This window comes from Struthio camelus, chromosome 13 (assembly GCF_040807025.1).
Source record: "Struthio camelus isolate bStrCam1 chromosome 13, bStrCam1.hap1, whole genome shotgun sequence".
Classification (NCBI taxonomy): Eukaryota; Metazoa; Chordata; class Aves; order Struthioniformes; family Struthionidae; genus Struthio; species Struthio camelus.
In genome coordinates, this window is record NC_090954.1 from 2529788 (window position 1) to 2636214 (window position 106427).

A 106427-nucleotide genomic window follows, 5' to 3' on the forward strand; every position below is an offset into this window, starting at 1 on the left:
ATAAATTTTAACTTCTTTTTGATTTTAGGACAAGTATAAAGTATAAGCTGACATGGTCACCATATCAGAAATAGAATTCCCACAAAAATTTATGCAAGTTATATTTGTGTCCTGACAATAATTTTTAAACAATTAATAATGATAAAATAACCTCTTCCTTCATGTTTAAATAGAAAAACAATTACACTTACTATTACATATTTTTTCCTTCTGGATGTTTTCAGTATGCTTGGTTACTGTGAGAAATGAACAAAGTAAAAGTTCAGTCTCAAAATTATAGCTGAGCATTTCTTTAAAGGATATATATTTGACCTGCAAATGCATGTAGTGGAATTCTGTGGAGACCCATCAACCTGAAAGGTTACTACTTCAGTTACTTTGTAGGATCAGGAAATTAGGATTTAACCATCTGAAAAAGCTGAGATTTTAGGCTGGAAGAACTGGCCTACACTAGTATTTCCTACCAGAATAGTTTTCTTGTGTAGAAGAGCTTATTTTAAAAGGAGGAGGTTCCGTACTTAATCCATGCTAAATAAATTTTAAATTACTTCTTTAAACTTCCTTGCACAAGGCAGACTTCTTTCTTCACTTATAAGCCACACAGAAGGTAGGTTATACAATACCAGTGCACACTTTATTACAATAAAGACACAAGTTAACAAGTGACAACGGCTACGTTATTTTATGTATGTTTTAACAGATCCAGTAAGTCAGCTTCAGATCTTACTGAGGGTAAAAGGTTACACAGATAGACTCTAGTAAACGTGACGGAGGTGACGTATGAGGAATAGTACAGCTCCCACTGAAAGCAATGGGAGCAATCCAGCCAGTCCTCCCCATCTTCAGCTCAGAGCTTTACACAAGTATCCCAGCTGCTCATAAACACACAGGTCCCATACTGAGCCCCACTGAGTATTTGGCATACAGACAACTCTCTGAAGATTGCAGTGAAAGGCTTAGATAGTTCACTAGCAATACATTTAATTTTTGGCAACAGCTATTAATCCAATACTATTTACTTCAGCTTTACAGTTAAAAAAAAAAAAAGTAACGTGCCAGAAACTGGCATTCCTGCCGTCCAGCTTCATTGCTCTTTGAATCTTCCACAGCCTATTGCTCTTTGAGTTTCTTCAGGAATCACTGTTCAAGATTGGGAAAGATTTACTGGCAAAGGACAGAAATTTTCCTAGCAAATGCTTCATCAGCTGCAGCAATCTCCCGTTCTCTTTTGTACTAAGCTCAGACACAATTTAAAGTCCTCATAACAACATCACATTCTTCTGAGAACTGCGTGCCACTCTCGTTAAAGATTTTTTTTAATTTGCCATTAAAAGTATTAAAATTTTGGCACTAGCTTTAGATAATAGTATAAGCAAGAAAAATGAGGCTAATTAAAACAAAGCATCAAAAAACCCACAACCCTTTCTCTTAGTTAAATAAGGAATACTAGGTTTTAAGACACTACAAAGTTCAAGAATATAAAAATATTTGCCTTTTAGAAATATCTGAGTCTATGATCACATAAAACAAGTATCAACTTAATATAAAAATCTTAATAAAAATATAGCCATCTGTATTTCATCAAGTCCTCACAACTGTCTCACACCAATAAAAAGGTTTTGTTGAGAAATCTAGTTAAGTCTAAACAGTTATTCTATAGATTTTTTATATAATAAGTAAAAACAAAATTAAATGTTGTTGTCATTAGAGAAATTCCGGCTTGAGAAGAGATGAGGCAATGTTAGAGATCACAGGATAATGTTGCCTCATTACATGTTACATTACATTTATGGCAAAAGCAGGACCACAGAAAATTAATATGAAAAGAAATAGTATTTCCATGTCCCAAACTGCAGCTTGAAATAATTGTACAAGTTACTTGCATTTAAATGTTATAAAGCTTTATATTTGTGCTTGAACTTACAGGGAGCTACTCCTTCCTCTGCCAAGGGCCAGCAGCAGACAAATTGCCACGAACTCTCATATTAAAGGTGAAACAGCGTGCTTCTGCTGGCCGTTACAGAAGGTAAATCATGGCTAATTGTTACTTAGAGGCTAAAATCAGTCTGCCAGGTCTGATAGACTTTATGTGACCAAAAAGTCTATGTGCAGCCAATAATAAAGTAAGAAGTAGTAGACTTTTTTCAAACTATGTAGTGTTTATAAAACAGCAGTAGCACAACTCTAAACTCTACTACATTTGACTTTTCATCTAATACTGCTTCACTGAACAAAATGCATACATAATCTGTAGGACTTGAAAAACAGAACATTGGCTTTGTTGGTGTTTGTTTTGAAATAACTGTGTGGTCCCAAATTAGCCCTTTCGTGTTTTTAGCAGCTGTAGGTGAACAATTCCCATACAGAACATTAGATTTTTTTGAGCATCAAATCGCCTTTAAATCCGCAAATGGTGCAAAGATTTTTGTAGGTGCTTTCAAAACTGGAATGAGTTTCCTCTGAAGGTACAGTACAACATGGCATATATTCAAGGAGAAATGAAATAATTTGAGGAAAAAAAAATTCAAGATAAAAAAAACTGCTTATGCCAATATACCGTGAACATCTGGTATCTAAAACTGCACATTATGTTTGAAAAAAATCATTTATTTGCTGGAGCCTGTGTTTCTTTTGAATGTGGAAATTGCCCCTCAGAAGTAGGTCAGAAACTATACTCCTTATTAAAGACTTCTTCCCCGCAAAGATGCTGATCCATGAAGCCCAGTGATTTCAGTGGGCTCAGGCGTTGTGAAAAAGCATCAGATTTTACAGGGAGAAGTAGATCAGAACTGGATCCCAGGTCCTGGGAAAAGTAAGGAACATCAAAATATACTTGTTCCCATGTCTTGTTTAAAAAAACCAATAAAGTCTATGTGTGCTTTCCTTCAACTAAATTCTGATTCCACTTAAAGTGTATTGGGATTTGGTACAGATTTCAAAGGAGGCTGGAATCTTTCCTTTAGAGATGTAGGCTGAGATTTTTCAAAGAAAGGTACCCAGCTCCTCCTCTTCCAGTCAATATTCACAGTGAGAGAAAACACCAGCGTTATGTTTTTTTTTTTTTTTGAACTTGGCCTTTCAATTTTTCTTTAAGCAACTTTAATTGAATACGTGACTGAGTGGAGTCACTGATGTATTATTCCTAATACTCATTTCTAGCCCTCTCTTCAAACACGCTTAGCACATGCAGATCCCAACTTGGACAGGGGCTGTATCTGTTGAAAAACTCCAGCTATCAGGACACCGAATTACAGACTAACAATCTTATGGGAGTAGACAGCATCTGTTCAGTAAACTATATATTTGGTACAGCAGCAAAAGGGGATAATAGGTTCACAACTATGTCGCAGTAGCATTGACTGTAGGTTTTTTGTTTGTTTTCCTCTGGTAGAAAATACATTTTGAGAAGACTTTGTTGTTCTTTCAGCCCTTCTGGGAGGGTACAGCCTTCTTCACAGTGGTGTTACCAGAATTTTAGCATTCGCTTTTGAATTCCTAACACCGGTGGTTTGTTGCCCGTTTCTGAAACTGAAAGTAAGAGATCGAGAAGCTACATAACATTTTACGGAATGAAACCAGACACTCCCCACTCCCAAATAGCACTGCTAAAATAATCCCATTACACAACTAATATAAAATGTAGGGGAAAAAAAAGTCAGTGCTCTGTAAAGCATGCCTTTCCGGACAGAACAAGCAACGCAGCAAACAACATTTGGAACTTGAATGTGAGTAATTCAGTGATTGAATCAATGTTACTTCATTCTGTTTGTGCGAGAAACCTATGAAGGGAATCTGGTTTGACTCTAGCCACAGTTCATCAACTGCACAGCTTAAAAGCCACAGGTCAGACATATGAGAAGTCCCTAACTGTGACAAGGAATAGCACGCCCTTCTCAAGGAACTTGACCTGAGAATTCTCATTCTGAAAACATAATGACAGTTCCTTATACAGACCAAGGATCAGGTATAGGTAATTCCAAGCTTCTTCAAGTTATTATTGCTTATAAGGGTAAATTTTGTTCACAGTACAAATTCTCAGTAACCTGGAAGGTAGCTAGGGAGTTGCACTTTGGCTAATTCAACTTCCCTCTGCTTCTGCCAAGAGTTTTCCTCCTACCATAGTAACTAGCAAATAGTGGCTGTCTCCACTGCACCAGCACTGTAAGGTATGCACACAGATTTCAGGTGGACATGTTTGCCCAGGGTAACTCAAAACAGCATCTGGTGGGGCAAGGGAACACTATCTTTGCTTATAGCTAAACCAAATGGACTGGGAGAAAAGCTGTTCCAGAGCGTCTCTACCCTCTCAAAATAAAAAGGCTGGGACATTGAAATCCTGTGTTTTTAGAGCAGGACCTAATGAATTCCTACTGAAAGGGTAAAATACTTTGTAATGTAAACAGTCCTACTGAAAGAATAGTTTTGCCATACATCAGAGTTAGGGGGTGTGATATATATGCATGCTCTAAGTAACTTTCTCCTCGAGGGACAAAAATTACTTGATGTAAAAGGGAAGATTTTGAGATATGAAGCAACAGTCTCAAAGTGATGAGAAGGTCAGTCTTGATTTGTGAGTGCCCACTTTCAACCACATCAGCTCTTGGATTCAGAGATTCTGGAAAAACTGCATAATGTTAATGTCTGTCAAATTAACAAAAAAATCTAAAAGCCATTCTGAAAGCGTTGATGTTTTGCAGTAGATCTGATAAAACATATTTACTGAGCGTGAAAAGGGACTATGTACAAAGAGGTCCTACATTCTTGTGAAATATAGCATGGATAAAACTGACTTACCATTTCACCCTCAGCATTTGTTCAAAGTTCTCAGGGAGAGGATTACCATAGCTTTCAGGGAGAAACAGGGTAAGGATCCCTATCAACACAGTCAAGCTTCCCATGAGGATGTAAGGTAGGAATCTGTCGTAAGCACCTGGCAGAACACAGGACATGACAACGTTAATTATACACCCACAATCAATGAACCCATTGATAATAAATATAAAATAAATAAATAAAATAAAAATTTTTATTTCAGACATCACTGTAACACAGCATTCATCTGGACTAATGAGCTGAAATCTTTATAAATATCACAGGTGAATCCAAAACTGAGTTATATATTGTATCTACTAGCTAGCCAACCTTTTTTCCAATTTGAAACTATACTGTATGATCTAGAATGACCACTAGCTATCATCAGGCTCAAGCAATCTCCCATACTGCCAACTACTGTTCGCATAGCATCAAATAGTTTCTCTGTACACTTTCAGCTGGGATAGCTAACATCTTTGCAAGATAACAACTGTGCTAGAATCACTGCTGGAATAGATCAGTCTTTAGTGCTATCCTGTCATCTGGAACCACATTTTCAGTCAAATAATAGAATGTGAGCGATTAAAAATGTGAAAGAAAAGAAGCGCTCATAAGCAACCAGACACTCACCAGCTGTCCGGGATTCTGTGTGCTGCTGGTCTTGTGGAAAAGAAGGGAAAAGACTAACGGGACATTAACAGGGGAATTCTTAAATACTTTCCATAATAGAAGCAGAGAAAGCATGAAGCCTCCCTTGACAGACAAGAGGCTGTGACCTTGGTCTACTCAGATTCTGATTTTGGACTAGAAAATAGTGGCCACTGCCAGAAGTCTGAAGTTAGCGCACAAGTGTTTGGGCAGGATGCAAGATTTCCATGTCATAATAGAACAGAAATGAAAAGGTCTTTCAGTAAAGGAAGTAGCCAGGAATTAATGCGTTTAAGGTAGAGAAAGTACCAAATAGCATTTGACAGCTTTATTTTTCAGTTGGGATAAAGCAGAATACTTAATAATGTATAGAATAAACTAGGATTAAAATGAAGATCCCTGGGTATTTCACACAGAGCCAAAGTTTGTGATTTGATCTCCTTCTGTGTTCACGAGCTGGATGAACTGCAGGGGCCTAATTTAGCTGTAGCAAATATCAGTAGCTCACGAGTTTCTCCTAAACCTCTTGAAGTTTAGGAAACTATTCTGATGACTTGAAACAAGATTCTTAGAGGCTGGCCCTTAGGAAATCTGAGAGGAAAAAAAAAACAATAAAAACTTCTTTATGCTGTATATATATCTCTGTTACTGTTCCTTATGCTGCAACAGTGAATGAAGACCCTGAGGAGCATCACAATCATGCTCTCTTGTACAGTATAAATGTAAAATAAAAGTATGAAGTAAAGAGAATATTTTTTCATCATTCTTGTTACAAAAACAACCCAAAGTTTTAGCCATTGTCAAGTAATTCTATACCTGGGGGGTGGGGGGGAGGAAAACAAAACCAAAAAGCCTTTGGATATGAAAGTATCATCAATGAGCCAAAAATGCTGTCGCACTGAAACGTACAGGTGAGACAACACATGGCTCTCACCTGTTCTGGAATCACGAATCAGGAGTAACTCCTCAAGAGTAAATCAGCAATGCTCCGCTAGAGTCAGGACAATTGTACTCATTTTCTATCAGGCAAGGGTCTGCTCAGTAGGAAGCAAAGTCGGTGGGTAACTTGTTAGGTTTAAGGGAGGGCTGAGTCGCATCCAGTGATGGCAGAAGGAAATAAAATGTGTCTGAGGGAAGGAAACTAGGTCTGGCTAGCTAGGAGATTGGGCATCCCAGACTGGGCAGCCAATATGAAGATACTTCCATCCCTAGTCCCTTAATCTCTTTGTGGCTATTTCCTGTTTGCAGCACGGGGATCATTTCTGTGTATCCTGGAGGTGTTGGGTTTTTTTGTTTGCTTGTTTTATCAGTTATATTTGTCCAGCACTCAGAAAGTGATGGTAATGAACGTCAGAAAAAGCCTATGAGGACATTAGTAATTCTGCTTAGAGATCAAGGCATGAAACAATAAGAAAAAGCAAAATGAATAGCTATTCTGTAACAGTGAGCACAATCCATCTACTACATTGAATGAGACAGAAGGCTGAGAGGAAAGAAAAAAAAAACCATGGTCATGTAAAACAGAAAGTGAGTCACACAGTGTATGTTCAAGTGGGTCCACACAGTTACATAGCAGCTTCAGTCCTGGCATTTTCTTAATGCCAGGTGCCGGATTTAACCCACAAAAATCACTTTACTAAGATCACAACTAGACACACTCTTGTGCTTCTTAGTCTGTATATTTTCCCCATCTTGCTTTAGAGAACAGATTCAGAGAATGTCTGAATTGCCGCCTGGTCTACCGGCTTCTGACGTTCTCATCTCAGGATTCGATGACAAAGGGTACAATGCAACGAGGTTCCTACCTGTGCTTACTTGCTATATCACTACTTGTTAAACTCTCCTGGCATCAGGAGGCCTCTGGGAAACCAGCTGGAGTACCAGAGGTAATACCAACGGCCAAGATGGGACCAACTATCATCTTACCATCTTCGCTTTGCCCAGCACTGACTCAGTCCTCTGCTATATGAAGAAGGAAAGAAGTGCCTTGTTGTTCGATGTTAAGCTTTCGTGAAAATCCCTGAACTCTGATTTCTATAGCGTACAGTAGTGAACTCAAACCCAAAGTATGAGAAGGCACTTACAAGACAACATATTAAGGGGCTAACAGCTGAATTTGCACCTTAGAATTTCAGATAACTTTTTCTGTGCAGTTGTGTGTGTAGTTCCAGGGAAGCAACGCAAGATGTCTCACCCAGGTACACAAAGTAAGGAGCAATGATGCTGCCCACTCTGGAAGCTGTGGAAGTAGCCCCAACTGCCATGTTTCTGACTAACGTTGGATATAGCTCAACGTTGTAGACATAAAGCATAGAAAATGCAGATGTGATTCCAAATTTTCCAAGCATCACCAGGCCAACCGACAGGACATAAAGATCTGGAGGGAGGAGAAAAAAAAAGTCAAGGTGAATAAACTACACCCCGTACTTATTACTTGTACTTCTTTTACCACTCCAGGAGTATATCACTTCCCACTTTCCCCTCCTTCCCTCACCCACTGTGGTGTTCTTTTTATTTGTTCATTTTTTAAATCATAAGATCTCAGTTATACAGCATAGTGGCCCTGTCCCTAGATTACTTGGCTCCAAGCTTCCTGTTGAGGACAGTTTAGAAGGAGCAGGCAAATTATTTCATACTTCCTAGGTGTTGGTTCTGTCACAGTAAAATGAACTGGAACAAGATTCTGCATTTACCCGATAACAAAGCACATGCTTACAACCATCCTTTTCTAGCAGCACCCTGTGGGTATTTATACACAGTGAAACCTGCAGAACTCGCAGGGATTTTTAGCCATTAGGCATAACCAGATAAATCACAGCACACTCTTGGCTCTCATTTTACAAGCTGCTTCCCCTGGACTACAAAGAGCTCAGTAATTTAACACAATAAATGAGCGCTGTGCGTGACTCAGCATATACATATATTTATATTATTAAAAAATCACAGCTGCAAGCAATCAGCATAAATTTGACCTCAGACTATAAGTTTGATCATGGTTTCCAATAATTTTATGGAGGCAATAGATAGGTAAATAAAATGTTATAAATATAAATATTATATGTTATATAATGTTATAATATAAATTTATGGGACTAAGTCATGTATTGAATTTGGTACCTGCAGGAACCAGCTGGATGAAGAGGACAACACCTCCTCCTAAAACCAAGGTGCCAGATATTGAATACCTCCGAGGTAGGGATCGGAGGAGAAGCCAGGCAATCACGTAAGCAGGAATTTCAATCACTGCTGAGAGGAAACAATTGATGTAGGCATCTCCATGCCAATTTGGAGTGCTGAGTGACAGGCCGAAGTAACCAACTGACGTTAGCATCCTGAGAAAAGCAATAAAAATAAATTATTCAAGAAATACTGTTCTTCAAACGTCTACAGTGTTACCTCAGCTCTTGTTACAGAAATAGGGTGAAGCAAAGCATGACCACAGACAGTGGGGATTAGAAATTTCAGTGGCAACCCCATCTTTCTAATTCTTTCATTCCTTGCAGTGATCATATCCACAGCAGCTTGCCGAGACCTCTGATTTCACTGTCCTTCCTGTACATATAACATTAAGTGAAGGGCTTTGTGAAAGGCATATACAAAGGCTTTTCACTGCAATGGATTCATAAACAGCACAATGAAGTAAGTCTTGAAAACTTTCAGTGCCAGCTATGCTCTTAAAGCAAACGCCAGTGAAAGAATCTCCCACCCCTCCGCAGTTCCGTTACATCTCATTTGAATCTTCACGAGAGAGCTGGATGTTCAGGTTTCAAATCTCAAGACTGCCTCACTCGGGCACGCCAACTGTACTAGCCAGTTCCTTTACCCTGGGGGAAATATGTACAGAAAAGGATCACAGTTTGTCTCTATGGTATTACTTGGGCCCTCATTCCATGTAGTTCCCCAGGCAGGGACGAGGATCTCACTGAGCAAGGCACTGTACAAAACAGAACAAAAAAGCTGGCAACAAACGGGTTCTAGTTCCTGCTATGTTACTGAGTTGCTGCCCATGTTTAAAGACAGACATTTCTCTTCAAAGAGACACGATGATGAGAATTTCTTCAAACCAAAAAAACCCCAAATTAAAAATACATAAGTTGTTTCTTATGTTTTTCTAAATATTTTACATCTGAGTCTAGGCTATTCTTTCTATACTCTTCTGTATTAAACCATTGTGGATGCAAGGATCATTGAAGACCATGTACTAGCCAAGGGCCATGTGTAAGTAGGGTCCAAGACTGTAAGACTCATTATCTAAAACTGTGACATGCGCCCTCAAATCAGAACTTATTCTAGTGCCTGGGTACTTTAGGAATACACATTTCCTTACCACAAAAGTAATGACATAATAGTAATAGTTGCAATGTTTCGGGTTCGAAATAGGTCCAGAAGGATAGCCTTCTGCTGCTGCTGAGGCTTCAAATCCTGCATCTGAAGGAAAAAGGAAAACAAAACCAAAAAAATTCCCGCATACCTAAGAGCAAAACAACCTTTGCATACCCACAAGTCTGGGCAATTATGAAGTTAGGACTACATTGGGGGATAACTAGTCAGCCCAAGAGCCAGTTCTGCATCAGGGAAAGTGTCCTTTAGGTAGGTAGCTTGTCTCTGCACCCAGCTGCACTCCAGGGTAACTTCCAGTTGTGTGTGTTAGCACTGAAACCATAGCACCACGTTGATTATTTTACAAGGGACTATCAGCTGGCGGAAAAGATGCACTGCAGCTTCCTTCATGACCTGACACAGAACTTCCAGTAGTAATCTCATTACCAAAGGGATTTTTCTCTGCAGCGTCTGCTCAACTCTCTTCTGTTCAAGCTTCACAAATTGTGTGAAATAAATGCAAAAGATCCTCCAGTTTCGCTGCGTGCTTGCCAGCGCCCTGCCCCAGCGGGGCACGGGATGCTAGAACTCAGTACCAAGAGCAGTGTGTATCACCACATCCACCCCTCTCTCCTTGCTCTTTTGGAGGTGGGGGGGTAGGGGGACCAGTTTGAGGCTTGAAGCAAGTTTCTGTTTGCTGATCTGGGGATGCTGCTTCTGCCTGCACAGAGGCCTCCTTGGCTGGGTTGCACCAGTGAGCATGCAGCTGGGCTCTCCTCCCAGTCCTGTCCTTCCCAGGCCGAAGGAAGGGCTTCACTCCAGGGCTCAGCAGGCACCTAGCACTTCCCAGAGAGCACAAAGGCCAGTGCTAAAGCTGGTACCTGCTTTGACTCAGAAGAGCAGCCAGCAAGGCGAGGGACACGGATGTGGTCTCAAGCTAGTTGCTTCAGGTACAAGCCAAGTCATGGCAAGTCTGCTTGCGAGAAGGTGAGCTGTGGAGCCTTCCTGGCTGTCTGTATTTGGCTAGCCAGGAGATTTTGCTTCCTAGGAAAAGACTGTGGGTTCCAAGGAATGCTTCTCTGGCAGTGCTTGGAAAATACTTCAGCGGAGGATTCAATATGTGAACATAATCCCTAGGCTTTTGTGGACAGGCACTCAGGCATGTGAGATTCCCGCAAAGTATAAGGATAGATGAGCTGCCAATTGGACTTAAAAATATGGAGCAATGATCAAAAGCAGACTCATCCGTTGGAGACTGAAAAAGTAATTTCCAGTATGAAAGACACTGAACTCTGGCCAGCAGGTAAGGAAAGTGCTTTTCCACACTTTTTGTAGGAGGAGCTTCCCCTAGCTAGATCACACACTTGAATTTGCACGCAAACATACGCTTGCAAAGAGAGCTGAAGCAACCCAGCCAAAATTTAAGCATGACGTTCAAGAAATTGATGCTGCCAACAAGAATACAGCAAGCTGCATTTCTCTCCTGCAGTTATTGCAGAAAAGCACGTGGTGCTTTGTCTTTCTGTTGTATCACTGGTTAGGACACATAAAATGCAGGTGCTAATAGTAACGCCGTAGCATAAGATCTGACGTACGTACACGTGATCATTATTAACAGAGTGTTGGAAGTGGGGCCGGTTTCTTTGAGCAAGAAAAATTACTCTGCCTTTTAAGGAGCAGCAGCCACTAGAGGGGGAAAGGAGCACAGGGACGAGCCGGTCCGGGTCCCAGGGCTCCGGTGCTGCGCCCACTCAAGACGCTTGTGAGTGCTGTGCTGGGCTTCCTTCGTTTTACCAATGAAGATGAAATACAAGAAACAAGCTTGCAGAAGACTTTCATATTATTTACTGCCTTCACTATAGTCATACTTTTCAAGTGCACTTTTAGGTGCTTTTACTGGTTTGTGAAGTCCGAAGAACCCCTTTGGCGCTCCCACGTAGCACGGGCCCACGTGCGCTCTTAACGCTGGACACGGGACCAGTTCTCTCGTGGAAGAGCTGCTGCTAAATTGCAAGCTGCTAATAGCGTGCCAAGCTGCGATGAAAATACATGCATGTTCTCCTTAGATCTTCTCAACTGCCTGAATGATGAAGCAACTTGAGCGACCCTTGGTCTCAAAACCACAACCAACCACTGCCGAAGAAGAGAATTTTACCGTAAAGAACAAACAAAGAAGCAAACCTTCTGGCTTCTCGCTTTGAGCTTGCTAACCCTAACAAGCTACCACTTACCTTGTGCCAACAGTAAATGCCAGCCTTTAGCGTTGTAAACCCCTGCTGTTCTGTTTCACAAGAAATTAATTGGCCAAAGGGGAAAACTGCGGAAGAGGTAAAGTAACAGGACATATGAAATATACCTCTGTGGTGTCGAAAATCACAGCAGGGGCTGGAACGCCATTGATTTTTGCAGCCTTGCGGATAATAGCTTCTGCCTCTTTATATCTTCCCTGGGAGATTAGCCACCGAGGGGATTCAGGAATGATCCTGGAATAAGTTTCAGAATAAATGACTCAACATTTTCACAAAAGTCAAAACGCTATTAAAAATACATTTATAGTTTTTCTGCGTTACCCCCTCGTCTCACAGATTACTTGTAATAGAACGGAGTCAACACATAAGCATGTGGGTAACGTAATTCATGACTTTGTCCCACTGGGATCAACACAAGAATTCAAGTATATGGAACACGTTTATTTTCATGCTTAAGCAGTTGTGTGCTTAGGTCCTTTTCTAGGTTGTTGATTTTTAGGTGATAACTGATGCCCACCAAAATGACAGAGGTTACTAAATGAACAGCAAAGATGCAGGTAGCTTAACCAGTGCTAAACAAAATTTTTCTTAGGAAACTGCCTACAGTGTCGAAATGCTTTAAATGCGTAGACGATGTATTTAGAGGCTCTGTGTCACAGGAAGCTTATGCACAAATCTCATGATTTTACCACTAATCTGATGCAGGCTCTTTCAGGTGAAGGGCAGTAATATTTACAAATCAATTCCGAGCACATGCTGAGTGAATTAACACCAAACAGAGGACAGAAATTTCCACCTTTCCTTAACTAAATCCTTTGATCTTAACAGATCTTTAGATCTTTCTTTCTTTAGTCAGCAGTAATTTTTCCTCTCCTTGGAAAAAAGCAGGTCAGATATTCCTTTTCCAATGAATTCCCTAAAGAGCTGACCCAAAGCAATGTTTTGCGTGTCAGAGGATTTCTATTAGCTTGCTCTACTACTAACACGAATTTATGAGAGGTAAGCTATCCGCGCTGCTTTTCTTCATGAGTAAGTTGATGAACAAGACTGCAGAGATGACCCTGGAAACATTTTGGAGTATTTGGAATAGGAATGAATAAAAGAGAAGGACGATGCGTAAGCAGCATCTTCACGGAAGTAGTGGGTCCAGATGCCTATATTCCATCTAACACCAACCTGTGTCAACACAGTTTTGCCAGTGCACCTTGATCCCCGTCTACCATCACATTAGTCCCAGACTATAAGGTGCCATGTATGGTCATTTTATGCGTGCTTTATGCTCCCCAAAAGTGTGGAGATTCCCAATTCCAAACACATTTCAGGGCCGGGCTCTGAAGCCATGCCTTTGGAGGCAAGAAGAGAAGACAGGAGTCCTGACAAACTTCGTATGTCTCACAGTGCCCATTTCTGCAGCAGAACTCTTAACGGGTTTACATTCAAAGCCAGCTTCTCCCCATCCCTCTTGCCTAACAAAATGCAGCTGTTCGATGCACAGTGAAATACACCTGTGCTGGAGAACTTCAACACATTTCCAGGTAAATATACCAAAATAACTTCTAAATAGAATCTGATAGTCTTTAAAATCAGATGATAGCAGAGTTAGAGCTGAAAAACCATTTTAAAGGTTTGATTTAAGACTTTAAGAATAAAAAAAAAAGATCTGACAAGACTGAGATCTGCAGGAGACGTTTTAAACTACAGAAGAGTAGATCTAAATCACTTATCTGTTATAAACGTTAATTTCTTATTTGTAGATATAACTGTTTCAAGATAATAGGAAGAAAGGAGTTCCTCAGTTAAGACCAATACAAAAAGAAGAAACTACTTCACATAACTTTTTGGGTAAGTTATCTTTATATTTGGGAGCATGAAAGATACCACACCTTTCCTTCTGTAGTTTCTAAATAACTATCCCTTCAAAAAAAAACCAGATGACTAGGGCAGCAGCAGAACAAGGATACCTGACCTTCCGTAATGCTTCTGTCGAGCTGAGAACAGCACTCAAGTTTTCCTTAACTCTTTTTGCAGCCTGATAGTGCAAAGCATCCACAGCCAAGTGAGGGTGCACTTACATTCCCACCAGAGCATTAAGGCCGAGGTGGATGAACGCAATGGAAAGATGGAAAGAAAACATGGACTCAGCAACCAAGAGGAGAGCAGAGCGGCTCACAGGAGCAGGGCATGGGACAGCCAACCTTCAGCTTAGCCAGGCAGAGTTACTGCATTCCTCAAGTCGCAGGGGAGAGCTGCATGCAGAATTAAAACAGGAGAATATCTGTGCTGGGCAAGGCTGTCACTGCCAAAGCCTGTTGTTGGCATCCTTGGAAATGGGCAACACAGGCAAGTAAAGCTGCAGGTTACACGCAATGCTTGCTCCCCTGAGCTATCTACAGCCCCTGCTCATGCTCTGTCAGCACTCTCACTACAGAATCTGCTAAGCAGGCATTTGTGGTAGAGCTTCTTGCCCTTTGCTAGGTACCTGTCACTGCTGTGATTCAGTGTAGGCTCTGTCCTCCACTCTCAAAGCTGCCTGGGCTGCTGACATTCCTCGTAAAACAGGGAAAGAAATCTCCAGGTGCACGCTGAAGCCCACCTTCTACTGCCCTCAGCTCACCCGGCTGTGAGCACAGCTTGGGAGAACTTACCTTCAGGCTCATGCTACACAAGCTTCTAGGTCTTCACACAAGTTTTCCCCCTTCCTGGGCTCTCAGAAATCAAATAATACCTTCTATCCTCCACATGGCTGGGCACACACCATCTGCTGTCTTTGGCTGTGTGCCCACCTACCCAGGGTTTAGAGAAGAGAAGCTGGTGCACGTTTGTAGTAGTTGGGGAAGAGTTGAAGGAAAAAGGAAAATGGGGAAGAAAAAGGGAGAAAGCCCAACAGCGCTGAGGTAGAATAATGCAAGTGGCAGTCTGTGCTGGTCAGCTTCCACAGTTCTTTTCTACCTTAAATTTAAAATACAGATGTGCCTAAGTGCCTAAGTCCCCACGCATCTCCAGCACCAAGACGCTGGGCCAGCCCCATGGCAGCACTCCCAACCTTTAAAGGCCAGAGTAGTTGATATCTCCTCTCTACAGGATGAAGAAGGGGCTGGATCAGTAGAGATGCATATGATTAATTAGTTGTGGTTCATGTTCTGTGACTTTATACTCAAAGTAATGTACTAAAGGTGTTCCCAGCTTGTGTAGAAGTACTGCAAAAGAATCAGGAGCGCCATTCAGGGAAGAGTTGCACAGTATTTGGATCAGGCACCATCTACAAGCAAGTCAGACAAGCTTCTGAAACTGTGAAATGAGCATTACAGTCTACTAAGTTAATCCAGAGTTAGTGTTTTTTTTAATTTAAAATAATTTGTACGGTTTCTTTTTTTTCCTTCTCAGAGACTGCCTTAGAGGAATGAAGATTTTACTCTATCCACCCTGAATTTGGACAAGAACTTAAAATTCAGCCTAAGAAAGAAAATAAATAGGAGAGGGAGCAAAACATCCTATTTTCCTGATAGGGCTGTCCTTGCTTCATTGACCCTCGCCTGCTTTGAGGACCTCCACGCCGCTGGTGGAGAATCTGATACAGTCAAGATGAAAGCACTCCTTACAAGGAGGTACATCTCTTGTGTTTCCCTTCCTGGAAAAAGCTGCTGCATCTGGGAGCTAAAGGAAGATTCTGCTTTCAGGTCGGCCTGCTGGGTAAACACAGCTCTGGGACGCTGATGTTCCTACTAGTGTTTTCCAACCCCACGATTTGGGGGCTCTGAATCATTCTGATAATGCCAAAGGCAATAAGGTTACAAGCAAATTGAAAGAAAAAAAATCGTGCAGTTGTCGTAAGTCAGAAAGTTCCTCCTCCAAGGGTAGAGTATTACTAACCAAGTAGAGAACTTTCAAGATATGAAGTGTAAACTGCCCAGGACCTTATTCCAGAAGGCTGTACGGGAGTGTATTCAACATCTAATATTAAACATCCTTCGCCTTTCCCATGTTACATGTGTATAACATAACACAAAACTTGTACAGCATTTCAGTGAGACTTTAGCAGCAATCAACAGTTGAATCCACATGAAAAAAAATGGCTTAAAGAAAAAAGGAAGCAAAAAAAGTTAAAATGAAGTACAGTACAACTCATCCAGCAATAGTATAGGGGCAAACAAAAAGGTGATTAACAGTGTTCAGAGTAAGGAATTAAATACAAAATTCTCAAGCTGCACTGGAAAGCTGGTGAAAAGTGGATTCAAGCACATGGCCAGGGAGGTTCAGCAGACAGTTAGCTTGATTTAAAACTGGCAAAAAGAAAAAAAAACAAGAAAGCCCCTTCCACTTCGAGGCAAGGTCTGCTCACATGGCAAATACGATGCCAAAAACTGAAGAGGAGGGCAAAGAGGAAAAAAACACCCCACAGCAAGTTGAAGTTATAACCTTCTGGTTATGCAACAGATCAGACTGGAGAAGTCAGCTGCAGATGGGACTTTCTGGAGCTGAGCGCCTTGCGGCACGGTTGCACTCACCACCACAGCGGCACGCAGAACACCCCGGGGACAGTGAGAGCCAGTAGCAGCATCCGCCAGTCTCTGATGAAGTAAGCAAATAGTGGCAGCAACATGTAGCCAATTGCAAAAAATATGCAAACTCCTAACGTAGAGAATATAATACGAACTGATTTGCCAAGAATTTCTGTTCCTGTTCAAAACAAGGGAGGTTGGATTAGCATTTTAACTCTTTCTTTTTAATCATGACTAAATAGTTTACTGCATTTACAAAAAATATGCTAAAACAATCTTAGCAAAGATTAGTTTCTCTTATCATACTTAAAGGGACACTGTCAAGGAGTTACAGTTCAAGTTATAGGCAAATTATAGTCCACAATACACTCAAGGAGTAACAGATCATCTTCAAGGTGATACTAATCTGGTGGGAGAGCCCTCCAGACTTTTGTCGTACACCTTTCTTGGAAGCAGCTGCGCAATTGAATCAATTCGAAGAGCAGCCACCACCCGGTCTTTTCGACTGACCTTTGGGATAGTCCTGCAGGGTCTGATACAAAACTGTTTTCAACACTAAACACAGTCTAATAGCAGCGTCTATTCAGCTTCTACATTATCGCCGTCAACATTTGCTCACAGATCTAACCCAGGCTTAGGAGCCTCAGGGTTAACCGAATTCTCCTCTGTTGCAAAGGCTGACAAATTAAAAAGAAGAAACAGCTGACAGTGTCCTTTTAACGAAATCTTGTTTGTGCACATCTCCCAGGAGTTTAAATAAGTTTGGAACAGAAAATAAAGGGCTACCATGTGGAAACGCACGCTGAAATATGAACTCTTTTGTGGTTTGCTCCACATATCTTGAGGTTAAAGAACTGGCCCACGGGGCTCTGCGTCCCGTTTCCAGCAGTGGCCGACGCCAAACGCCTCCGCAAAGGCATAAAGCCTCTGCGACGCGCAGCCTCGTTCTCCGCAGCAGTACTGCGCGGACAGGGACCAAACCGACTTTGCTAGTGTGTATTTGCAGTCTGCTGCAAGCCCGTGATATAGGTTAGCTTGCAGTGAAAGAGTTTATGTCATACTTTTTTCCTCGTCTCTTAGCCTCGCAGCATGCACCTGGACGGTCAAACCAGCTCAAAACGCTCCTGCAGGGGCAAGTCCCACCGGTTCCAGCCGAACCCAACAGCTCTGAGCATCCTCTCCTCGGGGGAAAGACGGAATAGGGGATATTTAAATTACCTTCATTAGCCTGATTTCCAAAATACTGAGCTCTAGGACTGTACGTTAATCCCAGACAAACTCTTGGGTGAACTGATAAAGTCATATTGGCCGTCTTGTTTATTGTTGGGCAGATTAAGCACAAGTGTGAGACCAAATCTTCTAGTGCCTATATTTGAAAAATCTTGGCCCTTAGCTTTTTTAATTTTTTGTTTCTAAATATGTCAGTGTGGATATTCTCAGGCTTTTAATTCTGCCTTGTATGGCATCCTTTACGCTTCTGCCTAGATCGTTTCTACTACGCTGCTTCCCAACCTCTCTCTATTCTAAGCCATTTAAAGGAAGCAAACCACACAGAAGGCATGTTCATGAAGAGAATATGCCTCTTCTCAGAAAAAAAAAAATATATATATACACATCAGGATTTTCTCCGAAAGAATCGAGTGTCAGATTTGCTGTGCTGCCTTTCCCCGCGCAGGGAGACAGATTCTTTACGTTCTCCAGTCTGATCAGAGTTTTTACTCCTTCCCCTTGACAAGCGGCATCTAATTCGGAAGAAGAAATCCGTGAACGGGTACCAGCAGCTTGTATTAGCCATATCTGAGATTCCCCACAGCTTAACAAACTGTCACCCATCCAGCCCGACCGCGCCGGTCGCCTGCGATCACTCGATTGTACCGATAACGAAGCGCGCGTTGACCTGAACGCGGCGCGTTTGCCCAGACTGATAGGGATCTGCTCTTGTGTTGCTCGGTGCTACTCTATGAACGCAAGCCCTTTACCGGGCTTCCCGATTTCTGACTACCCAGATCTTTTACCTGCAAGGCCTGTCGCTCCCCTCTGTGCGAGCCCCCGACTCCTCAGCCAGGCAGCCATCTCCGTTGGAGGAGGACAGCGACGAATTTGCCACGTGCCTGCTTTCGCCCTGGTCCCAGTACGGCCCTAGCACAAATCAGAGCAGCCCCAGGGCACACGAAATCCCGCGCTCCTGTCTCCGCCGACTTCTCCCTGCTGCCAGCCGCCGGGAGCTCTGCCATCCCACCACCGGAGAAGCTGCTTGCCGCTCGGCTACCCCTGCGGCACGTGCCGGGACGCTGCCCTGGCTGACGGCACGGCACAGTCACTCTTTCCCAGTCCTTTTTCCTACCTGGCAAACCTGCTTCGGTCTCACAGATCCTTACGCGGGGAGGCACAAAAGCCTTGCACTGCCGCGTTGCACCGCAGCGGCGCGCTCACAGCACCAGCGGCAGCCGTCGTTCCCCAAAACAGAGCCACTGAGCTACTGAGGAAAGAAAAGGAGCCAGGAGTATCCGTGAAGTTCAGGTGAAGGAGCAACTCCTGTCGGTTTTGTTTCTACACTGTCCAGGACAGATAAGCACAGGCGCAGGCTGAGGACTGGCGGACCTTCAGGAGCCTCCGCAACCTGCGCAACCAGGAAACCGATCTGCTCCCCTGCTCAGCCCGTTTGGGATTTAACCTGCAATTCCCTGTTGAATGCTTCTGCTAAGAACAGGTCGGTGGATGGCAGACCGACACAGGGTCAAGTGAGTTTACTGTTAAGCAGGAACAAATTTCACAGTTTATTTTTTGGAACAGAAGGCTGTAACACCAGAACAGCAGATCCCAGGTTGAAGGATGGAGAAAGTGAAGATACCATCTCCTAATAAGGCTACTGTTCAAGTAACCAGGCATCTCTAGAGGAAAGCATACTACACCTGCGTCACACGCAGCCTAGTAGTATCTAGTACTCACAAGCAGAGACCATTGTAGGCCTTCAAAAGCACCTAATTTCTTTTCCTATAAAAAGCCCAGCATCTGCTTAAGAAAATCCAAGTACACCCCCAGTTCCACCTCACTTCTCATTGTGAGCTCAGCCAAGGGGGCTACAGAAATTTCCTGTCCTTCAAGAGCGCTGAAAGTGCCATAACTCCTACAATTTGACCTGGATTCAATTAACAAGCAAATTCCACTGAACAAACAGGTGGGTCTCAGGAAGTCTGGAGAGTATGTTTCAGTTATGTAATATATTAAAACTCCCAACATTTACTATTGCATAGAAAGCGAACGAAAATGTCCAAGACCAAAAAAAAAAAAATCTATTTAATACCTACACGCATTTTTAGTTTAACGACTCCGAGTAATGCAATAAACTCACAGTAAGAAAACTGAAAATAAGAACTCTTAGGGACAGACAGTGCGGGGGGAATAAATTAAACTGTCGTCTTCTGCTGGGTGCTTTTGTACAGAGGGACTCTTAGGAGAGCTAGGATACTTGAAACATTGGTTTATACATATCAGACGCGATGTTCAAATGTAGGATTCGTGGCAATTCAAAGCCAACATGAGATTACATCTCAAACACATCTTTCAATTACAGTTCTCTACTCTCCCTCCTTCCCATCATTCCCTTCCCAGGAAATAACAATTCTGGGGCAATATCAACATGCCTTCACAAATTTAGCCATTGTTTTACAATCTCAGAACTTTAACACAAAAGTTTTGCGCACAGAAAATAACTGAGGCCTAAAAGGCAAGGAAAAATGTGTAGGGAGAACTTCAAAGGAAGCAGCTGAAAAAAACCTCTACAGAGGCTCCCAGGCGGCTCACAAAGGAAACCATGCTCATGAGCATAGACAGCAATACTGCAAAACATGCAAACAGCCAGTTTGGATGAGTAAGCTGTAGCAGCATCCCAGTTATGCATGGGAAAGCATGCTTTTTTTTTTTTCATGGGTATTTTTTCATATTCAGCATCTCTGTCACGTGCTGCTTTCTGGAAGCTCCCGAGCGTACCTTGCCACGGGTACCACCGAAGGCACGCAGAGCCAGGCCCTAGTCGGAGCGTGCCAAAGGCTCATAGCTACACGTTTTAGGGTGGGAAGAATCATTCTCCAGAGGTGCCTCTCTCCCCTCCGTGATGACAGATGGCTGATGACTGACTTAAACTAGCACACTAACTGATAAAATACTTTTAATTACGCCCATCCTTAGAAACAGCCTCAAGGCTCACAGAGGGGAAAAAAAAAAAATCAAAACCATTAATCACCAGAGTCATCTGTCCACAAAGAGAATTACTGTTTCTGGAAGAAGCCTGCAGAAAACAGGAGGTCCGAAGCGACGATGTGATGGATAAGGTGTCGGCCAACAGCGCCCGCGTAACTAAACCAAAAGAACATTACTTCGGGAGAAACAACCCGTGTTGGTGCGAAGCCCTTGGCTAGAGCTGTGCGGAGGCAGGCTTGCCGAACAGACCCAGGACCGGGTCCAGGGCCCGCGCGGCCCCTCCAGCATCAGACAACTCTGCACAAAAGAGAACATGAATTATGGGCCGGGGCAGGAGCGGGGCAAGGACAAGGGGCGCCTCTGCCGACAGCCCGACCACCCACTGCCCCACCGCCGGTGGGGCGCAGGGGCCTGGGGGGCAATGCCCCTCCACGGCGTCTAGCACCGAGCTTGCATCGTGCTGTTCTCCTTGGTGAATGCTTCCCAGGGACAGAGAAGCACAGGATTAACTTAGCATTCGGCTTTAGTTTCAACTGGCTTGTGACGCGACCTGCAAACCGTAATCCCGACGCCAAGGCGTTCAAAGCAAATATAAAGCATAGACGTATAGCTTTCAAGACAGCTCCCACCCCAGACACCTGCACGTCCTTCAGCCGAAGGATTCACTGGGCTGGCTGCCGCTCCCCAAAACCCGGAGCGCGGCGCGAGTCTCCCCTGCGGGGCCCCTTCCCCGCGGGCTCCTCGGGCCGGAGCCTGCGCCGGGAGCCGCCCAGCGGGCTGGGAACCAGCCTCCCGCCTGCACCCGCTTCAGCTGGACGCAGGGAAAAGTCAGGGGACCTGAAACAACATCCTACGGCCGGGGAGTCGGCGCCGCCTCCGGAGCATCTTTCGGCCTGTCCTGTCCTGCCCCGGGCGCACCACGAGTCTGGGGCTCCACGTTAACCCTCATTTATACGTAACGGCGAAATGAAGACGGAGGCCAGCCGCGCTCTTTAACGCTCATTGGAAAGACAGCAGAAATGGCAAACGTCTTGAAAACAGACCATCGGATTCTTAGATGAATTAAATTTAGAACTGTCATTAAAATTATTAATAACTTTTCTTGTATCTCCATATTCTACAAAATCACATTCACCGCTGCACGAAATGGAGAAGAAGCCAGATGAAATTGCTGAAGTCTTCTACATGGAGATACAGATTTACACTCAGGGTGTGAGTTTAGTCATTGATTCCTTAACCATGTATTGAAAGAAAAACGTTAGCCTGTCTGAGCATATATGGCTTATTTACAGGAAGGACTATCCTTCTCATCTGCAAACCCAACTTTTGGCTAAATGTAATATAGAGAAGATATGATCTGTGTAAATACTCTAGTTTATTCTGCCTTCTTTTTTCTTTTTCAGTTCCAAACCATTTACAGGGGATATACACTTATTTTTAGAAACATGTCCTCTTGAAAAATAAAACGTGACAGGTAAAATGCTGACAATACAGTTATATGCTTTCTCCTTCATGGCCAAGATGACAATAAATCAAAGTACACTAAACATTTTAACTAGTCAACATTTCCTTACGTTGATATCAGTGATGAATACAGTATGTGCCTAGAATGACCTCCCTCAAGAATCCAGTTATTGCAATGCAAAGAAAATTAGAGCAAAATATACTCCACCTATCCAAAGTCAAATAACAAAATAATTCACAAAAACGTAGCTAAGCAAGATTATTTACCATAATTTCATTCCAATTTTGTTAACCAATTATTACAAGTATATTAAGAGCTATCTTTTGTGCATTTAGTTTTAAAGTTTAAGCTTTCCAAAATGAGTACGTATGGGAAAAAACCCACAGAATATTATTTCCTGAAATTCTAAATGAATTCATCCCTCATGCAGACTGTGCTGATGACTTCTAGGTCATTAGTATCAAGGATTAACCTAGCCCACTACATGTGAAACTGTAGCTAAGAACAGGTTTTTATCTTTCCACATTCAGTAACTGAATGCCTTGGAAAGCCACCTAATGAGGTTTTACCATTGTTTTACAATTTTTCATTATTTCATTTACTATTGTTTTACATCATTGAAAGTTTCAGTTAGTAACATGTTATTTACTGAAATAAGGTTTTTAATGGAAGTCAGTAGTTTAGTAAGGTTTGTCCTTCATGTACATCAGGGAATTTACAGCAGAAAATTTGGTGCAAGCTGGTTGCTGCCTGACGTCAAGCATTCAGAAAACCCTCTGCCAACGGGCGGTGAGGCAAGGGGGAAACTAAAACGCCTTTTTTATCTCCGACCTGTTTCTTCAGATAACAAACCTTGAACACTTCCCTAAACTTTTTCAATAGTTCTCTAAAGAGAAGGGAAATACATGCTTATTTAGATGTTTCCTGCACTCATCTTTTCCTCTAAACCTGTAAAATGCATAGGCGATACCTATTCAGAGAGAGTCTTCAAAGTACCCAAGAAAAAAACATCTTATTGGTCTAAATTAGGAATTATACTAGTGAGGATTTTATTAAATGATATTATTAAATGATGCAGGTTCAGAAGAAGAAGAAGAAGAAGAAAAGCACTACATCAAGCGAACATTTAATGTAATGGAGACATATTCATACCCAGTATGAAGGCCACCACGTAGTTCGAGATCTGTCCCATCCCCACTATGAGAAACAGCACTGTGAACATCTCCCAGCTGGTAGAGAAGATCTGCAGGAAACTGAAGCCGGTCTGCACAGCCATAGTGGAGAAAAGGATACTCTTCCTGCCAAACCTTTCGCAAAAGACAAAGGAGAACATTAGTAAGAGATTATTTATGTATGGAGCTGGGCTACAGACAAGAGAGGGAGCACAAACATCCAGTCATAAGCTTCACAGCTTAGCACAGCTTTGAGTTTGGTGGCACATCGTTTTCATAAGTATGAAAAAAAGCAAAATTTGCAGGACCCAGGGAGGAAACCAAGATAAGAAATTAAGGGCAGAAACTTCAGGGAGCCACTAGACAGGGACCAGGGAGACGAGAAAACTGCACGTAAGTGAGAGAAACAGTAAGCCTGCAAGCCACACAGTCAAAAGTTAGGAAATGATGGAAACGTAGAGATGCCAGCAGCTATACGTTATGATAACATTACAGTTTTTCAGAGTTAAATAGCTTTTTGAACTGCTTTCAATCTTTCTGATGTGACTTGCCATAAATAGATCCTCCTCCACTTGTCCGTATTGGAATTATCGAGGTTCCTGCAGCAGCAGCAGGGAAATCGTTACAGGCTTAGAACAGACCCTTTACTGCCAGAATGCTTCCCAAAAAAATCAGCTCATAGCTAGTACTGAAAAATCATATTAGGGGCCCGGCGGCAGCAGGGCAAGTGAACCTGCCCGGCAGCGAAAGTATGCGTGCATCAAGCAGCTTCTCAGATGTTCCCGATAGGCAAATGGCACCAGAGAGATTTAGAGATTATCTCGTCTCCCTTTCAAACAGTAACACTGACTGACTTTTGCACCGGGATCAGAAGGCATCAGATTAAATTCAGATCACGTGGAATTTAATACTTGAGGCTTTAAGATTGAAGCTCACATCAGGTTTCCAAAACCCTACACGGAACCTCTCAAGAAGCTGATTCTTACGTAACTCTTAGGGCGGTCCTCACTAAAAGGGAGCAATCAGGGCTGCGTTTGGGACCCCACTCTAACAACATGGCAGCAGAGGCTACGAGGGCAGCAGAGACTCAGCCCGGGAATGTATATGCTGCATTTGGCACTTGTAAGGCCAAAGCTTAAATACTGCCGAGATAATTGCCAAATGTCTGTAATGTTTTCTTGATATTTTATGTCCATTAGTATCACTTTATTGCTATCCGTTTACAGGCCATCGTTTTTTCTTAGTATTGGATATGCTTAGTTTTTCTCCATCAAACCATCCTTTCTATGCAGAGCTTCCTTCCGCTTAAGGGAAAAGGTTTTTCTTCCTGTCTTACAGCTCCTAAAATGAATTGTCAGTTAACGCGTGTTGAAGAGTTAACATCCTTATTAGAAAGGACGGCTAAAGAAACGAACTTTGCTGCGAACAGCGCCGCATCAACCTACAAAGCAGACCTGCGCATTCGTTGCAGGGGTCAGTCTGACGCGCGCGAGCGGCCGTAACGCTACGTGTGCCGTAGAGCGGGCCTGGGGCTTTGCAAAGAAACAAAGTCGGTTATGCAATTTTGAGTGAGAGCGAGAAGACCTGGGCATTTAGCTCCCTTCTGCCTCTTCAAAAAGTCACCAGTTCCGACTTTTCCCTGGGCGTACACATCAGGCAAGGGGTAGCAGAGAGTCTCAACCCTGGTCTCTCGAGAAGCAAGTCTAGAAGCGGTGGCTTTACCTGTCGGAGAGCTGCCCCGAGACGAAGGAGCCGAGGAGCACCCCCACGAAGAACAAGGAGGTGGTGAGCGGCGCTTTCCAGTCGTCCTCGCACACCAGGTTCCACTGCGAGAGAAGCGGAGCAGACTGAGACCACGAGGCCGCGCGGCGTTCGGACAAAAAAGCCATTACTGAGCAAGGAGGCCAGGCGCTTAGCGACCGCGTGGGTCTGAGCCCACCCGGGTTTCAGCATCGCTCGGGCTCGCGTCGCCGCGCTCGCCTTTCTGCCCGTCTCCGGCCACTCGGACTGCCTCGAAAGCGAGACGGCCACGACAACGGGAAAAGTGAAGCGATCGCCTCCTTCCTCCGGGCGAGTCAAACTAGACCAGACCTTGGGAAGGCCACGGGTCTCCTTCCACCCTTGGCGGGAGGCCCAAGCCCCCGAAACGCAGCGGCCTTCCCACGGACCCCGCTGCAGGCGGCCGAACGCCGCTTCGGCGCTCGGCCACCGAACCCGCGTCGTGCTTTGCGCCCCCAGCTCCCGCCGCTCTTTTCCATTTTATCTGACCTCCTCCGGCGTGAAAACGCCTGGATTTCTGTACCTTGTGGTGGTGGTGGTGGTGGGGGGGGGTTGATAGAAAACATGCAAAAACGTGCGTAGAATAACATCTCTTTCCTCGTATTAACGTGTTTTCAAAGTCCTTTTCATTCTGACAACCCGCAGAGGTAATTCACTGCTCGTTACTCATCTTCGTTACAGGAACGGGCTTCGGTTGCGATTTTAGGACGGGAGCCAACACGGACCCCTCCACCTGGCGCAGGCCCCGAGTTACCCCAGGCGAGGTGTCCCAACGGCAAAGCACGCAGAGCCGCGCTGCACCCAGGCTGCCGCTGCGCCTGCTCCTCCTGCAACGCCTGACCCCCCATGGGGGCACGCCTGCCTAAACCCTCCCGACACGTCAATCTCAGACGAGATAACTCCGCAGGGCTAAGCTACTCAGACCTCAGATCGAAGCACACCGCAGTTCTCCTAAGGAGGTTTGCTATGAGGGAGCGGGGCCCTCTCCTCCCGCAGCGCGCGCCCCCCTTGGGCGCGGGAACGGCCCGCCGAGCCGTCTCCGCGAGCGGAAGCGGCGGAGAAACGCACGGGCGCGCCGCCCGCCACCGCCGCTTGTTCAGACCGCCTGCTCTGACAACGAAACAGAGCGACTGCTGCATTAAAAAAAAAAAAAGATCCAGACACCATCTGACAGCACTCGAGTCCTGCCAAAGTTATACCAAGCCACCAACGGGTCAGCGTCAGGGAGGGGCTGCTGGGGGAGCGAAACGCGGCGACACCAAACCTCAGCTCCAGCAGAGACCTGGCGCGCTCTGCTGCAGTTTGCTCTGGACCATGATTTAAGAAAGAGAATCAAATCGGCGCCTGTTTATTCCAGGAGTTCAGGGGAACAGAATCAAGGCACCGTCTCAGGGGCGCCGAGCCCGCCTGCTACGTCCAGCCTGTGCTGTCGGCTGGCAGAGGGACCAGTCTGCATAATAAAAGCAATGAAGCTTCACAGTGCCGGCCGTGCCCGCTTCCGAAAAACGCACAAAGAGCGCAGAGTCTGCGCAAAGGGGCAGACTCAGATCTGATGAAGGGAACAGGCCTTGACCGCTTAAATCCGATCAATAACAGAAAGAAATATTTGGTGACCATTTCTTTAAAACGTTTTCTAGTCACTGGAAAGAAAAAAAAAAAGGTTGGTAGACGTGGACTGGGCCCGGGTGTTCATCTGTGTTAGTTGTACTTGATAAGGCAGAAGTGAGTGTCTGGGTTAGGAAGGCTCTGACACTTTCAAGGATATTAGTCTCGGGGGGAAAAAAAAAAAAACATTTGCAGCACAGTTCTGTTCTCAAGGAAAGTATCTGTTTCACATGTAAAAGAAAACGGAGATTACTGTAGACAAACTTGCTGGAAATCAAGCCCCGTGTTAAAAGAAAGCAAAATTCTGCAACGCAGAACACGGCACGGGGGGTAAAAAAGTCTCTTTAAGCCAGGAACGCAAGGAAAAAGGGAAGGCAGCAAGGCCCGCCTGCTCCCGAGGGGTCCGGGGCGGCAGGCTCCCTCCGCTCCGCGCGCCCCGGCTGCTGCCGAGTCCACGGCTCGGGTCCCGTCCTCCGGCGCGAGGTGCTTGATTCATTTAGCATGTAAAAATCTACATTTTTCCTTTCAAATACAAAATAAACACACGAGAGTCGCACCTCATGCCTCTACCTGCGTCCCTTGGAGGAGTCAATAAGCATGATCATAGACCCAGTCTACGACTTTTCAGCGCCTAGATTTTCAGGAAAGACTGCCCACAACCTGAAGGTCCCTCGGAGAACTAAGAGGACAAGAACAAAGCAGAAGGTTCCCCACGTATCCAGCACTGCACTGCGTGGCACGTTCAGCACGACTCTAGAAAAACGGATGAATAACAAGGTGGCAAAATTTGCAGATGAAACCAAACATTACTCAGGGTATTAAAATCCAGCATGAGCTCCACCGAACTGCAGAAGAACACCAGCTACCGACAGCAGCCAGCAACGGAAGAGATGAAACTGAAGATGACACGGGAAATGACGAACCCTGGCTATGGCAGAGGTGACTTTTTCCCCAACGATGAACTTGAAATTGTCTTTTATCACTCCTAAGGGAAGCACAGGAGAGCTACTGGTAGTCCCCAAAGCTTTTCGCTGCATGCTGTCTTACAAGCACAAGGATGGCGTGCTGGCTGGAAGCCTAAGTGCTTCAAAAGACTATCAGGATGAACTTGCTCCCAGAGGACACTGCAAACACCGAGATACAAATTCATCCGTCTTTGCTAGGCACTTAGGAGCTGAAGCATTTGAAGTATGTAACTGCTGATATCAAAGTTCAACAGAGTATAAAAATCTCAGAGCGGGATATCTGGGATGGCTGGAAGTCCACGCCGATATCTGATGAGCTTGGAGTGGCCTTCTCCAGACAGTCACAAACCCAGATATATCCCAGCTGCAGACTCTGCCGCCAAAACAAAGTTACTACTGCTGGAAACTATGAGGTTTCCCACCAGCCTCGCACCTGCCCCAGCAGCCCCAGCTGCAGGAGCTGACAGCTCAGCGGGGTGGCACCTTCCCGGCCTGACGCCGGCCGGCCTCCTGGCCGCAGCAGCAGGAACTAAACCCCAGTGCTTAAATTTGCAACTACTTAACTGTGTCACTGCTGAGCAGTTTACTCTGCAGCCTGACAACGCAGCAGCTGCTTCTTGACTTTCAGACTTCAGTCGCTCAAGGTTAAGCGTTAACATTTTTAAAATGCCAACAGTGTGCCAAAGGCACTTTGACTACAAAATAAAACCAGCTAAATAATATTTACTCACGAAACTGAGTTGCTTCCTGTGCTTTATTGGTGCCAAATGCTTCCCACTTAGCTATTAAAGTCTACTTTTCCCCATGACATACTGCATTTGCTACAAAAAATAACCATGCAATATCAATTCGTTAAGATTTGCAGAATGTGGTAAACCGAACCTACAGCAGCGGCCTGGACAGACTACGTTTTCTGTCAAGATAAATGAACTCACTGTATCCAGCAGAAAACGAACAGCCCAATTAAATCCACCTGACTCCAAACTTAGCTGAAGCTGCTGAGTGAAGACATGCGACTTATTTTGGATCACATATCACAAAGAGCACGCAGGACCTGAACTGTGATTTATAAAGATCTAAATATACAGATACACCTCATCCTCTATAAAAATGTAAACCTTCCTCCTCCAAAGGCATTCACGGTGAGGAAAACTTCCACCCTGTCGTTACACAGTGATGGAGCACACGTAAACATGAGGAGGCAGTATTTCACCAGCGCTCGAATTCATAGGGCTTAAGCTGTTGCCTGCACGTTGGAAAGGACACGGGCAGCCTGCTGCTGAGCGGCATCGCCCTGCCAACGCTGCCGGCCTCACAGGCGGGACTGGCTTTCTTAGGCAACGGTGAGATACCACCTATTTCACATGTCCCTCAGCAGGTCATGTCGGTCCCAGCTCGGGTGTCAGCACCTCTGGTGGCGATGGCTGCTTGGCCAGCAGCTCCAGGCGAGTCCAGCCGGCGCTGCTCCAGCACCCCATACCTACGGGCGCAGGCGCACGCCAGGGTTCCTCAGTCCTCGCCCCAGGGCGCCGCCGGGCTGCACTTCGGGTTACCCATCCCCTGCGAGCGCAGATCAGGGCTAACCTGTTCTTTAAAGCCCTCAGGGAGGTTTCACAACCTCCCTGCATTGCTATGTCGATACTTAACAGTCCATAAAGGAAGGAAGGTTTTCTTAAAATCTCATCTACAGCTTTATTGCACTTCGGGCGAGTTATTTCCCTTGGAGCCACCTGCAAGCACAGAGGGGAACCGAGCGCCCAGCGCTGCACCGCACCACGCGCCCTGCCACCCCTGACGCTCGGCACATCTCCAGTCCCATCACCATCTTTTTCCCAGACTACCAACATCTCCGCAGGCTGCAGGTGGACGCAGCTTTGCCCTTCACACCTTCCCGGGCCGCTCAAATGCTGCTCCATCCCAGAGCCCCGTTTGTGTGCGTTTGCTGCGCCAAAAGCAGGAGCTCTCTCTAGCTCGGACCTCACCACGGAGGCACAGCGGGAAGGAGCACCCCCAGCGCTGAGCACCGGCGGCTCTGCCCGAGCCCCCGCGGCGGCCGCCTCCCGCTCACGGCGCGGTCTGCTCGTGCCCCGGCTCAGCCGGATCTCCTCCTCCGCGCGGCCTTGCCTTCCTGGGGCTACTCCTTCTCAGCCGCCTGCAACTTCATCCTGGCGCTTTCGTTAGCATTTCTCCGGCTGCATTTAGATACTTTGGGATCCTGACCTCGTCCTCCAATTTGCTTGCAGTCCTCCCAACCAACCTCATCACGTGTTTTCCATAACAGTGTCTCCTCCCCATGCCAGATTCCCAGTTCCCAGGTTGACTGTGAACTCACCCTACGGATGCAGATTCTCATCTGATTGTGCTGTGAAGCCTTAGATGAAATAGTCTGCTTATGAGACCGTCAGCAGGACTGTGTCCAAACCTCAATAAGACGAAGCACGAAGCACATATTCACATGTATAGCTTCTTCCCTATAAGATGTTTTGAGCGCTGATACTCAACCCTTGTCATGAACATGGGAAGAATGGGTAATTCAATAAAAACATTCTGTTACTGTAATACTAAAATTACAACACTGCAGTAATTAAAACATAGATTTTTTCCTAAATTAACTGCAGTTACAAATTCCAAACTGTCTTTTCTTGAGTAACTATTCATTAACTAACAAGTCCCTGGCTACGGATACCAGAGAGCAAAGTTCATTTAAGCTTCAAACCACATGCTTTTACTTCTAGAAATACGAACTGCGTGGGAAGAATACCGTTTAATCACTTTATTACAATCAAATACCTCAAGTCCTTTCCCACAAACTACCTAGCTGTGGGCTTATGGAACAGCAAATTCTGCCCGACGCTGCCAGCAAGGAACATTACAGATTTACAAGTCTTCTGAAAAATTACCAAGCAAAAATAATAGAGAAGGCCCTCCTCACTGCAGAAATGATAGTGCCATCTGAGTTTATTGTTCAGAAATCACTAATTAACCATCCTGAATAACAGCCAGTTCACATCAAAGAAGAAAACATTAATGCAGATTTGTGTAAAGGACTAAGGCTATAAAATCTGGGAAACTGGATCGTGAATCCAGGAGTAAACCTGAAGACAAACAGCTTGAGAGAAATTCAAAAATATGCACTGTTTTAACGACTACAGCAACAGTATGGTGTACACCTGCTGAGTGCGCTGTATCTTGAGTACCAGATCTCGCAATGAGGCCATCTCCACCCTGTCCATCAGGGACAAGAGTAGACACCTCCATGCTCAATCACAGGGCAGGCCACCAGCGTCTGGTAGGTCTGCTGGAACGCTACTGAGAAAAAGCCATGAAGGAACAGAAAACATCTTTGGTCACCTTCAAACACAGCAACTAGCCTTCAGCTTCCGATACGGAGGGTGCCCATCACGCACCGCTACTGCCCGTCGCTTTGGTGAAGCACCGGCTGCAAACCGAGAGTTCCCTGTTCGATTGCGCACGTGGGGAAGTCCCAGCGCAGCAGACACCGAAACGAGCAGCCTGGTCGCTGCTTCGAGAGAGACAACCCAGGGACAGCGAGGAGCTCAGAGGCCTTGCAGGCAGCAGCCACGTTTTTGCCAGAATTTGCTAAACAACAGCAGGGAATTTTTTCCCAAACCCTCCACCATGGGCAGGGCTGACCACTACCTTTTCAGTGCTCTCAGCAGACAACTCATGGGTCAGCTATTAGCGTGTGCTTGTTCCCAGAAGCCCAGTTAAAGCTTCTGGCTTCCACCTTCACGGAAGAGTCAACTCCGGTGCTGGGAAATCAGGTCTGAGCAGAGTAATGCAAACGAGAGCTGGACAGCTTCCAGCAAAGCCTTCCTCCCCAGCGCTGCCCTTCACAAGGGTGGCGCAAAGATTTTTGGGGCTACGTGCTGTGTTTTTTGTGGGGGAGAGCAGATGAGGCAGATGATTGTTTCCCAGGGAGCCGGGGAACCGCGGGGAAGACTCGAGGGAATTAACTGCATGTTAACACCTCTCTTGGAGGGAGGCAAAACACAACGCTCCTGCTTGGCTGTAACTACAGTCAGGTCTGAGCACAGTTATCTGGAATTAAAACAGAAGCCAGTTAGGGTTCAGAAGAAACAAAAATACATATGTTGTCATTTAAATTCATTTTATAGCACAAGCAATAGAAGTTAACTGCTCAAAGTTAACTGCTTTCGCTCACGCGCCACGAGAGCGACGCTGGACACCGTGGCAAAGGCAGCGAATCCAGCGAAGACAGCCGCCGCGGCCCCGGGATGCCGGCCGGCGCCAGCGCTGTCCCTCCCGGCGAGGCGCGCAGACGCGAACGAGCGCGCTCCCAGCGCTCACCTCCCCTCGCCAGTTTGCCCAGGACAACACCTAATCCTGCATCGCGCCCCACGTTTTCCCTTGCTCATCATTAAACTCAGAGACCTCGTTCATCCTGAGCAACCTGAACCGGTTACCTCCTGTTTCACCTGCCTGTTGGACACATTGACTTTTCTGCCACTGTCTCCATGTTAAGACCAACCAGAACCGAGGAGCCTCGGTTTTGGCTCCTCTCTTCCCCGGGGCATTAGCATCCCTTATTCTGCTCCACTGTAACCGCATGAATCGAAATAAAACCTCTAAGTTTAATCGGGCACTGTCAAGCTTTGCTCCTCAACTGATTTCTGGAAATGAAGAAGTTTTTTCACTGCGCTTTTCTGATGGCACGTCCTGGCTTGTTGCTGCCAATAGAGTGAGAAACGTTGGCCACAACAATAATCATCAAAAGTTTACCTGAACTGTCTCTTTTCATGTTTTCATCAATGCCTGTTTTCCTTGCTTTAAAACTGAACTCAGAATTTTTTTCCAAGTGTTCTTACCAAAACAAGTATCCTTATTTTCCATCTGGCTTCCAGATGGAAACCTGGCAGTTGGTTTCCATCATCTTCATTTGCAATTGCCTCTCTGGTGCACGCCAGTAAGGGAGGATCCAGGTCCCATGACAAACCCCACTCCTATGTCCCGTCCGGATCTGGCACCAACGGTCCTCGCTTGGCATCGGCCAGTGCAAGCTCTTGCAGCCCCCGCTGCTTAGGGCAGCATGTTTTCGCTTCCTCCTTTTTCTTCTTTTACTGTCTGCCCTAGAGTGATTGATAGCTCCGAGCCACAGATTAAGAGTTTGCAACCACACCTGGGTAATCCACTCTCCATCCGGCAGCAAGTTCAGGCATCAGAAAGCCAGAGCGCTGTCGCGCCATCACCTGCGCTACGACTGCACGCGTTCGCACGCGGCACATGGGTCGCAGCTGAGCTGCCGCTACGGTCAGCCGACGGGCACCCCACGTCCCCCTCGGCGGGCAGCTGCGGGCGCAGCCGAGCCCCGCCGCGCTGCGCAGCTTGCGCCCGCCGCTGCCTCGCAGCCCTCCCCGCGGGGACTGGGCCTCCCCCGGCTGCGGCTGACCGCCAGATTTGAACGGACGCGGGTCTGGGTCAACTTAACGGGTGACAAACGTTGCCTGTGCTGCCCCGGGGGCTGGAGGCAGCTGCCAGCGCCCGCGGCCGGGGGCTGCGGCTGGGCGCTGGCGAGGTTTAACATTGCACCCCGAGCCCGGTCCGGCCAGGACGGAGACTTCCAAAGCGTGCGCAGAAACCCCAAACAAACCCAACCTGGCAGTTTCTTACAGCCCGTAAGGAAGCCGATGCCCTCGGAGAGCGCTGTCGCAGGAAACCCTGGCTTGAGGGACTGCAGAGCGCGCGGGACAGGGCGGCCAGCGCAGCCCCGGGGGTCTGCGCGCCCCCCCGTTGCCTTCTCCTAGGGCTGCACCAGGCCTGCCGACCGCGGGGTGGGCACGCTAGCCGGCTCGTCCACCCCCCCAACGACCCTGAGCCTGAGGGGGGAGAGAAACAAGGCAGTTTGGGGGCGGGGGGGGGACATGGGATTTCTCCCTCTCGCACAGCTCCTGGCTCCCCGCCAGCACCGGGGGCTGCTCTGCTGCAGCACAGTGCAGCGCGCTGCCGGGAGCTGTCGCAGCCGGCTCCCCCCAGGACCCCCCGCACGGCCGGGTCCCCCCAGGACCCCCCGCACGGCCGGATGCCTCCGGACCCCCCAGACCCCCCCCGCACGGCCGGGTCCCCCAGACCCCCCGCACGGCCGGATGCCCCCGGACCCCCTGCACGGCCGGATGCCCCCGGACCCCCCGCACGGCCGGGTCCCCCCCGGACCCCCCGCACGGCCGGATGCCCCCGGATCCCCCCACAGCCGGCTCCCCCCGGACCCCCTGCATGGCCGGCTCCCCCCGGACCCCCCGCACGGCCGGCTCCCCCCGGACCCCCCGCACGGCCGGATGCCCCGGGGCAGAGGCTGCGAAGCGGCGTCCAAGCCGTCGGAGAGCTGCCCGGGCCGCCCAGGCAAAGGGGAACACCACCCGAGCGACCTCCCCTCCCCTTCCCCCTCTCCCCCGGGAGGGGGGGGGGTCCCTTCCCGCACCTCGCTGACGATGGTGGAGCGGTAGACGTCGCGGCTGTACTCCCAGCCGTCCAGGCAGCGCTCCTGCTCCAGCGCCTCCAGGTCCACGTCGGAGCCCGGCCGCAGCCCCAGCGCCGAGAAGTTGGCGAGCGCGGCCAGGCGGTAGCGGCGGCAGCGGCTCGGCGCCGCCCGCCCGCCGCGCACCTCCAGCGGGATGCTGGCGTTGCGCCACTCGCCGCTCAGGTTGGCGCCGCCCGGCACCGCGCACCGGTGCTCGGGGGTGCCGGCCAGGAACACGGCCGACATCCCGTTGAAGCCGTTGGGGATGATGCTGGCGCTGAGCAGGAAGAAGACGAGGCGCTGGAAGCGGCCCCACTCGCCCAGGAAGGCGGTGGCCGCCTCGTAGTCGAGCATGGCGCGGCTCCTCCGCGGCTTCTGCGCGGCCGCCCCGGCAGCCGGCTCGGCTCCGCCCCGGCCCGGCCCGGCCCCGCGGGGGGGCGGCGCGGCCGCGGCCCCGGGCGAGGCCCACCCCCCCCCCCGGCGGCGGAGGCGGGTGCGCGGTGGCCGCGGGCGCAGCGCGGCCGCGGAAGATGCGCGGGGTGCGGCGGGCCGGCCGCGGCGGGGGCTCTGCCCGCAGCCCCGCGCCCGGCGCGCAGGCATCGCCCGCTTTGCTAATTCGCGCGGGGCTTCCGCGCTGCCCTGCCCCCCGGGGGGCTGCAGGGCCCGCTTCTGCCCCTCTCACAGCCCCCCGGCAGGCTTCCCTCTGACGGGCCCTTGCAGCGCGAGCGCACGCCCTTGCACAGCGTCTGCATCAGCATCGCGGGGAGGGCGCTTTGGCAGCGGCAGGGCTGCAGTTCCCACGGCGCGGGCGGCGGGCAATGCAGCGTCAGGGGGCGCGGGCCCCTCCTGCGGAGTGGGCGTGGGGAAAATAACCAGCATCAAACGGCAGCTTGAGAGAGCAAATGGGCTTGCGGTGCCTGCAAATCGTCTCCCAGCGCGATGTTCTCCAGCGGCTCTTGTTCCACCTCGTGGCCAAGGCCCGCAGCGCCGGGCCCGGCACAGCCTGTAGCCCCCCCCGGCCTCTGGAGGGCCTTTCCCGGTCCGGTTTCCCAGCTGTTATTGCTTTACATGCGATTCTTGGTTTTGCCTGGAGTGAGGTAGTTAGAAGGCTGGTAACGCCATTTGACTTCTGACTTCTTCTGAAATGACTCAAATGGCACTCGGAGACGCGGCGGTGTTTAAAGCACACGCAGCGCCCGACTCGCTTAGCGGGACTGCTTCGCTCTTCCTCTGGTGAAGCAGGCCCGGACCGCCACACGCGTTCGCCGAGCAACGCCACAAACATTGTGGCACGCCCGGGAATCGCGGGGAGGGGGCTGCCCCGTTCCCGCGCGCTGGCGCAGCACCACGCGCAGGGCGGCAGCTCCTGCCCCGGCGCCGCGGGGAGGAGGGCAGAGCGCGGGCGGACGCAGCGCCCGCCGGCCTCTCGCTGCGGGGGCCCTGCAACAGGCGAGCACTGCAGCCCCTGCTTTGAAGGAGAAGCCGACGCGCCGCCCCGGAGGCTGGCAGCAAGCGTCTCGTAAGCTTGAGGAGACGGGGCGAGAAACAGCACGAAGGGGGCTGCTTGGCAAGTGGAGAATTTGGCCGCTGGGAGCCGGGATGGCTGTGCCGGCACCGGGCGAGGGCGGGCAGCGTCTTCCAGCGAAGAGCAGAGGCCTGCGGGGACGCGTGGGAAGGAGGGCCGCGGGGCGGGGAGCAAAGGCAGCAGCAGCCGGGCAGAGCGGTGGGGTCAGGGACGGAGAGATGCTGGCAGCAGCCGGGCGAGCCCCGCACACCGGCGGCTCAGCGGGAGGCCGGGGCCGGCAGCCTGGCGCCAGAGCCGAGGAGCGGCGCAACGGCCGCGGCTGCCCGCGGCGATAGAGAGCAGCCGGCAGCGCTGCGCCGCGCAGATTAGGAGCCCGGGCCGCGGCGCACCGGCATCGGCCAGCCCCAAAAACACGCCGGGCACGTTAACGCCCTGCAGGAAACGATTCTCTTATATTAATATTGCATTAGTAAAAATAATTATTCGGTTAGTAGTAGTTAATTGTCTCCATAGGAATAATTTGCAATGCTTATAAATGATTGTGGTTAGACGGCAAAGTTGGTGGATCGGAAGGAAGCAGGTGGCATATATGATGTATTCAGGTTTATCCAGTTCACAGATGATCCTCAGTGTATTATAAACTTTATATGATGTTCAACATGAAAACACCATTGGCCTTTTCTCTTTTATTCCGAGCGTGCACAAATCAGCGGTCACAGAACCTCTCTGCGGCAGCTCCATCGCGCTAGCTGCTGCATGCTAGCGTTGTCGCCCAGCGCAACGGCGCTCCGCTGCAGCCTCGGCTGGCCGCTGCCCGCTTTGGGAAGCGCAGGGAGATGCGGACTTGGGCACGTTGCAGCCCAGGCCCAGAGACTATCCGAGGTGCGCAGAGTTAGCGGCAGGTTAAAGGGTGCAGCCGGTCCCGGAGCAAGGTCAGCAGCGGGAGAAGACTCAGCTTTCGTTCCCCCCAGCGGCTCCTCCAAGCGCTCAGCGCGTTTCACTGCAGCCTTATAAAACCCCTTGGAAGCGATTAGCTGCCGAGCAGCGTGTGGGAAACGAGGCCGGGGCGACTCCAGGAAAAGCAGATCGCACGCCGAAGGGCAGCAAAGCAGCAGCATTAGCGTGATGGGGCGAGAGGCAGCACACAGAAATAACCTCTCAGGCACGTGCTTCGCTCTGCTGCAAACGTCCCGTCGGAGGCCGCCCGGTCCCCCCCGCCCGTCGGAAGCCGCCCGGTCCCCCCCGCCCGTCGGAGGCCGCCCGGTCCCCCCCGCCCGTCGGAAGCCGCCCGGTCCCCCCCGCCCGTCGGAGGCCGCCCGGTCCCCCCCCGCCCGTCGGAAGCCGCCCGGTCCCCCCCGCCCGTCGGAAGCCGCCCGGTCCCCCCCGCCCGTCGGAGGCCGCCCGGTCCCCCCGCCCGTCGGAGGCCGCCCGGTCCCCCCCGCCCGTCGGAAGCCGCCCGGTCCCCCCCCGCCCGTCGGAAGCCGCGCGGTCCCCCCCCCGCCCGTCGGAAGCCGCCCGGTCCCCCCCCGCCCGTCGGAAGCCGCGCGGTCCCCCCGCCCGTCGGAAGCCGCCCGGTCCCCCCCGCCCGTCGGAGGCCGCCCGGTCCCCCCCGCCCGTCGGAAGCCGCCCGGTCCCCCCCCGCCCGTCGGAAGCCGCGCGGTCCCCCCTCCCGTCGGAGGCCGCCCGGTCCCCCCGCCCGTCGGAGGCCGCGCTCTTCCGCTTCCCGTCACTAGGGGGCGCCGGAGGCGGCGCTGCCGGCGCGGCGCGGGGCTGCGCGGGGGGAGCTGCCTGCCCTGCACCCCGCACCCCCGGCACCCCCTGAACCCTCTGCACCGCGGCACCCTCTGCACCCTGCTGCACCCCCCCAGCCCCTGCTCCCCATGCACCCTGCTGCAGCCCCCATAGCCCCTACACCCCATGCACCCCCCCAGCCCCTGCACCCCCAGCCCCTGCACCCCATGCACCCTGCTGCAACCCCCCCCAGCCCCTGCACCCCATGCACCCTGCTGCACCCCCCCTACAGCTCCTGCACCCCCCATAGCCCGGCACCCCCCCAGCCCCTGCACCGCCTGCACCCCGTGCACCCTCCCAGCCCTTGCACCCCTACATCCTCCACAGCCCCTGCACCCCCTCCTCCCTGCGCAGCCCATGCACCCCCCACAGCCCCTGCACCCCCTGCACTCTGCGGCGCCCCCCAGCCCCTGCACCCCCCTGCACCCCTGCAGCGCGGGGCGCCCGGCCTCGCGGCGGCGCTGCGCACCCAGCGGTGCCGGCCCTGCAGCGCGGCCGCCCCGAGCGCGCTCAGGGGGCCCCGCTCGGCTGGAGACAGTTGGGGGCTGGTTTGGGGCTCCTTCACCCAAACTCGGGGCCGCGGCGGCAGCACCGGGCACAGCCTTGCCGGGGCGCCAACTGCAGACAGGATTTTCTGCGTGTGCTGGGTTTCCCCGGGGGTTCAAAGCCCCGGGAAGGTGATGCCCGTGGGAATGAAGGTGCAGAGACACGCGGGAGCCTGGAGCAAAGGCGTTTCTTTTTTTAAAAAAAGCATCCATTTCCATTAAACCCCCCCCCCCCGCCCCGCCCAGCGTCCTTGAGCATCACGTCGTGGCACAGCGCGGGAGCGATGCCGCAAACGAGCTGCACGAAGCGGCGCCCACGAGCCTTTCCAGCAACCATGTCACTTTTTGTGCGGCTCTGCCCGAGCCGCTGCCCGGCCGCCGAGTCCGGGGTTTCGCCGACCGAGCGAAAGGAGAAACGAGCGCTTTCCCGATTTCGGCCGGCGCGGGGGGGCGCTGGGGGGCCGCGCTCCTTTGGGGCGCCCGGCGCGGAAAGTCCCGCGCCGCGTAACCAAATGCGCTCGGTGCAGCGCTTGTGCCCCAGGTTTGAATTTAGGACGTGTTATCACGGCAGTTTGCTTCGGGATATACGCTGTGCTCCAGCGACCGGGGTGGGGGAAATATATATACATATATATATATATATATACACACAAAGAGGGTGACTTCATGCTTTACGAGGAACGTTTTTACAGATGTGGTTTAGGGAAAACATTCTGCCGGAAAAGCCAGCAACGTGCGCAGACGGTCTGCTGGCGCCGCCGGCGCGGCGGCTGAGCCGCGGCGCTCCGAAACGCCGGCGGAGCGGGGACCCGCGCTGCCCCCTCGCCGGCAGCGGGCACAACGGGGCCCGGCCACGCGTGAGGCCGTCACAGCGCCGGTTCGGGCCGCGGCGTCTGCAGCGGGTGCCTTCTCCGTAGCCCCGCACGAGCGGATAACGTTGCAAAGCGAGGCAGAGACGCCGCCCCCCCCCCCCCAGCAAGGAAGGAGCTGTAACGCCAGGCTGAGAAAACCCCACGCGCGAGCCGGGCAAGCGCTGCCGCGCGCGCAAGTCACGCGAGCCCCGCGCCTCCGGCACGCCTGCAGCCTCCCAGCGGCGTCGCTCGGGGAGACGCTAGCGGCACCGACGGGGATCGGGACGAACAGCGCCGACACCTCCGCATCGACGGAGGCGGCCGCCTCCCTCCGCGCTGCAAACTCGGCAGGTCCTGCCCTTGCAAAACCGCCAGAATCGGGGCGAATCCTGCTGCCCGGCCCCGGCGCTGCGCGGCCCCGGGCGGGAGGGAGCAGGACCCGAGACCTCCCGGCGGCGGTGTGCACCTCCCCGTCCCTCACCCCCGGTGACTCCGAGCAAGCTCAGGCGCGAAGGGAGGCAGGTGGGTCAGTCCTCGGCCATCTCCCCGCTCCTCCGCGGTGCTCCTAGGGCCGGCGGCCGGGGAGGGGCTGGCAGCTAACGCTGCCTCCAAAGAGCTGGGACCAACGTACTTGAAGCCTGCCAAGGTGAGCCTCCTCACAGCGTTTTCAGAGCTGTTCCTGGAGCTAGGGATCACTTTGGTTTTTCCCCCCTCCTTTTAAACCGTTTTGTCCTTTCCATAGCCCTGCAACGAAGAGCAGAGATGAGAGGCCACAAACACGAACAGCGGGAGCCGCGTCCGCACGTGTCTGTCTTGTCACCGTGTCCTCAGACACCGGGCGCTCCGCTATCCCGCAGCACGAGCAGGAGCTGGGTCCCAGCCCGACCCACGTAGGAACGAGCAGACCTCACAAAGCCGTCAGAGAAAGCGTCCTGTCCTCATGGCGAGGGCTGTGCTAGAAGGCACGTTTACCTCCAGAGCGGGTAGCTCCAAATCCATCCATGGGGTTTTTAAAACAAAAAGCCACAACAACAGGAGAAAGAGAGAATTACAGGTTTTTCTAGTGCTGATGGCTCTTCAGGGCCTGCCAGAGCTTTGGGGCCCTCGCTTCCACAACTCTGACATCCTGCCTGCCTAGAGAGCCGCTTTGATTATTTACAGACCTCCCCTACCCGGGAACGCCTTGGGTGAGGCAGGAAGCCTTAACGCATCTTTACCCCTTCTCCCTCCACCCCAGATCCTGATGCAAGGAGCCACTCGGGCCCTCGGCCACCACCAATCCACCACTGCAAATTAGGATCCGTTCTGTCAGAAGTTGCAGGGTTTCGCCAACTTTTACTCAACTTCAGCAAATTCACGCCTTCAAATGCCAAGAAGGTGGCACTTCCTTCATCTCTAAGGAAGCAGAAGCGTAGAGCAAGTCAGCAACACATAATACAGGCCAGAGGCAGAGCAGAAGATGCAAAGAACGCGTGGTTACTTTCTTGAAACAGAAAAGTGGTGAGACGATTTTCTTTGCATGAAGAATTAGAAAAAATAGCATGCCTATGAATTCAGAGGAAAGCCCAAGCTACTTTAAGAATAGAACAGCAAGACTATTTACTCCATGGGTCAGGAATACCACCACCACCAGGAGAACCAAGCTGCCATGGACCAGCAGCAGCATTGCCCAACGAAAACGAGGGGTTACACCACCCTCACCCCGCGCCGGGCTGCTGCGGGAGCTGCGCCCTGCGCAGGTGTCAGCAAGGCAGAAACCCTAGCAAGGGACGAAGCAAAGGCCAGACGAATTCACATGGGACACAAAACCGACAACACAACTTTATTTTATATTTCATACAAACTGCATCCTCCAAACGCTTTATAGCGTTCAACGGCGGAGCTGACGGACGGCGTTTGTCCGGCTCGCTCTTGGCACGAGCTTGGCGAGGCAGAACAGCGTTCTGGTTTCAGCCCCGTGTTACCGGCCAAATCACGTATACGACACGCAATAAATCCAGAAATCAATTTGCCACAGGATAGCATTGCATGAGGTGGCTCCATTTTAAGCTCCTCGGGGGATCAAACGAGTTGATTACTCATAAGGAGGAGTATCAGGAGACAACTGTGTGGAAAACCTGATTTGTGGGAACTTATTTTCAAATTAAAAGGAAGGCGCACGTGGCTCCCTCGGGCTGGCTCTCCGCAGCTCTGCTATTTATATAACCGCGCAATTACACTGCTCAGGATTCCTAAGGGAGCAGCCGGCTTGATTTATACGTTCAAACCTCAGAAGCAAAGCAACAACATATGAATTTTGAAGGCGTTCCTCATGCTAGTGTTACATATGTGACGCGCACACTGGACACCTGCAGCGTGAGAAACGGCCTCACAAATGGAGTTGAACAGAAGACAAAAACTATCAGAGGATGACATATGGCCTAACCTGGCAAATATGCATTTCTTTCAATGGTAAATTGAAAAAAAACCCTGACAGGCCACTCTTCTAGTGAATTTTCTCTTGCTCAGCTGTGCTGGAACTCAAGAATTCAATCCTGGTTAGAAACCCTGCTTTTGGGTCAAGGTAGCAAGGCTTCCTGCATATTTCCAGGTAACATAAGATCACCTTCACATTAGGTGTCAATACTCCTTCTCACCATACTTGTATTTGAGGATGGAGAAAAACAAGCAGTAGTCGGAAGATGATGTTTGACTTAATGGCTAAAAAGCATCTGTGGACACCAGAAGGCCGTGATGCATCTGCTTGGAGCCAACCATAGGAAAAGGGTATAGACAATCTTCAGTATTTGTTTAAATTTTATATTGGCTTCCTGGAAGAACATCATCTGATGCAGGAAACGGATTTGTAGTCTTAATTTTTAGTGCTAGATGGAAAACGGTTCGAACAGTTTTTTCACTAGAGTATGTAAAGGCACTTCTCGGCTGCAGACGAACTCAGTTCCACAAACCCCTCCGGTTTTACCTTGACCTAAGAGGCAGAGAGCCAGGTGCCTCACCAAGGGTGACTTTGCAGAAGACGCTTGTCACAGTTAAACCGTACAGCTCAAGTCCTGCTCGCACACTGTGCTGGCTGCTCACGCGGGAAAGTGAGCATGAACCCTCAAGCAAAGCCAGAGAGGCAGCAGAAACAAACTATAAGCAGTATTTACAGTGAACCTGTAGAAGGGGCCAACCATGAACGATGGCAAGATGTTTACCAAAAATACCCACTGCTAGTCTACAACCTCAGAACGGGATGAGGAAAGCGTCAACTTCATAAAACATATTATGGCCAATTAAGCTTGGCCCAGCAACACGCGAGATTAATACAGGAAGTCAGAACAAATGTTTATGACAGCTGCAAACCAATAAGCTCCAAGCAGAGGCCTGCAAACAAGGGGCAATAACGCTTCATACCCGATTATGGTTAGTCTCTTAATCATTTACAGTTGTCCAAACTATTTCCATTCAGACGGTCCAATCTACTGAGCAAGGCTAGGCAAATACAAGAAAAACTCGGCTCAGCTGTGAGATAAGAATTTCCATGTGTTTCTTGCACTTCAATAATTAAAAATCCTCGTGGCAGAAAGTTGGAAGTGGATGTTCTGCTGCTAGCCGGAACGCACACAGCCAGCATCGCTCTGCTCTGGCTGCCAAGAAATACCTGGCTGCGCTGCCAGCGGCGCTCGTGGACGGGAGCTGCACCCGCTCGGAGAGCGGCAGCCTGCGCTCAGCTCCCCTGCACCCTTGCTGTAAGGCTGCTGAGCGCAGGCCTTCCCAAGACTGGTTTTAGTGGAGCCTGGCTCTTGTCACCCTTGAGCCCTGGAAAACCTGCAGTGTCAGGGCTGTTGCGTGCGCAGTTTTTCCTTCTACTACGCTACTTCTAGCTTGCGGTGTACTGTGACCCTGTTTCACGTTCCTGAGTCGGCTGCTCCTCGGTGGCCGTCTGCAGCTACGCTCGAGAGGAAGGAGACTCCAGACTCCCGAAAAGAAGGGTCAAAATATCAAAGCTCGGTGCCAGAAGTAACTGTTTAAAACGCTGTAAGGCTCCACAGCACGTGGCGTCAGCGTGGTCCTCTAACGCCCTGAATCCTCGCTCCCTCTGCAGCGCAGAGATTGCGGGAAGAAATTCTGTGCCCGGCCCCAGCTCGGATAACTCTCCCGAGCCTCCTCCGGCACCGCATTGTCTCGGACCCCGCTCACGGAGGGCCGGCGTGGGAAAGAGCGGCTGGCCAGCGGCCCCCGCTCGGCGGGATTTGGCTTTCCACAGAAGGGAAGCAGCACAGACCCGTTGCTCTTTCCTCCCTTTGCTCAGGTGCGGGGCGGGAAGGAGGCTGTTGCGGTAAACCAGAAGCAACGCCAATCAACAGGACTTGGGTTTTGAGGTTAATAAACGGCAACTAACTGTACTGTAGAGCCAGACCACTGTGCAGGCTCCTCTCGGAGGTGATCAGAGCCTATTCTCCCCCCTGAACGGGATGAAGTGACCCCCTCTGCTCTGAGCTAGGAGCCTGCAGGAAAGCCAAGTGTGAGGTCTTGCTTTCTTCCCTTTAACTGCGAGGCAAAGAGCAGAGCTATAAACACAACACAGTATCCATGACGACACGCAGTGCAACTTTTGGCTTCCTGATACAGAGAAGGTGATTTTTTTTTCCCCTCCCGTTTTTGTTTTGAAGCTATTTCCACAATTCCCTTGTCCTAAGCAAGGAGGGCCAGCACTGCAGATCTGGGAGGGAGCAGAAGGAACGGCAGTGCACCAGGGGTCCGTGCAACAGGCCCAACGTTATTTCAAACGCTACGCGTTTCACCAGGGTCAGATAATCGCCAGGGCGCTAACTGGAGGCTTTGCTACAGCAACATCCTGTTGATGCTTTCAACGGGGGCAAATAGTAACACAGCAATTACTTCTCTAATGGAAAGCAGTGTCCAAGTTTATTATTTATAAAGCACTGTTAATAAAGATGTTTCAAAAGGCTCCTAGTGCTCCCCAAGCACACGGCTTCTGTTAGCATCCGGGGTGATCAGGCAGCAAACGTAGCATGCAGCTGTAAGGAAGTCACAGAGCAGCCTGGTGCTAAGTACTTCACATCCAGTAGTTGGCTGTCTGAAAGTTGTAAGACACACATACATATATATACACCTTCTCCAAACACTAAAATGAAAAACATATCTCCACAAAAGAACAACATCCCAAGATCCACAAACTTTTCCCCATCAAATAAAGCGTAAAACAAACCTTGCAATAGCTCAGCTTTGGGACACGCATACAAATCCGGATCCACCAATTCTGGACTCAGAGCCTTACAGATGGATTTACCAGGTCAAAAATTACCTTCTAAGTGCCTAGCTGAACCTTATTACCATCTCCACAGCTGCAATGTCAGGCCCAGATGGCAGGGCTATACCCAGTCTGGGAGATCTAGAATGAAACGACTATGAATTTTAACAAAAGCCGGGTGGCAGTCAACGAACAAAGCAAAGACATCCTTGCTGGCAGAGAACAGAGGGGTCAGAGATTCAGGAGGTGAAGAACAGTGCAGGTTCCACGCTGTTCTGGTGTCCTTTACACACACTGCTAGGGAGAACAACTGAATTAGGAGAAGAAAAAAAAAAAAAAGAAGGAAAAAAACCTTGTCGCATGCACAGTAAGAAGGTCTTTTGGTGAACTCAGATCAGAAAGCATTAGCCTCAAACTGCAGTGTCACTGAACCAGAGAATTTCATTGCAATTGCTTTTTAAGAGACCACTTTTGCTTGCCACAGTTGCCTCTGTTCAGGTCTAAATCTGATTTAGCCTAGGAGCCCCCATCCACCAATACTGTGTTGCAGGCACTAAGATTTCACGCGGTGTTAATTTTTAATCACTGTGGAAGCCACAGAGCAAGGCGTTACTGGAAGCTATGAAGTTAAAGCAATGGTATAGAAGTCAGTTTCTTTTGTTAAAGTGCCTTATTTTCTTTGAGCTTTTAAAACATCTTCCTTACATTTTAAAATGAAGGGGTGGGGGGGAGAAAAGGAATACTGGTTTTATATGAAACAAAGTAGAAAATTAATCAATATTTACACAGATCTTGGATAAGGTTTTGGCAGAGACTAATAACTTGACACAGCAACCCAAAAAGCAGAGTGTCAAAAAGAAGGGAAAAACCTGTTCATATGCTTTCAACACCATCCCCTTGAGATCCTAAGTGTAAACGGTTTTATCTACGAAAAGGCATTTTACTCGGGCTTTAGTAATCGGAGTTGATTACAGCCATATTTTAAAACCAGCGGCATGCATGTGGGTGGGCGAGCCGCCTGCTGACCTCTCCAAGAACAGAGTATGTATTTAGACAAGTTCAACTTTGGCGTTTGGATAAACAGCTACGACGTCATATCCTTCAGGAGGCTTAACTCTTTCCTTCGCGTGCGTCTCACAGTACAGCTGCTCCTCGATGAAGAAGTAACCTCTCTGCTTCAGGTTGAGGCCGCAGTCGTCGCACATGAAACACTCGGGGTGGTAGAGCTTGTCCCGGGCTTTGACGATCGTGCCCCTGTGGAGAGACAGGGGAGCCCAGGTCAAACGCCGAGCCGCGGCTGCAGAAACAGCAAGCAAAGCTATTTCTTCCTGCCGCCTCGCGGAAAACCCTGGCACGTAGGGGCATTTGAAGACGCGATCTGTGCGCTTCCTACCACGACACATCAGCCTACCTACAGGTGACGTCCCCATGCCAGGCACCGCTCTGGCCACGGCGCTCTGCTCTTCAAGGACTCGCTTGCACGCCCGCGGGAACTGACAGCACGAGCACCCGCCCCGGCTCCCGGGGGATCACCCCCGGGCTTCCCACCTCAACTGCCCTTTCCCGCTCGCCTGGGAGAGAGAGGATCTTGCAGGATTTTGAGGAGAGAGGATTTTGTTTTGGAAGTCCAGCAACATGGGCACAGTTTGAGATCGCGTCTCCTCCACGCGCCGTATGGTACTAAGCGCACGGAGGGGATCAGCGGACACCGCAGAACGTCAGTGGGAGCTGGGCTGCTCAGTCCTACGTGGGAGGACTCAGCACCTCCCAGAAGCAGAGCTTGTGAAGGATGAGCCCTTCTAGGGTCATCACACTCCTGCAACACGGCTCCAAGGCCCGACACAAAGCCAAGCCTGAATATCCACGCTCAGCCCAGATCCGACAGTCGGAAGCCGACGACTCCCAAACGCTACTGACGCAGCTTGAGGCACTGCCCACGTGAGTACGGGTAGGCACTGTTTGCTCTAAGGGCTGTCGGAATAAAAATCTTCGGCTCAGAACAACAACAGCAAGAACAAAGAAGAAAGAAAACAGAGGACTTTTAACTGAAATGAACAGAACATAAATTACAAGATGGTAAAGGGAAAAAAAAGGCCTATATTCTCTGAGCATTAGTTCCAACACCCATCCATCGGAGAGTAAGTCTTCAGCAAAAACAAAACAAAACAAAAAACCCAAAACACACATACACACAAAAACCCAAATAATCCCCCCCCCACATATCCACCAAGAAACAAAAATAACCGTAGACTTCTTCCACTTGACCTTCAAAAGTGCTTCTTCCTCAATAAGGCAGTAAAAGACTGTTAGTGTCTTTGGTACTATTCATAGTCACAGGGCAGTTATGATGATAAGCCGGCAGAAATCGTTCTATGAATCATCCACGTATTGTTGCAAAATTCCCTTAAAAGGGGCAATCAAACTGTACTCCCTAATTCCAGGTTTATATATGGTTAGTAACAAGAGATTCAGCGATTCTGCTATAAATTCTCACACATATTTCTGGCAGAAAGACAACCGAGCTAAATCCCTGCGTTCTAGTAACCGCTGTGCTCTGCACGGTGTGACCGAACTCAGGCTCGGCAGCGACTCAGGCACTTACACAATCCCATTTCCACATCGCGTGCACTCAGGGAGCATCTGCAATCCAGACATGGCACCACCAAGTTTTGATACTGGAGGCTTGATGTTTCGGGGGTTGCTCAGTCTGTCGAGTTTTTCACCTGCCAAGAGTTTTAAACAGATATAGATTGAAAAATTTGTCCTCCTCTCTCTCTCCCCCCCCTTTTTTTTTTCCCCCTTAAGCAGGCGTCAAATGGCTTGTTTTTTCCTGGGGGAACACATGCTCTGCCTGTCACAACAGAGCCTTCTCCTTGCAACGTGCTTGCAAAGAAATACAAGAGCAAAGAGCGAGACCGCCTACCTTGCAAGTCACATAGCATTTGGGTTTGCAGATGATTGCTAGGCACCGCGCTAACCCTTTCCTCATCCTAACGAAGCCTGGATGAGGACAGAAGCCCTTAATGACGTCAGTGGCTAATCTGTCCGTGCGTTATGATAGCACCAACTCCATACATACTGTTAAAAGGCAAAACGTTCTTATTCTAGAGATGAGAAATGGATTTGGCTGCAGTACTATAAAGGGAACTAAGAAAGATAAAAAGCAAACTAGCAAAATGACTGAATATTTCCAGAAAGAAGAGGTTCCATCACCCTAGCACTTTAGCTGTACTTGCTAGATCTACCCCAGTCAAGAAAAAGATTAAAATCTTTCAGCGAATTAGGCAAATTAAAACAAACAATAATATAATTAAATGCATTTTTTCTTCTTAGAAGGCTAATTTACTTTATTTCATCTGCCAAGAGATAGGAAGACTTCAGAACCTAAAGTTAAACATTGTGTTAGAAGATAAGGTTTTCTGGGGCACCAAGTTTCCTTTCACAAAGGTCCAACCACAGGAAAGGAAGCAATGAAAATTTTGCGCATATGAACTGTACTGTGGAAGAGCTTTACAGGTCCTCTTCCGTACAGATATATCATATCCACTCACACTTTGGACACAATACAAATGCACATGTTGTCAACAACTGTGATAATTAAAAGTCCCCATAGCATATGTAATTTTTGAATAAGGAGTCAGTACATACTGCATAGTTTTTGGAAACTTCCATTTTGATTTTGCTCTGAAGCACCCATGATAGCTTCAGTGAATTGTCTGCATTTTTTAAAGTGAATTCTTATTATTTTAAATCGGCATATCATTACTGACGGCTGTTTACTGTACTTGTGTAGGGTTACACAATATACTTTGGACAGCCTTACTTAGCAGGGCTTCCTTCCCTTCTTGTTTAGGGCTCTAAAAATCACAGGAGATGGATGGAAACACCCAGCCCTCCGACCTGGCCAACGTGCTTAGCGCTGAGCTCAGGAGGGCTGAGCAGATCCGACTCCCAGAGCGCTCGCTAATAAGTCTGCGGTTTCACTTTCGCTCAGAATTGTCTGTCTTTGACGAAGAGGTAGATATTGCAGCACAGCATTCAAGAGTGAGCAAAGAGGCCTAAAACTCCTGGGTTTAAGCTGTGGGACTTTTACGCATCGTTGTGCGGGTGGCCCCATCGTTAGCCGCGACCCTGGATCCACAACCCAACCCTGCCAACGACCTTAGTCAAGCAAGTAACACCAAAAGGACTACTTTCCCACCAAACCCCACTTTCTCAAGATAGAAGATGGCATTTCGAGATGCCGTAGGGACTTGACACGCATGAGAGCAATGGACCAAGGAACAGGCAGGACTGCTATGCCATGGAGCTCTTCCGCGCCCTTGGCTGGCCCGAGCAAAACGTGGGCGTTGAGTCCTTCCGTTGCCTTGCTGAGAATAACCTCAAACAACTGTTTGAGCTCTTGGCCTCTCTCGGCGCTGAGATACGGCGTGCTCAAACTAGACATACGCTCATCTGCCAACATTTAACAGTTAAGCTGTTGCTGTCTCTCAGACAGAGCGCGTGGATAATCTGGAGTTTAAAAGAGACAGAAGAGAGATTTTACAGCAAAACAAGCCCGTCAGAGCACACTGCTTCCCACCTCCCCAAATGGCGGATCCTTTCCTTCTCTTTACCCACAGATAATCTCATCCTAATTTATGGTCCTCAGCAAGGCAGCTAGATCCTTTGACTAAACAGTCTTAAGCAGTCTTGTCCACACTTTGTGGTTAAAGCACTCATCCTTCATGCTTGAAGGGCACCTACCGAGACAACTGCGACGTTTCTTTATAAATCCTGTCAGATTCTCAGCAGGAAACATTTCTTATTACAGACACGGTATGGGGCTGATAATTCTGAAGAAAACATGACTTCTAGTAGAAATATTTTCCATATATAAAACAGCTCTTTGTCTGAAATACCTAGTTCATCAAGAAAGCAGAGCCTGACTTTAAAAGGACAACACACGGTTGTCTCGGGCCAAAATATGTAGTCTTGTTATACGGGTAGGTTTAAGAAAAAAGGATCAGGGTAGAAATTTTAAAACAACCTAACAGAAACAGTCTCAATGATTTAAACATTGCTGAAACATTAGAGTTTTATGCCATCAGATATGTTTTTCACTTACGCATATTTAATTGCTAATCCCTTGTGAAATAAACACTGATAGCATTATAACAACCAAGGCACCGGCTGGGGCGCACTGCAGAGGCACTGTACGTTCCCCTGGCCGCTGCAGAAACCATTGGAGCACAGAAAGGAGCTCAAGCGAGAGAGAGAAAATAAAATAAAAAAAAACATTGCTGGCAGAGAAGCAAGATCTGGATTCTCCAGCTTGCTGACACTTTGGTTGGTATCTGTCATCACTTTCTTAACTCCAGGCGCTGATGAAACATGTGTTGCCACGTTACCAATAGGCTGGCACTGAAAAATAGCCAGAGGTGACCAGATGTCCCCGACTGGCCGGGACAGTCCCAGTGTGCAAGGACTGTCCTGGCATCCCACAGAACGTTTTCAAGATACTGTTTGTCCTCGACGTCCTTCCAGCACACATACTTTGCCTCCTGCCGTCCTTTCGAAGTGCAGCCCTCGGATTTTACCAACCCAGCGCGGTGTACAAGAAAGAAAAGCCGCGACGCCAGGCTGCAGAGTGCACACCTCCATATCGCATCCTGCTACCCGACACCGAGAGCCTCCTCTTTGTCACACACTCCAGAAACACAAAGAGAACCGTTCAGACAACCTCACCAAACCTGGTCCTCTAAAACAGCTCCATTTAAGAGCTGGAGGGGACAAAACTTCAAATAATTCTGTTAAAATCATCCATGCTAAAACAAATCAACTTTTAAAAAACCCAGTAAAGCTTCAATTTTATTCCAATTCCTTGTCAGAGAGAACGGAAGAAGAGGGGGAGCAGCGTCATTAACTAGGATTAACATAGTCACTTCCCATTTTCTTCTTCCTAATAAGGAAACCCAAGGGTGCAGCACATACCTTGCTGCAAAGCCTGCTGGTGCTTGTTCACTGTAAAGGTCTTGAAGGTACAACTGGAGCCTGCAATTAACATCATTTTTCCTGCCAGCCTGGATGGACTATAGCATTTACAGTCAGGACTTCCGAGGCCGATCCTATTTCATGCTTTGCTGATGTGCCTGTATACCACGAGGGCACTGAAAATACTGAAATTGATAGGAACTTCTCATGCACAGCAGTTGCAGTCTTGCTTCTCGTGAAGCAAGAAGTCTTCTGGTCAAAATATATCATTTGCTGCCATGTTATACATATAGAAACTGAAGCACAGCAGCCTGACTTGCTAACCCTTGCAGTTTCTTAATGGGATTTGCAGCAGTTCACATTTTCCCATAAAATCTAAGTCTGTAGATTCACATGATTATAATATGAGAATCCCGGAAGGAAGCAGAAAGAAGATTCTAGCCCTAATGATTGTAAAGAAAAGCCTGAAAGTTTGAACTTTGAGTCCTTAACAGGCTTAAGGTTGAAAGGCAAATAAAACGAAGCTGAAATTTATGGTTTTGGGACCTTATTTTTAATACATAGAGTTGGCTCCCACCTGAGTTACATGAAACAGACAGGAAGTTGTGACAGATCTGAGAAGGGAGCCAAAAGCTTCTGATTTCTATTCCTATGTTGCTGAGGACCATCCATATCCTTATGCAAATACCATTTATTTAAATAGGCATATGATCCTCTATCAACGGCCTACACAATCATTTCCAAACCATTACATTTAAACACATCATTTCAGGAAAACAGCTGTCATGTAGAAGCTATTTGCAAACCTAAACAACTTTCACATGATGCCCAAGTCAGCCACTAAATTCGTTAAGCACACAGAGGCTGGCCTGAGCATTTGCACATGGTGAAAAAACCCTGATTCGAAACCTGCCATCTAAGTGTTCCCTATCGTGGGTGTATTTGGACCTTCTCATGTTGAGCTGGTTCATGTCTCAGCACAGAAGTGGTGTGCTGTAAAATAACAGAAAACAGAACAGCTGGTCAGTTTGCAAGAATGCCCCATCCGCTCTTGCACGGATCCTTCAAAGGCGACACAATCTTCTGGGCCTCAGCAAGGGAAAGAGTGAGAATGAGAATAAGCTGGTAACAGCAACTTGTGGATGTGGAGACCATGAACTGGGGCACGGAGGGACCGAATGAAGGTTAAAGCCTAACTGGTCAGAAGCCATGCGGTGCCCCTGCACGTGGTTGTAGTCCCCTCCATTTGCTTTGCTCCCCCCTGCCAGTTTGCAGGATCCTCCCAAGCAGCATAAAGGCTGGAGGTTAACAGCACATAAGCTGGCCGAGGTAGCTCAGAAGTGCTCTTGAATGAGAACACCTGCAAGGGAAGGGAAGCTGCAGTCACTCAGGCAGGGCTGGCAAACACAAAAATGGGAACGCCAGAAAGCCAGCTTGGGAAACACCCCCACCTAGAACTAGGGAAGCTGCTATTCCCAGGCAGGGAGGAATCTCATCACTCAGCGCTGATCACTTTGCCTCCCTTGTAACTTTTGTGCTGGGTGCAGGTTTTCCCATCTGGCTACACAACGTGAAGCAGGAGATACAGAGATGCTCCTTATTGTGTTTCTTCCACCACTGGCGTGGGGACTGTCTGACAGCACTACCCATTGGAGATGGCTAGGGAGAATGAAGAAAGACAGGAAGCATGGTCCAGGAGCTAGGCTAAGAGAGAATTTGGGAGCACCACATTCTCTGTGCTTTGGTTCCTTCTCTATAAAATAGATCCAACAGTGCTTTCCTTCCTCACAGGGGTATTACATGGATAAACGTGACATGGGTTACGGAGGGTGCAAATACTCCGCAACATCGGGACTATCACAGAGACTAGGAGAATCATAGCTATGAGCAAGGAGTACAGCAGCAATTGGAAGATTTCAAGCTAGGACCCTGTAGGCTACTGGAGCTGGATAGGGAAATTCAGGGTCACCACTGATTCATCCTATCCACCCAGAAATTCCTACCTGGGCCCCTGGTTAAAGAGCGCAGCTTTATAACGCTGCTTCCCCTGTCTACAGCAGCTTTGTATAACCTGCTTTGCTCCTTCAAAAATAGCAGGCTTATGGAAAAAAAAGGAACCCTATTTGAAGAGATTTCCCTTTAGTGGGGTCACGTTTTGTGTGTCACTGCAGAGTTAGAGGATCAGGAGATGTGCAGGGGTTTAGGGGACACCCTGGTTATGTGCGTAACCACCGGTAAGCTTCCTTACCATTCTCTCCAGCTTCCAACATGCCTTGCAAATATCGGAACGATCCAGACTGCTTAGGCTCCGAAACCGGCTTTTCATAATCCTGAAGCATCTTGTAGACATCTGACTCCACATCAATCCCGTTTCTGTTTCTTGGGAGAGACTTTAAGGGGTCGATGCTGTTTAAAAACAAAGCAATGCTCAAGTCAAATATAAACGGCAATTATCAGCTAATCAGGGATGTACTAAAACGCCCCCCCCCTTAGATTTAGTTCATTTACACAGATTGAAATTAAACACCTTTCTCTCCCCTTGTGTTTTTCTGCCTGAAGGGAAGCCTGTGCTAGAAAAACAACCATTGAAACTAGGAAAGATAAAGTTGTTCCCTGTTTGTTCTTCTATTGAGCAACGCAGCTAGGATTTGACTAGTTACCAGATGCCTTAAGGAAAGAGGGCAGCTGCTGACAAGCATTGTAAATTGCTCTACCACACATGGAATTTATTGAAAAAATGGGTAAAACAATGCATTTAATTAATTATGTAGGGCTACAGAATCCACCCACCCCTCTTACCATTGTTACAGTATCTGGCATCCGGAGAGTACGCTTTGCTGCCAGGCACAGGCATGACAGTGAATGACGCTATCATCAACAAATGCATCTTTTTAAGTTAGCCTCTCTGCAGGTGACGCTGTATTAAAAGCCCCATTTGTCAGAGAAAGCCCACAGCTTAAACGACAACAAAAACACTGGCTCATACAGCGATGAGATTGGGATAAGAAAGCATTCTCAACATTTCCCTCTCACATATGCTCTGACCTTCAACATCAAGACTTGAAGCTGTTTATTGTTCGAACCTAGCATGACTTGGGATACAAAGAATGACAAATAGGAAATGAAGCCCCTATTCAACAGTTCATCCAGTACATCAAAACATCAAAGGCATGGTTTGAATTAAAAAATAGTTCAGGTGCATGTTTAAGCGTCCTGCCAAATAGGATGAATTTAAGTACTTTTGTGCGTTGTTGAGGCCTAAAAGCATAATACAATTCTGTGGGGAAAGGAGTCCTTTTTTCTTGTAAAGTTCCAAGGACAGCGATGTCATTATAAAAGCAATAAAACTAGCGAGAGCCCTTAACCCCATCAGACAGCTTAACACATTTTAGCCACCATCTGACTCATTTTCTCCACCAGCATCATATTCATGCCTATTAAAAAACCCAAACAAAACTCACTTTCAAAAAATGCTAAAGCTACGTTTTCTGGAAGTAATCTGCAACCCAGACCTCTTCTGTGCCCAGCATCTGTTCCGAAGACGCATGTGCTGGCAGGCAGTTCGGGTCCTCCAAGCTACCCTTGCAAGATCAGACAAGCGCAGCCCTTAAGCAGCTCAAGGGAGAGCTTGCAATACCTCGTTTCCAGCGCGTCTGTGTGGGGCTGGATTACTCAGCACTGAGACAGGACTTGTGTAGGAGTTCCCCCACAGCTCCGACGCCTATGAAATCTTGAGACAAGTAGCAGAAGCGCTGCTGCTGGGAATAGCACCTGGGGACAAAGGCTCCTAAAGCAGCTGGGCCAGCCCAGCTTTCTGGGCCAGCAAAAACTCTTCATGTGTACCCCAAGTGCCTCTTTTCTTTGCTACAGCTCTTTCATACATCAATTCTCACATTTTTGTGAGAAAGGACGCTTTTTTGGGGGAACAAATCCAGCCTGATCAAGCACAAATTCAAAAGAGAACATTGTCCTGACCCAATTCTACTCACATACTGCTGAAGTTAATCTCCCTACTTTTGGCTCATGGACACAAATAACATCAAATTTTCTTCTCTCTAATTTTTGTGCAGTTCCCTTCTTTCCAAATTCATTAACTTTCCTGGAGCAGTACAAGGAATAATCTGGCTCACAGAGTCACTGAAATATGAATTCATATAAGCATGTAGTTCCTGAGCTGAAAAGAAACTATCTGCTCTTTATTTGATACAGACGTTACTTTCTTGTAGAATATTTTGCCAGTCTGGAAAAGCATAAATCATCAGAAGACATGTGAAAGCATCACAGTCCGCAGCCTGGCCTGTCTCAAAGCTAGAGCTATCCATCCAAACGGTTCCTGGCTATAACAGCTTTTTCTTTCCTATGTGCATTATTTGTCTGCCTCCTGGACAGCTGCACTGAACAGATCTCAAATTTATAAACAACCCAGTTTACTGGGGTTAGCTCTCCATGCAAAAAGTTCCAAAATCCATTTCAAGTGTTTGCTCCTAGGTTTGTGAAAGTGCAATCCTAACTTCTTGGAGGGTGAAACCCTTCAATCCTTCTTTGAACATACACTTTGAAAAACCAGAATACTGACATGTATGACACTCCCTGGCTTTAATCCCAGCCTGGGGAGCCTGATTTGATGCTTCCTAATCTACTTCCATAAGCAATAGTAGGATTTTATGTAGATATGGAAAATCAGTATGCTTAACCACCTCAGAGATGAGCACTGAACATCACTCCAGCCTCACCAGCTTACATTCACACAAAGGTTCGTGATTGCTGCATGCGCATGTGGCCATTTTGTTCAGAATTTGCAACCCCCAAAACCATCAGTTTTTGTTTCGTTTCCCCCACATACGCTTGACTAACGCAACAGGAACGAACCCAGAGTCTCTAGAGCTAAAACTAGGAGTTTCACTAGAGCATGCACCAGAAAGTCAACTTTCTCCTGGCCTCAGTAGGTAGGAAACAGATAGGGACGTGTCAGTATACGTACTCTAAAACCATCTTTGTATTAACCACAGCGGAAAACAGAAAATTGCATTGCTGAATGCGAGCAGTACAGTCAAATGACGATGCTTTCATCCTACCTTTGGGAAGATGCAATGTGGAGCCCACTCATCTGGACTGGCAAACTTGAGTCAGTGTTGTTTGCATAGAGGCGGGTCGGATTATTGTACTGTAAATTCAGCATCTGTTTGTTATCCACTGGGGTCCCTCCAGCAGTAGGGGGAATTGGCTTTTTGTTCTGTGCAGGTCCATTATCCTAAAAGAGAAAAAGCAGCAGAAAAACCTGTGAGGTTTGTAGTTCTTACTACCAGCTACACGGACAGGCTGCTTTATGCTGTGCAGTCTGTGCTAATAATATTCTCATGTGCTATCAGTATTAATTTTCACACTGTGAAAATTAGAGATGTGCACCAGAAAAACGAAAATTCAGATTTCATCTGTTATCAGATCTTGCTGAATTCATACAGCTTTCCTTAGTCTCTAACCAAATAAGCTTGCCTGTTTCTCCATATTTCACCATTGCCAATATTCTGCATTTATTCTCCCGTAAAAGCAGCATTTGTTATTTCCTCAAAAGAATGGCTAAGAGTCTGCTTCCAATTTCATGTTACATCCATCATTCATACAGCAATCATCACTCCTCCAACTTCAAGGCATTCGCTCCTGATTTACACTAGCAAAACAAGATCAAAAGCAAGCTTCACAGTCATGCACGCCGACTGTACAAGACCTGACACCGAGGGGCAAGCCCTGGTGTTTTTACTTATTGGGAACTATCCCTCATCCAGAAAGATCTGCGTTCGTTTCAGGAGGTTTCTGCCTGAGAAATATCAGTCATTTACAGCGTGATAAATATTTTAATCAACAACTTAACTTGCTATTATTTATGTTTTTGTTGGTTACTTAATTCCCTAGGCAAATTAATATTTGCAGGGAAAACTAAGGGAAGGTTTTTATCACATTACCACAAGTCAGGAACCTACCGGCCATTAAAGTGCAAATTTTCATATTATTTTAGCTACGCAAAACATTATGCGTGTGTATTTGAAAAGCTGGGTTAGTCAGTCCTGTGCACACCCACTAAGAAAACAATACCTGCTACTAGGCTTTGCACAGGCTCCCGGCGCCGGGCCAGCGTTCCAGCTCTGCCACCACCCAGCTCGGGCAGCTATCAGCAGGGAGCAGCGCTGCAGTACGTCCACCAGGAAAAGAGAGGCCAGTTCCAACTGTTTGTCAAAAGCATTAGCAAGCATCTAAAGCCTAAGGACAACTGCCATCTGCCTGTTTTTCCCATCCATCTGGGTCAGAAACATGCCTGTGCTGACGGGAGAAATGGATGCTTACATGAGAGGCGTTAATCTGTTTAATCTTTTTTAAATCTGTTTCAGGCCGGATCTATAGCAATGCTGATTTACACCAGCTGAGAACAATGCCCAAGTTTTCAGTTGATTAAAGCTTGTGAAAAAACAAGTAGAAAAAGAAAACACTACATTGCGAACACACACATAACAAAATGCATACTAAGGGCTCTAATACAAAGCTTACTTTTGACTGAAATCATCCAATAAATACTAATCGGAAACAAGCGTCTATCACTGGTGCATAGGAGAAAATACTGGCATTTCCAAGTGTAGTACAAATGAACAGCTAAGGGAAATAAAAACCAGATCCTACCAGAAAGAGATTTTCAAAGTCCAGCCCTGAAGTTCTTCCTAAGGCAAAACTCCCATTGATAAAAACAGGACTTTTTTCTAATTAAGAACTGCAAGTTGGTGCCTTTAAATTTTTTTCTGCCACCGAGTAACTCCAGACTTGGTCAAACTACCAGCTCTTTGCTTTACTCGGGGACGTAAATGGTTGCCCCACAGAGCCTCCTCTGCACTACTATTTCACACACACCACACATACGTGCGCGCACACACACGTGGGAAAAACTGCCCCCAACACAGTAAATTCAAATTAGCTATGAAAAGGGAATTTCTCTGCCAGGAATAAAGTAATTTTAAACCTTTCCCCAATTTATATTCTGTAAGAAAAATCACAACCAGACTACAAGTTTCCAATTCCCAGATTTATATTATTACTTCAAGAGAAATGAAAAATAAAAAAACACTTTTGACCATGCTGCAGAGAGAAAAAGAAGGATCGTGTTTCAGAAAAAAACAATGGCCCATACTGGCCACTTCAAATCACAGACATAAACATAGAACATAGCTGTCCTTTCTAACAGCCATTATCATTAATTATCTGTGTATCTGGGCCAAACGTGCACTTTGTTCAAGTGAAATTGGGCATCCCCCCAGCCAGAGCCAAATTCCCACCGCAGCCTTCTCGGGGTACACCACTGGAAACGGGATGACAAGGTGGGACCTCTGGGAGACAGAGCTTGCTGCTCACATCAATCCTCTCCTCCCTGAAACTACGTTTCTACCAGAACGGCTTGTTTTGCTCCAGGAATAGGTTGCAACTGCCCTAGGAGCCCTTTGCAGCGCAACGCTAGAGAGGGACGGGGCTCTGGGTTTTAGTGGGCTTCATCCTGCTCCTCCCATGCAAGGCTGGAGCCACCTCCTTCTGCCAGCTGGAGAGGCCAAGGACACCCAGGGGTTCCTGGTGTTCCTCCCTCTGACCTTGTGCGTTCCTCCACGTGAAGGACAACCCGATCCTTCACTGCTAAGGCATACACGGGGCTGGAGTCCATTTCTGAAATTAAAACATACTCCATAAACGGACCTAGAAGGCCATAAGCTCCATGGATTTGCTTTAAACTAAGACAGTTTGTAAAGCGTTGAGCATTCGTTCCTCTTAAACTCAGCAATTTGTAAATCAAGAGCACATGTTTCCATAAAGCTAAAACTTATTGCTTTGACATATTCCAAAACACATAAAAGTCTGGTGCTGGAAATGGAGCATTTCAAAGACACGCGGGGCCCTCCCTGAACTGCAAAGCTAGATTGCGCAATCTTGGCCCGCTTCCTGCGGGAAGGTTGGTTACAGGAACGAGCGACTGCGTGGCAATTTTTCAAGAAGTACTTTCCCTCACTACGGTTTTGGTGGCTGGATGACAGCTGAAGACGGCTACCCCAGGTGAGCATTTCTGGCTTTATTCTACTTGAAAAGGGCCCACCCTAACTCTCTGCGGGGTTTCCTACCATCCCTCCCATGCTGGGCCTTTGAATGAACCTCGGCCTTTCCAAGCAGTATTTCAGCTCTTGACGTTGGCTAGGGACTCGCTCCCCAGGCCAGAAGAGAAACGAGGGGCCACTTAATTCCAAAAAGCTTCCTCCAGAACAAATGGTCTCAGCTTTGCGTGTCCTGCTTTCTGCAAGCCACAGGGCTCCCGGAGGGCCACTCTGGCCGCACAGTGCTGGGAGCAGCGGACAGGCGAGCCCAAGGCACGCAGCTGCACAAGCGCCCAGGTTTCCATCGCCCACAGACCAGATGCTCCCAACCTGCTGAAAATCTAGCAGCTTTGGGTGCCAGGATGAGAGCTGAGCCTTCCAAGGGCACAGGGAGCTCAGGGAAGGGCTGTCAGAGGCCACCTAGGGTCATGCTGGCAGTAGACCTAGACCCTCGCTGAGACACGGCCAAGCTCAGTCTGGGAAGGCTTTTGGCCACCGGACTGAGTTCAGTCTCCTTTTATTCATCCCAAAAGCCGTTTCAGAATTTTCCTACAAGACCCATACAACATTTTACATAATGCATTGAGTTTTGCACTAGTTCTCAGAAACCTAGAACCAGATAGATTTCTTTCCAGCTCTCAAATTCAAATTTGCAAAAAGTAGTCCCTCTTTGGGACCCAATTTTCTTTTCTCTACTGCTTCCCCCCCCCCCCCCCCCGTTTTTTATAGCTTCTCTTAAATTAAGAGGTTTTGCAAAGTCTTTCTAAGAGTTGACCTGCTAAGCCTTACCAAAGAAAACTTTTAGTCTACAAAACAGAAGCATTAAAATCTGTTTTCTCATGCTTGCCTTCTGAGATCATCCATTATAAACCATGACTGAACTCTCAACACATAGCATTTGGAAGTCCTGGAGGCCAGCTTGAGCATGTTTTGGGCTTCCTAATTCCTGGCAAATGCAATTCACATACCTGTCCCAAATAGAGAAGTGTGGTGTGAGGTCCCGAGGAGGAGCTAGAAAGGGGCCTTCTGAACAGGTTGTGTCCCAGCCCCAGTGAGCTTCTGGGTTTGTTTGTGTGTGGTGGCAGCACAGAGCTCGAGCACCAACGGGCTCTACCTGCCCTGCTTCCTGCAGCAACGGCAAGTCCCCAGCCAGACCTCCTACCTTTTTTCTGATAACTATGTTACTAGAGATCCTAAATTCCTCCCCTCCCTCTTCCTACTCCACTGTGAGAAATAACGAGCAGAGGGAAGGTGATTAAAGGAGATTGAGCCATAGTAAAAAGGGTTATCTTCGGTGAGCGCCCGCCCTTTCACCGTCCAAGCCATTTGCCTTCGGCATGTTGCCTCCCAAGCACCTGCTTCTGACACCTCCCTTGCATTTCTCTGTTTAAAACAAACTTCTCCTCCAAAAGAGATGCATTTATAAATGTTTCACCCACAAAGCCTGAACATTATCAACTAAAGGTAAGGGATGACCTTACAGATACGGTATTTATGTCCTAAGGAACAATTTCCAGAAGAAGGAAAATGCAACACAGGCTATTTCTGAGTGTTTCTTTTGGCATGATGCAGAGGAAGCGAAAGGAAGTTATATATACATATTTGTGGTAAGAGCAGCATTGGCAGCAAGCAGCCATTACGCCACAGGCCACATTAAGTATAAACTGCGATGAGGTACGTTAAGTTGGCTATCGTGCTTGAGCTACTAGATTCCTTTCCCACAGACCCCCGTACACTAGTAGTCAGATGCTGTCAATTTTACATGCGCTAAGGAATACTCTACTGTATGAAGAGTCAAGTATCGTCTTAGGTGCCACAGTTTATTAAGATATGAAAAAAGAGAAATTTAACTGGTCCCATCTGCCACGGATGGCTGGCTCTTGCTACTACCACACAACACAGCACGAAGAGCACTAAAGGAACTTTTTTTCCCTGAAGGAAACAGCCTATACTGCTACTCAGTAGCAACTTTAAGGGTGCCCACAAATTTCATAGGGGAAAAAGCATTCATGAGATTTGCACAAGCAAATCTGGAAAAGAAAGAGGCTGTTCTGCCCAAAATAAGACTGATACATTGAGTTTGAGTCTTTACTGGAAACAGGAATAGTTCTTTGACTTCCTTAATGAAAACCTTTTCTATTGCAACAATTGTTGGCATAGAGGGACATGTTTTTAATCGGTGACCCTTTTGGCCACAGGCCATTGCAAGTGTGCACAGCTGGCTTTGCAGTGGCAATAGAAATATTTTCTTCTCACGTAGATGCTTGTTTAGCTCAAGTAGCTAATGCAAACAAAACAGGGAACTAAACGCATGAACAAAATGCTACCAGCACTACACGTTAGATAAGAGTCCATCACATATATGGAAGATGTTTGTTTACAAGAATATTAATTAAATAAAGTCAGTCCTGATTTCTCCAAAAAAGTATAGCATATAAAGGAACTTGTATGGCTCCTTTCAGACGTGCATTCTACAGGCTGCTGAAATAAGATGCATGAGAAAGACTACAAGAAAGCCACCAACACAGGGAATCGGAGACTGAGGACCCTGCTCAGCTTCTGCTGTCTCCACATGCCACTTCTCTCCTGACTGAGGGAACATGCCTTCACCTTCTATCCGTTTATCGCTTGCAGAATATGGAGTGTCCACAGCTACATCTCAGATTTATACAAAGCAAAAGTTAGTTAATTGAAAAATACCAAAATCTCTCGAGATATTTGTAAAATAAAGCATGAAGCAAACAAAAAGTTGTCCTGACAACACTGCAACAGGTAACTTGTTCTGACAGATTAATCAGAAAAAAAATATTTTTTTGGTGGCTGGGGGGTGGGGGCGGTGCGACTAGCTTGGCTCAGTTGTTCGCAGCTGGCATTGGTACACAGCGACTGTTTCCGAGAGGGGGAAGTTTTACAAACTAAATGTTTTAGCAGACAGTAGCTAGCTAAATAATCCAGCAGCCTCCTCAAAACAGAAATTCTAAGAATATTGTTTTCCTTCCATCACAGCATATGGCATTTCCTTCTTTACTTAAGAGAAAGATGCTTAATGATGACAAGTTGTTTGAAATTATTCTTGGGAACTTATCAAAGAGTGAGCAATGATGAGAGCTCTTCTCCCCTCCTTTTACACACACACACTCACTCCATTTCTGGCAAGGCGCTATGTTCTGCTCCTGCTTGTTAACAAATCTTTCCCCTCCCACCCCCATCAGGCGAGGATGTTTCATTTAGCTAGAGCATGATGCCCAGACACAACCAAAGTAAAGAGCATAGTTAGCAAAATAATGAAGATCAAATGCTTTTCAAAGGATGCGCTTCCAATTTCAGGAAGCATATAGGAAAGCATTAAAAGCACGTTTCAATGGAAATACAAACATATTTTGTGGCTTCACTATATATAGCTGAAGTATACTCTAGGGAAAGAATAAGAACTGCCTGCTCATTCAAGTCATGCTACTGACTCCGCTGATAGTGTTGAACTGGGATATTTTAGTTTCTCAGGCTTTTTAAAATCAAATCTATAAAAGAGAAGACTAAGAAATTATACGCTTCTATCAAGCTAATCACTGCTAATATAAATGTTCCCATAACCAGGAAAATATGCAGTCAACCAAGAACTTGGCAAAGGTTTTGAAAATTCATCTCAGTCCCCCTCACTCTCTTCAGGAGAGAGTTCGTCCTCTTTTGTAATCATATTTTTTGTAACAAATAGCATAAGTGTTAAGATTTTTCTACAATGCGTCAAGGAGAACACGTGATTTAACCTGCCTGCTTAACAGGAATAATGCTGGGATACAAATTGGGAAGACCTTAAATCATGGGTCCATATCTAAGCCTTTCTCCTGGCCAGTAGAATTCCTACATCTTCACTCTTTCAGATGCTGTTGGTACCAGGCGTTCCTACTCATGCTCTTCACAGCTGTATTTTGCAAACTCGCAAGAGTTAATTGCCTTTTGCACTCAGAGAGCATACTCTGTATGAGACATAATTATTTCTTAATAGCTTTGGGAAGTCACAGTTGTATTCTGATACCCACTTTGGTAAAATACATACAACTTAAACCTACTGCCTTCCAAAAGTTTCACCATTTTGCTGCCTCCAGTTCTGTTACTCCCAAACTTATCCTTTTTTTTAAAGGAAGGTTTTCTTTTTTGGATATCCTATTTGTCCTTCCAGCTGTGTTCAACTAGGAATCTCCAGCTTTGCAGAGGCAAAGGTTTTAAAGACAGCTTTTCAGAGTATAAGACTTAATGTTCTGATCCAAAGCATTTAACATTCATTCAGTTCACTGTGTTTTAGATTAGGCCTTTAAAAGGCCAGAAGTACAAACAAAGTAATGAATCTAATTTTATGGGCTATCAGACAGAGATTAAATTTGAAGATCTTTAATTTGTGAGGCTAATATTGGCTCCTAAAACATCCATGCAAGCAGTTAAATCCATAGCCCGATTTGGAAGAGTTATGAGCAACGGCAGCTTCTGCACATCTAAGAAATCTTCATCCTGAGCAGGCTCCATGAGTTGCCAAGAGTCTAATACACCTCAGAAATCATCTGTGAGCTCCCAACCCCCAGATCCTTTGCAGAAATCACAGTGCCCTTATGCAGCTACAGGGAAAGACTTGCAAGGACACACAGAACAGCAGTTTCTTTTCCTACCGAAACAGGCACCAAGCTGCCCCTAGAAGTCTGCTGCCAAGATGATTATTTTTCTAAGCCAAGGGAGGGCCAGTTCTGTTCAGTTATAAACACATGCAGCAGCCTTAAACAGAGCTGAATGTCATTAACAGCCTGACTCAGTTGAAAACAATGCCGTTTGATGAACTTCAGATCCACCGTCTTCTTAAAAACAGAGCATTATCAGTGTCAGCTAGACATTTGCTGTCAGACTGCTGAAACGGGGACAGCAGTGTTATTTGTACACCATGAGCTGACTGTCACTTAGCCTCAGAGGCACCTCTTGGGAACACACTTGCATCGGTCCTCCATATACGGCAGGACAAGGCTGCGAGTGCTCAAGCTCTTCCATAGCAGTCTGATGTTTCTCTCTTGCTGATCTGCGATAATTGAGCTCAGATGTCTTCCACAGAAAGATGGCAAGCATTTCTCCAAGCCGATCTCTGCAATATATGGCCAAGAGATGTGTCCCTGGCATCAGTTTCTCAATTGCGTATCATGGATGAGAGGGCAAAGCTAATTCTCAGTGTATGGAACCAGAATAAAGTATTTAAAAAAAAAAAACAAACCCCCAAAAAACCAACCACAAAACAAGCACTGATCAGAGTGCCTGCAGGTACATGCTCACATGCACGCACTCAGAGTATTAAGTGACACTACACAACTACAATCACAATAGCTCATTGCTGTCATGATTACCGCTGTAACACCCTAAGGAAGCAGATGGCCTATTGCATGTGAAAAAGGTAAGGTTACAGCTTCAGCCTCCAGGAAAGCACGCCTTGAGGGACACCCTTTAAGGGGATGCCTGATACAGCACCTAAGAGGAGCTCAGGATACCGGATCTATTCCTAGTGGCATCCCAGCTATAAGGAAAACCCAAACAAATTCAACTAAAACTGACCCACTCCTTAGAAAAGCTTCAGATCTAAGGCACAGCCTAAGATGGATCAGGTAGTGCTGACCCTTCCCAAGGAAAGGGAGGGGATTCATTAGATGTTTTCCAAACCCCTTCCAGAGTTTGGCTTCCACCATGCCTCAACACTGTTTGCCGTGGGTAGATGCAGGTGAGCGGTGCCCAAGCTCCCCAGCGGTGGTGGAAGGGGATTTGTGACTGCCTCTGGGCAGGGAGGAGCAAGGGAAGAGGAGGCTCAAACTGTGGCAGAGGTGGCTCTACACCGTGCTGGGCCACCATGGGAGCTGAAGAACAGACATAGTGCAAGAGGCACCACAAAGTGACTCTGGATGAGCACTGAGCTGCAGACAGGGCTACAGCCAGTCCCTGAAGGCAAATACAACTGATGAAGGGCTGAAGTGGGCTAGGGAACCTGTGCTGTGGGAAAACCAGCTACAGCCCCCTGATATAGGAAATCCTCCCCATGGTTTGGGATGCTTCCTAAGGTGCTGGTGAAAACTACCACCAGGCTTGTTCCAGAGGAGAACCACCACCATCCAGTGCTGCAGATCTCTCCTGGGCTGGGTACGCCGGCTTTGTGGGAGCATCATGCCAGCCCCCAGCGCAGCTCAGTGCTGGATCTGAGGACCTGCCTGAGTAACTACACACTTGGGAAGATCAGCTTGGCAAAAACCCCACAGAGCTCCTGCAAAGCTGAAAAACAGTTGGAGACCTGACTCCACTGCACCTGCTGTCCAACAGTGGAAGCACTCAGACAGTCTGGCTATATCCTCCAGTTTCTCTTATCAGTGTTTTGCACAGCTGGCTACCTATGGCTCTGGACACTGGGAAACAATGGAATAGGTCAGAATTGGCAGAAAGAGAAAGATATGGCTTTTTTTGTTAAAAAACAAAACAAAGGTACAATTGTTCATGTGATTGGCTTCTCTTCTGAACCAAAGGGTACAGTCAAACTTTGATGACCTATTGTGATCTCTCCTGCAAGGAGAGTTTTTGCTGGTGAAATTCTGCTAGCTTCATGGCTGCAATTCCTCTTTCATGAAAATTTGACAAGCAATTAAGTTTGAAGACATACACTAGCATACCCTGACACCCTCAAGATTGAAATTCAACCTCTGCATAGAAGGCAGGCATGGAATACAAGAATCCCTCCCTCAGATGGGTTTGAGTGTCCTGGAAATGGAAATCTGATTATTAATCCACAACAGCAGTGTGGGATGGAGAGCCTTGTTTTCATATTAATGCAAATAACAGTTTTGCATTGCGGCCAGTTTCCACAGGAACTGGATCGATTCTCCAGCTCATTCTCCTAAGCACAGCTGCTTTTTTCCCTCCCCATCTCATTGAAGTCACTCTTACTGATTTACAGAGCTCAAAACCAAGTGGAGAGCAAACAACGTAGGTGAAGCAGTGCAAGGAGAGGAGCTTCACAGGCAGGAGATAGGAGTCCGCTTCTAAGGGGAAGGAGGACACGGGACCCACGAGCCAACGCTGAACGCGCAGAGCCAGCGGGCTGCCCTGCGCTCAGGCAGACGCCCCAGCTCCGCGTCCCACCTCCTCCGCGGCCTCCACGGCTGCCAGCAGGAGCTCGGGGCACGGGCTGAGGGCAGAACTTGTTTCCAATAGCCAGCTTTTCTTAAGTTTATGGAGAAAATTATTATTTTTTTCCTGGATTACACTCTGCAATTTCCACTAACACTCCTGCAAGTCACAAGAAAAAGCATTATCTGAAAGCTCTCATTGCTTTTCATAGTTGTGGACTTCCTACCACAAAACCCCGTTTCCTCAGGTAAACCATGCCTGCACGTACATAAAGCAGCCTCGCTTCGTTTTCATGAAACGAGCCCGGAAGCTGGGGCTCGCAGTACAATACCCCCTGCCCTTAGGAGCAGCAACCCAGGGGCCGCGTTCGCCCTCCGCCTGCCGCGGACGGCGAGACCGCGCGGCAAAGACTGCTTCTTACTACAGGAGCAAATTCAAAATGAGAAGTGAAAGCACTGGTGAGGTAAAAGCTAAACTATTTGCTATCAGATTTAAGATATGTCTTGACAGGATTATAGCAACTTTCAAAAGAGTCATCCGAGATGCATTTACATGGATGGAGAAGTTCCTAACCCATTTGTAAGGGACGGGCCAACATGGAAAGTTGTTGGGAATTTCCTAACTTTCAGTATTGTTCGGAGGGGAGGAGTAGGATGGCTACGCCCTTTTCTAAGGGTGCTCTGATGGGAGGAAGCTCTGTGATTTGAAGTGAGATACTATTAAAAACATGCAATTTTATGGTAAGCTAAGAAAATAATTCCAGCTTTATATACACCTATACACCTGCCCTGCATTATATAATATCCTGTTGTGAAGAGCCGTTCCTAACCAAGGAACAATCTCTCAATTAAAAAAGCGGCGCTTTGCTACTTCACTATAATAAGGAACATTAACCTAGTGAAAGGTAAAGCACAGTGAAACTATTGGCCAGTCTTGATCACGTATACTAGAAAAGAAAATCCTCTAATACCCTAATTTTGTAAACCATTTGGTAAAACAAATAGAAAACCCACTCCCACAGTTACAGATGTGATGGCTCACAACCCAGTGTCTATATCGCATTGGCTTCAGCCTCGCCTCTCCTCGCTTACCCCATCATGCTATTGATATCTGAAATCCAAAGCAATGAAACAAAGTTACCCAAGAAAGGCAAGAATGATTAAAATGTGTTTCCATTTATCTTTCCTGTTCCAATGCAGAGGTCATGTTTTTAATATCAACAGTGCAAGGAGGTGTTTAACATGCAGACAGAGGAGGCCTTTGTACAAATGTATCTGTTCTATTAATGCATTTACAAAAGCGAGATAACTGGGGATCACATGCTCTGTTGAACTGGAAGGCACAGGATAAATTCGCTATGTTTTTAAAATACCAAACCTCCGCACACAAAGCTCTTCAGACAAAGCTCTTTCCACAGAGATCACAAAACATTTGGACATAAAAGTAATTACTGCATTGCAGTTGCACAATAAACTGTGGTAAGCCTCAGGCCATGCCGAAATATTTTCTCTCTCATATTCCTAAGACAACTTCAGACCCTAGTAATTTCATATGTAAGCAGAACTAATATTTATGACATGGAATTTCAGAAAAAAATAATGCTAGGTGAAGAGGCCTAAGAATAACAAAAATTTAAGCATCATATAAACAGCATTTAATTTTTACCTCTGTAAGAAAACATTCGCAGTCATTAACAGGAAATAAATACCAGTGAAACTTCAAGGTATTTTTGCAAGACAGTAACACTGGAGAGCAAAGGTAGACGGTCCTCCTGTGAGCTGAAGCAGAGAAAGTACCAGAATTCAAACTGCCACCCAAGCAGACATGCTAGAAACTTTGCCGACGCCAGCCACCGCCCTGGAAAGCCTCTCCGGGCAGCCCAGGTCCTCGGCCGAGCTCAGTCAGCCCGGCATTTCAGTGAGGTTTCCCCTAATTTCCAGCCGCTGAAGAGCTGCGCTCCTGCCAGAGACTATCCGGCAAGAACTAAGCCCAGTGATAGTCTAAGCCTCAGAAAGGATTTTATTGCTGCTTCAACATTTTTCAGGGCCCCGTATTCACACTTTTCTAACTCAGCAGCAGACAAACTGTAACGCAAGGGAGAACACGTCGCAGCGCAGACCGACCAGCCTCGCGCTCGTGCCAGCTTTCAACCTCAGGATACTTATGCCAAGAACTGCACGTTTTGCAAGCACTGTTCAGCGTGTTGTCTGATCAACTTCCCTACAAACATCTGAAAAGTCCACACTACAAAAAAATATTTTTCTTTTTCTTCCACCAAAAAAGGTCTGTCCTGGCCTCCTAGCAGTTACCTCCCCTGTTAAGGGACCACTTCACAGTTCCCACTTCAGTATCACCTGACCGACCTTTCCGGGGTCGGCTTAATGAAGATACTTCTATCTGCAGGTTTTAGTGCACAAATGCCTTTTTATTTTCATGTGGTACAGAAAAGTGCTCGCTGACCTCAAATCATAGGCTTTGTTTCACCTACCTTTAAGGTTTAGTCATTTATTCCTCACCCACCCTTTGCCAGTATTCACAAGAGGGGCGGGGGGAAGGCAGAGGATGAAAGTCATTTTGCTCCCATTCAGTCACTTTTCCTTTCCTATCTGGTGCTCTGCTTAGACAATTTCATGTTTTTTGTTAGTCTCAAACTCACTAGATCTGTACTTTACTTTATTGTCTTCCTTCCTTACTACTATTCTGGGGAACTGCTGAATAATATTCAGGTGTTACTGTATCATGCTTTCTGATTTTCTTTTCATAACCGCTACCAGCGGCGATGGACAACTGGCAACAAGCAAAGCTTCAGACCGCCAAAATATCCCATGTTTAAAACCAAAAGAGGTTTATTTCATCAGCAAGGCTTACCTGAAGGTCTCTTTCGGTAAAGTTAGGGTAAGCTACCTATGAAAATACAACAGAAGGGGATATTTTTGGTTTTTGTTTTGAAAGAGCCCAACCTCTAGCTTGCACTCATTAGCAAAAAGTTAAAAACGTGTCTCAGGCTTTCCTGCAAATAAACAAGCCTTGGCAATACCTCGGGATAAAATCTGAGTCACCTGCTGCAAGAGACCAGAGTCGGGAGGCAGCTTCACTGCTGCGCTCGTGCCAGTCGGCCAGGGCTCGCTCTCCGCACCCAGTTTGCCATTTATCTACCAATACCTTAAAACAGGGACAGGCCAGCAGCTGCAGCAGCTCTGTCCCAGCCCCTTCTGCTCGGGTCTCGGATGGGGGAGGACTCGGTGCCGGTGCCAATTTGCTGTTGGCGAGTGGGCCGGGAGAATTCCCCTGTGCACCGAGCTCGTCAGGAACAGCTCTCTGCAAAAGTCGTGTCTCACACTCTTCCCCCCCGAAGGTCGTAACATTTGCATCTGGGAGTCCGGATAGACTATGTCGTATTAATAGACGAGCTTCTGTTCAAGCAGTTTTCCAAATGACTCAACCTTTCACAACAGCAGTTGATGATGCCCACAGCTTTTCATGCAACTATTTCCCCTGCGGAAAAGTCAGAATCTCACTGTGTTTAGAATTATTTACCTGACGCATTGGTTGCTCAGCAACACACAAATATGTTGAAACGATAACAAATGACTGCAAAGAGCAATTCATTCATTTTAAGTGAGCAGCGAGGAACAATAAAATGGAAGTTAATTTTTCCCTGCGGATTTGACTGATAAGAGAGACGCTAAAATACACATGCACTTTCACAAAACATACTGTATTTCTGAACAGTCAAGTACGCAGTTTTCTTACCTGTGTTAAGAATGTCATAACTGAGATTGACGTTATCAAGTAAGACAACATGGCATGTGTTTGTGCTAGCTCTTTATCCGCTGGCATTTTCTATTTTGCCCTCAAATCAACCCACATTCTTACCATTTTAGTATAGGTCCTCTGAGAGCAAACCATTAAACTTCGCTGAGCAGAAGAAAATGCCATTTTGAAGTTTCCATTCAGAGTTTTTCCTTTAACTCTAAATTGTTCTTTCCTCTCTCATATATACTAGGATTACTGAAGCTCACTTAAAGATGCTGATTTATGTGAGAGGTACCTAAGAGGATCTTACAGAAAAGGTTACAGCTCTCACAGCTGCAGGAGTTCAACACCTTATCAGGGTACAGTGGAAATTCCTTTGCTTTCAAATGATTCAATATTACATCAGAGGAAAAAAACCCCAAGTTCATACCAACTTGTATGTAACCTCTTCACCTGGGAAATGAGATCAGCAGGTTTTGGTTATGTTTAAAGCCATGATGTTTGAATGGGAAATGCTGCCTAAATATCTCCAGTTCATGGCTGACTTGAATTACAGCGGCTGTCAGGATTCAGCATGTTTCTACTATTAAATCAGTCCTCAAACAACAAGCTGGGAGTTCCCATGCGACTGGGAATCTAGTACCGTGCCAGGGTATTATCTCATCCTTTGTTTTCCCAAAAGTATGAAGCCGACATTTTCCCCCCTTCCTTCTGCCATGAGTTTCACTAAATTATGCTTGAGCTCCAAGGAAGCAAGGGTTTGTTTCATGTGATAGCTTGCATTTCTGACAAAGTTTTTCCCATAAGCAGACATCACCCAAATCCTCCACTTTATTTTATTTTATTTTTTAAATGAAGGAAGGAAGGTCACCTTAAGAAAGGAAATTCCATCTCTTCAGCAGACAGGGCTTTAACTCCTGATTTACAAAAATAAGTGTGGTCTATGCTATCAAATCTTTTGCAAATATGTATCTGGAAGCTTTCTACACAGCACCAACCCATTAGGATTTTAAAGCAATACTCTAAGCTGATTGATCAGATGAAAAGCAATTCTACCTCAGTAAGAAAGGCAGGTAATGATAAAAGTCTGAGACCAAAAAACTAATGTGAGAATATTTAAAACATTTTTAAAGCTACGCTAGTGCTTCAAAGTATCAGTAAAGACTGTTTGTGCTGTCACACAGTAGATACAGCTCAGTCTCATGGCTTTTTTATAATACAAAAAAGCTAATCACTAAATGACTCTTTGTTACGCAGAACTATTTAAGCCGCACTACATCATTAATTATATCAGTATATGCCCAGAGCTGACTGTATCTCTGAAGTTTGAGTTTACAATCCCTCTATTACGTGGGCCATCATTTTGCATGTACAGAGGAAGAGTAGCAATGAATCAATCTGGGGTTCACATTCGCAGCATGAGGCTAAACCATGAAGCCCTCGCAGGTCTCCGACAAGACTGATCCTCAATGGGACTAGACCAATACAAGAGAGCCACTCTCCTGAATGAGCTGGGTATTTCTTAGGGGGGTCGTTACCATGCCGTGCAAGTCTCAGTCTATCTGCATCTATTCATCAAATAGGAAAACCTTATTCTATATGGGAACGCAGAGCTTCGCTTCACATGGAGTGTTGAGTGTTGGTAAAGAGTAGAAGAGAAAACTAGGGAACATTTGAAAGTCTAGAAAGTTTGAGAAGCATTTTGAAGGAAACAAAACAACCATCGCAGAAAAAACAGAACTGTACAACAGAGCAAAAGCTTACCAGAGCAAAATTTTAAGCCACAGCCTCTCAGGAAGCCAAGGTTTTTGTTTTTAACATATTTTAAATTTTATTTATTTGCATGAATGTGACAGGAGTCTGATATCTAAGTTGGCTAACAAATCTAACAATGCTTCTACAACTCAAAAACATCATAGCAAGGCTAAAATGACTTATTTTAGGAGTACCGTTTACAGCAATAAACGGAAAATACACCCTGGTCACTGATACTTAGGTAGTCAGTACTTTAGCAAGGATAATGCTATTCTGGCAACTATAGAGACCTGAGCCCTTCTAATGACAGTACTTCTAAGGAAGCATCTCAGGGTACCTTTACACAGTCCACTAGGCAGGATTAAGCATGGCATGCTATTTCCCACATTACTTAGTTCAAGCTGCTTGAACAGTTACAGCAGAAGCAAGTTTGCTCCAGTTGCTCCTCTCCACTGCATCTCAGTTAATTTTTTCCCGTGTGGCAAGCTCCATGCCTTAAACCTGATTGTACTCAGGGCACAAACTAACATGAGCATCTCCGGACCAAGAACTTGGTGTCAAGCACAAAATAATACAATGTTATAGAAAACATTTAAGTGATAAGCAGGAAGATGCTGCCTTTTGCAGCAAGATTGGGTTTTATTCTCCATTGTTCAAAGCTTACATCTAAATCAGCGCTTGGAAAGCAACTACTCATGAGTCACAGCGTGAGAAAGATCAGGGCGCACAGGCCTAGGACCAAGAGCATCATCCAGATTCAACATCCACCCACTGTCCTCGTCCCCTCCAGGGAGAATGACATCAACCTGATGACAGAATGACATTCTGCAAATTCTGCAGCACTTTTATGACATTCTCACTGGGACCTGGGTGACTAACCATCTTCCGGAAGCGCCTCTCCCTCTCTAGAGGCTATCAGATAGCCACAGAGAGGTGAGAGAAATCCTAGCCTTTCACCTAGGTCACCTGATTATCCCTGAGCGCCCAGCTCTGCTAGGATTTGCATCCTATTCTAATCTCAGCTATGGGCTGCCAATTTAATTTTTGCTGCAATTATTCTCACATCCAGACATTTGAATCTACCGTCAATTAGCAAGGACAGAGTTCGACCTCACAGTCTGAAACATAAGTTTCCAATCTCCGTTGTGCCAGTAAGCTGTCAATTTTAACAGTGTGAGAGTGGTCAAGAAAACAAACATCCTATTCTTTTATTAGCACCATATGGCTGTATTTTGACTAGAGAGCTAGCGCTACAAGAAACTAAATACAGCGGAATTTCTAGAAACTAATCTCTTTGTTTCATACAACACATACATCTCCCACTTTTACCATCTGCTAGGGAGTGACAAGTATTGCATATGCATGCAGTGACATTACAAACAGGGCAACAGGACAGACTGCAAAGCTAGTCCAGAGATTCAAACATGCAAGCAGTGATGTCATGTTGAGTGACAGCACTTACGATTTCACACAACAGCACTACTACCACTTAAAGAGCACAAAACAGCCTCTGCAAGACGCTTGTACAGCATCAAGGATCATTCACGACTGGGTTTGTGACAAACGTAACTTAATGAGGGGCTACGTAAGTTGGAAGGTCACTGAGTTTGAGTCCCTCTCTATAGATCCTATTAAGTATAGACTTGTGTACTATAAGTAACCGATAACCAACTAATATTTTTAAAAAGCATACTAGTGAATTACACTAATGAAATGCATTTTGATTAATGTTATTTCTGCTAACTGTAAGCAACAAGCTACCTCTTAACTTCCGAGTTCTTCAGTTTTGATAAGTTATTCCCTGCAGTCATGGGATTAATCAATAGTTTTATTAAAAGAGGACTGATTACTGCCTTGGTATCTGATTATGATTTTTTCAGAAAAGCTCAGCTGACAAAACACCATAGAATAATAATAATCATAATAAAGCTGTCTCCCAGTCTGTTTTTGCTTCCAAGCTCTCTTAAACAAAAGATGAGAATAACTGCCTTCAAGACAAAGAGATGTTACCAAAATAATAAATAAAACTGTGATTATGTGGCATATTCTTTCCTACACAGTCACAAGCAGAGAGGGATAATCACGTGGATTTAGCCATTCTGCTTATGTTCACACATCTTGGGGCAGAGGCACTCTAGCACCTATGGAGATAAAAACACTTCTAATGACTTCTGTTTTTTTCTCCTTTTTTAAGCACTTCTTTTTTAAAAGCCAAACTGCAGTCATCAGAAGTCAAAAGATTTTCAAGATACCTTTGCATAGGACTACATAAAAATTGAGAGTAAAACCCTGGAGAAAGGAAATACACATGTGCTCCACATTACTGGAAAGGCCACTGGGGGTAAAAACCTCAAAACCTTTTCAAGGATAGCCCCAACTCTATTTCTGCGATTCATGGGCTGGCTTCCAGCAGATTTCCCCCCCCCCCCCCCCCCACCTTATGTTTCAGAGGGGGTTACTTTTTTTCCAGATGCTAGGAAGTGCACCTAAAGGTTACACGTTTGGAGCCAAACTATTACTTTATAATGAATCTTTTCTTTCTTGTAATCTAATAAGTGCCTTTGCTACAAGGCCTGAATTCAAACAAGGTAGGACAGCCACAGGTTGTACAGCACCCCTCCCAGCATCAGAGGGGACTCCAGCCATGACCACAACCTTTGCTCCAAGGGCAACAGATGGCCTGCTGCAATGGTCTGCCTTCTTGGGTGCTTCTGATCACCCTCAGCATTATACAACTCTGAGGATGTCTGCGAAAAATCAGGGATTAGGACAACTGCTGGCACGTGTCCAAAGCAGTTAGCGAGCACATGTAATATCAATCCATTCTTCCAAAATTTGAACCATTCCTCAAATCACAGTCTGTTTTGGGAAGGAAAAGAGTTAACATACACATGCATAGCAAGAATACTCTAACGCTAAGTGGGGTACCTCATTCACCTCCTTTCTGGGAAGGCAGAAGGCCATTAAACAAGAGGACGTAGGAAAGAGTATTTTCTGCCTGGTTAAGGGGAGTACTTAGTTTGGGGAAATTGAAAAGGGAGAGGGAGAGTAGGAATCTGTTCTTTTTACCTGCTTACTCCTGTTCTTTTCTCAATGCCTTGCCACAAATGTGCCTCTTTTTACCCACTGAGTATTTTACAGATTTAGACATATTTAGTGTAGGTCTGGATTCAGGAAAATATATTCCTACCCCATCATTATACTCCATGTAACTGTCTAATTTTTAAAAAGATCCATATGTAACATATATTAATAGTACGATTCAAATCCAATCTGCTTTAAACCTCAGAAATGTTGTGTCTGGCAGTGAAACTGCTGCACATTTGTTCCTTATTTAACATTATTCACCAAGTTTTGGGCACATCAAAGTCTATTAAAAAAAACCTGCCAGAAAAGATTGCCGTAATTGATTAATGAAGCAAACACAGCCAGAATTCAAAGCCAAAGTGTATAGATCACTCTGCATTTTCAATTAGCACAGAAAAGACAAGCAGATCCATGAGTCTCTTGTGCCTAATAACGGGACTGTGATTTGCTAGTACTGCTGTTCTGCAAGTTAGAGGGCTACAGCACTAACAGCAGCTCTCACCTCTATTTGCTGCCCATTTTCACAAACAGCGTGGGAATGCAAAACATCTGAGAACTCCATTGATTGATCTGTCACATTGGGCTGCGATGGCCAGCAGCGCCATTTCCTCATTCTTCGCTGAAGATAAGCAAAACGAATACTATTCCTCTTACCATCATACCTGCTCTTTCCACCTCTTTTACGTTCATTCCGGACTGAACTGGACACAGACTAAAGGAGGCCTGAGGGGGGACCCTTAACAGGATGCTTAAGAGCTAGGTCTAGAAATAAATAGTAGAGCTAAGCCAACAGCATCTGTATGCAGGTACTTTGTGAGCACTGGAGAAAACAAAAGGCTTCTAGAGATAGCCTAAAACAGAAACCACCTTATCAGAGAAAGGAACTATGTGAGCAACTTTTGAAAGCTCAGCATCAGCGCAACAGCGAAAGCGTTCCTGCGTCACTGCAGTAACTGCAGCAGCCAGTGACCCATCTTGTTTGGGGCATGGAATTGTTTTTATGTTTTTTTGTTAGTCTGATGTACATTTGTCTTCTGAAACGCGCAAGCAGGCGGTTCCAGCGCTACTATTTCCGCTGGGGGAAGGGTTTGCCCAACTGCAGCAGTGAGAACGGGGCCAAGTCTTGCCAGCTGTCAGTCTTGCCATCCACTACCTTGCGGGCCCCTGTGAAAGCTTGCAGTGCACGTGTCAACTCGGCTCTGATCCAGAGGGGCAAGACCACAGGAGCTCCCCTTCTGGCTCGTCTCCTCCTGTTCTCCTCCCCATTCCCCGAATACCTCTACAGCAGACATCACAGGCAAGGACACTGGAGAACCCCAACAGTCAGATAACTTGGAGGCAAAAAAGGAAGGAGTGAGAAAACATTCCTTTTCCCTTTAAGGAGCCAAAGGAGAACAAACAGTAATCTTTGAATTCATTAAGAAACTATTAGCCAGCGGTGGATATGAAAAATGGAGGTTTATTCACAACCGTGGTGTCATACTGACCCTTAGAAACCTTGAGGTGAGGGGCTAGGAGATACGGGAAGGTACAGCAGACTGAAGATGTAAAATACTGGCAGGAGGGCTCTAGGGAAAAGAGCTGAAGATAAAGGGAAGAGACAAGCTGTAAAACAGAGAGGAAGAGAAAGGAGTAAGACAGAAAAGCAAAGGCATTAAAAAAAATCCCCCACACCACCACAACATAAAATGAATCACCATCGCAGGATTAGAAGGGTGTGGTGAACTCTAGAAAGAGAGGAGAGACGGAGGGCACATCTCCTGAGGCGGGTGCAAACAGATCATGGGCTTGCTGTGCTTGAAACAGGCCAGACCTTAGGCAGTGCCAATTAGGAGGTCTCCTAAGAGCTCCATCAATGCTGACCACAAGCTCGTTCACCTGCTCCTCAGGAGGGTCTACCAGTATAATGCTTAATGCTGAGCCCCAACTAACAGAGTTGGGCAACTGCCTCAGGACAGTTTTAGTCACTAAGTTGGCATATGCTGGCACTGATGTCCTCTCCCTCTCCCAGTTTTCTCTTTCCACTCCCATGCTGCCATTTCCTCCTTCATACCACTGTAAGCATTCCTGTAAGTAAGCAGCAAGTTGAGCCAGGCAAAAATCTAACTTGGGTTAGATTTTTAGGATTGAAGAGATGGGTTTAAATTCAGATCAGTTCTCTGGTCTAATTCACCACGAGAACACTTGTGTCAGCAAAGAGGCCTGGGCCTTAAAACGAGCATGAAAATACAAAGCCCAAGGAAAACTGAGCAAGACCTGCACAAAAAAGTCTCTCTTTACGAAAGTCTAATAAACGTGAAGTTTTAAAACACCACAATAAACATTATTTAATTATTGCAAGGACTGTGGGCACAGGAGAATGCTTTCTAGGTTTTAGATATGGATCTCCTCCCTCTAGAAAACTGAGCTGAAAGAAAAATCTATATGCAGAGTTGTTGCTCCCATACCTGCAGTTCTGGCTCTATATTGATGCGGTAAGCTTGCGCCTTTCCATCTTCTAGAACAGGAGGTGACCAGGTCTTCCCTTCAGCTCTATAATAGGAAATTAAAGAAATTTAAATGGAGTTTACTTGAAAAGAAAAAAATGTGTTTTTTTTCCTTCCAAAACAACATATTCTCTGGCAGGAACTATAAACTGGAACACAGAAGGATTCATGTAAATGCCTATCAGCAAGAAGGCTTATGCCACCCTGTACAAGTAAGTCTTGACCCTTTCAACAAAGGTGCTGAACAGAGCAGGCACCGAGATAGTTTCCATTCACAGACACATCTTCAGTCCTGCCAAGCAGGAACAGGATGCTGCCACTGCCCAAAGTTTCTGCGTGCCTGAGCACTTTTCCCACAGAGGTGTCTCAATGTACAGTTGGGATTAGATCACTAACATATGTCTGTTCTGTTCAACACTTAGGGCACAGAGGATCTGCTCCTCCTGTTTGCTACTTTTATCAGGCCTGCCCTTTGATTTCAAGGGAATAGAGGGAATTGCAGGGGCCTAATCAAGGTCTAACAGACATATACACGGGCATTTCTGAATGCAGGGATCTAGAAGTTTACCAGAGCTACTGAGGAAGTCTTGGCAAACTGGGAATAAACTTATGTTATTAGGCTGAAGCTCAGCATCGCCTACCCTCCTTCTTGCTGAGCCTGCGGACCCTGGAGAACCTGCTGATCAAACGCTGTGTGGAGCAGAGCGGTGCATTTCTTACTAAAAAGGCAAGATCATTTTAGCTTTGGGAACACAAGAACTATTCCCGCAATGGAGAAACAACCTCCCACTCTCCCATGCATGCTGCTGTTTCTGAATGCACAAAACAGTGTATTTCTAAAAACAAAAGGGCTTTTCCTCCACCAAGGAGCATACTGGAAGACAGAGCAAGCTGAAGTCTCTCAAACTGAGGGGACCAGCCTCTGAGCTTTGCACTCCCCTAGTCCTGGGGTCAGGAAAAGTTTGTTCAGCTCCTGGTAAAAACAAAAGCAATCTCAGGATTGCTTTGAGCTCTGCCTACCTAGAAAGTGACTGCTCCCTGCATCCTCTGCTTCCTGGGGGCTGCTACAGAACAGAGACCACTGGAGGTCAACCTTCATTTGGGAGGCGGTGCCTGGCCTGCAAAGCTTTCAGAGCACGTGCCCTTCTGCCAGAGGGGCTGCCATCACTGAAAGACTTTCGGCCCACTCATTTCAATTGGAGGGAATCTCTACTGTTTCCAATTGCATTGGGGTAGAAGAGAAATCAAAAGCTCAAAACACAGAAGACCAACTATTCTGTTCAATCTCAGAATCTGAGTTTGTCACTTCGGAAAACACGATGAGTTCTTGTTCTCCCAGGTACAGACTGCTTGTTGCGGGCAAGGATCCCTTCTTTGCACTTTGGCCTCTGCCACGTACCATATTCAACTTGGTTTAATTATCTGCAAACTGCACGTCTGAAAAATAAGGAGCATGGTTTTAACCCAGGAATCTCTGATGTGAATTTTTACACCCCCCCCCTTTTTTTTTTTTTTTTTTTTTGCATTTAAGCCAATCAACGTACAAACCTTTACAACTTATGGTCTGATCCAAAACCCATTAAAACCAAAGACTCCCATTGGGTTTAACGCACTCTGGACCTTGAAGATTTGCGCTTTTATTTTTCCAAATCACTATTTGCTGCTACAGTTGTAGCTTTTTCAGCAACAAGCATAGCTTTTTCAACATAGGAAGACTCATTTTTCATAGCTAGATGTCTTGTTCTAGATAGATAAGCTATCTTTACTAGAATTATTTGATTTTCGGCTCAGGCTCTACTTTTTAAATTTGCCTTTCAAGCTGGTTTTTTGTTGGGCCAAAGGAAATGGAGCTTCCCAGAAATGGCAGCATTCCTAACATTTCTAACTTGATTTTTGCCATGATCCAGTGCTGTATATACTGCTTCCACATTAAGAATTTCATCTGGAAGTCCAGAACAATGAAAATGCCTAATTACATTGGCAGAGATCATCATTATTGTTTCCGTACTTTGTCCCCTTGCACTGAATTAGTCTGATGTTTGTTCACACTGTCGATGAGACTCAGACAGCTATGACGTTCTCACTCTGATCTGCTCTGGAGACCGTGTGCCAAATCCCTAAAGATTTCAATTTGCCAGTAAGTAAGAAAGGAAAGATTCATGAAGTGATTTTAATTCTAGAAGATTAAAACAATGAGCAACAGTAAATTGTCTCTGCATTAAGCTAAGGCATTGAGTTATTGAGTCATCAGGAAGAGCCAACGCTTTCAAGTTAAAATTTCCCAGTTTGGCATTCCCCTGACAAAGGGGCCACACTGTCTGTACCAGAAAACAGCTAGACTTATGTTTTCCAAAATCACTATAGACTTCTTCCTACTTTATGAAAGACATAGTCAGATTTTAGCCCTTAAGTTTGCATGTAGAATCCCATTCATAGTTAGCGCTTTTAATGATTAAACTCAAAGGCTTTCCTTCAACAGCAATTCTTCGGACCTACCAAAAGCTTTCATTTCAGTACAAGCAAGACGTAGCCTTTTACTGCCTCCACCAAATCACAATACAGAATGGCTCAACAAAGCCAGGCTGACCTCAGCTACACAGCATCCAGCTGAACTACCCTAAAATTAAACCGATATGGCAGAATATAGGTTCTATTTTGTATTTTTAAGATGTCCTGCAAAGCAGAGGGGACTGAAAAAACAGCCTCGACAAAAAGAAACAAATCAACATCACCTGAACTTTGAGAAGCATATGTGCTTAGACAAAGTGACTGCCTCCTCTCCCTCTCCACACCAGCAGCTCAACACCAGGCAGTTGGAAGCAATGAAGAGGTCCTCTGCAGGCTCACCTAGGCACACTGCCAGGATCACGTCCAGATAGCTTTTGAGCATCTCCGAGGATGGAGACTCCAGAGCCTCTCTGGGCAACCTGCTCCGGTGCTCAGGCACCACTATAAGGGCAGGTCCTGCAGCATAGCTGATGCTTGAAATTCACACCCTAAGTTATACACTGCAATAACTCCAGCATGCATCCACAGCCTTGGCAAGACGAGCAGAGGGGTCTGCAGCAGTCCCCCCCAGAGAGGGTGGCTCAACAAGCCCTGGAGCCGCAGGGCAGACAGGAAGGATGGCTGCTGCCAGCGTGGCCACCCCATACTGCCCTGGAAGCTGGCTTGTGCCTACCGACGCAGGCACATCCGTGTTTAGGCAGCAACAAAGAATCATCACACTTTCCTAAGGTAACAGGCAAGAGATCAGACGTCACACTCGAGTATTCCAAGTAGTTTAATTTACGCCTGAAGGACAGGGAAAGTGTTTTCAGATGTGCTGTATTATGTTGTAGGGAATTAAAGTCAGCTATGCGGACATCATTACCGTGCATTAACAACGCTCTATTTTATTTTAATGGCTGCTAGGACAATACTAAAAAAATAACTTTACCTGGGTTAGTGCCAGCCCTTCAACATGTGGCTTTCTGGGAACAGACCCACTAAGACGACAAAATTAAAAAAATAAAGAAAATTGCAGACGCCTTTTATCCCACAATTTGTTTTCTAAAAGACTCAACGTAATTTTCAAAAGATTACTTGCATATGGGCACATACTTTCCCAAAATGTTTTTTCACCTGGTAGTAATCTGGAAGTCTTGCTCTCTACATTTATAGAGTTACTTTTAAGTTGCAAGAATTCCTGGGTCTTATTGAATTTCTGATTTCTCCATCCCCTTATAAACTAACATTTGGGCAAAATGCCAGACTGAACCTGGGACACAGCCATCTGCTATTGTACAGCAGAACAGGTGGGAGCAGGATGACAGCTGTGCAAATTGCACAGAAACAACCATTTCACACTGTTTCACCCCAACCTATTCAGTCACTGCTAGGGGTGATGGCTTTAGCTTACTGCCCACCTCCTGAAAACTGTCCGTCTCCAACGACATTGCAACTAAAGCAGTGATTGAAAAGGTGATCTTTATGACTGATATGGGCATTGGCCTCCCAGGACTGAACCAAGTCTAGAAGCAGCTACAAATGTTCATGATTGCCAAGGATTATGAACTTCATAGTAGTAACTGGAAGATGTTGGGTCTGTCCCTACAATGTTAGGCAACACTCATCCTCTCTACAAGGAAGTTAAGGCTTTGCCTAACTTAGTGGACAGTCCTCAAGGAGTTTCAAAGGGGAAGCTGTGATTCACTTTTTCATTTGACTTTTACTGGAAACTTGAGAACATCACAAATTGTAATGCTTCCCCTATTCCAGCAATATTACTGCATTGCTTACAGCAAACATACATATAACCTCATCCTCAAGGGAAGCTTGATAAAAACTTGCACAGAAATGGGGGGGGGGAGCTGAGTGAAAGCCTCAAAAGGAAGTCAGCTGCATGAAGGTCCAGGGGCCTTTGGGGCTACATTTCCAGGATATTCATTACTGGGCTTTCTCTAACTGAAAACTTACACTTCCAGAGAAACATCATTCCTGTAAAAAGAACCAGCTTAAATACAAGACCTTTGTAAGTTCATTCTCCAAACAAGGTAGAGCTTTAATGGTGGATTGGTTTGTGGTAGCCCTCTGCAAATTGCTTGTGTAACTAATGGAAGCAAGATTTGGTTATCGATCCCTGGGCAAGATACGTCTCGCAGTTGCGAACAAATACAGAGTTCTGCACTTGGGGCTGCTGCTTTCCCTGTTCATCCAGTCTCAAACAAACGCGAATAAATCTGATCCGCACTGCACACAACACAGTATGTCATTGCCATCTGTAAAGGAATCTGGGGTTTCCCCAGACTTGCTTCTTTCATTCCTGGAGTTGGACAGAGCAAAACAGAGCCCATCCCATTTCTCGTGACCTGGGAAGAGGTTTACTCAGCTACTAGTCAAAAAGAAGAGTTATCGTCTCTGAAATAAGTTCCTAAAAAGGTGCACACAAATGCTTTTCTACCTATAAGAATACTCACTTTAAGAGAAAAAAGAAGAATAAAAATTAGCGATGCAGATCGCACATTTGTTTTCCTAAGGTAAAACCACGTAGATGTAAATATACGCACACAATTACCTCAGCATCCTTCAGCAAATTCTACTTAAAATCCTTCAGCACTAAGGGTCACAGAAATATTGACAGAGATTTTTTTTAGCCACTAGCGTGGGGAAACCGTTGCCTACTGTACTGATCAGCATTACCCTGCTCTTTCCTTGACCTTCACTATCTCCATCCATTTTCTCCTAGTTCCACTGTAAATCCTGCACAGCAGAGCCCGTTTCAGCTTTGCACCCAGCCTCCCTATTGCCAAAGCTAGGTGTGCTCACATGGTCATACCGGGGCTCTCAGCTCTACCTGAGGTTGGACAGATGCTTCCAGCCAGCTCTGGGCACGGCCAAGAACCCCAGTATTACTACCAAAAGAAAGGCTTACAAATGGATGGGCTTGGGAAGAAACACATCAACATTTCTTCTTTTTTTTTTTTTAAATCAAGTTCACAAAGTGTCAACTCCTCTATGCATTACAAGAATATGTACATGTTATTCACAGGAAAGAGGAGGAAAAAACAGCGTACTTCTTTCCTTATACCGAATTTCTTCACGCGTATAACTTAGAAGCAACTGCACGATGTGAAGACTCCTGAACGAGGCTTACTGCCCGATGATCTTTATCCACACATCTACATTATTTAAAAGACTGAAGTCCCTGGCCTCCAGTCAAATAAACAGATTTTGTGATTAAATACCAGGATCTCCACAACGTGTTTCTCCAAGTAATAATTCACAGGGGCGCTTAACAAGAGGAATCTTCCTTAAGCAGCTGCTGTATACCTGCCACTTACTTTCCTTGCGCACGTCAGTAAGAGAAACGAGGCAGCTACCACGCTACCTCGGCTTGGAGCTCAGGTACAAAGACAACGCCAGAACATGCCCGCTGATTTATAATCACAGCATCCTAAACCGTCCTGCTAAATCTTCATTAGTGCTATCACTTACTCTCTCCCACATAAACCAAGTGATGTGCACTGCTGCTAGCTGTTCATACTAAGCCCACTTGAACTCCTACCCTTGCATCTCAAAGCCAATAACCGTGACCTGAATGCCTACCCTTTTTACAGGAATGCCTAGGTAATTCCTCACACATTACATCAGTAACCGCATGAGCGTCAGTTATATAAATTGACTTCTTTCATGAGCAGATGAGGATTTTCTTCTGCTCCACTTCTGAACAGTAAAGCTACTGTATTATTTTGCTTTTTACAGTACTGGTGTTCAAAATGGGCCCTGCACATCAAAAGGCAGAACTCTGCCCAATGAAGTCAGCTACAAATCGCCCACTGACTGCAACAGGGACTGAAGTAGATCCAATAAAGGCATTAGAGAACAGCAGTGAGAAGAAAGAGGGGGAGATCCAGTCCAAGAGTACTTTAAGTCCTTAATAAAGGTGAAAGTAGAGATGGGAAATCTATACTTTAATGCAGACTAAGTGGGGTCTGCCTCAGAGACATGGTGTGGAGAGTACCCTGGATGATGTGGACTCTCTCAGCTGCAGGAGACACAGGGAGGCCCTAACCCAGGAGACAGCCGTAACATCCCCCTCACAATGCAGTCTTCCCAACCAACATGGGCTTGGGGCACTATCCAACTGCTTTGGGAAGGATGCAGCATATCCTCACATACTCCCTGCTGGCAGATGACAAAAAAGCTTCAGAGAAAACTTCCTGGCTCACCGTCCCTCTCTGGAGCAGAGAGGCAGGGACTTTCCTGGACAATGCTGCCAAGGACTTTCCAGTGGCATGTGTTAACAGGAATGGCATAAGTGATACCACAAGCTCTCCTGTCCAGTGCCTGAGGTCATTTGTGCACTCACACTTCTCAAGCAAAAGTTTTCAGCAAAGCACAGATCCAACCTTATTTTATGGTTGCTTTTATTTGAGGCACAACCAGATTTGAAATAACAAGTCTTCCCTAATAATCAGGGCTGCAGCACAGCCACAGGAGATGTTAATATTTGAAGGAGTTGGAAAGGCTTTCTTTTAAAAAGATACACGGTAATGAGCAAGAACAGGGCAAGCTGCACTGTTATTCTAGTTATCTTTGGGGCCCAAGTATATTGCATGCATTAGCCTGAATGCCAGCTACCTCCCAGGACAAGAAAGTGTTGACCAGGAGAAAGAAGAAATTGATTTAACGTGCACTTGCTCATGTGAAAATATGTGACTGCAAAGAATCCAGATCTGATTTATCAAGTCAGCAATTTTTTTTATTGCTAATCCTTTGTCACTGTTACAAAACAGAGCAGCTTTTCACATCTAAGGTGATGACCATTTGGAGAACAAAATTCCTAGGCTCTGCTGACCTTTATTTTTCCCTAAATCATTCAGTAGAAGGACATACAATCCACTTAATTTAAAGCAGCCTCATTTTCTGAGCACTTGTTTGATTTTCATTCTTGTGAAGACTCCCTCACCACCTCTCAATAGGAAGCCATCCATACAGGTGCTTACCTTTGGAAATGCCCACTGAAATTAGCAGTCAGCTTCTGGTGAACAGGAGGCAGTTGCTCACTTCATGTTTTGGGGCACAGCTTAGGCAACCCCAAAATCTTTAAGAGATCGCAATGCCAGATGTGACATTGCTCGCTGGTTATGGCAGCAAAGTTGACCTCACAACCAGACTAGCGAAACAAGAGCGTTCCAAGGAGAGAAACAAACGTTCCTCCCATTTCCCAGGAGCTGCATGCTGGAATTTTCATGCAACTACTCCAAACATGCTGGGAAATAACGCAGCTCCTTTCTGCCAACATAGCCTTGCTTTTTGTACCTTGCATCTTTTCTGCTGCCTCAAGTTTTTCCAGGGGTCACACTGCCATTGATCCCAAAACTACCAACTCCTTCCAAAATACAATGTGGCTTCCCACTCAGAAACCATGTCAAATGCACTCCCCAACAACTGGCACGTTCCCTCGGCTCAAAGGCATTACGCCAAGAGCTCCGATTGCCTGGCTTCCATTATGTTCTTTGGAAATTAGATGTCTGTATGTGACCAGAAACTCAACTTCTTTTCTTCTGTCTGCCTGACTACAAACAGGTGCTGCTGTTCATCTGGGTTTTTAAAAAAAAAAAAAAAAAACCACGATCATCAAACCTACGGTAACAGTCCTAATGATAGACTGCTCGAGTGGGAGATACACAGGCCTATTTCCCAAGCATCCACACAGTCAGGCCTCACTATTGCCAAAGTTTGTATCCTGACAGAAATCTCACTTCAGCTATTTCCTCCCAGATATTGTGGGGAGATACTGTCTGTGCTGTACAGGAAAGTTTCAAACACTAATGTCTTATTCCAGGAATAAATGGCCAGTCATTCTGGTTCTTTGTTTGCTTTCTCACCCGTGTGTTCATGGATGTTACACAGACCAATTTGATACATGAGATAATCAACATCATCCCAAATTCCATGGGGCGTTTGGTTGATCAACACCTCCAAAAAAAAGTCGGGCAGTTCACATAAGGATATCTAGGTCTGTAAATCTGCCCCTTTTTGACTGCACAGCAATTCTCCTTTTCTATTTTTTCCTCTTATATTATTCACCCACTCTGATTTTCCCACTGAACTTTCTAGTCAAAGGGCATTTAATGAATACAGTTTGAAAACAAAAACAATCTTGTTAAGTATCTCAATAAAACCTAGTGTCAAGAGTTCGCTGAGAAAGGGTACAGGATGGAAAAACCCCAAAGAAAGAAAAAAAAGAATGAAAGCTCTTCATCAAGAGGGTCACTGGCCTGCTATCTGCTCATGCTGTCCAGCAGCATGCTCAGTGCTAGATTTGTACTAAGTCTTCTTTGGTAAAACATAATTAAAGATCAGATCTCACATGTCTTCTGTAAAGACATACAACAAATAAGCCCATTATTTCAAACTCACTGCACAGACAAACCACGCTTATTTAAAAATTAGTGCCCTCTTGTTGAGTTGCAAACCGTATTTTATCAAAAAGGCACATACATCAAGGACACGGCTTGCAAAAAAGCAATCTGACAAATAGTAAGCAGCCATTGCTCTGCACAGATGAGCCCTTGCAGAATCCAGTTTGCTAGCAGATACACAGAGGGGGAGCAGTGGCTTAATAAAAAAAGTAAAGTGCAGAAAACGACAAAATACCTCCCTGCGGTGTTACCTCCCCTCCGAGACTGTTTCTCTCACTAACGTGAGGTCACTCCGTTCTTAGAAAGGCAGATGCTAAAACAGTGATTCATTTTCACTGAGGAGGTAGCCCTGGATACGTTTTCAGCAGTGATTAATGATTGGGCAGAATCATCTGGAATTCAACAGGTCGCTTGGGAACCAGGAGAGAAATCCAAGAGTCACGTCACCAAACACTCGGTTCGGGCCAAACTAAAAATAGATCTAATGAAGTGTCAGTGGAGTTGCTTTTTTTTTTTTTTTTTTTTTTAAAACAGTAAGAAAACACAAACTACTCAATTTTTCCTATCAAGAGAAAAACCACACTTTGGTGTGACAGCATGCTCTCGAGGCGCTGCCTAGACGCATTTGCTCGCTAAAGAGCCAATGGAAGCAATCGCAAGATCACGCACCCGAGCTAAGCCCACCACATACAAAACAGTTTCTCTTCACAAACTGCTGTCTACATCTGTCTCACCAAAGCCTTAGGATCTCTTTTTTGCCTGACTAACTTACCAGAGCTGTTAAAAGTTTTCATGAATTGTAAGTCTTGAGAAGATTGTAATGATCTTGTTGGGCTTCATTTGCTTTCCTGCTTAGAGAAGTTCACGCAACCTCACCCACAAATCCTGCATCGCCACAAACCTGCAGTTTGTTATCAGCAATACCTGCAGCAGAAAATCCATCACTCCTCTGGACATGCTGATAAGTCTCAAAGGTAAAAATATTCATCTTTGCAGGTACAGCTGGACAAATTCAACCTGAAGCCACAAGGCCTTGCTATGCCTTTATCTACATAAAGCCTTCCGTTATCAAAACCTTCTTTCCATATAGCAGCTTCCAGACCACAGCTAGGTCATTAATTTAAGTTTCCTTCTCTTGAGATCTGCTTAGTTTGCCTAACTCCCACCAAGGCACCTACTCAAATTGCTGTAAAACCCTCACGCACAGGGAAGTAGTGCTTTGTGGGAGAACAGAGCTATACCAGTGTGATGCAACACATTTCTTCTCCGCACTACGCTCAAGACAAAATTCCTCTTTTAGAAGTAGAGCAATCCACTTACATCGAGATATTGCTAACGCCGCATACACTAATATATTAGCTACAACCACAAGTGTTATCATAGTACTGTCAGCAAGATTTTAGCATCGCTTTTTTTTTCTTTTTTTAAAAATGAAGATTAGACCAACACCAACAGAAAACTGCGTGGGAAAGCTGTGCACATCCCACATGCTTCCCACCAATGCTCCACGGTATCAGTATGAATATCTTTGACCACACACAGTTATGTGAAACCATCAGATAACCTTGCCAACAATTACTGTGCTATGAGGGCACTATGCTGAACTGGGACACAAGGCTTTGACACATGCAAATCTGAAAGGCAGGCAGCAAATCACCTACTTGTTTTCTATGGATAAAGCTGAAGCCCGGACAGGCAGGATTAAATAGCACCTGAAACAGCTCCTGAACCACTGCAGTTTCAGCACAGTACATTAAAATACAATAAAAACAATCTCTTTACATTAATATGCCAGAGTAAATAAAGTTCAGAAACCACTAAGTTATTTTGTCTGATGGAAGTTGCTATCTTGGGACAGTTAGAGCAGACAGCTGGATGCGATAACATCTTCAGCTGTCTGATTTGAACTTGCTACTGCATGTTATTTAGTGGCTCATTTCCCAACCCTGACCCCGATCTGCTGAGTGACCTTGGGCAAAACATCCTCCTCCTCATCTTCAGCCATCAAGTGGAGTTAGCGATTGATAGAAATGCCTTCAGGTCATGGATTAAAAAACCTCTATAGAAAGTTTACCATTTTTTAAAATTATTATGGTCTTTAGTCATAGCTGGCACTTTCTGCTCCAGGCACAGACAAAACTGGTTTCTGACCCTTATCAGGTTTGTCTCAGAGCTGTTTGAATACAATTTGTTCAGCACTAGCATCACTGAAAGGTTGGATGTTAGTTACCAGTGTAACTTCGGATCTGGCTCTACAAATGGAAAGTTGTCTTTCTGTTGCTGTGATGATAAAGTCTCCACTCACTATTCATCCAGACATAAATATTTGAAAGATAAAGTTTAAGTACCGAGTAACTTGAGTATTACAAAATGACACTAGACATACTTTCAAAATTTGTCGAGTTTCAACATTAGGGAAAAAGGAATACTAGAGGATCTGGTCTAAGTCAATGAACAGACACTGATTGGTAATGGTGTCTGTAGTGGAGTGGAAAAAATGGGAACCCAACCCATAGCAAATTCACATAACAGAAACTCCCATACATTAGAATAAGAGTTCCATTTCAAGGGTACCACACTTCAGGTGAAAGCTGTTTTCAGCAAAACTTCATTTTAACTCATTATGGAGATGTTTCCTTGTCAGCCATCTCTACTCTCAGTAGCTCACTAACACCCTCTCACCTTCTTTATTTTACATGAAGATTTCCACCTCTTCCTTCTCCTCCACTTTCAAAAGGCCAAAGGAAATTCTATTAGCCTAGGGAGAGAGATTAGAAGGGAATCTTGCTTGTCCTACTCTTGGTACAAGCCCTATTTAGGGTAAAAGATGGTCCAGTCTCCCTAAAACCTAATGGAAAACAGAACCATCCTCCTCCTTGGCTATGTGAAATACTATCTGTTTGAAGGGTTTTGGCAGTGGTGGTGGTGGTGTTCTTTCTTCTAACGAAAAAGCCATTTAGTTTCTATAATAGTCTGACCTCAGTGGGCCTCTACTTAGGTCAGGCACTTCAGACACTGCAGTGTCATGAGACATCAAGAACAAGATTAGGCTTCTGCTTCATTTATGACAGTGCACCTTCCACATTGGGACAGGGCCTTGTGCAACTATGGTCTCAGATTAATTTTCTGGTCAGAACAGTAAATACTTTTTAAAGAAAGTATAAACAGTAGATGACAGCTCTTTATAGCAGGAAATGCCTTTTTAACCTGAAGTGGAAAACTGTATAGGTTTAAATAAGCCTATTACAGACACTAGTCATTTATGCACCTTATAAGCAACACTCATTTTGACTGAACGATTAAGGTAATTTGTGACTTTTATTAGAAAGCTTCAGTTACAGAATTAATTGCTTTATAAAACAAAACAAATTCATTCCTACAAACTCTTGTTTTGCTTTCAAATATTCCAGAAAAGTGTGAATATTTGGCAGCACCTTCAAATGTATATTCATTGAAGAGACATATTTAGGAAAGTGACAGATGGAAATTAATGAAACGGGAAGCTTCTCCAAATCAAGATTTGGATCTCAGTGCTACTCTTCTTTGATTCTACAATAATTAGATTGACTTAAAGGATCCAACCCAACCCATGGTCACCATAGGACCTACAAGGGGTGAATGAGTATCCAAACAGATGTGTAAACTGGACCTGCTTATTCTATCAGTGTTATTTAAAAAGTAATTTTGTTTCGCTGCTTTTAAAGACATAGAACAATTACAAAGACCACCAGAACGTATCCAGAATTGAATCTAACGACACATTTACTCCAGGGCCAGCTGCAAGCCTTCTGGAAAATCACCAGGCAAAGCTGATACATAAAAAAAATTTTAAGTGCCAATACAGTTTTATTCCAACATTTTCCACTTTGAAGAAGTACACGCAAGAGCTATTGGCAAAGCAGCATTATCTGCTCTCCATGGGAAAAGAAAGCTCAGCTTTACTGTATGCGATCATAGTAGGAGTGGTAACTGAACTGCTCTATTAGGAATTCCTTTCTCATCTTCCCTGGTCAGGAGGATATACGTTACAATGTAGCGATTCAGAGAAAAACAGGAAGATATTTCAGGTTGCAGAGTCTCGCAGAAAAACTCATCAAGGACTTAGCTGACTAACACAGACAGTACCTGAACTGATTAAAGAGCAAAGTGTCAGTGATGTGCAGTCACTTACCTGTTCACAGAGAGAAGGAGCTGGTCCATACACGCTTTGATCTTGTTCTGTGCTTCTAGGTGTGTCATGTTTTCTGTGCTCTCTCCATTTATTGCCAGAATAATATCTCCTGGGCATAGGTTTGCCATGGCCGCCTTACTTCCAGGGTTAATCTGTGCCGGGAAAAATAGAGTTATTTAAAGGAACATTCAGTCTAAAAGGAGACACGTTTCTTGGAACAAGAAGCAGATAGAGCAAATGGTTATCTATGGAGAAGATCTATGCATTTTTACCTGCATAGATGGCACCTACCACAGCTTGAATCCCAAGAACACTAGCTGAGGTATCTGCCTCAGTTTTCTGAAGGCCATGTTCAGCAGTAATGACATCAGGTGCTGGCTCTTTCAGTTAACAAAAAGATTTCTGTCAACCTCAGTCTGTATGTCATCAGATCCTCTCTTCAGATTTGGTCTCTTGCTTAAAATAATGAAATATCCTCTTTAGAGAAAGTTAGTCCCTTAATTCCTTTGACTCATTTGGTTTGCAGGCTTTAAAATATACTTTGAGGCCCAACTCCTAGAGAGCACACAAAACCCTGTTTCTCTGGAGACGTGATTTAAGCATGATAGCTCATCCTAATTCCTTCCTGTGGAGATGTCGCATCCCACACCAGTTTTCCCTGACCGTCATTCAAATTACTTGTCTCATTCTAACTTTGCATGGAATGTCAGGTTGTTCATTAAATGTCCACAACTCTTTCCTACCGTTTTTGTAGGAATGCCAAAACCTTACAAAACTCTAACTTCTTTCCTGTGGAACTAATGACAGGCCCAACCATTTGTGGCTGAACGCAAGGCCAAACCCGCAGCTCGTAACAGAGTTTCTTTGAAATTACCATTTCATTTACATTAGGCCAAACATGCTTTATAAATTTTTGTATTGTGGCATTTTGTGTTATTGCACAAGCAGAACAGGTAAACAGGTTTCTAACTGTTTAAAATCTTAATAGCTACATGTTTGTCCTTGAATTTTCTGTTCAGTCACTCAGAGCATCTGTTAATGCTCTGATAACTAATCATATCGTTTATCGAATGAGAAAGTGCAGTGTGCCTGACACTGCAGTTATTCATATCTCACTGCATTTAAGATACAATGGTACCCATTTAGCCCTTATTTATATTGGTATAATCCTTTGTTTCAGGAGATGGGTCACTGCTTCATCAGATCTTGCACAACCACTGAAGCACATCCTTTGAGGAGCAAGCAGCCCAGGTGGAGAAGACACCTGCTTCCAGAGGAACTCGAGAGATTCCACCCTCGACCCCTGTGTATGTTACAATTAATCACCAAATTATGGCCTATATAGTCCCTTGGCAATGGCATTTTCTCATGGCAGAGGGTGCAGAGGAGACACAGACCAAAGCCAAATGAAAAACATCAGTTTAGCTTCGCTTTCTACTGTACCAGAAATTGTGAACTGTGCACAACCTAAAGTTACACAAAACTGCCTTCTCTGACATGGATGGCATATCATGAGCCAGTTGCTACTAACTCACACTATCAATTAAAAATAACAACAACAAACAAAAAAACCCCCCACATTTGTAGCATCATTGGGTTTGGTTTCAGAACAAAATTAAGAGCCATTCTGTGATATGGCACAGAGACAGATTTGGAGGGAAGGGGATCAGAATTCTGTAAATCAGGACACAGCTCAAAAAGCAGAATCACTACTTCATTCTCCACCTCCCTCGGTGCATAATTTAACCTGGTAAATGCAGGAAACCAGATCATAGTGAAACAAGTATACGATTTTTCAAACAGTCTGAGATTAAATTCCAGTCACCTGTTTCATGATGCCAATAAGCCCACACGACCCCCTGCACTTTATTATTAATCAGATGGCCTTTTTAAGAGAGGCAGGCACACGTTTCTTTTCATCTTGGTCCGATTTTGTCAGTTCGTATTTTCATACGGGATTTGAAGCAGATCCAGGCTCACCACCACCCAAAGCCCTGTGGGCAACGTCCTGGAGCTCCTCCTAGGAACCAGGCTGGTAAAAGAGCAAGAAACAAAGGCACTTTTTGCATTTAAGCAGAACTGGCAGCCTGAATTAAGCCTTTTGTTGCATTGTCAGAGTAAATCAACATTTGCTCTTCAATAGTTTCAGCTAGACTGTTTAGCTCTGAAGAAACCACTGGGCTCCCTCCTTCCCTTGTTTGCAGGCTGGCCTATGACTCAGCTCAGAACAAACAATAGGAGGTATTTCTTAACACACCACCTACATTAGCTGTGGAGCTCTGACAGAGAACACTGAACACTTCTTTTGTTTAAACATAGGTTCAAACAAAACATAACATAGACCAACGCATGCCAGGAAAACAAAGCATCTCCAGACACTTGGCCGTTCTTATACGCTGCACTAGGTGCCCACCATTCAACCTCTGCTGCCAACAGCAGCTATTGGAGCAACAGACCTCTGGTTTGACCTGGTACAGCTGCACCTTGTTCTGTAGTGTCTATTCAATGTAGTCGAAACGTCCGATAGATTCTTCTCCTTGCTTTGATCTTAACCAGATCTCAACCTGCTTGGAGAATAAGCAGGATAATACTCACAAATGGGACTCTTAGCTGTTTCCTATTTTTAGTAACTGGTTTACTTCAAGTTATTTTGGCAATATCTTCATACTAGAATTTTATGCTCTCCTCAGAAGTGACTGAGGGCTCAAAATGAAACTACATTTAAAGAGCTCATTAGTTTGAGAAACAACATCTGTGTCATGCTGGCTTAGGAATCAGTAATATGCATCAAACCTAAAGTTTATGTTTGTTAGTGAATAACATTTAAAAAGCTTCAAGTCAAGTTCTCCTAACTTATAGCAGTGCAATGTCATTGACACCAAACAAGCCACAGGGAAGCCCAAGCTACTTAGAGTCTGTGGGACACCGGCTTTGGTCTGGGATTGCATCCGAGTCCTGAATGAACAAACCCCAGGGAAGGCCACGTTACTAAGAAGGCACAGGACGCTGGCCTTGGTCTGGGATTGCATCTAAGTCCTGAAGCACAGGCTCTCGGGCGAGGGCAGCATTTTACCTGCTTTCCTGCATGCAGTCCACACAAAAAGCCTAGAGGAAAACAGAGATCTCTGGAAGGATGAGGATGTGTTAACTGCAATAACCTTTGATCGTAACAGAGCATATGCTTCCAGTGAAACATCTAAGATGACCCTCTATTACCATCACAGGGAGATGAACAGCATGTGATAAAGTAACAGGAGGGATCTGGGTGTCTCGAGCACCTATCGCCAACTAGCAGCAATCGGTTCCAACCAGAACACTCCAAGTTCTCCAGCAGTCAGTTTTCTCTATAAATTCTAGCTACTGCCAAGCTGCCTGCTAAGAATCTACTGTCCCCATGTTCTGCATGTTAAGCCCAGCCCTGGAGAACCTCAGTTCTCCACAAGCAATGTGTACCATAACTATCTGCACTGCATGTTGCTGTAAAGTCTATACAGTTGGTGGAATTAAAGCCCACTAGTGAAAAAGAGGTTTTGGCACACCTTTTAACAGAGGCACTGATTCATGCCTCCATTCGGAGAGAACTGGTTACTGATCACAGCAAACTAGGTATGTGTGAAGTGAAGGAAGCACCCACAAGTTTGAGAGTAACTGGATATATTAAGTTAAAAACACTGCAAAAAGTCTGCACAGGGTCAGTGGACTTCTGCGTTCTTGAAATGGAGTCTGCATCATTTCCAAAGGAATTTATATTTAAGGATGAGACAGGCTTAAGGAAAACATTGACAAAACTTTTTCTTTAAATAAAGTTTTCTTTCAGTGCTAAGAACAAACTTTTTAAAGGTAAAGCTGAACGAACACTAAAGATACATAACTTGAGCTGGTGTGAATAGTTTTCAGTGGAACTAGGACAGGCTGTGTCAGAACTTGTCTCATTGCATTGCGCACAGAAAAGCAATGTGGAAGCGGAGTGCTCCGAAATGAAGCAAGCCCTAACTCACTTGCTATGCTCCCGATGCCCTAAGAAGGGAGCACAAATTCCTTCCTCAGAGATGCCAGCCGCATCCTGTTTGTGCCACATCTTGGCTTGTCCATATTGGAAGTTTATCAGCGTTTGGGCTGTTTGCACATTTTGTCCTCCAGTGATGAGTTCAAGAATGGCATTTGCGTGGTAGTGAGTAGCTAGCACAGTCCCTCACATCCTACCAAAGCCACTGTGGCTACAGGGTGCCACATGACTGTTATCTTAGGACCAGAGTGAAATGCTGCTGGTAAATCACTTAAGTAGGTGAAGCAATTACAGCACTTTCAGCTTGCTTTATTATGAGCTGTTGTGCCATCTTACTGCTGTACCTGTTTGAATTCCCAAAAGCAATGTTATGCCCCCTATTCTATTCTCAGTACTTCTGTCTTCTCAGTTAGATGCTCATTTGCATCTTTGAGAATTTAAGTTTAGTGAGGCTGCTTATGTTTTACAAGGCTTTTAGTTAAGAAAGAACTAAGCCCTCTGTCTTATGGCCACAGGAAAAAAGCCAAATTATCAGATTTTCACTAACCTGCTTTTTTGGTATAACCACAATAATGAAATATCTTATAATACACCTATTTGGAAACAGTGCAGGATGAATGCGCTGAACACTGCCATACATACACCAGACACTATTCAGATCATGGAGTCACTGTTTTGCGGCATTCAGTGCCAGAGCATGCAGCCTCCAAAAGACCTCTCCTATTTGTACCACGGTGGTGACACGTTCTCAGTACACGTTCAGAGCAATCAAGTATATGGCAGTCAAAATCATAGTAAACACTATGGGCTTACTAAAGAAACCTATAAATAATTTGTATTGAAGTCTCCCTAAAGATTTTTTTTTTCAAATTAGGTAAGAATCCAGCCTCATTCAAAAGCTCTGCAATCTGCCAAAGCCATCAGTAATAATCTTACATGACAGTGAACCTAAAACCAATGTGAACACCAGGCCATCAGCTAACTCACACAGGCCAACATGCTGCGGGGTATTGTTGCCCTCCATTTAATGTTCTTCTACCAACCTTAACCCAAGGCCACCTGATGCAGACTTGGAGTGAAGTTGCAAAAGACAGTTTAGCCAATCTAACAGCTTGTCCAGTAAAGGGAAGACCTTCTCTCTGCATCTTCCCCACTCTTGGCCCTGTGGTCCAGCCTCTTCCCTTGTGTCAGCTTTGGTGCTCAGGAGGTGTTCTCAAGGAGGATGTTTGAGACTTGGATGCAATTCAGCAGAAGAACTGAATGGCTTTCTGTCAGCGAGTCAAACTGACTCAGTAAAAGGGTCTAGTGAGTGTAAGAGCTGGCACCTGGGAAGGGATGGACTTACCAGCTGGTGGTAAACTTTTCATGAGATGATGATTAGGCAGATCCAACATGGTCATTTGTGCTGGATACCTAATACCCATCACAGTCACTTCTGCATCTTCAGCAGGAAGGAACTGTAAGGGCCTGAAACATTGCAGGACCAATCATATGCACTGGGGAGTTCACTGCATGTGTTTTCACAGCTCATTTTGTGCCTGTACAAGAGCGTTCATGTGTACTCTTCCCGAGGTGATCAAGCACAGCTGTCTGCTCTGGGAACTCAGTTGTAAACCTGTGTCATTTTTAGTGCTCCCCCAAAGTTAAATAATGTCAAGAGAGAACAATGCTCTGCATTTAACCCCTTCACAAAATAAGCCGTTGCTTCTTTGTTGCTATCCAAAAAATGCAGATTTGTAAAAAGATTATAAACAGAAAATACTAAAAGCAACAAAAAATGTGCATAGCTAACAAAAGGGCATATGGAAATTTACTGAATACATATTCAGTATTCACTAAGCAGCTCCAGGCTCTCAAGAGAGCAAAAGCAGATTCACCATGCACAGACAGCAGTTACTGTCTTGCTCCAGAATTCAGTGCAGTAGGAAGTCACAATCTGCTGCTTCATTATATATTTAAAAAGCATATCCTCCCTAGCCCCCTCAGGACCAGTGTCATTTGTGACACCTTCGTACATAGTAGTATGCTCTTCAAAATCCCTGTAGTTTTTGTTTTTAAGGAACAGACCCCACGAAACGTCCCTTCTTGCTGCACTCTGCCTCCTCCTTCACTACAGGAGATATGGCCACAGCACTGAAAGAATCACCGAGAAGCTGATGTTAAAGGACTATGGGAAACTCGAACACAGGACTGAACCAGCACTGAACATGTAAATACCTCATTTTGCCATGTCATCAACTAGTGAACTGTGTCTGCACATTTAAAGATGGGCTGTGGCTGATTTCTAAGAAGTCTTTCCAATTCCTTTTTCCCCCCCACCGCGTTTCCCAGCGTGGCCACCCACCACTCTCCTCCCCTCCGTGGGCAGGAGAACAGCCTCGATGTGTCTCTGCGAGGCTGCCTGCAGCTGCTGACATGCCAAGAGGTCAGCTCTCCCCCCGGACACTGACACATTTCCACCACGATGCGAAACGGGCCTCTCCAGAGGCAAACTTGGAGAGTGTGCTTTCAAACTTGCAATGCTGGCTGTGGGAGATATCACTAAGCCAAGCTGCATTATCCCATGTATTAAGAAAAACAAACAAATAAAAAGCCCCCAAACAAGTGGATACTTTGATGCTATGGAATAGATCTGGGAAAAAACCCAAAACCCAACAGTGGCTATCTTATCTGGCCCCTGGAGCCTTGTTATGATTTATTAAGTGCTAGGATCTGACATCAAGCCAATAAAATAAAGCACATTAAGGCAACAGTTGTATAAAGCTAGTTGGTGCTGGGAGCTGTGCAATCTAATTTAGTAAGCAAGGTTATTTGCACTAAGAGGAGTTTACACTTGAAATACAGAGTGTTATACTTTCCCTCCTGGGGATCAAACACAAAAGTGTGCCAGGACTGTAAAACCAGTCAGGGCAGAGAACATCTTACAGGGCAAAACCCCTGGTTATATTGTGCGAATCTCTCATCGCCAGCTCAGCAGAATCTGTGACAAGCAGGGCAGGAAACAGTCCTCCAAATTTCCCTACACACAAACCCACAAAATAAACCAAGAACTCTCTCCCTCCGCTGGCCCCGAGACCTTCTATCCTCTAAGAAGAGGCATCCTGCAACATCTGCTATGGGTTTAGACTTGCTGCGCAGACTCCACTTTCTCCGTGCTTGCTTGCCTCCAAGGGCATCTATCCTGATACGGAGCCTCCACAGGACTGCAGAGGTTCTCTTGGAAAATTGTGACTGGCAGGGCCCAGCATCCCAGTTTTATCCCATCCACCCACCCCAATGCGGGGGGGCATCACTCAAAGCCGAATACCACCCCACAGAGGGCTTAACTTTGCAGAGCTGGGGAAAGGGCAGAAAAGGTCCATCTGGGCAAAACCGCTTCCGAATTGAGGGTCTCCAGGACTGGGCCAATACCGAAAGCAGAAACAATAAATACCTGAATGAAAACTTAACTTCTTAACGCTAACTCCTTTTCTTACTCTTAGCAATTTCTAAATCATTAAAACGTGCACTCCTATACCAACCCACACAGACCGCATCACTGTGTACTCATCAATGGTACGTTGTTACAGGCAAGTCGGAGGCATTTTCTGTTCTGCAGGCATGATCAAAAGCTCCTGATTAAAGCCTTTGAGAGGCTTTCAAGATAGCGTGACAAAATTCTCAGCTCTAAACAAAGAAAGCTTGTTCTATTATCAGGCAGCACGCTGTAAGGCAGCAGATGCTCTTACAGTAGCAAGATCTTTTAAAACAGGAAGAACCAAGAGTTGAACTACTAACTAATGAAGATAAATTCCCCAAATGTTTTAAATAGCCTTTCCAGGGGTTCTATTTAAAGCATTATTCTTTGACCTAACACATGTTCCTCGCAAATCCCCTTGTGTTTCTCCAATTGCTTACACAAAAGTCCAATGTATCAAGATATTGTTTAGGTATGCTACGCAGCACAGTAAATGAAAAGCACTATTCATGCAACATGAATTCATTTAACTACCAAAGAAAACAAGATAGAAGACACTTAAGAGAAAAAAACAGGGAAAAAATTAGACTATGACTATTATAAAAGGCAAACACATGAAAATCATTTTGAATCCAAAATGATTTTCCACTGATAGTTCCAAATCAACATTTAGAATCAAATTTGTACACTGAAATTTCTGTGCAAAGAAAAGGCTGAGAATCGATGAAATCCAACAGACAAATTTTAAAACCACCAATGGGTCTCCACTTCACATCCTCATGTCAAAGCATAAACCTCAAAGTGCTGGTCAAGAAAGTCACTGGCCATTCAGACACCCAGACACCTTTGAAGTCTGGCTCGTTTTCCAAAAAGCTTCCATGACCTCATCCCAAGGGTAACCAGAACTCCAGCAATACTCAAAACCAGGTAGCACTGGTAAGTGCCAGTAAATGTAAGTACTACTAAATGCCACCCTGCTTCTCTTCTCCCTCTCTGGCTCATATTCAGTGAAGAGTTTTCCTACTTACTTCTTCCTTGGAAGGACAAGCTGTGGACACACTTCTCTACAACAAAATGACTGACTGCCTTAACCACTGTAGTTGCCACTATACTTAAAGGTGCTTTATACTTACTTCTGCTACCATTGCTCTCTCGGTTAGCAACGTATGGATAAGAGTGTGCCCCAAAGGTCGGTCAGCAAAGACTTAACATAGGTGTACCTGGGCTAGCATGGACATTACATGCCATTCAGCTCGCTGGCTTCAGCCGCATGAGAAAAAGCCTTACCATCATAATAAACCAGTCTTAGGCGGGTTAGCAGTCAGCTCTACTGGCAAGTCTTTCCTTCTCCAACCATCTCACAACTACTTCTTAGACTGTGAACAGCAGGTTTGGTTTGTGAACAAAAGTCTGTTTGGAGAAATCCCCTGGGTGCTTCACAGGAGACAAACAGAAGCTGTTTGGCTCTTTCCATTTTAAAGCATGGGCTTTCTCAGCCAAGAAGGGAGGTTGTTATCATTTCTGTTACTATCAAAATCAGAGTGGTGACCCCTATATCTTTACATACAAGAAATTCTTCAAATACAAGAAGTTTAAATTCAATTGGTGGGTAAACTGAGGTCTTGTTCTTGTGAAACAGGTGCAAGTTATTCTTGCATAGCTTTGCTATCGCAGGGGCTTGAGCTTTTTCAACACCCTTGCTTTCTCCTAATTTATTCCCGAGTGCTATGTTTTGTGGGATTTGGTCTTCTGTACTAAAAGCTTTGCACATGTTAAAGGGTTCTGGGAAGTGCTTCATGGCTTGTGGTGAACGACGGCACACAGTCAATGTCACGTAAGCCTCCCAGCTACGCTTCTGCTACGCGGGTGCCTGTTACTGAACAGTCCTGGATTCAACCTCACTGACGGTTCCTCCTCTAGCCCTCCATTGCCCATATTAATAACAACAACTTGAAATAATCTTTAATCAGCTATATTTTCCTATCTGAAGCTTGTACTGTAAAAATGTCTTTTTCCAATAACCTGCAATCTGTCTACAAGACAGGTTTCTGTAAAACTGTTTTCAAGGTCTAACGGGTGTCAATTTGAATTGCAAGTTTCTCCTGCTGTATTTGACAAGAAAGAGCATGGTAGGGGCTTTGAAGGCATCTTTATCACGTTTGGAAAATTTACTGGCCGAAATACTCTTGCATAGCAAGTTTTTAAATAGAGATATTTGCTATTTGGTGAGAAATTACTTTTTCCCCAGATCTCTGCAGGACGTAAAAGCTACTTGAATGACACACTGTGGCTCTACATTTTTGCAACAGCTCCAAGTAACCAAGTGAATCCTTGTTTTGCTTGAAATTTGTTTAAGTACTAAAGCTAAAGCCAAACATTCTTAAACCTTATCTTCCAAGGCTCGTTACAAGCCTGGTGTTAACTGCCATGCAGGGATCCATGACAGTAATGAGCTTTTGCTAGATATGTTAGTGTTTTGCTTCAGTACACACCTAGCAGCTCTGTGCTGACAACAAATCAAGCAGAGTATTTTCTGTTACTATGTTAGTTTTAGCTATTTTAATCAATGTCACCAGATCTTGAGGAGTCTGCTGCTTTCTTTCACACTCTAGCACCTGTGGTCTCAGGCAAAAATAAATCCACTTAAAAAATTATTTGTTTTCACTAAGTGCTTGGGTATCTAAAAACCATGAGTCAATATGTTTTAAGAAATCGGGAACCAAAAAAAGTTAAAAATAAGATATTTAAGAAGATCTTATGCCTGCTAGGACTTGACATGCGATTCCTGCAGGTTTATGATTGTCCTTTTCCCCCTAAACTACAAAAAATTTAAAGTAAATTGAATTGCTATCTTCTCCACTAATGTCATACAATCCATAATAACATATTTGTCTTAAAACTCTGCTCTACCACAAGGATTATCACCATCTACTGTACTATACCATCAACAAAAAGTTTACCAAAAAAAGAATTGTTCACTTATTTCCTTTGTATGCTTCCTGTATTAAAAAGGTCACTTTAGCCACTTGATACAGGGACAAAACAGAATGAAAAGGTAGATATTACATTTAATGGTCATGTGTGTTTCCAAAGTAACTTTGAATATTGGCTCCAACAGGCAGTCTTTCACCCTTTCAAATGAAGTTGATGTCAGTTTTCTAATGTTTTAGAAAGCTCTAAGTCCCCAGTAACACTGAGCTCTTTCTGTTTTGTTGAGCCTGGCAGAGGTCTGAAGTGCTTAAGGGTGTGTTGAGTTTATTTTGCTAAGCTCGCACCAAGGTCAGACCCTGTATGAATGGACGTACATGAATCACTCTTTCCGCCTGGTTTCCCACTCTGGATAACCAACGTGCTTGATTAGAGTAATTAGCATTACGCTTTCCTTCCAGTATATTCTACCACTACTGTCTCCTGAACCAACACAAGCATTTATTCTACTCTTTCAATTATTTAATAAAACCTCAACAATCTCAGCAGCAAACATATTTGCTGCACGCTGTCATTAGTTCTTGAGTGCAAATTAGTTTTGAAGTACCACTGCAGTACTAAGTGTGACAGCACAGATTTCTCACTTGAGAGCTTACAGCAAGCAATCATTGCTAAAGACTAAGGAGAATAAAACCAAGAAAAACAATTTCCTTTCACTTAAAAAAAAATCATCCCACTGGAGTTACGATATTATAAAACATATTAATATACAATGAATGAGAAACAGCTGACTTCTTGGTTCTTTTACACAGACAAAAACATTGAAGACCAGCAGAAAGCAACTGTGGTCCTAATTTTACAGTTTATCAACACATAGCAATTATTTCAGTCCCTCTGGAAGTATATCTTTCCATTTATTAAACAACCAAACACATGCAAGTTACAAATAAAACCAGGAAAGAAAAAAAAAAAACTTATGGCCTAACAGAAAAGCATGGCGGGGGAAGCTTGGAGATGCTCCTCTGGCATCTCCAGTTCTTGCTTCCCCTGCAGAGATACCAAAGTCAAGCGCAGACCAACTGGGTGATGAAGAAGCCCCCAGCAGCCCATGCAGCACAACCCTTTGCCCTCTGCCCTCCACAACCCAGACTGCTTGAGATCAACACCTGCAAGCCATGCCATGAAACATTACTTCAAGTGCACACGTTCTGCGTTCAGGCAGTCAGGATCACAGGGAGCTGCAGGCAATCCTAAAGGAGTAAATGAAACAACTTTTATGGGAATTCCTCTACCAGCAGGATTCCTTGCTGAGTACCCTAGCTTTAATAAACAAGCATTTGTTTGAATATATAGAAACCACTTGATTTTAAAAGTAAACCTGAACTACACGAATAATATCTGGATAACGGATTGCAGATCAATTATTTTTCAGCCTCCTTGTGTTATAGTCATAAACCAACACTGAAAGAGGTATTTTTGCTGCCTTGCTAGAGACCACCAGCTGAACTGATGTTGATGCCAGTTAATAAAGGAAAAACTATTAAAAATGCTAAGTTTTTTTTAAATACAGAAATCAATCCACTTGTGAATAGCCTGTTTAGCCAAGCAAATCGTCTATGACCCTAAAAGCAGCTAGCACTTGGAATAACACTGGCTAAATTCAGTAGAAGATGATGTCGACTGCTGTGGGAGGGGAACAAGTGAGTTTCAGCGATTAAACACATTCATATACTCTAGTTACACTAATGACTAATTATCTTTTAATTTGAGGCAAGGAACAGATCCACTGAGATCCCCCACACAACCGCACAGTTATTAATGTAGTTGCAAGCACTACACTGAAAGCTGCTAAATAAGTTACTCTGTTACTGACCTGCGGTTGCTGGTGAAAAGTGTTGCAGATATCTTAATTAAAGGCTGAAGCATGCCACCTTTCACACAACATGCAAATATGCAACGTCCAGTTCTTAGCCTGATCAGTCAGGGAAAAGCAGTTGAGAGCTACCAGATAATTAAGTCTTAAAACCACTTTCTAGCAAGTCATTAAGGCCAGCTTTAAACTACTGTTTTTGGTCATTCCCTTAACCCCATAAACATCACCAGAAGGAAAAACTGTTGCATCATATACTACATCCAGCTTTAGTTTATTATAAATGTTGTTATAAAACAAGTTGAGCTCCTTCTCAGAGGGGCAGCCCTAGGCTAAAATTCCCTCCCCAGTACTGCGCTGACAATGCGCCCGCACCGTCCTTGCTTGTGACTGCTCCCGGGTGCTTCAGGGCCGCGTGCCCTCCCTCAAAACAGCCAGGCAAACTCCAGCCCTGCTGCTTTTAGCCCCCCAGAAAACATAGGGGGGGAAGTGAAAAACTGGATGTGGCCAAGCTTGTTAAGTGGGTACGTGAAAAAAACACTCCAAGCATATCCTCCCAGATTTGTACTTCTCTCTCATCTGAGAGCTTGTTATTCCTACTTGAGCACTGGCCTCTCTCTATTAAAAAAAAAAAGGGGGGGGGGGGTGCTCAGCATCAGCCGTTCTCAGCTGTTTGAGGGATCAAGTCTATAAGACTTATCAGTTTAAGATTTATTAAACCACAGAGGGAAGAGACCTACTTTCAAGAAAAACAGTTCATTACATGAGTTCACAAGCGTATCTGAAATAGCTGCAAGTGGTGAGCTCAGCGCTAGACTTAGCTGCACCTGCACAAATGCAGTGGTTTAGCAGAGAGCTGAAGGGTAAAGCAAGCCCTGGTATGTCATTGAAGTCTCACTCCAAAGCAGGACTGTTTGTGACTATTCTTCCCTACTGCCAAACCCATACTTTTTCAAATTTATCTTTTGAAGATACTGCCACAGGTGTCTTCTGAGGACTATATTTTGCTTTCCTCTTTGTTCCACTCCAACTGCCTCTCCCTACCTGAGGTTCACAACCAGATCTTCTTTGCACATTGGTAACGTCTCCTGCTCAAGCACTGCTTAACTAAGTCCTACCTTGCAGTTTTATTTTGTACTAGTTGCTCCATTATTTCCCTTCCAACAGTAGGACTTTAGATTCAGGTTCCACTAAGGCAACACTAAAGAATTTTGCCTTCACTTAACCTTGAGCAACCACATTGAGACAGATGGATTTTGGAGAAGCTGCACCCTTGAACAGTTCTCCAAAAAGACAGCTAAGTGTTGCTTGTTGGAGTCTAGAGAGAAATTGTTTCCTGTAGTAGTCCTGTAATAGGCAGAGAAAACTAACTGCTTAACAATTGAAGATTTTTCCAACCCCTACGCATATGCATTTTACAAATGACTAGGAGGAGGATTAAAAACAAAGAAGAGAGACAGCCTTTGGCATCCAGAACTGATTGTGGGTGGCCTTTAGATGCCCAAACCCCAAACTGCAACCTACGAATTCCCAGCTTATCAGTCATGTAACTCAGCAGATACGCAGCTTAGGAGAAGCTGCTCGGCTTGATCCAGAGCTGTAGAGCCCAAGCACCTCGTGGCACATCTCTGCCCTTAATCCCACTAAGGCACAGAAAACGGGTGCAACAAATCAAAGTCCCAAGCAGTCTGTCAAACTCCAGGAAGATCAACAGTTAAGACTCACAGCTGGAAGTGGGAGTCCTGGAGTCTGGTCCCTCCTCCCCTTAGGATTTCTGCTTTTTAAATCTGTAATTTAATGGCATTTTAATACAAATAAATAAAAAAGCACTTTGAAGGAAGCAGAAGTCAGCCAAAAGCCTTAACCATTAGGCTATAGCAACAGGCTCCCTCCCACACTTTTTTGTTTCCAGCCCTGTGAATCTTTGCCCTCTTCTCTGCAAAGTGACCCAGCTTCAGGAGGTGGCTGGAGGGATTCCTACCACCCTCCCCTTTAGCAGCTAGGGGCTAGGCAGGAGGTGGAAGATGTGGGCTTGAAGACCTTCAGGCAAGAAAGGACAGAATTCCTACCCTAGCACCTGGTTGCCTAGTTAAACAGTTAGTTTAATTGTCTACCTAGACAATTAAATAATGAATATAACACCACACCTGCTCCTAGCCACATTTTAAAAGGTAGTAAGCCACATTATTTCTTGAAAGAGGTGGAGTAAGGCCCCACCTTGAGGTGAGGATCCGGACCCCCGAGGAGTCTGACCGGAGCATCTTCCCACAACTCCAAGCAGGAGTTCAGACCAGCCCTGAGTGTAGGGCCTTGTCCTATCTCGCTCTGGCACCTCCCCACTCAGGCTGGAGAAGTGATTTAGGAATCCATGCGCTAACTCTAACTCTCCCCTAACTTTACCCCCTTCAAGTATTATTCCAAAGCCAGCAAGGTCTCTGCTTGCGTTAACATAGAGGCCAGGTGTGCGAGTTGCAGAGCAACTACACTCACATCAACTTTCCCAGCAAGTTGTTTCCACCTTCCAGGAGCCAGCCTTCACAGTACCACACTCCAAAGTATTGCCTCTGACTTTACTGGGGGCAGAATTAAAAAAGTAGGCCTATTTTAAAAGAACACCATGCTCGAGAACATGGAATAATACCATACAATGACTATTTGTATGTTACCTCTCTCTCTCTAGAGAAGTAAAGCTGGCACAATGAGAATCACATTCGTACCTCCTAGGTTTGCTGAATCAAATCAGGAATTCGGCAAGCCACCTGTCTACACAAAAACAGGCTTTGTTTTTTCTTGTTTAATGTTAAGCCAAACACTCTCAACGTAACACTAAAACAGGCTCCCTCCCCTGCATTAAGATGTTCGTTTTGACAACAGGAATATTTTTACAGTCACTGGGGGCTCAACTGTGATACTTTCCACATGAACAAGGAGAAAGTCCAGGAGACTTCCTCACGTACACGAGCCACATGCTGAGCCCTGAAAGCCCGTTACTTCTCCTCAGAGCATGCACACTGTCTTTAACGGTTTTCTGTCCCATTTTGCTCATTCCCCCCTCAGTAGCACGGCCAAGCCTTTCAGTCGCTACTCCCTCTGCTACACACTGGTCTTTCAGTTGCAGTCTTCCCTCTTTTCCATCCTTCTTCTCCTGTTACGCCTCCAAAAAAAGCCCATGTTGAAACATCCGATAAGAAACGATCCAAAATAAAAGCAGACATGTCAAGCCATGTCACTGGCACATCTGCGCTCAAATACAAACCAAGTCTTCAAAAAACATGCCCTCCTCCATAATTATTTCTTTAAAAATCCAAGGTACATGTTTTCCTTTTCCCTCTCATGACTCGGGCAGATGAACGTAAGGGTTTTGGTAAATAATCTGTACGCGTCCAGACAACTTGAAGATACAGCACCTCCCAAAGCCTCTTCCGCAGCGTTTCCTCAACCACCCCAAGAGGAGCCGGCCACGAGCAGAAGCTCCCGGAGCCGGCGGCGGGGCTGCAGGTGCCGAGCACCCTCCGCAGCGCCGGGCCGCACCCGGACACCTCCCCTCTCACACAGCCCCTCACCTCCCCTCGGCGAGGCCTTCTTTCTAGGCGCAGAGGCTGCGACAGAAGTTACCGGCTCGCGCCGCCGCGAGGCCACGCCGATGGCCTCGGCGCCGCGACACCCCGCCGCCCGCGCGGGGGGGGGGGGGGGGACGGGGGAGGGACGGGGACTTCGCCCTCCGCAGCGCGCGGGCGGACCGGCCCCCAGCAGCCTGGGGGCGAGCCCCGACCTCCTCTCGGCCGGCGCGCTAAAAGCTTTGGAAAGCGCATCCCGGCTAATCGCCTAGGGGAGGCTCAGCCGGGCGCAGGGCAAACCGCGCCGCGTTCACTCACTGCGAGCTTTACACCGCACAATTACCCCCCAAGACCCGCCGCCGCTCCGGGCCGGCCAGCCCGAGCCCCAACCCCGCCGCGGGCAGCCCCGGCCCTCCCCGCCGCCTCAGGGCGGGCGGCCGCCCCGCCTCACCCTGGAGATGGTCAGCGGCGTGCTGAAGTCCTTGCCGCCCACCAGGCGGAAGCCCCAGGGCGAGGGGCCGTGCAGGGCCACCGTGTGGGGCATGGCGGGGCCGGGCCTGCGGGCCGCAGCTCAGCTCGGCTCCTCTCCGCTCCGCGCCTCTCCCGCGCCCGCCGCCGCCTCATCCACTTAAAGCGTCGCCCAACGCCCGGCCCGGCCTGACGTCTGCGCCCCCCCTCCCCCCTCCGCGGGGCGGGGCGGGGCGGGGCGGGGCGGGGCGGCAGCGGCGCTGAGGGGCCGCCGGGATCCGGCCCGGTCCGGCCCGGCCTCGGCGCAAAGCCTCGTTTTACCCCCCCTCTCCCTCCGCCCTTCTTGGGCCTCTGGTTTCCTGCTCTGAGGGGAAAACTTGCTGCCCCCCCCCTCCTCCCACCCGTGACAGGCCCCACTCCCAGGCGGCGCCCCCGGCGGGTCGCTGCCCCCGGGGCGCCCAGTGAAGCACTGGAAAATTAGCGGAGATTTTCTTCGCGAGCAGGACAGGAGCCTGGGGGGACCGAGGGGAAGGAGCGGGAGGGGGGGTCTGTAAGACACTCAGGGGCAGCCTTTTAC

General features: G+C 46.2%; 2 protein-coding genes across 5 annotated transcripts; both read right to left on the reverse strand.

The window, feature by feature from the left end:
• Positions 1-608: 608 nt before the first annotated feature.
• Positions 609-34627, reverse strand: SLC22A4 (solute carrier family 22 member 4). 2 transcript variants are annotated; one of them, XM_068960084.1, is made up of 10 exons: positions 34172-34627; positions 25088-25191; positions 23346-23500; positions 16535-16706; positions 12137-12263; positions 9788-9888; positions 8578-8792; positions 7655-7837; positions 4795-4930; positions 609-3528 (listed from the first exon to the last, which is right to left on the reverse strand). In XM_068960084.1, exons 1-10 carry the CDS (start codon positions 34562-34564, stop codon positions 3453-3455), a joined length of 1662 nt encoding a protein of 553 aa, XP_068816185.1. In that variant the 5' UTR covers positions 34565-34627; the 3' UTR covers positions 609-3452. The 2 variants fall into 2 exon arrangements, with proteins under 2 accessions (XP_068816185.1, XP_068816186.1); XM_068960085.1 differs by having other exon boundaries at positions 3068-3550; positions 34172-34622.
• Positions 34628-43802: 9175 nt separating this feature from the next.
• On the reverse strand, positions 43803-106080 carry PDLIM4 (PDZ and LIM domain 4). Of its 3 annotated transcripts, XM_068959182.1 has the most exons (8): positions 105834-106068; positions 91390-91596; positions 89565-89716; positions 76446-76530; positions 55228-55403; positions 52401-52558; positions 46782-46902; positions 43803-45433 (listed from the first exon to the last, which is right to left on the reverse strand). In XM_068959182.1, the coding sequence occupies exons 2-8, from the start codon at positions 91396-91398 to the stop codon at positions 45229-45231; spliced, it is 906 nt and encodes a 301-aa protein (XP_068815283.1). In that variant the 5' UTR covers positions 91399-91596; positions 105834-106068; the 3' UTR covers positions 43803-45228. The 3 variants fall into 3 exon arrangements, with proteins under 3 accessions (XP_068815283.1, XP_068815281.1, XP_068815284.1); XM_068959180.1 differs by lacking the exon at positions 91390-91596 and having other exon boundaries at positions 105834-106080; XM_068959183.1 differs by lacking the exons at positions 91390-91596; positions 105834-106068 and adding an exon at positions 105389-105501.
• Between the last annotated feature and the right edge of the window lie 347 nt (positions 106081-106427).

Excerpts from the sequence above, each read along its gene's own strand:
- PDLIM4 (XM_068959180.1), bottom strand. The coding sequence starts at position 105,926 with ATGCCCCACACGGTGGCCCTGCACGGCCCCTCGCCCTGGGGCTTCCGC. Across the intron at positions 89,717-105,833 it reads CGCCGCTGACCATCTCCAGG|ATTAACCCTGGAAGTAAGGC; the intron begins GTGAGGCGGGGC and ends TTCCCGGCACAG. Across the intron at positions 46,903-52,400 it reads GTTGGAAGCTGGAGAGAATG|GTGAAAAACTCGACAGACTG; the intron begins GTAAGGAAGCTT and ends AACTCTTGGCAG.
- SLC22A4 (XM_068960084.1), bottom strand. The coding sequence starts at position 34,564 with ATGCTCGACTACGAGGCGGCCACCGCCTTCCTGGGCGAGTGGGGCCGC. Across the intron at positions 23,501-25,087 it reads TCGGGGCAGCTCTCCGACAG|GTTTGGCAGGAAGAGTATCC; the intron begins GTAAAGCCACCG and ends CTTTTGCGAAAG. Across the intron at positions 8,793-9,787 it reads ATTATGTCATTACTTTTGTG|GATGCTAACGTCAGTTGGTT; the intron begins GTAAGGAAATGT and ends TGCTTTTCTCAG.